The 144,179-nt window shown below is 44.6% G+C and overlaps 5 protein-coding genes across 10 annotated transcripts in view; 1 reads left to right on the plus strand and 4 right to left on the minus strand.

The window, feature by feature from the left end:
• The window catches only part of IL10RB (interleukin 10 receptor subunit beta), a 15,460-nt gene extending 9,436 nt beyond the window's left edge, over positions 1–6,024 (minus strand). Inside the window, exons 1-4 of one of the 2 annotated variants that reach the window (XM_069945855.1) lie at positions 5,859–6,014; positions 853–938; positions 485–608; positions 1–131 (exon numbers count right to left, since the gene is read on the minus strand). The exon at positions 1–131 is cut by the window's left edge and continues 33 nt beyond it. In XM_069945855.1, the coding sequence (XP_069801956.1) occupies positions 1–131; positions 485–573 (220 nt within the window). In that variant the 5' untranslated portion in view covers positions 574–608; positions 853–938; positions 5,859–6,014. Of the gene's footprint in view, positions 132–484; positions 609–852; positions 939–5,858 lie in introns of both variants that reach the window. The other variant, XM_069945854.1, reaches the window with a different exon arrangement.
• A 21,147-nt stretch (positions 6,025–27,171) lies between these two features.
• IFNAR2 (interferon alpha and beta receptor subunit 2) lies at positions 27,172–76,756 on the minus strand. 3 transcript variants are annotated; one of them, XM_069945851.1, is made up of 8 exons: positions 76,674–76,756; positions 60,631–60,732; positions 43,119–43,245; positions 35,991–36,160; positions 35,718–35,893; positions 33,462–33,630; positions 32,974–33,107; positions 27,172–28,555 (listed from the first exon to the last, which is right to left on the minus strand). In XM_069945851.1, the coding sequence occupies exons 2-8, from the start codon at positions 60,674–60,676 to the stop codon at positions 27,917–27,919; spliced, it is 1,461 nt and encodes a 486-aa protein (XP_069801952.1). In that variant the 5' UTR covers positions 60,677–60,732; positions 76,674–76,756; the 3' UTR covers positions 27,172–27,916. The 3 variants fall into 3 exon arrangements, with proteins under 3 accessions (XP_069801952.1, XP_069801953.1, XP_069801954.1); XM_069945852.1 differs by having other exon boundaries at positions 76,685–76,741; XM_069945853.1 differs by lacking the exon at positions 76,674–76,756 and adding an exon at positions 76,566–76,587.
• Positions 76,757–95,416: 18,660 nt separating this feature from the next.
• RWDD2B (RWD domain containing 2B) lies at positions 95,417–103,810 on the minus strand. The gene is made up of 5 exons (XM_069945856.1): positions 103,577–103,810; positions 102,669–102,881; positions 102,370–102,437; positions 99,787–100,146; positions 95,417–96,039 (listed from the first exon to the last, which is right to left on the minus strand). Exons 2-5 carry the CDS (start codon positions 102,876–102,878, stop codon positions 95,799–95,801), a joined length of 879 nt encoding a protein of 292 aa, XP_069801957.1. The 5' UTR covers positions 102,879–102,881; positions 103,577–103,810; the 3' UTR covers positions 95,417–95,798.
• A 327-nt stretch (positions 103,811–104,137) lies between these two features.
• Positions 104,138–122,958, plus strand: USP16 (ubiquitin specific peptidase 16). The gene is made up of 18 exons (XM_069945846.1): positions 104,138–104,440; positions 105,680–105,742; positions 108,586–108,758; positions 108,895–108,998; positions 109,196–109,305; positions 109,814–110,004; positions 111,847–111,939; positions 112,592–112,725; positions 113,508–113,595; positions 114,159–114,240; positions 114,862–114,953; positions 115,474–115,530; positions 115,843–116,016; positions 116,932–117,688; positions 118,435–118,529; positions 118,851–118,937; positions 122,217–122,373; positions 122,552–122,958. Exons 2-18 carry the CDS (start codon positions 105,691–105,693, stop codon positions 122,674–122,676), a joined length of 2,571 nt encoding a protein of 856 aa, XP_069801947.1. The 5' UTR covers positions 104,138–104,440; positions 105,680–105,690; the 3' UTR covers positions 122,677–122,958.
• Positions 122,959–126,319: 3,361 nt separating this feature from the next.
• CCT8 (chaperonin containing TCP1 subunit 8) lies at positions 126,320–137,550 on the minus strand. 3 transcript variants are annotated; one of them, XM_069945847.1, is made up of 16 exons: positions 137,377–137,550; positions 134,938–135,028; positions 134,769–134,848; positions 132,872–133,021; positions 132,032–132,212; positions 131,886–131,947; positions 131,634–131,771; positions 130,631–130,809; positions 130,452–130,518; positions 129,810–129,897; positions 129,581–129,696; positions 129,204–129,275; positions 128,959–129,123; positions 128,376–128,495; positions 127,712–127,814; positions 126,320–126,517 (listed from the first exon to the last, which is right to left on the minus strand). In XM_069945847.1, exons 1-15 carry the CDS (start codon positions 137,434–137,436, stop codon positions 127,719–127,721), a joined length of 1,665 nt encoding a protein of 554 aa, XP_069801948.1. In that variant the 5' UTR covers positions 137,437–137,550; the 3' UTR covers positions 126,320–126,517; positions 127,712–127,718. The 3 variants fall into 3 exon arrangements, with proteins under 3 accessions (XP_069801948.1, XP_069801951.1, XP_069801949.1); XM_069945848.1 differs by having other exon boundaries at positions 126,449–126,517; positions 127,701–127,814; XM_069945850.1 differs by lacking the exon at positions 127,712–127,814 and having other exon boundaries at positions 137,377–137,544.
• Positions 137,551–144,179: the final 6,629 nt, after the last annotated feature.

Below are 144,179 nucleotides of genomic sequence, written 5' to 3' on the forward strand. Positions count from 1 at the left end.
AGTCTGAGTCATTGGGGTATATCCGTGTCTTCACTCGCACATAAGACCGGTATGTAATGGAGGAAGAATCACAGTGCTGCTCATGTGTCACACATATAGTCTTATAATCATCTTTGTTAGCTGCAACATCCCTGAAAGAAATACATTAAGCTGGATATTAGCCCCAACCTTATATAACCATACTACTTCCACCTGGCCGCACCTGCTTGTACTGGGTGTGCCCTGGCTATGGACTTTCCACTCACATGTAGCAAAGCCAAATGTAAAAATAGCATACAAAAGATATAATAGTCACACACTCAATACAACAGGAGTTATATGACACAACAATCGCCACTACTGCTGTTTGTCGCTTTTCACATTGGTATAGAAATATGGTTGACAGGGGTACAACCTTCTTGCTTAGGACCCCATTTCCTCTATATCCTGTGTCTGGTATTTTTACATAAATAAAAGTAGAAGCATAAACGGCAGTGTCACTTACATTTTATACTGCACAATGTACATTACATCACCCCTCAGATCAGCTGGTTGTTTCCAATGTAAATGATTCACAAAGTTGACGGATATCATGGTAACGTTGATGGGAGCAGGGATCTTCCCGAACCCTGCGGGCCAAAAATAATTAAAGTTTCCTTTTCTTTTAATCAAAATTATGTTGGTAACATTCAGGTTCAGTTAATAAGAACTGCAAAAGAAGAAATTGCCTATAAGGCTCCACCCCCGAGGAGCCTCCATCTGCCAACCTCCATCTTCAAATATCTGACAGTGTAAGGATCTGTTCACATCTGTCAGAGCCCCAATCGCAGATTCTGTAGTGTTTTATGGGCATAATAATAAAAGGACACACACCTTAGCAGGATGTGACGGACCTTGATATAAGTCATTGTGGTCTGTAAGGTGTCAGTGGTGTCCGGCACAGCACTATAATTTCCATTCTAAATAGAAGCCACAATGTAGACGTGAACAGACACTTAAGGTGTTTATAATACAACAAAAAAATTCTGCCTTAACATAAACTTAGGTTCTGTGTACTTTTGTAGTGGATTTACATGTGAATTTTGTGGTGAAATTTAAAGCTACCATTTATTTCAATCATAAAAAGTCCACGTAGAAATGTACAGAATGTGACGTGTCAAAAAACGGGATATGAATTTTCATTTTTTGTGAAATTTTCCTTGTAGGTCAATTGGAGATTTGTTTTTTCAATGCAAAATCACACTGGTTTGGATGTGAGAACTGGCAGAGTTGGCAGCTGTGTGTACATGCCCTAAAGTAATGCCCTTTATATTTCCTACCAGGATGGTTGGTGCAGAATGTCTAGCAATCGTTCTCTGTCCTGTCTATGTGACCACCATCTTGCTTCCTATACAGACGTGAATGTTTCTTGTCTACAGGACAGTATAGTTCTAGACCAGGAATAGGGAAAGTTCCGACCTCCAGCTTTACAAAACTACAATCCCCATCATGCCTGCACAGCCTTGGCTTTAGCTGTCCACCCATGATGGAAATTGTATCAAAGATTCCTCATCTCTGTTCTATATAGACATGGAAAATAGGGATCTGCTTTATATTGTATTTCAGACTACTCTTGTAGATATGGGGTTCAGCAATATAAATATGTTCAGTTGATCAGGGTGGTGTGGTGCTCTCCCTATCATGGAGGCACCCCGTTGGCAACAGGCTAGAGATATCTGGCTATCCCGTGTTTTGAGACTCGTAACTGAGGCTCCACGGACTCTTGTTTTGCATATTTAAATTTTTGGGGGCATCAGTGGAGACTCTTGATTGAGTACTTCATTGGAATTTTTTTCGCTGTTCTCCTTGAGTTCAGTGATAACTGTGTTTTGTTGGTTGATTTTTCATTGCCCCAACTAGCCAGAATCCTACCCCACACTGACGAGGGGCAAAAACCCCGAAACGGCTGTCTGTGGGTGGAAGCCTGCCTTTGCAAGCCCTTGTCATGATCGCAATACTCGCACCTTGAGTTAGACATTGACAAAAGGGGCCACCCTGTTGTTTCCCTGTCTATGTTCCAATACTCGCAACCGAGTGCGACTTAAGGGGTTATTTATCAGGGTGGTGTGGTGCTCTCCCTATCATGGAGACACCCCGTTGGCAACAGGCTAGAGATATCTGGCTATCCCGTGTTTTGAGACTCGTAACTGAGGCTCCACAGACTCTTGTTTTGCATATTTAAATTTTTGGGGGCATCAGTGGAGACTCTTGATTGAGTACTTCATTGGAATTTTTTTTCCCTGTTCTCCTTGAGTTCAGTGATTACTGTGTTTTGTTGGTTGATTTTTCATTGCCCCAACTAGCCAGAATCCTACCCCACACTGACGAGGGGCAAAAACCCCAAAACGGCTGTCTGTGGGTGGAAGCCTGCCTTTGCAAGCCCTTGTCATGATCGCAATACTCGCACCTTGAGTTAGACATTGACAAAAGGGGCCACCCTGTTGTTTCCCTGTCTATGTTCCAATACTCGCAACCGAGTGGGACTTAAGGGGTTATTTATCAGGGTGGTGTGGTGCTCTCCCTATCATGGAGGCACCCCGTTGGCAACAGGCTACAGATATCTGGCTATCCCGTGTTTTAAGACTCGTAACTGAGGCTCCACGGACTCTTGTTTTGCATATTTAAATTTTTGGGGGCATCAGTGGAGACTCTTGATTGAGTACTTCATTGGAATTTTTTTCGCTGTTCTCCTTGAGTTCAGTGATTACTGTGTTTTGTCAGTTGATCTCTTGGAAAGTCAGGACTCAGCTTTATAAAGTTTTGGAAAGTTGTAGTTTCTAGTAGGATGATCTTATAGAATTCTGACGGCCAAAAAACCTGAAGAACAGAGGAGGACACTACCATCTCATCCAGCTAAGGAAATCCATCACAGGTCTAGACTAAGGTACATGGAGGCTCATCGGCAAATACTGTATATGGATGATGATCACAGCCACATATAGGAGAGGGGGTTCTCATCTGATCCTTCTCACTGTCATGAATGGGTAATGGAGATGGCCAAACATGTCTTCTCTTCTGGTTGGGGTTGCTAAACAATCATCAGGAGACACTCTTTTCCCAGAGGTTCCAGATAAAAGCAGTGTATGATCAATGACTACAAGAATTAGAAGAACCCGACCTTAGTAGAGAAGGCAGGTAAAGTAGATGGAGCCCAAGACACCAGAGATTCCAGTAAAGCCTGCCATTTATTAATATCACCATACAATTTATAGGCCTTACAGCCTCCCGGGACCTTTCGTAAGACAAACACAAGAACAACAAGTGTGTCTGCCAAGATACATAAATTAACACTTTATTTTACTGGATGCTCTGGTGCCACGGACTCTACATTGTCTCCAACCAGGCAGAAGACTAGAAGTGGTGCATGGAACGATTTTACATGAAGGGAGGGTAGACGCTGAGGGAAGCCCAAAAACTCTTGTGATATGTATCCTCCCTATTGATATTAGATGGGTGGGCATCTCAGGGGGAAATCATAGCGGCAATGGCGTAGAGAATACTGCAGCCTTATCTTATTCACGTGACCAAACAACCCCTATATCCACCATAGCAGCTCTTACATGCTATGGGATCAATGTCATTTGTCTGCACAAGGTGCGGGCTGTGACAGTGTATGATATGTAGGAATGTCTCTGAGATGACAATAACCATAAAACTTCATTTTTCACAGGGACAAAAGTTCAAAGGATGTTATGGTGCGGCCGGGAGACAGTTAATCAATAACTAAGATTGAACATTGAGATTCAGGACGGCTGATTTCCGATTTCTGGGTTCCATTTTCTATGTCATGATTTTTTTTGTTGCATGAAACCATGCATGAGGCTAATCCAAAGGCCCTCCCTGTCTCTCCATAAGTCGGGGGTCCCTGAGGTGAGACTATGATTAGACCTTCATGTCATATACCCCTCCACCCATCACTCACATGCATTCTTTTGTTTCTGGCACAATAAGAACGTCTCCCACCTCCGGCCCCCGATACACTTCCTGCTCGACACATCCTGCCTTGTGATCTGTCACTAACATTGTGCTAACTGTATGTAGACAACACAAAACTAAATTTAGGCACCATATATTATGTTATTAACTTGAAGGCCTATGATCTGTTCCCTGTATAGCGGTATTATATGACAATGTACAGTATTAGGCACTCCATGACCACTATTATTTCACTGTGTATAGTATTATCATTCAATCACTGTACGGCAATATGATTTGACAATATATAGGATTATTATTTTAACAAAGATAGTATTATTATTTAGGCACTCTATAGCACTACTGTAGTATTATTATTATTTGGTCATGGCACAATTGCTTGACACTCTATGGCACGATTATTTAAAGGAAACCTGTCAGCCAGGTCAGCCACCCCGGACCCACCCCAACCCTGGACAGGGCCTGGCATACATACCGGCTCCTGCGCTTCCCGATTTCGGTCTCAGTCCCACCGCTGAGATATGGCAGTCACCTCCTCTGCGCGCTCAATATGCACATGAGCTGAGATGAGTCCGATGGCCATAGGAAATAACTGGAGCATATTGAGTGCGCTGATGAGCCAACGCCATATCTCCGTGGTGGGACCAAGACCTCGAGCGGGAAGCGCAGGAGCCGGTATGTATTCTGGGCCCTGTCCAGGGGTGGGGTGGATTCAGGGGGGGGCTGACAGGTTCCGCTTAATATTGTATAATGTTATTCTTTTTATTATTATTATTTAGGCAGACTATTAGTAGATAATGTACAGTATTGTATTATTATTTCCGTACACTAGAGCACTATTGTTTAAAAATGTATAGTAATTTTATTGATGCAGTGTATGGCACTATTATTTAATAATGTATATTATTTTTTTTATTGTATACTTTAGGTACTTTACTGTACTAATAAATAATATATGGTATATTTATCAATGTAGTGTACAGCATTAATATTTTACTTATAACACTCAGAATTGAAGAATATGATGCACTGTATGACACTATAGATTGATGTCAGTGCTTTTTTTTTTTTTTTGCCTCCACCAATCTTAGTTTTGCACCCCATCCCCAAAAAGGTAAAGCTAACCCCCCCCCCCCCCCCTTTTCTGGATTTTACTTAAAAAAATTTGTGGAGGATCTGGCTGACCACCTGAGTACTTACGATATAATAATGCGCTCCAAAATTCTAGCAGAAAGCAGCCGTATTAGAGCCAGTCATTTCCATTAGGGGGTATTTTTTATGGGATAATTTGGGATGTATTTCAAGGGTTGCATTAACAATTCAGCGATCGTGGCTGTACAATCATTGAATCATTTAAAAAGCTCTTATACGCCGTGGGTCTGCCCGTCTTTAAGGACCCTAAAAGTGGAAATGTCCTTGTTCCAGTACACTGTGCACAATGTAGGCCATGTTATTGTCACCAAAGTCAACTTTTTTATTTTATTTTAATTATTATAAAACCCCTTTAAGAGCCCTCATACCTACTAATCAGTGATGATCATTTTTCTATTAAAGTTTCACAGTCAGAAACTGAGACAGGATAAAACTAGACCAGATAGGAAAAAATGACACAAAAGTGACCTATAGCTTACAGTAAATAAGTGAAATTTCACGTCTCTTAACCACGCCCCCTTTTAGATAAATGGAAAGTGTTTAAAACACATAATAAACTTGGCGGCAAGTAAGTAAATTTCTAAAAACAATTTTGGTACATTTTTCTTAATAAATCCCCCCTATATATGTATATAATGTAAAGTAACTGAGAACATAGTCTACAAGATACAATGTTCCCCTTGTAGCCACCGCATGAACCAACCAAAGTGGCTGTCCCCCCGTATGGAGGAATACAGAATAATATACCTTACCTGGGATCCAGCAGCAGACAAAGAGAAGTAGTCCATAGTAGTAGTCCATGATGGGAGTGCTGCGGGTGCTATCCTGTATACTGTCACATCATGTATGGACGCCGTATGTAAGGACACTCAGTGACTTCCTCATTTTTCAGCTCTGGGCAATTGACACACAGTTACAGGAAAACACTAGCAGCAAGTCACTAGAGGGAGGAGACTGCTGCCGGCTCACCACACTCTCCTATGTTATCAGCTCGCAGGTTGTGCACGTCAGTACGAGAGCACTGAGAAATTCCATCATGAGGAATAGAAAGTCTGGAACAAGTGGCGGTGGCGGACTGGACCCTTCCAGCTCTCGAGCTATCGGACTTTGTTTAGAAAATCTCTGCAAAACGCTAGCTAGACTTTCCTTCACCCAGGGCACAGGTTAAGTTTGCCATCCTAGATCAGAATTGCCCTGTGTAATAGCGGCTTTAAAGGGGTTATCCAGCGCTACAAATACATGGCTACAAGTCCAACCCATAACCTAATTGTGGTAATCTTGAAGAAGGAAAAGGTCCTCATGAGGTATATGCCAATTGGCCCATACCAGACAAAAAAAAAATCAGCATAAATCTCTGGATCAAAGTCCTATCATCCGAAATCCAGTAACCATAGCTTGTTATATCTTTCAAGGAAGGTATCCAGTAACCTCTTGAACACAGTTCTATCATCTCACTGCTTTTACAGTAAAGAATCTCTGTATGAGATGATGTGAAACCTTCTTTCATTTAGTCAAAAAGGATTTTCCCTTGTCATTGTTACAGGCCTGGCAGAAATTCACGTCAACCAGCAACTTCCTACTGGATCAATAATTTTTGTGTTTATGAAGAAAGTCCAGTTGTTTCAAAACCATTGGAGCTGGATCCTTTGGAATGAATAATTACCAGATCATTGTGTTAAAGGGCTAGTCTGGCAAAAATATTTTTCTTTCAAATCAACTGGTTTCAGAAAGTTATATAGATTTTTATTTATTTACTTCTATTTAAAAATCTCCAGTTTTTCCATACTTATCAGCTGCTATATGTCCTGCAGGAAGCGGTGTACTCTTTTTAGTTTGGCACAGTGCTCTCTGCTGCCACCTCTGTCCATGTCAGGAACTGTCCAGAGCAGGAGACATTTTCTATGGGGATTTGCTACAACTCTGGACAGTTTCTGTCACAGACAGAGGTGGCAGCAGGGAGCACTGTGTCAGACTGAAAAGCCTGCTTCCTGCAGGACAAACAGCAGCTGATAAGTACTGGATGACTTGTGACTTTTAAATAGAAGTAATTTACAAATCTATATATCTTTCTGAAACCAGTTGATTTGAAAGAAAAAGATTTTCACTGGAGTACCCCTTTAAAGAATTATTGGCTTGGACTTGACAAGATGGGTTTCTGCTTGTACAGAGTTAATAGAGGAATGGTTACATATTCTTTACTGCTGGGGGACTTTCCTCAAACAGGACTTATGAATGACATTCACCATTATGGGTAAATGAAAGGAAAGTCTATGTACTGTCCAAATTTTAGAGAAAATAATTGCAAGTTTTATTAAGGTCGTAGCTTATTTCTAAGAAGAAATATACAGAAAAAGACCTGGTGCGCTACCCAGGGGGTTTATAGGAAGAGTTGTCAAGGCAGCAGAAGGTAGTGGTCTCTTGGGGCAAAGTCTGTTAGGGATATCACAAGTGGATTTCTGGATGGCTGACTCTGCAGATCCTTCCTGTGGAAAAGGGGGGGGAGTGTGTGTGTGTGTTTGTGGGGGGGGGGGGGTCACTGTTTTATGATGTCTGGCGGTGTACCTGTAACAACTTACCTTCATAATAATGGGGGGGGGGGGGGGGGGGGTAGAAGATAAGAGCTACCTGTGTCCTTTTGCTTAACCCCTTATGTACTGCAGTGTGTAAGTGACCCAATGTTTACTTACACGCTGCAACTCAAAAAAGGGTTAACAGGCAGAAGACAAAAAAAAACTTTGCTTACCTGCACTGATAACCCCTGATCTCTGTTCTCACTGCCTGCTGTGCAGAGGTCAGGGGTAATCAGTGCACCAGCAGTAGAGCAAAGATTTCCTTGTCTTCTGAACATTGGGTCACTAACACAGTGGAGTACATAAGGGGTAAAGCAGAAGATAGTCTGCTCCTGAACCTACAGTGGGGAAAAAAGTATTTAGTCAGTCACCAATAGTGCAAGTTCCACCACTTAAAAAGATGAGAGAGGCCTGTAATTTACACCATATGTAGACCTCAACTATGGGAGACAAAATGAGAAAACAAATCCAGAAAATCACATTGTCTGATTTTGTAAGAAAAAGTATTTGGTCAGTAACAAAATTTCATCTCAATAGTTTGTTATATATCCTTTGTTGGCAGTGACAGAGGTCAAACGTTTTCTGTAAGTTTTCACATAGTTGGCACACACTGTTGTTGGTATGTTGGCCCATTCCTCCATGCAGATCTCCTCTAGAGCAGTGATGTTTTGGGGCTGTTGCTTGGCAACACGGACTTTCAACTCCCTCCAAAGGTTTTCTATAGGGTTGAGATCTGGAAACTGGCTAGGCCACTCCAGGACCTTGAAATGCTTCTTACGAAGCCACTCCTTCGTTGCCCTGGCGGTGTGCTTCGGATCATTGTCATGTTGAAAGACCCAGCCACGTTTCATCTTCAGTGACCTTGCTGATGGAAGGAGGTTTGCACTCAAAATCTCACGATACATGGCCCCATTCATTCTTTCATGTACCCGGATCAGTCGTCCTGGCCCCTTTGCAGAGAAACAGCCCCAAAGCATGATGTTTCCACCCCCATGCTTTATAGTAGGTATGGTGTTTGATGGATGCAACTCAGTATTCTTTTTCCTCCAAACACAACAAGTTGTGTTTCTACCAAACAGTTCTCCCTATACTCTTCTGGATCATCCAAACACTCTCTAGCAAACCTCAAACGGGCCCGGACATGTACTGGCTTAAGCAGTGGGACACGTCTGGCACTGCAGGATCTGAGTCCCTGGCGGCGTAGTGTGTTACTGATGGTAGGCTTTGTTACATTGGTCCCAGCTCTCTGCAGTTCATTCACTAGGTCCCCCCAGGTGGTTCTGGGATTTTTTCTCACCGTTCTTGTGATAATTTTGACCCCGCGGGGTGAGATTTTGCGTGGAGCCCCAGATCGAGGGAGATTATCAGTGGTCTTGTATGTCTTCCATTTTCTAATTATTGCTCCCACAGTTGATTTCTTCACTCCAAGCTGGTTGCCTATTGCAGATTCAGTCTTCTCAGCCTGGTACAGGGCTACAATTTTGTTTCTGGTGTCCTTTGACAGCTCTTTGGTCTTCACCATAGTGGAGTTTGGAGTCTGACTGTTTAAGGGTGTGCACAGGTTTAAACAGGTGCCATTACTACAGGTAATGAGTGGAGGAAAGAGGAGACTCTTAACCTCTTCCCCCAATATGACGTCCAGGGACGTCATGAAAAGCAGTGGCAGAATGCATCATGACGTCCCTGGACGTCATGCTTTCCCTGCCTCCCCCCTCTGTCCCCAGGTGAGATCGGGCAGCAGGAGGAGGCTGTGTCACACAGCCTCCTCCTGCTGCCACTGCCCGGAGGGGAGCCGCGCTCCCTCCGGGCAGTTAACCCCATAAACGCCGCGGTCAATGCGACCGCAGCGTCTATGGGGAGATTCAGTGTCCCCCGCCGATCGGGCGGCGGGGGGAGGCTGCAGAACGCTGCCTCCCCCCACCGCCACTCAATCTGTGTCCCCCGGCCCCCTCCCCTCGTCCTCCGATACCGGCGGATCGCCGCTACTACCGTTTTAGCGGCGATCCGCCGGTATCGGGCATTACCGGCACTGCCGATAGTTTTCATCTCCCCCCACCGTGAATCCACGGTGGGGGGAGATGAAAAATTTCCCCTCAGACCCCAGATCAGCCCCCCGATCACCCTACCCGGGCGGCCATCAGATCCAAGATGGCCGCCCCCATCCCTGCGAACAAACGATGTTTGTTCGCAGGGATGGAAATGAATTAGTGATCAAAGCCCCATGCTCTCCGCCACCGGAGGTAGCGGAGAGCATGGGGCAGTGATCGGGGACCCCCCCGTGTGGTCCTGGAGCAGGCGATCGGCGGTATATACTATATACCGCCGATCGCCTGTTCCCCGTGATCAGCACTTTTTATCCCCTGTCACCATAAATCATTGGTGACAGGGGATAAAAAGTGTCACCGTGCCCCCCCCCAAGTCGCCCCCCACCCCCCCAGTCACCCCCGTCCCCCAGTCACCCCCCCTTCCCCATATACTCACCGGATCCACGGAGCTCCGTCCTCCTTGACGTCCAGGCTGATTCTGAAGTGCGCATGCGCTCCAGAATCAGTTATCTCAGAAAATTTAAAGTGACAGAGACCAATTTGGTCTCTGTCACTGAACTATGATTACTGTGATAGAAAATATCACAGTAATCATAGTAATACAGTGATAATTATTGTATAAAGTACAAAAAGTGAAAAACATACAAAAAAATAAAACACACTTTTTATTATAGTAATAATTGCACTTTACTCCCAGATTACCCCTAGCCCCCCCAAAGTACCCGTAACCACCGCAGGTTGCCCATATCCGCCCCAGATTGCCCGTATCCGCCCCAGATTGCACATAATCACCGCACATTGCCCATAACCACCGCACATTGCCACTAACCACCACACGTTGCCCATAACCACCACACGCTGCCCATAACCACCGCACGTTGCCCATAACCACCGCACGTTGCCACTAACCACCGCACGTTGCCCATAACCACCGCACATTGCCCATAACCACCGCACGCTGCCCATAACCACCGCACGTTGCCCATAACCACCGCACGTTGCCCATAACCACCGCACGTTGCCCATAACCACCGCACGTTGCCTATAACCACCACACATTGCCCATAACCACCGCACGTTGCCCATAACCACCGCACGTTGCCTGTAACCACCCCAAATTGCCAGTGAGCCCCTCCAGATGGTCCGTAATCAGCCCCGATTGCCCGTAACCCCCCCATATTGCACGTAACCACTGCACGTTGCCTCTAACTCACACACGTTGCCAGTGACCCCCTCCAGATTGCCCGTAACCACACCAGATTGCCGTAACCACCCAAAATTACATGTACCCACCCCTGATTACCTATAAGCACTTCAGTTTATCCGTAACCACCCCAGATTGTCTGTAACCACCCCATGTTGCCCGTAACCATCGCAGATTGTCTGTAACCACCCCATGTTGCTCCTAATCACATGTAATTCCCCCCAGATTGCCTCTAACAACCGCACGTTGCCTCTGACCACCGCACGTTGCCCCCGACCACCGCACGTTGCCCCCGACCACCGCACGTTGCCCCCGACCACCGCACGTTGCCTCCAACCGCCGCACGTTGCCCCCGACCACCGCACGTTGCCCCCGACCACCGCACGTTGCCCCCGACCACCGCACGTTGCCTCCGACCACCGCACGTTGCCCCCGACCACCGCACGTTGCCCCCGACCACTGCACGTTGCCCTCGACCACTGCACGTTGCCTCCGACCACCGCACGTTGCCCCCGACCACCGCACGTTACAGGTTCCCATCCCAGATTACCTATAAGCACTTCAGTTTATCCGTAACCACCCCACGTTGCCCGTTACCACCCCACGTTGCCCGTAACCACCGCAGGTTGCCCGTAACCACCCCAGATTATCCGTAACCACCCCACATTACCTGTAATCTCATTTTTTTATTGTATTTTAGTAACTGCGCTATTCTAATAACCATTACTAGCTGCGGTTTTGCTCCAGCAAATTGGCGCTCCCTTCCTTCTGAGCCCTGCTGTGTGCCCATACAGTGGTTTATGCCCACATATGGGGTACCGTTGTACTCAGGAGAACCTGCGTTACAGATTTTGGGGTACATTTTTTCTCCCATTCCTTGTGAAATTGAGAAATTTTAAACTAAACGAACATATATTGGAGTTTTTCATTTTTACTGTCTTATTTTGAATACTTTCCTCTAATACCTGTGGGGTCAAACCGCTCACTGCACCCCAAGATGAATTCTTTGAGGGGTGTACTTTCCTAAATGGGGTGACTTTTGGGGGGGTTCTCTTCTGCTGACACTACAGGGGCACTGCAAATGCACCTGGCGCTCAGAAACTTCTTCGGAAAAATCTGCACTGAAAATGCTAATTGGCGCTCCTTCCCTTCTGAGCCCGGCTGTGTGCCCATACAGTGGTTTATGCCCACATATGGGGTACCGTTCTACTCAGGGGAACCTGCGTTACAGATTTTGGCATGCAGCTTCTCTCCTGTTCCTCGTGAAATTGAGAAATTTCAAACTAAACAAACATATTATTGGAAAAATTCAAGTTTTTCAATTTTACTGTCTTATGTTGAATACTTTCCTCTAATACCTGTGGGGTCAAAATGGTCACCACACCGCAAGATGAATTCTTTGAGGGGTGCACTTTCCAAAATGGGGTGACTTTTAGGGGGGTTCTCTTCTGCGGACACTACAGGGGCTCTGCAAACGCACCTGGCGCTCAGAAACTTCTTCGGAAAAATCTGAACTGAAAATGCTAATTGGCGCTCCCTTCCTTCTGAGCCCTCCTGTGTGCCCATACAGTGGTTTATGCCCCCATATGGGGTACCGTTGTACTCAGGAGAACCTGCGTTACAAATTTTGGGGTGCGGATTCTCTCATGTTCCTTGTAAAATTGAGAAATTTTAAACTAAACGAACATATTATTGGAAAAATTCGAGTTTTTCATTTTTACTGTCTAATTTTAAATACTTTGCTCTAATACTTGTGGGGTCAAAATGGTCACCACACCCCAAGATAAATTCTTTGAGGGGTGTACTTTCCAAAATGGGGTGACTTTTGGGGGGGTTCTTTTCTACGGACACTACAGGGGCGCTGCAAACGCACCTGGCGCTCAGAAACTTCTTCAGCAAAATCTGCACTGAAAATGCTAATTGGCACTCCTTCCCTTCTGAGCCCCGCTGTGTGCCCATACAGTGGTTTATGCCCACATATGGGGTACCGTTGTATTCAGGAGAACCTGCGTTACAATTTTTGGGGTACTTTTTTCTCTTTTTCCTTGTGAAATTGAGAAATTTCAAACTAAACGAACATATTATTGGAAAAATTCGTGTTTTTCATTTTTACTGTCTAATTTTGAATACTTTCCTCTAATGCATGTGGGGTCAAAATGCTCATCCTACCCCAAGATGAATTCTTTGAGGGGTGCACTTTCGAAAATGGAGTGACTTTTGGGGGGATTCTATTCTGCTGACACTACAGGGGCACTGCAAATGCACCTGGCGCTCAAACTTTTTAAAAAAGCTAATTGGCGCTCCTTCCCTTCTGAGCCCGGCTGTGTGCCCATACAGTGGTTTACGCCCACATATGGGGTACCGTTGTACTCAAGAGAACCTGCGTTACAAATTTTGGGGTGCAGATTCTCTCATGTTCCTTTTGGAAAGGAGAAACTTTAATCTAAACATATATATTATTGGAAAATTAAAATTTTCGATTTTTTTAAGGCCTAATTGTGAATACTTTCCTCCAGCCCCTGTAGGGTTAAAATGCTCATTATACCCCTAGATTAATTCTTTAAGGTGTCTAGTTTCCAAAATGGGGTCACTTATGGGGGTTTCTAGTATACAAGCCTCCTAAACCCACTTAAAAAAAGAACTGGTCCCTAAAAAAATCAGTTTTGGAAATTTTATGAAAATGTGATAATTTGCTAATAAATTTCTAAGCCCCATAACAGCCTAAAAAAGTAAAATATGTTTCCCAAATTATGCCAGAATAAAGAGGACATATTGGTAATGTGATTTAGTAACTAATTTATGTGCTATGACTTCCTTTTTTAGAAGCAGAGAATTTTATAAGTTCATAAAATGCAACATTTTCAAATTTTTCATGATATTTTGATGTTTTTCACAAAAAACACACAAAGTAATGACCAAATTTTGCCACTAATATAAAGTGCCATATGTGACGAAAAAACAATCTCAGAATCGCTAGCATACGTTAAAGCATCACTGAGCTATAAGAGCATAAAGTGAGACAGGTCAGATTTTGAAAAATTAGCCTGGTCATTAAGGCCAAAACAGGCTACGGAGGCAAGGGGTTAAAGAAGAAGTTACAGGTCTGTGAGAGCCAGAAATCTTGATTGTTTGTAGGTGACCAAATACTTATTTTCCACCATAATTTGCAAATAAATTCTTACAAAATTAGGCAATGTGATTTTCGGGATTTGTTTCCTCATTTTGTCTCTCATAGTTGAGGTCTACCTATGATGTAAATTACAGACGCCTCTCATCTTTTTAAGTGGGAGAACTTGCACTATGGTGACTGACTAAATACTTTTTTTCCCCACTGTATGTATTTATCCATAAGGGCTCCTAATGGACCCTTATAGTTAAATACAGTGGACTAACAGAGCAAGCAGCCATTGGCTCTCTGCTCTGCCTGTCAATTTAGTGGCTGCAGGCAGGATTCTGCCTCTGGCCCTAGGAGATTGTGTATATATATATATATATATATATATATATATATATATATATATGCAGTGCTTTGTGTTGTGCGTAGGGGAGGGGGGGGGGGCTTACAGTTTTTTGCTATGGGGCCTTGCTACGCCCCTGGTGTACGTCCCTGTGAACATAGCCTTAAAGGAGTTTTCACAAGTGTTTTAAATAAGGTAAAGGGTTGTCAGCTCACCCACGCAGCCTTGCTTCACCAAACATATGGATCTCCGTAATGTAGAAGCTCGCGGGTACTAACGTTGGGGACCGCAGCCCGAATCATCCGTGATAAGAAGAAATATGTTCATCCGCAGCTTCATAAAATTCAGTAGCTTTTATTGAACGTCACAAAACATAAAATAACAAGTGATTTAAAAGACACGCCGACGCGTTGCAGGGTGAGAACCCCTTAATCATGGCAATCATAATGAACTTACAACTGGTTTAAATGTAGATCGGATGTGACGTTAGACTAGAAAGGAACGCCCATCGGGGCAAAATGCACCTGTGCGTCCGTCTCAGGTAAGTCACATGACTGATTTACAACTCAAATAAAGAAAGAAATAAAACAGTGACACAAAAGAAATAACATAAGGGTGTACACAGACAAATAAATTCAGTAAATATAGTATAAATCGGTTCTATAATTTAACCCTTTCGGGAACCTAGTATTAAGGTTAAGGATCCACAGCGCCTCGCTTTTCCTAACCATACGTGTCCAATCACCCCCGCGTTTGGGTCTATTGACCCTTTCAATCGCGGCAACCTTTAGGCTACTCGTATCTCCTGCATGACACTCAACAAAGTGTCTAGCAAGACCGGAAAGTGAACGAGTATTGACGGATGAAATGGACATTTTGATATCAGTTAGGTGTTCTCCAATACGGGTTTTGAGTTTCCTGATACTTGACCCCACGTACTGCAAATCACACTGCGTGCAATGTGCAACATACACGATGTGAGATGAATTGCAGTTAGTGAAGGATCGGATCCTGAAATCGCGACCCGTACTGGACGACACCACTGACTGTTTTTTGGTAACATAGCGGCACATACCGCATCGCGGTACCGCACATGGAAAAAAGCCCGTAGTTTTAAGCCAATTTTGTGTATATGGCTGTGGACTATTTCCAATATCACTTGGGGACAGAAGATTGCCCAAAGTTTGACCTCTCCTTGCGACATATCTCACTTTATTGTTCAGGATCTGTTCACACTTGGGATCACAAAACAACAAAGGTAAATATTTTTTTATAATGTTACGTATATCATTATACTGTGGGCTGTAATTTGTGGAAAAGGTGATGTCACATTTGGACTTATCATTTTTAAAATTAACCGTCTCGCCCGTGTATGGATCAGCGCCTCTATCTTGTAAATGGTACTCCCTATTCCTCTGCTCTGCTATATGACGAGCCCTTTTTATGACATGATTATTATATCCTCTAGCCAAAAGTCTTAGTTCCAGATGTTGAGCACCCGTTAAATAAACCGCACGGTCTGAACATGTGCGGATAAGTCTGATAAATTCTCCAATAGGGAGATTCTTAGTTACATGAGGAGGGTGACTACTGCGGGCATGCAACAAACCATTGCCCGCAGTGGGCTTGCGGTACAAATCAGTGGCAAATCAGTGGCTACTGAATTTTATGAAGCTGCGGATGAACATATTTCGTTTTAAATAAGGAACTGAACACAAGAACAATGGGACACAATCTGAGATTTTTTTGGGGGAAAGATAAGAAGCAGCATGAGAAAATATTATTTTACAGAAAGAGTAGTGGATACTTGAAGGAAACTTTCATCAGATGTTGTTGGTAAATCTACAGTAAATGAATGTAAACCTGTCTGGTATAAACATGTACTGTAGCTATAATAATATAAGGGTGGACTTGATGGACCAGAGGGCTCCCATGAAACAGCAGTGCACATGCTTGACCACCGCTCCACTCACACTAGGGACACCAGACATCTGACCACACATTGGCCCTCAAATAACCAGACATTTACAACCTCTAATAACCTATTTTCTACATACAGTTCCAAAGCTCACACTATAAAGCTGCACCTGTTAGGGGGAAGACAACATATATGCAAATACCATGACTTCTGATGGAAGACACTCTTTGCATATCTATAAATTACTTTATTATGTACAGTATCATATTTGCACATGGAAATGGATCTAGTCATAGGCAATGCATTAGTTGTGACATGAACGTCCTGAGTCTGACTTCAAAAGACGTATCTCAGCTCTTCCACCTAACTGCTGAATCATAGTTACTAAGAATAGGAAAAAGAGAACCCTGCGCCAAAGTGTCCTTCTAAAACAAATGCTGGCCTGGCTTCAATCCCGCAAAATCACATAGAGAAATGGGTTTCTGTTCTCCTTTCTTCTTCACGTTCCAGCAAAAACTCATTTACTATTAGGCCTTATTCACACGTCCCGTGATCTATGGATCCGTATTTCCGTATTTGCATTAGTGCACATTGTTGTCTATTCACTATTCACACGATCAGTAGATTATAAGGACGCAATCCAATGCTGAAAAAAACCTAGTGCGGAGATTTTTTTATGGATCCTCTTATAGAAATCAATGGGATCTGCTATTTTGTACGGATTGTAACCTGTTTGGCATCCGTATCTGAATAAAAAAAATACAGATGAGTTATAACTGACATGTTCGAAAAAAAAAAAGGATTTACAGAAATACGGATGCACTAGGGCACTACATATGCCTAAATCGTAATTTTTAGCGGATTATACGCGTGGATAGCGGGAGGAATCTACGGACCTGAAAAAAATGCTGAACGTGTGCATAAGGCCTTACGGCCCTGAAAGGCCTACTAGACTTTCTCACAGCTCTCTGCAAATACCTACAACTTCCAGAAGGGTTCGGTTTACTGCAAGACCCCTAGGCGGTTGGCATGTTATCCCATCTAACTCGTGCTCCAGCTAGATGCACACAAGCCAGCCAGAGGCAGACTCCATATTCTCAGATACAGCAAAGACCATCCTGATCCATTGACCCAGAAGAGACGGAACAGTAATGTAGCATTGATAAGATGTTGTATTGTTATTCCTTTTCATCCTATACCTCTATCTCTATGACCACTCCATTTCTAATGGCGGTTAACCTCTGACCATAACATAAGGTGAATTGCTCTCTCCTTTGGGAACCTTTTTAGATCCTACCTGACCCTCCCTGCTTTCATTGTCTACCATGGGCCTCCAGTTCTACTCTCCCATATACTTTGACACTACCTTTTTCCTCGGTACACAATGTGACCTGTGCATGTTTTGGCCCTTGGTTTGGGGCCTTGGCTCTATCCTCCACCTCCTCAGCCCCCTCTTACTTGGCACTGGTCACAACGGCGGTCTTGGTGAACTACATCATCATATTAATCTGAATCCCTTCCTTCATACATCTCTCAATGGCTAAATGATCTGGAACGCACATTTTCAGCCTCTGATATAGCTAAATCTATGGTGTTATGCTACAAATTCTTAATATGGTGCAAAGCCCAGGAGACTAACGATAAGCTTCTAACAAGATCGTACAGGGTCTTTACACGATTGCACCGCATGTTCCCCTTGGTCTGGGATTAGGGATGGTCCGAACCTGCTTCGGTTCGGGTTCGTACGAACCCGAACTCTCAGAAATTATTCCCGCTGTCTGCCCTCTCCGTGGAGAGGGTGGATACAGCGGGAGGACCGCTTGGAAAACTGGGATACAGCCATAACCATAGGTCCCAGGCGGTCCTCCCGCTGTATCCACCCGCTGCACGGAGTGGGCAGACAGCGGGAATCTGATGCCGAGCGTTCGGGTTCATACGAACCCGAACCTCGGCAGTTTCGGACCATCCCTATCTGGGATGTATGTTGGCGTTGCAGGAGAGAACAAGAAATAATGTCTAATATTTGGCTTGCCCACTAATACAACCATTCAAGGACAAGGTGATCTCCACCATCTTAACCAGTGCTGGAGTCTCTCTCCCAAATAACCCAGGGGTTCTACTACTATCTATAATACCTGGCTCTCTAAAACAAAGAAAAACCCTTTCACAAGGCCTGATATGGTTCCTCCTAACAGCTTCCAGGACTGTGATACCCCACAAATGGAAAAATTCACAGCCACTAACAGAGGAGGTTCTCTTGACTCAATGACCTTACCGACATATCTTCCCACCTCTCTTCTCCTGAACCCCATTAGGGGGCTTCATCTAAGCCAATACCTTTCACACAAGAGCACTACTGTTCTGGTTTACCTCCTGTGTATCATGTATTACTAAGTTCTACCCCTTTTAACACAGCACTGCCCTTCCCATGCTCTCTATCAAATAATACTTTGAGAGATACCTCTTTCTCCGGATGTCCGACCAGATATCATATATGTACTGTACTATCTCTCTTTGCTTACAAAATACTAACCTGCTGCATCAGGAACGATGTTGTCTTGATACCTTAGGGTCCTTTTAGATGGGTCGATCTGGGGCCGTCTACGGAAGCAAACCAGGGTCGATCAGCGAGATCAATGTCCATTTGCAGTGCCTTTAAATGGCAAAACTAATCAAGCGCCCGGACGGCAAGAACAATCTCTGGATCATTCCTGTGGCCATATAAATGTATTGTTATCGTATATCCAGTGTTTACACAGAGAGATGGGTGATAAGCAATGATTTTCTGCTTAACCCCTTAATGACACGGTCTAAAATCGCCTTAAGCACCAGGCCAATTTTTAATTTAGCATTTTAGTTTTTAACCTTTTGTTTTCTAAAAGTTTTCTCCATTAACAAGGCCTGGTAAGGGCTTGTTTTTTTCATGAAGAAACACCCCAAATATTATTTATGGGGTGAAATTGGAAAAAAAGCAATTTCGCAAATTGTGGAGTGTTTCCATGTTCACGTAATGCACTTTATGGTAAAACTGACATGATATCTTTATTCTATAGGCCAGTCTGAGTACAGCAATATACATGTTGTTTATGTAGCTTTTCTAATGTTTTACTATTTTTTAACAGTAAAACTTTTTTTTTTTTTTTGCAAAAAGGTATTATTTAAATTGCCCTATTGTGACTCTTATAACTGTTTTCATCTAAGAGGCTGTGTAGATTATTTTTTTTTTGCGCCATGATCACTAGTTTTTACTAGTATCATATTTGTGTAGAGATGGGGCGCAGTGATCACATATATATAATGTAATATAAAGTAAGCAGTCCTGATGTTTTTTTTACCACTTTTTGTTTACGCCGTTCAACGTAAGGGAACAATCTTGTTTTATTTTAATAGATCTGAAATTGATGCGCGCTACAATATATATGTTTATTATTTTTACATGTTTTATTTATAAAATGGGAAAGACGGTTGATTTTAACTTTTATTGGCGTATTTTTAAAAACTTTTTTTTTTTTACATTTTTAAAGTCCCCCTGGGGGCTTTTATATGGAATCATTAGATTGCATATAGTGTTCAATGCTATGGTATAGCATAGCATTGATCAGTATTATCAGCAATCTTCATGTAGAGCCTGCCTGTGGCAGACTCTATTAGGAGAGCACCAATCAGACAATGTGGAGGTAAGCAGAATGATCGTGAGCCCCACAATCACACTACGGGGGTCCCAATTGTTAAGTGACAGGAGGTGCTACTTTCTCTTTGACACAGGGATTGTGGCATTTAAAGGGGTTATCCAGTGCTACAAAAACATGGCCACTTTCTTCCAGAAACAGCACCGCTCTTGTCTCCAGCTTGGGTGGGGTTTTGCTGCTCAGTTCCATTGAAGCGAGTGGAGCTTAATTGCAAACTGCACCTGACCTGGAGACAAGAGTCGTGTTGTCCCTGAAAGAAAGTGGCCATGTTTTTGTAGCACTGGAAAATCCCTTTAAGGGGGTAGTAGTGGCAGGCGGCTGCACGATTGTGGACGCCCATCATTGGTGGTGAGGACCCGACTGCTATCACTCGCTATGAAGAAAGCTCTGCTTCTGAGCTTGCTTCATAGTTCTGTACTGGGAACTGCAAGGGTGCTTAAAGGGGTTGGTCACTTTATAGTAAAGTTGTGCGGTGTACAGTATTAGTATTAGTGTACTCATTATACTGACAGCAGCTCCCTGTGTACCTCATAGAGCTAAAATCAGACTCCCCTCCTCCAGGCTGTGCTGCCCTGCTCTGTGGTGAGGCTGTCCAGAAGATGGCTGACATGGAGGAGCATGTGACCATGCCCCACCCCCCAGTATCCACCACTGAGCCCGTTTATGCCTATGGAGGACACTGGGGGCGGGGCATGGTCACATGCTTCTCCATGTCAGCCATCTTATGGACAGAAATATCACAGAGCAGGGCAGCACAGCCTGGAGGAGGGAAGTCTGATTTTGGCTCTATGAGGTAACAGGGACTTGCTGTCGGTATAGTCAGTACACTTACTAATACTGTGCACTGAAAAACTTTACTAAATGGCCAACCCTCTTTAAGCCTTGGTTCTGGTACAGTTACATATACTCAGTAGTAGTCTTGGGCACCAAGCATCCCAATTGCGTGGGGCCCCTGACATCCAGGGGGGGGGGGGGCCCCGCTCTGGTGCCCAAGATCGCTGCCCCGCTGCTGCAATCTTAACTGTAACTATGTGCGCTCATAACGAGGGCACATAAGTACAGGCAGCAGCGGCACTGACAGGGTGAGAGCCATTGGCTCCCTCCCTGTCAGTCACTCTTGTGGCCGTAGGAAGTGTTTTCCCTGTGGTCACAAGAGGCCGCTCTGTGTGCCTGGTGCCGGTGCCATGGCAAAGGGAGAGCGGCCTCTTGTGACCGCAGCGAAAACACTTCCTGCGGCCACAAGAGTGAAGACAAGAGGAGACGCCCGGACCCAGGTGAGTATAAGTGTTTTTTATTTTGTGGTTTATACTATATGGGAGGGGGAGCACATAGCGGGGGTCTATATAAACGGGGGGAGCACACGGGGGGCTATTTAAATGGAGGGGGGAGCGTACGTAGGGCTATATAAATGGGGGGAGCACACGAGGGCTATATAATGGGGGGAGCACACAGGGGGTCTATATAAATGGGGGGCACACAGGGGGGCTATATACAAGTGGGGGAGCACACAGGAGGCTATATACTAGTGGGGGAGCACACAGGGGGTATATACAGCTGGGGGGAGCACACAGGGGGTATATACAATTGGGGGCAGTGCACAGGGGGTATATACGACTGGGGGGAGCACACAGGGGGTCTATTTAGTATACTGGGGGAGCACACAGGGGGGCTATGTATAACTGGGGCAGCACACAGGGGGGTCTATATATAACTGGGGGAGCACACAGGGGTCTATATATAACTGGGGGAGCACACAGGGGGGGTCTATATACTTCTGGGGGCAGCACACAAGGGGTATATACTACTGGGGGCAGCACACAGGGGTCTATATATAACTGGGGGAGCACACAGGGGTCTACATACTACTGGGGGCAGCACACAAGGAGTACATAATACTGGGGACAGCACACAAGCGGTATATACTACTGGCGGCAGCGCACAAGGGGTATATACTACTGAGGGCAGCACACAGCAGTCTATATTACATTGGGACTGCACAGAGGTGACTATATACCTTACTACTAGACTGGGGCACAGAGCATACCTAATTATTAAGTGGGGGCACAGGGACACCTTAAATCTATGGGGGCGCAGAGGGGTGTAACTACTATAGAAGGGTACAGGGGACCTAACTACTCTGTGTGTTGGAGCCTAAAATGTTTCTCTGACAGATTCTGGAGAAAAGATTCACAGCCGGGAGGACTTAAAGGTGGCCCAGGCTGGATGGAGAGAGAAAAAAATAAGTAAAAGAAGCTGATCAGAGAAGACGCCCCCTATGAGTCACTGGATGTATCTGCACCCTGTTATGGGCTTGTAGGGGTCATGGTGTGGCAGTATTATGTAATGGCATCATTGGTGATATCTTTCTGTTTTGTTCAGAGCAGTTTTGAGGCAATATGTAATCTCAGAATGGTGGTAGGAGGGTTATATTAGAACTACAAGTGACAAAGACAGCTTCCCCAAGTGTAATGTCTATTCTAATACTAACATGTATTATATAGACATCAGGGGAGGCTGCCACACTATTGACACAGACAGCTTCCCCAAGTGTCAGTAGCGGATTATAACAGGTCAGTTTTGGGTGGTAGCCCGGGGCCCTGAGCTCCTGGGGGGCCCATGGCCACCCAAAAAGACAAACTTTAGTGGTGCCTTGTCTACTGACTACAGTTCTGCCATGATTTGCTAAAAAATAATTGCTGCTTTTTTACTGCATTTTGCACACATCATGGCATCGTGACATTATCTATTCTGTACTATTAACACCACACTAGTGCTGCCATAGTTACAGTAGGATGGGAGGGCCCAGGCTTGGTGAAAAGCCCGGGACGTATGGTGAAGTTAATCTGCCCCTGCCAAGTGTAATGTGTATTGTAATGCTAACATGCATTAAATAGACATCAGGTGAAACTGCAACACTAGTGACACAGACAGCTTCCCCAAGTGTAAAGTCTATTTTAGTGCTAACATGTATCATATAAACTTTAGGGGAGACTCAGTATCTGCATGCAAAAGTGCTAGTGACATGCAACCCTGCAGTTCCTGAAACAGCCATTAGTGGCAGCAGAAGGATCATGCTGCTCCTTACTGCTGCTACTCAATGTTCTTTTGACAATTATATTACAAAGTTCTATAACTTCATTAAAGAAATGTAAAAAAAAGAAAGAAAAAAAAGTCATTCTTTTACCCAGGAATACCCCTTTACCCCTTTAACTACTAATGAATTATGGTTAATTTAACCTAAGGAAAAGTCATGTCGGCCTGACCCGAGGCACGTCCCCAAGAAAGAGGAAGGAGTGATCCCACCGCAGAACATTACTCATAGAAGGCACAGTAATAAGCCTAATATCATAAGAGAACATTACAAGGAATAGAGAAGTTCCCATATGACTTCACTGTATGACTTCAAACTATGACATCAAATATATATATTTTTTTTATCTTTCCATTATAACGGCCATATAAGGGATTTAATACAGGGGAAGTTGAAGTTCTCACTGGTAAATGTATCATCTGCGGTTTGCAGAACTATTTGTACGACTTTCTCCCAGTTACATGGTTGAGGATTTTCTAGAGAGTATGATTGACCTGATTAGCTGACTATCAGCTTTGGCTCCATTCCGCAGGGTGATGTCGGCCTGTGCGCCCAGCAATAGCCTCATGTAATAGGGCTCTAGGTGGGGAAAATCTGCAACATTTCAGTCATATGTGAATATCCCCTTATACAATGTATGATTGCATGGTTGTATGGTCACATAAAACATAAAAAAAGCTGTAAACTGCTGTATATGTAAGAACCCAAACTATAAAATTAATGAATGTTCTTTAAAAACGTCCCAAATATAGCTAACAGAAAATGATCAAAAAGTCATATGTACCCCAAAAGGGCACCGGAAAAACTAACGTCCCACAAAACACAATGGCTACGTATCAGCTGGGGGTCTCAAGCTATTGGGAGGGGGGGGGGGGGGGGTGTTACAAAAACAAATTATATTGTTTGGAATACTACTGAAATACCTTGAGGCTATGTTCACACACTGTAAAATAAAATTACAGGCGTAACTTTGAGGTCAATATTACAGCTGTATTTTTCCTCGACCCTGTTCCCCCCCCCCCCCCCATAAAAAAAATGTTTTCCAATATATGCAACAAAATAATTCTTTTAAAAAAATACAAAAAAAAACAAACAAAAAACAGGCCACCATGAGGCTTAATCAAACAAAGCATTAAGAGTTATCAATCACTAGAAAAACATAGCAACTTCCTTTCAGAAACATCGCCACTCTTGTTATCAGGTTGTGTGTGGTATTGCAGCTTAGTTAAAAATGAAGTCAATAGAGCTTAGCTGCAATAACACACACAGCCTGAGGACTGGTGTGGCACTGTTTTTGGAGGAATAAAGCTATGCTTTACTAAATTCTGGATAACCACTTTAAAAAGTTATGAAATGAGGAAAAACTAAAATACAAACAAAAACCTAAATAGCCTTTGTCTTTAGTTAAAATAGCAGCAAGTTTTGGTTTTCATTATAGATCTGCCATGTATAAATATACAGTAGAATCCATATACATTATAAATACACCCGTATATATAATAAGATGGGGTGTGAGGAGAGGAGTGTGTCTTGGAGGGGTTTTCCCATCTTAGGCATTGTGACCACATCTTAGCCTGGATGGTGTGTAGTGGGAAACCCCCCATCATCCCTGTCACCTCCCTCCTGAATTCTGAATGCAGAGCGGTAGTCAGGCTTTCCTTCATCCAGGACAAAGATGTACTGTGCTGACATAGTGGCTTGTTGGTGGCCCCCAGCAGTCGGCATTGGGGCCCATAGTGAGCGTTTTACTACCGAAGTCAATATACAACAAGAACCAGGGAACAACTTTTCACTTTCCTTTTACAAGATTACATAGAGAAAGTAACGAGAACAAATAAAAGAAGGGAGCGCCCTCTAGAGGAATTTTGTCAGACTACAAGAACAAACAGGCATCACACTATACTGTAGGCGGCTGCTGCCCCACTATTTTTGTTAGTGCCTCTGGTGGGAGAAGGGAGGCCTTACGGGCCACATTCTATATAGTGGAGGGAAGTTTTTCCTAACCTCTGGCACTTCAGCTGTTGCTAAACTACATCTCCCATCATGGCCTGAAAGCCTTCAGCAGAGCAGAGATTCATTGGTCCTCTAACCTGTCACTTAATCTTGTAAGCCAAAACTGATAGAAGTTCTACAAGAGGTCAGAAACTGATGATGTCTTTTAGATATGAGCGAGTTTACAGTAGTTTCCCAGGACTGGATCCATCTTTTCCCAGCAGCCGGGGAGGAGCGGCAGGGAGAGGAGCAGACTTCAATGCCCGCAGTCTGATGGGCAGAATGCACATAGGAACAAAGCGCTTCGTTCCTTCTGTAAATTTGTTCATCTCTAATGTCATTGTCCCTGATAATGTTACTGCATTATGCTGCCTGCTTCGGGCTGTGTACAACAAAAGGGAGCCAGCTACTTGGCATGGGAACAGGGAGAGGTGAGGATTTTTCTTTCCTGTTTATCTACATTGGACCAGATTGGACATTAGTAAATGTGGGATCTAACAACTGTGTGGGTTAAAAAAACGGGAAAAAAAAGTCGTTATGTACACTGTGGGCACACAAGCGAAGGTCTCCTAGCTCTACTTTTTAAGGCTGCTTATGTAAGCTGTATGTTAAGCTCCAGGGATGGGATAACAAATGGCTTCATTAGTCATGGATTACTGGCGTTCCTCAGGGCCTATAGGCTTGGAAGCTTACCTGCGGACTGTGGCCTATACACGGGATGCTGGAAAGCCCTGGACGGCTGCCATGTCTAGGTGTTAGGATATGACCAGACTTGCTGGCTTCTCAAATTTTACATAGCTCCAATCACACACACTGTTTTCTTTTTAGGGTAGCTTCACAAACATAGTAATCTGTGAGCGTGGAATCTGTGGGATTTCCCTAAGTCCCATAAGAGGGGACCAAAGTTCCTTTTCTCTTGTACAGTGGTGCTCCGGCTCCCTGCAACTCCACGGATTTGATTTTCATGGAGCAATACTGTAATTTCCTGCATAGCCGCTGTCCAGGAGCATCACTTTTCATGGAAATGTATTGATGCAATCTATAGTGATAATGTCCCCTAGTGATAGCTGTATAGTTTCTCCTGTATATACTCTGTATAAATTTCCCATGGTTTTTAAGATCTCTTGTCAATGAACAGAAACCTTCAAGAGGATAAGGGCCCATTCCCTCATGTTCATGTTCATTCTTTGAGCGGACAGCAGAGGAGCATGAGAAATCCCATTGAAGAAATAGGACAGGCAGAATTTCGAGCAGACTCCACTCAAATCCAGCCTCTCTTACTCATGGAATGGACACACAGGTTCGGGGCTCTGTACAGTTATCAGAGGAGTTATAAGGTCAGGATGGAGTGGACAATGATGATATCTATTGAGTGACATGAAGCAGAGATCTTCAAAATATTAGTACATAAAAGTATAAAATGTTTCATTATGCAAAGGATAATTTTAATTTGCTAAATTCCCCTTAAGGGTGCCTTCACACGTACCGTATTGCTGCGTTTTTAGTGCAACTTTTACATGCGAGTTTTGATTTTCACATGATTTTCATGTGAAAATCAAAACTCGCATGTAAAAATCGCATCAAACACGCAGCGATAAAAACGCAGCAGCGTTAAATACGCAGCGACACGGTACGTGTGACATCCAAGCAATTTACAGGAACCTTTTTTTTTCATGTTTTTCCCTTCTTACCAATACCAGCCACCTATGGTATGCTTCTCCTTTTGTACATCTTTCAGTGACTCCAGAAACCTTTCTTCATGTTATCATCCCTTATAACCATCACATGGTATTACAGTATTCCCTACTTCCGTACAGTATACAGTGACTCCGGGAACCTTGACATTACTATATTCCCTGCTTCTGTACAGTATACAGTGTTATCACCCCTTTTACTAGTCACGCCTTATTTCTGTCATCTCTCCCGCCTATGCCTCCTGGGGTTATTGGGGAAGAAAGCTCTATCTTCAGATAACAGCACATCCCACAGATGCGTGTATACAGTGGTGTCTGGTCAGAAGGACAAGTCCCAGTAAAAATAAAAGCTTTGCAGACACTACATGTACATAGCCTACTGTCTTACAGACATGTTAAGGAGATTTTTTTATAGTCGAAAAACCTTTTTAATGCAAAGTTCAGTATCGGGTTTATACAAAATAATACAAGAAAATACAAGATACAAGATCGCTTGAGTGTTTTAAACCTCAAGTTTTTGTGGTTACTTGTAATGATGCATGATCTAGGTTCATAGGTAAAACATACAGTATATTACAAACATAATCTAAAACCTCAGTTATTGTTATAAAAAATTTTTTTTTTGTTGTGTATGTGTGTAAACAATCAGCCATAACATTAAAACCACTGACAAGTAGAGTGATTAACACTGATTATCAGGTGACTATGGCTCCTGTCAATAAGTGATGTATTAGGCAGCAAGTGAATAGTCAGCTCTGGTTGGAATCAGAAACAAATGGGCGGTAAGGATCTGAGCATCATATTGTGATGGGTATAAGACTTGGTCAGTGCATCTCCAGAATAGCTGGTCCCGTAGGGTGTTCCTGGTATATAGTGGTTAGTACCTACCAAGAAATGCTCCAAGACATCACAACTTATGGCATACCTAACGTCTTACTGCCAGATACTACAGGACACCTTCAGAGGTCTTGTGGAGTCCAGGTCTCCATGGGTAAAGCCTGTTTTGGTAACAATAATATTAGATACATGCTTTTAATGTTATGGCAAATTGGTGTATATAGCATTATATGTGTAGAATACTCCTGTATTACAGTACTAGAAAGTTCTTTTGTAAGAACAATTAATAAGTGCAGCATAGTCTAAAATCCATCATCGTTTCATGTAGCCAGATATCAGATGGCTATCAGAGTCAGTATTCTCAGAACTGTCCTCCTCCTCCTCCTCCTCGTAGTCACTATAGTACTCTTCTGTCAGGTCCTCAACCTCTATGCAGACGTTACTGTGTTGACCTAGGGCTTCTTGTGACTCCATTGAGTCTTTTGCCTCCTCCTGGTGAACCTCTGCCTGTCTAAAATCTGTCCAGACATCAGCACGGTCTGCTATGGAAACTGTATTCAGTTTTATGTTGAAGACACCACCAGCATCAAATGGAAGGTTTGTAGAATCTTCTGTGGCACTGACTGACACAGGGGTTATGGATACACCAGAGGGATCCCTATTTCCTAGCCGCCCCGCAGAGATGTCTTCCTCAGCAGAGACGGTAGTCTGTCCGCTTGACCCTACAGAGGACGACACAGCTGAAGGAAGTTCTCCACTTGTTGCGGAGCCACTCGTGTCACTGTCCACGAGTCTTTTCCTGTTTGCGTAGCCTCCTTCACAGTTTATAACCTCACTTTCTGGCTTTGGTTGCAACTCAAATTTTTTACTTATTATCCCAGGAATAGAAAAAGTTGGAGGGTTAAATTCACTTCCATCAATGTAGATGCTCTCGGAAGTTGGCATGGATTTCTGAAAGAGAAAGCCAACTCTATTACACAGAGACACTTTTTTATTTCACAGATTAAAAAAAAATTCAAGGTGGAGAAAATACAAAAACAAACAATCAAAAAACCCTGCTGCCACTGTTCTAGTCGTGTTGGCCCCCCACTGAAGAGCGCTTCCTATTTTTTGTCCCGTCACACAGGAAGTGCCCATTCAGCCAATCACTGATTTCAGAGCTAACCAGCTAACACTGATTGGTTAAGCAGATACATCTTATGTGTCAGGAAAGAAAACTTTGGGGACCAAAACCATTAGTGTGGCAACAGGTGAGAAGATTTTTTTAATGTTTTTACCACACTTTGAACACCATTACATATTGAAAAAAAAATTACCAGGACAACCTAGGCCACTCGAAAGATCACTGTATCGTTCATGCAGCCATTTAAATGCACTGCTATCGGCCACGCATCCTGCTTACATAGGAAGTAGTGAGGTCGATTACAATAAATGCTAAAGCCCACACAAAATATGCGATCCACTGGGGTTTGTGTTTTCCCTGATCACGGTCAATTAAAAAACAAAAACAAAAAAAAAAACATATACATTCTGGCTGGCAGGGCCGGCCTTTTGGTTAATGTTGCCCTGTGCGAAACCTTTTCTTGGCGGCCCCCCCCCCCCCTTTAATGAACATAGAGCTCCTTCAACCTCCCACCCCTTCAGACGACATCCAACAGCCATCACCTGACCCCCCCGCCATACACACAACCACCACCTCAGCCATTTACATAACTACTACTCCCCACCCCCAGACATACACACAACTACCCTCTCAGCAATACATGCAATTACCCCCCCAGAAATTAAAGCAACTACCCCCCTGCCTTACACACAACTACCCTTTAGCCTTTCAGACAACTACCACCCCCATCCATACAAACAACTACCCCCCAACCCAACTACACCCCCCCCACACACACAAACTATAGCCCCCCCTCACACAACTACAGCCCCCCCCCCCCAGCTGGCCGGGAGTGAGGCGCCCTGTGCATAGGTCACACACCCCAAAGCCCGTTCCTGCTGGAATGCAGAAGGTCAAGACAATATTTACTATGCTTGTGAGCTGAATAAAGATTTGAAGATTTCCACGGACGCTGTTGGATCCATCTTACTTCTAGCTATTCACCCACTTATTTGGATAGTGGGCTCCAGTGTGCATCCTCATATGTGCCTTTACTAGGCACTGTCTTGTGCTGTTGGACTCTTCCGTATACTGAGTATTTACTATGTCCAACATTCCTTTATGTGAACCAGGTGCAGCGAATCATTTTACAAACCCACGATTTTCATTTCTATTTAAAGGAGAAGTCCGGCAGATTATAAAACCTGGCAGCTGCCAAGGGGGAAATCTATTACATGTACTAACTTACCTCTCCCCGTGCCCACAGTGAGCAGCAGGACCGGCCACAAGACCCCCACCAGAAGGCATTTTTCCCCCAAGTTAGGATGACATCACAACTTGGGGGGAAAAGGCCTATCCCGGCCTATTGACTGGCCCCTCAGCCACCCAGTGACTGGAGTGGCGTCCCACCTTAGTCACAGACTGGGTGAGCGGCCAGTCCATCAGTTGGGTCATGTCAGCTCCAGAGATCCCGGTGGGGGTCCAGCCGCTCAACATAGACACAGGGAGAGGTAAGTTAGTAAGGCAGAAATGCCTCCATTGGTGAACGCTTTAAAAATTTAGTTGGTAATCTTGGGGTATCTATCCATGGACCCCAAGTGGATTCATGTTTTTTCATCACTTTCCATTTCATGTATACCCCTTCTTTAAACCTAATTACTGCATTTAATCTATTTATCAATTCTGTCACTATTGGAGTTCAACTTGTATCCAATTTTTTGCAGTCAGTTTGTGGGCCTGGTACAGTACTCTGCATAGTGCAAGTTACACACCAGTTGGTTCAGGCGAGCTAACAACTAACCCCAGAACACACGTCAGCAGATCAGGATTTATAGTTATCCCAAAAAAATCTTCTAATTAGGGCAAACACCTCCATCCAACAACTTTCAAAAGCCGTGCAACCCTACATGAGATGAATAAAATGTGCATCCTCCATGTTACAGCGAGAACACTTAGAATCCGGGTGTAAACCGGTTTGATTCAAAAAAGTAGGTGTGCAATATACCCTATAAAGAAGTTCTGTGCGTTTCAGATATCACCAAGTTTGGTGTCAGGGCTAATATATCTGTCCACTGGTCTTTAGTGATAGGCCCCACATCTTCCTCCCACTGTTCTTTTACCGTAAGAGGTCTACTATCATGAATTGCAGAAAGTAACTGCCTGTAAATAACTGAAATCAACCCTTCAGAGTCTGCAGATATTAGTACTGAGTTCAATAGGGCACTAGTTGTTATAGTAGGCCGTGACCTAAACAGTTTTTCTGCCGCATGTTTTAGTTGTAAATATCTGTAGAACATAGAATTCGGCAGTTCAGATTCCTCTTGCAACATAGAAAAGGATTTAAGCGCTCCATCTCTGTACAGTTGTGACAGCCTATGTACTTCCCTTACCTTCCTATTCACTCCTCCCTTCTAGAATCTCAAAATGATCAGAATTGCGCCATAGCGGTGTAAAGTCACTATATTGATCACATTTCAAGAAGACCTTTGTGGTGTCCCACAGTTAAGGGCTTTAGGCACCGGCCAGAAAGTGATCCCTTCAGTGATAATGAAGGTGCATTCTCTAGTTTTACCACAAGGTGCCAGTATTGCTTTTATGCATTGTTTTATGTTGCACAGCTGTAGTCATTCAAGGGTTACCGTTTTGTAACACGTGGTCTGTACCAACCTATGAGAGATGCTGTTCTTTCTCTACTTATCCCTGTTCTCCACACACACACACGACAGACACGTATGGAAAACACAGACTCTTTCTTAAAACAACCCTTAAACTCACAATGCAGTGTTAAACACTAAAAGGAAGACACCCCAACCCACGCTGTGAACATCTCTAAAAGTGCACGACTTGTGTCATCCTTGTAAGACGGGTAACTCGACACTAAGGTGGTTTATAGCGACAAAGGTCGAAACACAGGCACAAGTATTCTTTTGCTCTCAAGTATTCACTTCTCAAGTATTCTTCTTCTACTAAAGTTCTGGCAGAGCACAGTACTACATTGGGTTGGGACTCTCTCAACAATCTCCTCTCCACTCCTCTGAACGCTCTACTCTTCTCAGCACATAACCAAGTCAGCACTGCTATCTTACGCTCTACCTCAGAACAGATCCAGTGAAAGCAAGTCTGTATCAGTTACGTATTATTCACCTGTATTACCAGAGACTTGCCAGTAAAGAAAAGTTTTATTTATTCTACTGGGATTCTGTGATCATTGCACCAGCACCTACATACCAGCTACACTGTCCTTGGGTCATTTCCCCTTTCTGTGGGTGGTACCGACAGTCTGGGTCGGTCATCTCTCCGCTCTGGACAACTGTGATAAGCACCCAAGGGACCCATCACAGCCTGGCAGGTCACAGACCATTGGGAAGCAATATAGTCCGCCACACACTAAAAGGAGGTATACCATCACACCTGTGGGCTGAGTTAGCACTGGTGTCACAACAACCTTCTAACTGGCTGAGCTATATTCCACCGACCATCCACCATAGAAGTGGTGCCCGCAGCCCCTTTAACCCCCCGGCCACCCGCAGCCCCAAGCATACATTACCTGCTCGGCGCTGCGGCTGTGTGCGACGCTCCCAGCTCCCCTCGCTCCTAAATCACTGATTGGCTGCGGCGCAGAGCAGGTAACATATGCTCGGGGCCGGGGTTGCGGGCGGGCGGCCGGGGGGGTTAAAGGGGCCGGAGCTGCGGGCGGCGGGGAGGTTAAAGGGGCCGGGTCCCATACACGCAGCAGATCCGCTGCGTGTATGGGACCAATTCAGCTTCACAGTACAGGATCCACAGCGGGTTTCGCTGCGAATTCCCAGCAAGAAATCCGCTGCGGATCCGGTACGTGTGAACCTCCCCTTAAAGTATATTCTTGGTATCCACACTGGTGCATATGGAGTATATATGAAAACTGAGGCATGAGAATCCGTGATCACTGTAACTTCTACATGGGCCGATTATCGGCTGAAGCAGTGTTTCTAGCAACGCTCCTTGACAATAATCGGCCTGTGTAAAAGGGCCCTAAGGGGCGATCTGATCACGACGTACAGTTATATGACTGGACAGTACAGAGATCTTTCTAGTGATTGTTTTTTACACTTAGGCCTATAACCATGATAAGGGGACATTCTCTAAGTCTAGAGGAAAGAAGGCTTCATCATCATCATAGACCTGGATTTTCTACTGTACAGCGAGGTTTATGGGTATCTGTAAAAGCAAATCAATTCAGTGTTGAATTGAAAAAAGAAAAAACATGAATACAAAACACCACACGTACCAAAACTTCTGGGATTAAGACCTTTGCCCTGCAGATATATCCTGAGAAGTCCAGCCCTATTAAGGCAAGGACTAAACCGATCAAGAGTAGAACTCCACAGACCACCGACACAGTGATATAGATCGTAGTGCTCTCTAAAATAAAAATAAAAACTTTATTACACACACACTGCAAATCATCATCTCCATTATCAGATAGAGCCTTTATGATTACAGCCCTGAGGAGCTTGGCTGGGTCCTCAGCTGCCAAAGTAATCGAAGACCCCAGGCAAATAGGTGGATGTAGCGGAGAAGCTGCAGCTAGCTGGATGCTTAGTATTACATGATGGCCAATAAATGGCTGGCCTTGTAATACATCCGTCCACTGTAAGCATCTATCTGCTTTAGGTCATAGAGGGGAGACCCAAGTGGGGCCCTTATATTACTTATGTGATGTTTGTAGTGACTCCCATCACATGATACTACATGTACTCTTTGATGTCTGCTTACCGTTCTTATGATTCTCAGTGAGGACACATTTTACTTCAGAGGCTCTTGTCTTCCCGAGTGTAAATGGAATCTTTATGATGTCCACAGACACGCAGTAGTTGGTGTTTGGTAGTAGGTTGGGGATAAGTGTAGAATTCTCTTCACTGATATCTATTTCTTTATTTACAACCTGTCAATGGTAAATTAATATCAGTTATCAGAAAATATATTATAAAATATTGCAATGGCAATACACAAGGTGGTGGACTCAAAAGTCCCAGTCTGATTGTAAGTCTGATGAATTTATTTTGCCTTTACTACATTCACAATGCACTTAAAGCAACTGCACCATCAGATACATTGCTTTAAGATTTCTACATCAATAGTGTGGCGCTGGCGTGGGATGTGGCCCAGTTCCCATGCATGACGCTGGTCTATTCCCGGGCACTGGGCCGTCCTGATGCAAGGGGGCGGGCCTGTAAGGAAAATTCTGTTACCAATCAGGACCAAACACACCGGAGCCAAAATTTGTTTTACTTCCCGGCAAGGAGACGACACCCACAGAGGGTCTAAGGGGCATCTGAGGAAGATACATTGTACTTAGCTTAGAGTTAGGGCCCTATTCCACCGGACGATTATGGTTCAGATTATCGTTAAATTGTTAGAATCTAAACGATAATCGTTCGTTTGAATAGCAGTTAACGATTAACGACCAAACAAGAAATCGTTGATCGCTTTATAAGACCTGGACCTATTTTTATCGTTGCTCGTTCGCAAATCGTTCAAATTGAATAAGACGTTGTTCGGTCGTTCGCAGTAGATACGAAAGCAATAGCTAAAAAATAGCGAAGAAAAAACGATCGCAAAAACAATCATAAGTAACGATTATCGTTCCATGGAAATGAGTGAACGTTTTCAGGTATTTCGCAATAGCGGTCATTTGAGATTGTTAAATCGTTAACGATTATGCAAACGATAATCGTCCGGTGGAATAGGGCGCTTAGCTTAGAGTTAAGAGAATAAAGAGCTATTTTTACAATATCTGGTAAATACTGATAGGAAATCTGTTTGTCTAGGTGTCAAATGAGCAGGCTCCCAAATCTTACTCAGGATCCCTTCCCTGACACATTCTGAACTCATGACATCCTTCCTCACACATTCCTTAACTGACTTCCTCCTGGCATATTTACCTATTTTAAGAAGTACATATCAATGAGTATATTAATAATCCATATCATAAGAAATCAATTTAACCCTTTAAGATATATTTTAAAGCATTTTTCTAACAGGGCCTTCCCTCCCCCAGTCTGACCAAGCCCCAATCCCTCTTGGACGCAACTTTAATGGCTGTAATTAAGCCGCATCACAGAGGGGAGGGTAGAACCTCACACCGGGGGTGGGCCCATCTCCAGCATTCCCGCAACGGCACCAGTCTATTGATGAAAAAATCTTAACGCCATGTACCTAATATATTCCAACTATTATTTCAACAATATTCCAACTTAAAAGGGAATGAGTCACCCCTGACTGCCTAGTCCGCTGGCAGCACCACTGGATAGATATCAATAAAACCATTCATAACATTCTATTATAGCCTGTCTCTGTATTTTTATTTTCATGAAATAATACCCTTATACGGGTCATGAACCGTGTCAAGTGTCAGTGTCATTCCCAGAACCCAACCACCACTACACCTCACTGTGCTGCATACCTGCCACTTGCATATTCAGTGACAGGCACTGTGCACACAGCATAGTGAAAGGAAGTAGTGCTAGGGGCCATGGAATGATAGGCCCCACCTTCTTGACACTAATCATGGCCTGAATAAAGGCATTACAATAAAAATTTAAACACAGACACAGGAAATAAAGGTATGTTCAAAATGTTTTTATTGATATCTATCCAGTGATGCCCCCAGTTTTATGGCCGCTAAGGGGCTTAGGCTGCCATCCATGCCAGGATCAAGGGAGCTCAGCTGGCACTAGGCAGTTTAAACCATTACATGCCATGGTCAAATTATGAGAACTGCATGTAATAGATCTGTAGGGCTCTTTTAACTCATAGGTGACCTAACAACATGATCTTCAGGTAAGGTACTACCTCAGGAACCAAGATAACATATCAGTTTTAACGCAGGTTGACTGGTGCATAACTAGACCCCGTCCCAAAATGTAATAAATTTAAAGAGGTGTTAATATCAGATCCCACTGATTGAGGGTCTCTTCTATAGACAGGACATACATAAATGACTAGTGTACTATTATTAGGTCTACATACCGGGTCCATGTGAGTCACCTTAATGCTGTAATACATATAGGAAAAGCGTCCATAACTGATCATGCTCACATACTGCTGCTCGTCTTCACTCCATAAATAGGAGACCGGGGGTTGGACAGACACTCTGATACAGCGATCACATGCAACAATCTCTACTACAGGTGGACCCAGTAGGGCTGCAATTTAAATACAACATATATATGGTTTATCAAAGGGAATTATTATTGTAGGTTAATGAATACAATAGTACCATAGTCTCCTGCAGGTACTTACTTAGCTCAACTGGAGTGAAGCCCTTAGTGGCCCTAGAAACGGAGGAGTTATGTCCTGCGACACTTCTAACCCTTACTCTGTAGGAGCTATCAAGATCGGTTAAGTCCTTGGTCAGATCACAGTGCCGGGTGGTAACATTGGAACAAGTTTTTACAGTCTTATATCGCGTGCTAAAGGGGTAAAAAAAAAAGAGGTAAATTACTTATTTATTTTTTCGTATCAAGAGCCATAACTATAATTTTTCTGTCAATGGAGAAGTATGATGTGGGAATGGAAAATAAGAGCAATACAGGATCCTGTGGCCCTAACATATTTATCTAATATTTTTTAAGTTTCATTTGTGAAATTAAAGACAACTTTTTTATCCATTTGTTTTTGTGTTTCCTATTTTTTTCCACTTTGGGGAATTTATTAAAATCACTTTTTAATTTTTCCTTTTTTTTTTTTTTTTTTTTTTTTTAGATGTGACTAAAAAAAACTGCAATTCTTCTATTCTACTGGATTTAGCATCCTTTATTGTTTTAATAATATGTTTAGGGTAGCTCCACACGTACCGGATCCGCAGCGGATTACACGCTGTGAGTTTGCAGCGAAATCTGCTGTGGAACCTGGTAGTGTGAAGTGAATGCCCCTTTTAACCTACCACATCCCGCCGCCTGCAGCCCCCAGTCCGGAGCATATATTACCTGCTCAGCACCGTGGCTGTGCGTGAGGCTCCCGGCTCCCCTCGCTCCTCAATAGATCAGATTCTGCACGGTATGATACAAGTTTTTTTTTTTTTTTTTTAAATAAATATTTTTATTTGTAAGATGGGAAACTAATCAGGACACCCACATTCATGTCAAACACGGGGATCACTATAGATAGTGGCATTTAAAGGGTTAATAGTAGACAGCAGCGTGATCGCTGCTGCCTGTCATTATGGCTGGCTCTGCTTAGGCTGGGTTCACACTACGTTTTTGCTATCTTTTTTTTTCCAAAAAACGAATTGGAAAACGGATGGAAAAATGGATGCATTTGTGCGCATCCATTTTGATCAGCGAAAGATTGTGTACACCTAGTAATTTACTGATGTAAATCTCAATTCATTTTATTCTTAGGAGGCCAGTGGAAAGTCCAAGTCAGAAACTGACAGCCTAAGGTTACTATTACACGGAACGATAATCGGCCGAATCGCCCCTATCCGGTTGATTATCGTTCCAAGTAATAAACACAATGATCAGCCGATGATCGTTGTCATCGGCTGATCGTTGATATAGGTTCAGACCTATAATTGTCGGCCACCGACCACGCACCGCTATGTGTAATAGCAATGCGCGGCCGGCGGCTAACGATTTGCAAAAGAATACATTACCTATCCATGGTCTAGCCGATCGGCGCTCATTTACATTTATTATTGGGCCCCTATCGGCCCGTCTAATAGTACCCTTAGGGTGGGTTCACACTACGGAATCCGAGTTGATAAGTTCCAGCGGATTCCGTTGCCTGTACCTGCTCAGAGGCGCAATGCCGTGAGCAGGTACAAGCAACGGAACTTATCCGCGCGAATTCCGTAGTGTGAATCCTATCTTTCACTAAGTACAACCACTCACTGGACTCAGCATAAAATGAGCAGAGATGGATATTATAATAGGTATATTTTTTCACTATATAAGTATATCAATCTGCTCAGTTTTTCCTGCTCTATAATAAACTGCCTGCAGATTGAAGGTCGTCATTGTCCAATTTCTGTATTGATTCCTTGCAGATTTCAGGATCTCTGCTTACTGTCATGTAGTAAGATTAGAGGTAATAAATACTGTTTTTATTACCTTCATTATGGCTGTAATTTCATAAGGTGCTAAAAGGAAGAGTCTGATTCAACACAGACCGGTGTTAGATTACATTACATTTAGCTGAGAAGGGTTGTGCATGGTTGGGCTGGTATGTTTTTCTTCTATTCTAATTCTATTATCTGTCGACAAGATTAAATAATGTTCAAAAAGTCAAGGATCTGAGAATGACATCTAAAGACATGGAATGAGCTAACCACAGCACAGGAGAGGGAGGGATGGTCCTCTGGCACCCTGCAGGGAACGGCACCCGTAAATTATTGTTGTAGGAGTCGATGTGCTGTTATATACTGGCGCCAGGCTCGTTTTTTCAAGGTGAATAGTGAAACAAATTGTTAAATCACTTGAAGGGCAAAACTGAAACAGAAAAAAAAACTACTCCCCATAATAGCGCAATTCTGAGGGGTGATTTCCCCATACAGTAAAGATGACGTGTTAGCTTTATTCTCAGTACAATTACAATGGTATAAAATATGTGTAGTGTTTGTTTTGTTTTACTACTTTTACTAAATGGCAGGCTGCAGTAGTGGATCTAACAAGGCAGCCATGGAGGCCTTCAGAAGGCCCTTAGCTGGCATGCAAAGTCATTGGTACCATGCGACTACGTGGAGGGTTTGCCTATCAGAGCCCTGACCGTACCAGCACCCCCCTAGATGCCATAGTTACTAAGGACTATAACAACCAGCGAGTTTAACAACTGGCATCATATTTATCTCCAATGCTGGTCAGTGAGCCAATAGCTTGCACCTGCTGGATATGAAGCGGGCTCAGCCCCAGCGCCTGCTCAGTACATTCCAAAAACACATAGGGGGAGATTTATCAAAGATGGTGTAAAGTGTAACTGGCTCAGTTGCCCCTAGCAACCAATCAGATTCCACCTTTCATTTTCCAAAGAGTCTGTGAGGGATGAAAAGTGGAATCTGATTGGTTGCTAGGGGCAACTGAGCCAGTTTCACTTTACAACATGTTTGATAAATCTCCCCCATTGGGCCAAAAGCCCAAAGGGCCTCCTCTTTTTAAAGACCCCTCACTTAAAAAATTGTATTTACAATAAATCTTCACTTTTATTGAATAAACTAAAAATGTAGTATGTGAAGATTCTTAAAAGATTCTTTTCGACAGCACTCAGCTTATCTCAGTGAGTGTCCATCGCTTATGTGATTTACCACTACTGAGAATCACTAACTATGCGGCCGGTTCTTCACCTCGGCACATAGTTTAGTTAATTTAATATATTAGAGCTATTTGTGAGGCACAGACTGATTCCAGCTGGGACAGCGCTGTTGTCTGCTGCTGAATGTGTGAATACATAATAATAGCACATAGCACAGCTATTTACCTGCTCAATAGGAATACTGACACAATGATTGCGATACAAGACTGATCCCGGCTTGGACTGTCTATTTTTTGTCTATGTCTATTTCAGCTGTGTTAATTCATATTGCTGACATGACCAACTATTTAACATTATATTTAATGTGTGAATACATGATTTGTACAAGTTAAACTACATAATAGAGAGTCAGCATTAATTCAGTACTTATAGTGTCACTGTCTAAGAACAGGATTTCTGCCATACTGACATTATATAAAGTGAGTCCAAGAAGTATTTGATCCCTTGCTGATTTTCTTTGTTTGCCCACTAATAAAGACATGATCATTCTATACTTTTAATGGTAGATGTATTCTTACATGGAGAGACAGAATATTAAAAAGAAAATCCAGAAAATAAATCTAAGGAATATATATTAATTGATTTGTATTTCATGGAGTGAAATAAGTATTTGATCCCTTAGTATTCATTAGCAGTTCTAGCTTTTACAGACCAGTTAGACACTCCCAATAAACTTGTTACCTGACCTGAAGCCACCTGTTCTCACTAATCACTTGTGTGAAAAACAACTGTCCACAGAATCAGACAGATCACACAGATTTCAAGTCTCCAACATGGGTAAAACCAAAGAGCTGTCACAGGACCTCAGAGTCAGAATTGTTGACCTTCACAAAGCTGGAATGGGCTACAAAAAGATTAGTAAGGTGTTGGATGTGAAAGTAACAACTATTGGTGCAATTATCAGAAAGTTTAAAGAGTATAACATGACAATCAACAGACCTCGGCCCGGTGCTCCAAAGAAGAAGATTTCGCCTCGTGGGGTGGCAATGATGAGAACAGTCAGAAATCGTCCTGCAACCACTCGGCAGGAGTTAGCAAATGACCTGAAGGCAGCTGGGACCACAGTTTGCAAGGAAACAATTGGCAACACTTTGCGCAACAATGGTTTCACATCCTGCAGTGCCCGAAAGGTACCCCTGCTGAAGAGAGCACATGTGGAGGCGCGCCTCAAGTATGCCAATGATCATTTGAAAGATGAACCAAGTTATTGGGAGAAGATTTTGTGGTCAGATGAGACCAAAATTGAACTTTTTGGCCTCAACTCCACCCGCCATGTATGGAGGAAGAAAAATGCTGCCTATGACCCCAAGAACACTGTGCCCACCGTCAAGCATGGAGGTGGAAGCATAATGTTTTGGGGGTGTTTCTCTGCCAAGGGTACAGGGCTACTTCACCGCATCACTGGGAAGATGGATGGAGCCATATACCGCACAATCCAGAGGGACAACCTCCTCCCCTCTGCCAGGGTTCTGAAAATGGGCCGTGGTTGGGTCTTCCAACATGATAACGACCCTAAACATACAGCAAAGGCAACAAAGGATTGGCTCAAGAAAAATCACATTAAAGGTCATGGAGTGGCCCAGCCAGTCGCCAGACCTCAATCCGATCGAAAATCTATGGAGGGAGCTGAAGGTCAGAGTTGCCAAGCGACAGCCCACCAACCTTCATGATTTAGAGAGAATCTGCAAAGAAGAGTGGGCCAAAATTCCCCCTGGTGTGTGTGCTAAACTTGTGGTTAACTACAACAAACGTCTCACCACTGTGCTTGCAAACAAAGGCTTTGCCACTAAGTATTGAGTGTGTTTGGCAAGAGGGATCAAATACTTATTTTCCTCATTGAAATACAAATTAATTAAAATATATTCTTTAAAATTATATTCTGGATTTTTTTCTTGATATTCTGTCTCTCCATGTTAGAATATATCTACCATTAAAAGTGCTGAAGGATAGTGTCTTTATTAGTGGGCAAACAAAGAAAATCAGCAAGGGATCAAATACTTCTTGGACTCACTGTACATATACCAGCATAGCTCAGCTTATCTAAGCAAGTGACTAAGGCCCCTAATACACGGGGCGATGAGAGGAAGCAAGCGCTTGCTCCTCGTTCCCCACTCGCTGCCATCGCTATTACACGTGTGGGCAGCGAGCAAGAGCTCTGGGGGGGGGGGGAGAAATTGGTGCAGGGAGTTGGATCGTCCGGGCAGCCCAGAGAAGATAACGGTGATCGGCTGCCGCTGCTCCTATTGCCCACAGCGACGTCAGCAAATTGTTGCTATATTGATTTTTCAATGTGTTGAAAAACAACGATCAGCCAACATCGTGCATGTCGGCTGATCAATGTCTTCTATTACACAAAGCGATTATAAGCCGTAACGGTTGGTATCGCTATGATGGTATGATAATCGCTTCGGGTAATAGGGCCTTAACACTGATGTGACCTACAACACTGAGAAGAACTATGTAGTTCAAAAGCTGCTGTGATAGCACATGGTCAGTTATTTACAGCTATTATGTACAGCTATTCGCCTATTTAATAAGAATATTGACAGTGACTTCTTGTACCCAGACTGATCCCGGCTGACACTGTCTATATATATCTATGTCCACTGTGTCAAAATTACAGTCTCACTGTCTTGGGACAGCTTTTCTGTCATACTGACATCATATACATTTTTTAGAGAAGTGGTTAGCAATCTATGTATATACTTTTTTGTCATCATTGACAATTTACAATAGATACACATTTGTGAGGTCATATTAATGACCATTGTACCTAGCGTTTCCCCATAGGGACAAGGTAGTATATAGAGTGTTGGACGGGTAGTCTGTGTTTTTAAGAATCCTGACATACTACATTTTCAGTTTATTCAATAATAGTGAAGTTTCATTGTAAATACATATTTTTCAGTTTTTTTTTTTTGTTTTTTTTTTTTAAAAGAGGAGGCCCTTTGGTTTGGTTTTTTGATGTTTCCATATCCTTTTTTCCCCCTATAAGTTTAGCACCTTTGTATTGCTTCATACATCCGCACATGTGTCAGGGAGGAGTTAGAACCATTTACACATAGGCTTTTTTTTTTTCTTAGTGGCCAGAAAAAAAACTGCAATATTTTAGGATGTTTTATTAACAGATGATCAATGTTAAGTGAGAAAAAGAGCAATATGAATGTCTAAAAAAAAATTCTCACATCAAGTGATTTGCCATTTTCAATGCCACTGCTATTAAAGGGGTTGTCCGGCGATAAAAAATTATTCACAGAATAACACACATTACAAAGTTATACAACTTTGTAATGTATGTTATGTCTGTGAATGGCCCCCTTCCCCGTGTTTCCCCCCACCCACGCTAGACCCGGAAGTGTGGTGCATTATACTCACCGCATCTCGTGTCGTCCAAGGTCTCCGATTCTCAGCAGTGACGTCTTCTTCGGGAGGCCGGCGGATCTTCCCGAGTGCCGGCCGCCCTCTGCAGCGTCATCCGAAGCTCAGCCGCGATTGGCTGAGCATAACTGTGCTCAGCCAATCGCGGCTGAGCAGCTGATGACGTTGCCGCGTCATCAGCCGCTCAGCCGCGATTGGCTGAGCACAGTTATGCTCAGCCAATCGCGGCTGAGCTTCGGATGACGCTGCAGAGGGCGGCCGGCACTCGGGAAGATCCGCCGGCCTCCCGAAGAAGACGTCACTGCTGAGGATCGGAGACCGTGGTCGGCACGTGACAGGTAATGTATAGCGCACCACACTTCCGGGTACACGGGTGGGGGTGGTGGGACACGGGGAAGGGGGCCATTCACAGACATAACATACATTACAAAGTTGTATAACTTTATAATGTGTGTTATTCTGTGAATAATTTTTTATCGCCGGACAACCCCTTTAAAGGAATTATTCAGGATAAGTAAAACAAGTCCACTTTCTTTCAGAAACTGCACCATTCTTACTCTCAGTTTGTCTGCCACTACAGCCCTGTTCCACAAAAGTTACAAACTGTAATACCACACCTGACCTGAGGACAACAGTAGTGCTGTTTTTGGAATCAAGTAGCTAATTTGGATAATGCCTTAAACCCAGGAAGATGAACATGGTGCATCCTAAGTATCTGAATTCAATAAACTTATTGCTACTTACTGTCGCTCTGAATACTCTACAAAGTAGTAGATAGGAGTCTCTCTGCTGGCATCTTCCCAGGTCAGGACATGCTTAAAATTTTCCGAGTTGAATGTAAGGTTTCCTGGTGGCAGCAGAGCATTGGAAACTGCAAGGAGAAACAAAAAATAAATGAATAAAAATAAATTAAAAAACAAACACATTTTTTACATTATAGCTTTCTCAAGGGGTGTTTCCTTGACATACTGCTTTTCCCTGAGCTACTGTATTAGATTTCCCTTTGTGTTATTTTTAATTCATCTAAAAATCTTATTTTAAGTACATTGTAGAACCATATGGTTTGATATCAGGGGAAAAATGGGCTGCATTTCTTTCATAAAACAAAATTATTGTTAATCAATAATTTGCAGCAATAACGCCCTCTGTATCCCCATACAGTAATAACGCCCTCTGTATCCCCATACAGTAATAACGCCCCATGTGCCCCATACAGTAATAACGCCCCATGTGCCCCATACAGTAATAACGCCCTCTGTATCCCATACAGTAATAACGCCCTCTGTATCCCATACAGTAATAACGCCCTCTGTATCCCATACAGTAATAACGCCCTCTGTATCCCATACAGTAATAACGCCCTCTGTATCCCATACAGTAATAACGCCCTCTGTATCCCATACAGTAATAATGCCCTCTGTATCCCACAGTAATAACGCCCTCTGTATCCCCATACAGTAATAACGCCCCATGTGCCCCATACAGTAATAACGCCCTCTGTGCCCCATACAGTAATAACGCCCTCTGTATCCCATACAGTAATAACGCCCTCTGTATCCCATACAGTAATAACGCCCTCTGTATCCCATACAGTAATAACGCCCTCTGTATCCCATACAGTAATAACGCCCCATGTGCCCCATTCCTGGTTTCTGCTCTGAACTGTGACCCTGCGGTTGCCATGCAACAGTGAACTTGGACGCCTGAGGGGCTGTTACCAAGGTCAACAGGTGATCAAACAAAGCAGCACATGGGGGTTAGCGAGTCTATACGTCTCAAATGATATACTTTAAGAAATGCTTGTAAATTTACTATATACCTAGCATCACTATAGACCTAGTTTTCTTTGTAACACCACCTCTTTAAGGGGTTAAAGTCCAAACAATGAAGCTGTATACAAACATGACCAGGACCTTATGAAAGAGAACACGACTGGGGTGTCCTTCCTGTCCCTTTTAACTCAAATGTCCTGAATACTCTTTAACCCTGGAGAGATATGGCGGTTCTATAATGTTCATCATTCTAGGCTGTGACATGTAATAAGTGCTTTGGGTTCACAGACATTTCTGACGAATATTTTAGGAAATAGCTACAATGGGATTTCCTTATGTATTGCTCTACTGGGCCCTGGAAATTATCCAATGATCCACTTGCTTCCCACTCACACCCAGATTATTCTGGATCAACAGCATATTCCCAACAGCATACAAGTCCAAGCTTAAAGGGATACTGTATCCACCAACAACCCCCCCCCCCCCCCCCCCCCCCCAAAGAAAAAAAAAAAAAATAAAAAAATGACGGTACTGGCTATTTCATGACAGTAAATCCTTTTAAAGAAGCATTTCACTTTTTTTCTTTTTTCTCCCCCCCCCCCCCCCCCCCCCCGGGTAGCCGCTGTCATGTATACTTACACAGAAGATTATCGGTGTCCCGTTCCCGTCCAGCGGTGCCGTTCAAATCAGGCGCGCGCACTTCCGCCGGCTGCTGCGAGTCCTCTTCTCTGACCAGTGATTATACGTCGGAAGTCACTCGCTTCCATGCATTCGCTATGGAAGCGCGTGACTTCTGGCGTTCAAATCACAAGGCCGAGAAGAGGAGTCACAGCGCCGGCGGAAGTGAGCGCACGCCCGATTTGAACGGCACCGCGGGACGGGACCGGAGCTACGCCGCGGGACACCGATTATCTTCTGTAAGTATACTTGACAGCGGCTACCCGGGGGGGGGGGGGGCGAAAAAAAAAAAAAAGTGAACTGCTTCTTTAAGTGCCTTTTAAAATGCGCCTGATGCCTTGGTTAGGGTAAAAAAAATATATCTTTTAATCTGCAGCAGATGAGTCAATGAGGTGTGGCCTAGGGCACAGAAGCTGCTCGCGTACACCAGACATATCCCCCGCTCGCCTTATGGGTGGGCAGGGGGAAGCACAGAAAGGCCGGGAGGGGGTGTGGCCTCCTCCCATGCCAGATTTATCATTTACACCCACTCGCAGGCGTAAATCATGATACAAATCTACACCTACTCCCAAGCAGGTGTAAACATTTTTTGCAATGCCTGCGCCAGGCACAGGGCTGGCTGACTTTACTAAGAGGTGTATGCCTCTTAGTAAATTCAGTCACGGAAAAGGGGCGGGGCCTTAATTAAGACTGGGGCACGTCAGTCTTGATAACTGTCTCCCAGAGAGTACAACATACTTTACATTTCCCAAATGATCCTGAGCATTCTTTCTAGTCATTTAAAATTCTGCATACCTTCTTCTTAGTTGGGTGATTATCAATGCTTTTGTTCCTCTAGATCAGGGATGGGAATGGGGCATGATGGGAATTGTAGTTTTGCAACAGCTGGAGAGTCAAAGGTTCCCAATCCCTGCTCTAGGTACACAGACATCCAGTTTTCTGTTTTGAATACACACCTTCAATGCAGGAATGTGTATCCATGGCAACAGACTACAAACACATTCTGTGTGTAGTCTGAACCTGCAAATTCCCTACCATCTATGTACGCTGGCTAACCTAAATACATCTAAAGACAGAATGGCCGTGATGCACCACAGTCTATACAGTTTACATAACTTCAGAGATGGCGCTATGCTGTTTTTGCAACTCTCATAAATGTCTGTGTGAGCAGTGTAAAATCTATCAATAACAAAATAACAAATTTTCACCTCTACAGTATTTACCAATCCAAAAAAAAGTATGGGGAACAGACAATGCTGTACAATTGTTTAACAGAGGATACACTGAGTTTTTTTGGAGGCTGAATAATATATTTGGCAATGATTGAAGGAAATGTTTTTGAGGATGTGGGTAAAGAGAAAATGTATGTCTTGTGTGGTAGGATAAAGTAGGGTTGTGAAATTTTTTGAAGCAAGTTTAAAAGATTCTCACAGACACCAAGGATTTTAGAAGCCATACTTGTGGATCAGCTGATCGCTGGAGGGGTTTTTGTAGATTTTTTTTTTTTTTTTAGTAGGCAAAGCTAATAGACATTTGGTCTACTAAACTCAATGCAACCACCGGTAGTACCCTACAACAAACTTTTTTTTTTTTTTTTTACAATATGCCAACCAACATGTACCCCAAATGTGTAAGCAAAACATCGAGTGAATAGGCCTTACTACTCATTTTGCACTTGTAGTATTAGTATATATTGAGATGTCTTCAAATAGAACCAGTCTGATCACAGCTCTGAAGAGGTTATCCAAGTCTTTTCACAGATGTAGTGAGATGTTGGGTATTACAGCTGCTCTCCACCTCCGGGACACACCTGATTGTTATGATAGAAATGTATGTCATATATGCGATCTGATAGCTGCCCACAGTATGCAGTCTCCGTACAGGACGGGAAGGGGTTACTATTAATATAGGATGCAACTACAAGATATGAAGCCCTCCTTGTTTATTTCCTTTGTGTAACGCCTACCTCTTCCTTTATAATGCAATTATACAAAAAAACAACGCCACTGTGTCGGCAGTCTGCGTACAGAAATATTGTGAATGAGTTGGCTTTCCTGGAACATGTACACTGTCTGCATCAGCAGATTGTTAGATTTTGCTGTGACTGCAGAATACACTACTGATGAGGTATATAACCGTTTTTACGATTAGCAATGGCAATGGGATTCTTCTATAAAATGAGGAGGGGGCACTACTTCTGTCTACACCTCCCTGCCTATCACAGTGAGCCGGATGACAGGCAGGAAGGTGCAGTGTGTGTGCGGTACAGCAGTCAGGAGCCCTATGCAGGAAGGCTGGGTCAGGTGGGCCCCCTCTAATCTAGTCTAGACCCGGGCCCCTGACAGCTGTATTGTTCTGATGGCGTCTCTGTAGGTGAATATCTGGGTTAGCATACAGTATATTCAACTCCAATCCTTTCTAGCCTCCATCTTGTAGGAGTCTACTAAAGTCACCCACTCGGTTCGAGACTTTTTTCTCCAGTCCTTTTTTTCCTGGACACCTTTTGTATTGTTAGCTAACTCTGGCAGACAACATGGACCCTCTGGGTTACCAGTTAGTCTGGGAGTTATGGGTCTCGATTACTCCCTAATTTAGGCTGGGTTCACACTATGTATATTTGAGGCTGTATGTTTGAGGCTGTATAGCAACCAAAACAAGGAGTGGATTGAAAACACAAAAAGGCTCTGTTCACATAATGTTGTAATTGAGTGGATGGCCGTCATTTAATGGCAAATATTTGCTGTTATTTTAAAACAACGGCTGTTATATTGAAATAATGGCAGTTATTTACTGTTATATGGCGGCCATCCACTCAATTTCAACATTGTGTGAACAGAGCCTTTTTGTGTTTTTAATCCACTCCTGGTTTTGGTTGCTATGAGGACCTGACATGAGGACCAAATACAGCCTCAAATATACATAGTGTGAACCCAGCCTAAAACTGCAACAAGGCACATAAAATATATACAGCATGTTCTTCCCAGGAGAAGGATTATAACATTGTTGGTGTTCCACCACTATCTACAAAACCTTCCTCAATGTCCCTGATCAGAGGCTTCATATATGGGTGGCGGGGGAGACAATGGGGGGACAATGTCTCCATGGATGAGTCTCTGGGAGTATCAGAATCCATCTTTACAAATGGGCCTTCTCTCCCTACACAGCTTTTTCCAGGATGATTGAAGTGGTCTGTTCTTCCCCCCCCCCCCCCCCCCCCCGTAGCGCTCCCTCCACCCTTATTATTTTTTTTATTATTATTATTATTATAATAGTTTGTTACATTTTGTCTTTTCTTTGTCATTTCTACTTTGTTTTTCTTTTTATTTGGTTGATTCCATGGGAGAAGTTATTTTGTTATTTTCCAGAACCTATCATTCAGTAAGAGTTGCATCTGTTATGTTCAAATCTAGATTTATTGATTTCTTCTTTTAACGCCGTTCAAAACTGTTTCCATTTGAATATGACATTGTTATTGGACAAGGTTACCTTGATTCTGCAATAAACACTAAATTAATGGGAAGAAAAAAGCCTTTGGATAAACCCTTTTTATTACAACCCCTGGCAAAAAGTATGGAATCACCAGTCTTGGATGAGCACTCATTCAGACATTTCATGCTGTAAAAACAAACTCAAAAACATGATACAATATTAAGGTCATTCCAAAGTGCAACTTGTTTCAGGAACACTCAAAGAAATGAAGAGAAAACATTGTGGAAGTTAGTGAATGACACTTTTATTGACCAAGCACAGGGAAATAAATATGGAATCACTCAATTCTGAGGAAAAAAGTGTGGAATCATGAAAAACACATAAACAAAAGACGATTCAAAATACATCACTAGTATTTAGTTGCACCACCTTTGGCTTTTATAACAGCTTTCAGTCTTTGAGGCATGGACTTGATGAGTGACAACAGTATTCTGCATCAATTTGGTGCCAACTCTCTTTGATAGCAGTTGCCAGATCAGCTTTGCAGGTTGGAGCCTTCTTGTGGACCATTTTTTTTTCAATCTCCACCACAGGTTTTCAATTGGGTTGAGATCTTGACTATTGGCAGGCCATGACATCGACTGAATTGGTCTTTCTTCAAGGAATGCCTTCACTGTTTTTGCCCTATGGCACGATGCATTGTCATCTTGGAAAATTATTTCATCATCTCCAAACATCTGTTCAATTGAAGGGATGAGAAAACTGTCCAAAATGTCAATGTAAACTTGTGCATTGATGGAAGAATGAACCACAGTCATCTCCCCAGTGCCTTTGCCTGACATGCAGCCCCATATCATCAAGGACTGTGGAAATTTGGTTGTTTTCTTCAGGCAGGCCTCTTCATAAATCTCACTGGAACGGCACCAAACAAAAGTTCCAGCATCATCACCTTGTCCAATGCAGATTCTTGACTCATCACTGAAGACATCTTTCATCCAGTCATCCACAGTCCATGATAGCCTCTCCTTAGCCCATTGGAGTCTTGTTTTTTTATGTTTAGGTGTCAATGCTGGTTTTCGTTTAGCTTTCCTGTATAGAAATCCCATCTCCTTTAGGCGATTTCTTACGGTTCGGTCACATACATTGACTCCAGCTTCCTCCCATTTGTGCTTCATCTGTTTAGTTGTACTTTTTCGGTTTTCAAGACAAATGGCAAGGGAAAGGAAATAGACTGGGTGTGTCCTTTTTTTCTACCTCCAATTTAAGTGATTCCACACTTTTTTCCTCAGAATTGAGTGATTCCATATTTATTTCCCTGTGCTTGGTCAATAAAAGTATCATTCACTAACTTCCACAATGTTTTCTCTTAATTTCTTTGAGTGTTCCTGAAAGCCAACAAGTTGCACTTTGGAATGACCTTAATATTGTATCATGTGTAAGGGGTGCAGGTGGATGGCGACAAACTCACTCTGACAGCTGAGTAATGTTGGGATAACTTTACTGTAGATAATTCAGCAGATACAACCAATTCTTTAACTTGTATAACAGGTAGATTCTTACTGAACAGGAACACTGTCTCTTTATGAAGCTAGGTAAGTAGCAGGGAGGATATCACTTCAGTCTATGTGGTGTAGCACAACTATATACAGTCTCTCAGGGGGCCCCACTTCCTGACTCTGCTGGTAACAATGGGCTCCCCTGCAGCACCAGCTCTGTCTCCCCTGAGCAGTACCTTTCTCCTTGCTGCAGTGATGAGGCTGGCTGGACACTCCTGTGTCAGTGTCTCTTTGTCCCAGGTGCTCTGCACTCCACTTGCTAGCACTGGGCTGTGTTGCTCTCTTCCCTCACTGCTGCACACTGCTCTGTCTGCTGTAGCTCTTATGGACCTGGCTGAGCTGTCCTGCTTTCTGTGGATCACCTTGTCACACCTCTCTTTAGCTCTGGCACAGGTCACTGCCCTTGACCTCCAGCACTGGAATCTTCTCTCTCTACAGGAACTGGGTGGGTCACACTTCCTGAGTCTCTGGCTTTTCCTTCCCCAGTTACCTCTGTTACTCCTAGCTGGGAACTGACTCCCTCTGCTGGACGGAGGTGATAACATCCAACCTCTATGCTCTAATACTGCAGCAGAACCTTCTGGCATTACACCTTCCCCCCCTCGTTTGAGGGTAGCCGTCCCGGCAACCTGCATACCCAAGACATAGTCCTCATAACGTGCAGGCATCCTTCCAAAGTTAGCACGTCCAGAATGTCTTAGCTCAACTGAAGGCTCCACAGAGGGAGCGTTGTTCTCCTCTTGCTGCATATCTTCCCTTCTTTCCAAGGGGGTTGGATCTGGTTGGGGTGGTACCCACCATTCCTCTTCCCCAGAGGGTACCGTGGGCATGTTGATACTCTCTGGCTGGGGTTCAGGAACTCTTCTCAGAAAAGTGCATGGTCTAAGCATATTTCGATGTACTATGCGCATCGGTCCAGTTGCACCCTCCGGTCTTACCTCATACACTGGTATGGTTGGGTTGGGTTGCCGGATCACCTCATATGGCGTGACTTCCCACCGCCACTGCAGCTTTCCAGCCCTTCTGGCTGTGCGATTGCGTACCATTACCCGATCTCCCACCTGTAACGGCAACTCCTTCAATTTCTTGTTTGCTGGTAATGTGCGGGGGCCAAGGCGCTGGGCGACCAGGTCGTACATTTCTTGTACCTTCTTCCGATGGTCTCCCATCCAAGTCTCAGGGGTCCACCCTTCACCTTCTCCACTGTCAGGCATCATCATGGTCAGAGGGCATCTCCCATTTCTCCCAAACATCAACAAGAAGGGTGAATAACCGGTGGCTGAGTGTAAAGTGTTGTTGTACACCCACACTAACTCTGCAATGTAGTCTGGCCATCTCTCCTTTTTCTGTTCCTCCAGTGTCCTCAAGAGCTGTAGAAGGGTTCTGTTCAGGCGCTCACATGCGCCATTTCCCTGTGGATGGTAAGGTGTTGTGCGTGTCTTCCGAATCTGGTACAACCGACAGAGCTCCTCTATCACTCTTCCTTCAAAGCAAGCCCCTTGGTCAGAGTGCAGTTGTGTAGGACAGCCATAAGGCAGAATGAAATTTTTCCACAGGCACTGTGCTGCTGATTCAGCAGTTTGGTCCCGGGTGGGGACCGCTACAGCAAACTTCGTAAAGTGGTCCACCATGACCAGCAAATACTTGTATCCTCTCGGGGACTCTCCTACTGTAAGATAGTCCATCATCACAAGTTGTAGTGGGTAGCTTGTCTGTATAACACCAATTGGGGCCTGCTGATCCCCAGCTCTTGCTAGGTTGCAGTTTCGGCAGCTTCTGCAAATGTCCTGGGCCACCTTTTGTGAGTTAGGATGATAGAAGAATCTCTGTAGCCATGCCCAAGTCTTGGCAGGTCCAAAATGCCCTTTCCTTTCATGCATCCACTCAGCTACGTTCCTTACCTCACTATCTGGTATTACTACTTGCCAGGTGGGACCAATCTCTGTGGGGAGTTGTACTCTTCTGCATAGGACTCCCTCGCGGAAGGTCAGACGGCCCCTCTGCAGCCACAACTTCTTTCCAAATGATGTCAAGGTCTCACACTCCCTGTACGCTGGCTGGTGATCAGTAAGGAGCCATTCTCTTACTCTGGCAATTTGTGGGTCTTGCTGTTGGCAGTCCTGCCACTCCTCCATGGACCTTCCCGCAGTGATCTCGACAGCCTGCTCCACCCCCTGAACAGGAGCACTCTTCAGTGGTTTAGGCACTTTCATGAAATTGGGGGTCTCGACCTCTTCCCGCTCTTCGTCTGTGGGGCCACTGGGATTCTCCAACGGGTTACGAGACAAGGCATCTGCATTAGCATTACTCCGCCCCGGCCTGTATTGTGTCTTGAAGTTAAATTTACTAAGTCGAGCTGCCCACCGCTGCTCCAAGGCACCCAGCTTGGCATTATTCAGGTGAACCAGTGGGTTATTGTCAGTCATCAACACAAACTCGACTCCTGTCAAGATGTCCGCAAACTTTTCTGTCACCGCCCACACCACTGCCAGGAGCTCAAGTTTGAAGGAGCTGTAGTTGTCGGGGTTCTTCTCACTCTCCCGCAGAGTTCTGCTGGCATATGCTATTACTCGTTCTTGACCATCTTGCTCTTGGGTCAGTACAGCTCCAAGTCCCCTCAGGCTTCCATCAGTTTGCAGCACAAATGGCTTTGTGAAATCAGCATAGGCCAGGATAGGGGCACTGGTCAACAATTTCTTCAGCTCCCTAAAGGCCAGTTCGGCCTCCTCAGCCCAGACGAATGGCTTTCCTTTTGTATCTCCAGGCAAGCACCCCTGGAGGAGCGCATACAGAGGCGCTGCTACCTGGGCAAACTCCTTGATGAATCGCCGGTAATATCCAACCAGCCCCAGGAAGGCCCGAAGCTCACTGCTGTTGCTGGGTGTGGGCCACTGTTTAACGGCCTGAATCTTTGAGTCTATGGGCTGGACTCCTTGCCTTGTTACCACATGACCTAGATACTCAATGCTCTTCTGGAACAAGTGGCACTTAGTGGGTTTTAACTTCAGCCCATGCTCCTCTAGGCGGCCGAGGACCACGTCTAACCGCTCCAAATGTTCCGCAAAACTTGATGAAAAGATGATTATGTCATCTAGGTAGATCAGCAGGCATTCAAAATTCAGATCACCCAAGCACAGTTCCATTAGCCTCTGGAATGTAGCTGGTGCATTGTTCAGTCCAAAAGGCATGCGGAGGAACTCATACAGTCCCATAGGTGTAACAAAGGCAGTCTTCTCTCTGTCTTTTTCTGCCATTGGCACTTGCCAGTACCCACTTGCCAGGTCAAGGGTAGAGAAGAATTTGGCACGGCCTAGCGCTGCCAAGGATTCCTCAATTCGAGGTAATGGGTAGGCATCCCGGACTGTACATGCATTGAGGCGCCTGTAGTCAACACAGAATCGCAGGGTCCCATCCTTTTTCTTTACCAGCACAATTGGTGAGGCCCAGGGGCTCCTACTAGGCTGAATGATGTGACTTTCCTGCATATGTTTCAGCAGGGCCTTGACCTCCTGATACAGTGCTGGGGGTATTTGTCGGTACCGTTCCCGTACTGGTCGAGCATCTCCAGTTGGAATTTCATGTTCAAGCGTCTGTGTCTTCCCAAAGTCTGCTTCGTGCCGGGAAAAAGCATTTGGGTGAGATCCCAGGACCCTGACTAACTGCTCCCTCTCCTCGGGAGTCATCTCTGCACCTTCCAAATGTACTTCGTTCAAGAGCTGCCCTCCTGTAGTCCTGACAGCTTCAGTTCTTACTTGGCACAATGTCAGGGTGGTGGTGGCCATATCAGTTGACTTGATGTGCCAGCTAGGCTCCTGTATGGCTTCAACCTCCTCAATAGGAAACACATCTGCCACCAGTTCTCTAGGTGCCAGTACCACACTGTGGCTGTTAATGTTCATTATTCTCATCAGGACTTGGCCACTCTGGACTGTGCACAAGGTTCGTCCCACTGCTACCCCTTCTTTCTGTAGCACAGGCTCTACCATCACTGTAGCTCCTAGCAATTGGTGGCTGGTGCCCACTGGTAGGGGTACTACTACTTCATGGCCTGCTGGCACTTCCAAAGAAGTTGAACAGGGTACTCTCACACATCCCACTTTTCCTACAAGGCAGGACAGGGTTGCCTGCATCCGGCACTGTTTCAGCGATCTCTGGAGGGCCACTTGTGGAGGTTTCAGGTTTGGGACATTCTTCCAATACTTGGGACCCAGCTCTTGAGCCATCAGACCATCTAATTCTTTTAACACATTCATTCCCAATATCACAGGGACTTCTGGGTCCATTGCACTCTGTACCACCACCACTCCTTTCTTCTTCATAAATCGGCCCCAAAGCTCAATGTCAACTTGCATGACTCCAACTATTGGAATAGGCAGACTATTGGCAGCTTTAAGATTTACCCATTCTGTACTTCCCTGGTGCAAGGAGGAGGGAAAGTAAGTCTCAAAGACTTTCCTGGCCATTGTCGTCACTTGTGACCCCGTGTCTAGTAGACAGGACAGTTCTATTCCATTAAACTTGGCTCTAACGACTGGACTTTCTCCTACTAAGTCCATAGCTTCCAGAAGGGGGCACAAATCTGTACTTCCTCCTGCGATACGCCCCTCAATCGCAGGTGGAACTAGTTTAAATCTCTCCTGTTGCTGACAAAGCCACGGTTGGGGCAGTTTCTGGCTAGGTGCCCCTCCTGATTACATGTCCAGCATCTTCTTGCAGGTTGAGCCTCTCTGTAGGACTGTCTGGATGCAGGACAGGACTCCCCTCGGTAATGAGTCTGAGGTGCAGCCCTCTCCACTGTTATAGTCAGTGCCTCCTTGAGTTCTCTAATCACTTCTTCCAATGATGAGACACGTGCCTCCATACTTTTCTCTTTGACTGGCAGCACCTCTGCTTGCTGGGCTATTGTGACAATAGTACCTTGTTCCTCCTTTTCCAGAGTAATAGCTTCCTTAAGCACCTCATGTAAGGTTGAGTGTGGCTCTAGCTTGAATCTCTCACGTAGGGTTCTCCTTAAAGGCTGGCTCCTCAGGCCGAGAAGAAACTGATCACGCAACACTACTTCCGCATTAGTAAAGGAGGTGGCTCCCCGTCCTTCTTTTCTTTGTAATGTAGCCATAAGCTCTTGCAAGCCATTTGCATACTGGGGCAATGACTCATCTTCCCCCTGATATCTGGTGAAGAATTTCTTCCTCAGCATAGCTTCAGATGTTGTATCCCCATACACATCTTCAAGGATGCTTGAGATCTGTTCAAACGTCTGTCTCAGCCTTGCTGGCTGTAGCAATACTGTTTTTCTGGCTTCCCCTTCTAATGTGTTCAAGGCTAGCTCTGCTCTCAGATGTGGGGCAATATTACACAGGCGTGCGGCTCCCTCCAGCCTCTCTCTCCAGTCCTCTAGTAACACACTGGATCCATTAAACTTAGGCAGATGACTCAGTAGCGCCCCCACTGGAATCATGGGCTGCATGCCGCTAACAGATGATGTTGCGCCTTCTGTCGCCATATCCATTTCCATCCTGCCGACTACGCCACGTGTAAGGGGTGCAGGTGGATGGCGACAAACTCACTCTGACAGCTGAGTAATGTTGGGATAACTTTACTGTAGATAATTCAGCAGATACAACCAATTCTTTAACTTGTATAACAGGTAGATTCTTACTGAACAGGAACACTGTCTCTTTATGAAGCTAGGTAAGTAGCAGGGAGGATATCACTTCAGTCTATGTGGTGTAGCACAACTATATACAGTCTCTCAGGGGGCCCCACTTCCTGACTCTGCTGGTAACAATGGGCTCCCCTGCAGCACCAGCTCTGTCTCCCCTGAGCAGTACCTTTCTCCTTGCTGCAGTGATGAGGCTGGCTGGACACTCCTGTGTCAGTGTCTCTTTGTCCCAGGTGCTCTGCACTCCACTTGCTAGCACTGGGCTGTGTTGCTCTCTTCCCTCACTGCTGCACACTGCTCTGTCTGCTGTAGCTCTTATGGACCTGGCTGAGCTGTCCTGCTTTCTGTGGATCACCTTGTCACACCTCTCTTTAGCTCTGGCACAGGTCACTGCCCTTGACCTCCAGCACTGGAATCTTCTCTCTCTACAGGAACTGGGTGGGTCACACTTCCTGAGTCTCTGGCTTTTCCTTCCCCAGTTACCTCTGTTACTCCTAGCTGGGAACTGACTCCCTCTGCTGGACGGAGGTGATAACATCCAACCTCTATGCTCTAATACTGCAGCAGAACCTTCTGGCATTACACATGTTTTTGATCTGAGTTTGTTTTACAGCATGAAATGTCTGAATGAGTGCTCATCCAAGACTGGTGATTCCATACTTTTTGCCAAGGGTTGTACAAGGATCTCCAACAATAAGCTGATCAAAGGCTATCCTGCTGCTTGAACACCCCTAGTCACCAGCTGGGCCTGCTGATTTTTGGGGAAGATGGACAAAGAAAATGCCAGAATTTTGGCACAAAAAGTAACTTCTGATTGTTTTGCAAAGTGACCAGAAAAAGTGCAGCTAAGAGTCGTAAAATACAACCAACATGCCCGATCAGCTCACTTCTTGGGACTTCCACAGACTACTCAACAATTGGGCACATGGACCATATATGTCACCAACTGTGGGGCTTATAATGTTAATAAAGACAATCATCAGCTGATGAAACAATCATCGGCTGATCGTTGTTGTTTATTTTAGCCTAAAAATCATTGGCCCCCGGGTTCGCATGACTACGTGTGACAGCAAGCAATGCTGATGGCTAATAACTGTTAAAAAAATAAACTTTACACATACCTCACTGTGTGTCCTTCTGCCTGCAGCCGCCGTTGGAGCTTCTGATCCAGTCTCTGAGCCAGTGACAGGACACTTATCACTTCAGAGGCTGGCTCAGACGTTCCAGCGCAGAGAGGTATGTAAAAGGTTTATTACACTAGGGCAGGGGCTGCACGGACATCACTAACTATATATACAGCCCTTGCCACATGATTATCAAGTTGTGTAATAGAATGCCTATCTAGCAGATCCGCGCTTGCTTACATTGGTGATCAGGCCATGTAATATGGCCTAAAGAAAAGAGGAAGTGTCAGTATCCATTTTTGAATTTAAAGGGGAATGGGAACGGGCTTGGCTACGCTTTGCTCTATAAAGGTCATCTTTTGCAGAAGTGGTTTTGTACACAGTATTAGTCATGTGTTGGTGATCATCACGTGCGTATTCAATGCCGAACCATCCCGAACCAATGTTCTCTAATACTGCATAACAATTTCTACAGTCTAAAATGTCTCTCCTGTGGAGACGAGTCATGGTCGGAGCCAGATGGAAACCAAAGGAAAATGAACAACCTTAAAGAGGTTGTCCAGTGAAAATTTTTTTTCTTTCAAATCAACTGGTTTCAGAAAGTTAAATAGATTTGTAATTTACTTCTATTTAAAAATCTCAAGTCTTCCCATACTTATAAGCTACTATATATCCTGCAGGAAGTGGTGTTTGTTTACATTCAGAAACAGTGCTCTCTACTGACATCTCTGGCGGAGTCAAGAACTGTCCAGAGCAGCAGCAAGTCCCCATAGAAAACCTCTCCTGCTCAGGACAGTTCCTGACTCCGCCAGAGATGTCAGTAGAAAGCACTGTTTCTGAATGTAAACAAACAACATTTACTGCAGGACATTCAACAGTGTATAAGTATGGGAAGACTTGAGATTTTTAAATAGAAGTAAATTACAAATCTATTTAACTTTCTGAAACCAGTTGATTTGAAAGAAAAATTTTTTTCACTGGACAACCCCTTTAAACATTAAAAACATCGGCTGCAAATCATGCAGAGAAGCCGCCTCCTGTGAGTCTCTGGATGAGGTTTTTGTATTTGGTAGAACATTATGTGATAGGGGCGCTGCACCGCTCTGTGTGGTAATACACACTGCTTCTTCCTAGTAACCCTAATCTTGATGGAAGACGCTCTTCCTTCCCCAGCGCTGAACTGAGTGCACCCTTCCTTCCCCAACGCTTTTATCAAGATTTGCCCTGTTGCCAAAATACCCTAGAAACTGCCCTGTCAAGCATATGTGCAGCCACACAGTCCATAGTCCTATGATGGAGAGAGACGAGTACAGTGCTCACCTATATCCATCAGTCTTTCAGAATGTTGCTTCACTAAAATGGGGGATTCTCATGTTCAGAGGGCCCCCCAGTGATCAGATATTTATCACCAGTTTTCAGATAAGCCCTTTACATGATAGAAGTTATGGACTTTCCATATCTGCTGTCATCAAGGTGCCTATAAGCGTGCTCCTATATTGTTCTTGCACAAGAGCCCTGCATTGTTGGTATCTGACCTTATCTCCTGACAAGTTTGCGTCTTGTTGCAGAACAATTTACAGAACAATAATGTTATCACCCCATCAATAGGTGGTTCCTCTGTTATTCCTCCTGGAAAAAAAAAAATAATGAAAGGGGTACTCTGGGCTAGGGGTATTTTTACTGTATGGCCGGGTAGGGGTTGGATATAGACGACACCGTCCACTTAGCTCCCTGGTTCCAGCGCCGGGTCCTAGATTGCGCCACCCCTTTCTCCTGTCCCACTGCCGCTTCCTGGTCTGAGCTGTGGCTTGAGACGTAACGTCTTAAGGCAGCTCAGCCATTCAGCAGCCAAGGCGGAATCCCGCTGCGACCGCTGAATGGCTGAGCTGCCTTGAGACGTCATGTCTCAATCCGCGTCTCAGACCAGAAAGTGGCAGCCAGACAGGAAAACATGGCAGCGCAATCCGGGACCCCGCGCTGGAACCAGGGAGGTAAGTGGATGGCGGCATCTATATCCAACCCCTCCTCGGCAATACAGTAAAAAAGCACCCCAGCCCGGAGTACCCCTTTAAAAAGGCTGGATTCACACTAGATTTTTCCATCAATTTTTTATTCCGCTGTTTGTGAGAACGGATGCATTTGTGTGCATTAGTTTTGATCTGCTTTTCCATTGACTTCCATTATAAAAAAAAATAACGGATCAAAACGCATCAGTTTTTTTAATGAACACAAAAAATGTGGTCAACCACATTTTTGTGTAGGTAAAAAAAAAATGGATGCGTTTTGATCCTTTGTTATAATGGAAGTCAATGGAAAAACGGATGCACACAAATGCATCTGTTTTTCCATCCGTTTCTTTTTTTTTTTTCCCCTCAGACATGTCAAACTGTGCAGGGACATGCCATACTGACAAGGGGTACAGTAGCCCCCTTTTCCTAGTTTATTTATACATTACCAGGAGGAGTAAACAGAGGAACAGTTTCAGAAAAACAAGTAAGTTGTGATTTAAGGTGATAAAACTAATGCAATCTTCCAGGGCTGTGGAGTCAGTAAGCCACAGCTCCGACTCCAACTTCGACTCCTGAATTTTATCAGGACAGACTCAGACTCCTGCTCCTTCATAAATGGCCGGTCAGATACCAGGGGGGTTATTTATCACACTGGCTCAGCAGCTTCTCCCTAATGTCCTACATGATCCTGGGGCGACTTCTGAGGGAATGAGGAAAGATATAAAGAAGATGCTCCTGTGTGTGTGCAGTCGATGCAGCCAGTCTCCAGCCTTCATGTCCTGAACTACTCACAACTAGACTAGATGGAGCAGGTGGTCTTTTCCTGCTGACAATTTTTCTATGTTTCTAACTAAATATTCACCATAGACACAGAAACACTGCTAACAATGCCAGATACCTGTAATATAGGATGTCAGCCATAGTGATATAGAGGGGTCACACAGTGATATAGAGAAGTCACTGTAGGTTTGGGGGCACACCATAGCACGCACACGCAGAGACAGACAGACACACACACACACACACACACACAGCTGCAGCCATAGCGCACACACACACACACAGCTGCAGCCATAGCGCACACACACACAGACACACACACAGCTGCAGCCATAGAACACCACATTGAGGACAGAGGTTACTGCTACACTACTTATGTCTTCATATTACACTGCTGCTCATATACAGTCATCCAGCATCCAGCAAGAGAACAGCACAGATCTCCCCACACAATGGACTCTTCCAACTCAGAAACAAACTGCCAAATAGTGACTGACAACTTTTTCTCGACCACCCTTACCTAATAGAGACAGTAATTCATATCAAAACTCAATTTTAAAGGGGTAGTGCGGCGGTAAACAATTATTCACAGAATAACACACATTACAAAGTTATACAACTTTGTAATGTATGTTATGTCTGTGAATGGCCCCCTTCCCCGTGTCCCCCCACCCGTGTACCCGGAAGTGTGGTGCGCTATACAAACCTGTCACGTGCCGACTCGTCTCCGATCTTCAGTCTGCAATGTTGTCTTCGGCCGAATCCCTCCGTCCGTCCTGAGTGCCGGCCGCCCTCTGCCGCGTCATCGGCTGCTCAGCCGCAATTGGCTGAGCCAAACTGTGCTCGGCCAATCGCGGCTGAGCATCTGATGACGCTGAAGAGGGCGGCCGGCACTCAGGACGGACGGAGGGATTCGGCCCGGTCGTCCGAAGACGACATCGCTGACTGAAGATCGGAGACGAGTCGGCACGTGACAGGTATGTATAGAGCACCACACTTCCGAGTACACAGGTGGGGGTGGTGGGACACGGGGAAGGGGGCCATTCACAGACATAACATACATTACAAAGTTGTATAACTTTGTAATGTGTGTTATTCTGTGAATAATTTTTTTTTTTTTTTTTTTTTTTAAAGCTGGAGTCGGAAGATTTTTTTCTGACTCCAGCCAAAACTAGTTCCGACTGACTCCACGACTCCGACTCCACAGCCCTGCAATCTTCTTAAATAAGTGGCATCAAACACTCACCTTTTAACACAAAATAGCAAGCTAGCAAACAAGCATTTAGCCCCATGGTTTTAGACGCACATCACACCGTGCCACATCCTTTTCCTGGCCATGTTCTGAAACCTGCAGAAAGGGAAATAAAAACACTATATGAAACAGATAACCTTATAATATCCTGAACACAACAAGAACTACACAGTAGTTAGGGTTTCATCTTACAGGACCATCTGCACTTTAACATTAAGATCCCCTTTAAGGATCTTGGTCTCACGCTGCGTAATTAACATAACACAGTTTCCACTGAAGTTATAGTTCTGATGTGTATAGTTCTGACATGCCAGGGCCTCCCCTCTCTTATGAGACGCCTATTAATCACATGTCCTCAAACTAAGGAAAGGAACTGTATAAGCATGCCGCTACTTTACTTCTAGAAATAAACCCAAAACAATAGGCCTTCAATTACTTTAAGAATTTAGGAACAAAGCTAAACTTGAAGTAAGAACTAAGTGTAACCATGAGTACAGTGATATAACCTGAGGGTTAAACAGTCACATACAGAACCTTGATGGCTCCCTCTGGGAACAAAAGTTGCTCTGCAGGATTTTTGTAGGTTCATGGTTGTAGTTCATAGAAATACAATGTTTTGTAGCGCCACCCTTTGGATTTAACTATTGAGCTCCAGCAGCAGTCCATAGGAATACACTGCAATGCATGAAGCCCTGTGGCCTGCAGCTGGAGCTCCATAGAGAAATAACAGTGCAAAAGGTCTGTGTGGCCCAAACCTTAAAAAGTGTATTGTTGTCACTTTACTACATTTTTGATGTTTTGAAAGTTTAAAGTTGAAGGCCGGGGTGTTTAGATCTCTTGTGATTATTAGAACAAGCTCAACTTCTGCTCTGTCCATCTATATGCTGAAGTTGGAATCTTCAGTAAATTTGGAGGCCTGTGTCCTGCAGCAAGATGGAGAAAGTAGTAAGCTGGCTCATTCTAGTGATCAGTGGCGGTCTAAACACCCCCAAATATATGTATTTTTTGACAGTGACACTGGCTCTGTGAGGTGCCGACAACTGACAGCTCTGTACACTGTACTAGAGCTTAGCTGAGCTGCAGTAACCCAGTACACACACTACACAATGTACGGCGCTGTTTCCTGTTCTGGCTCAGTTTGCTGTGTGTTGTGGGCACTGCGGCTCTGACAAACATAGAGATACATATGAGACAGTGACTTCCCGTCTCTGTAGACTCGGGGCAGCCAGAGGGGAAGTCATGTTTGCGTCAGTGAAACCTGAATGGTGTCTGATGAAATCAGGATTTATGGAGACCCTTGGACAAAATAACGTGTATGAGGGGCGGTTCTAAGAAGAAACACACTGCAGACAAAATATTAAAAAGAAATTATATATAAATGGGGAGATGTATAGCACTTACTGACCAATCACAGCTTTGATCTCTCACACTGCTCTGTCAAAATTAAAGCTGAGCTGTGATTGGTTGCTATGGGCTAAATCTCCCCCTATAGGCACCAATAGTGCTGTCACAGTAGCAGCACTGCACACACTGCCTAGATAGCAGCGCTAGTTATATTGTTTGTGCCTTTCATGTTAAATATATATGTGATTCATACCTCACTATTCTTCTCACTGGCAGATGGCGGAAGAGAATACATGGCATAAACCACAATGGAAATGTGACTCTCGTGCCTTCCCCTACATAAAATAACACCGTAATAATAAAAGGGCAGTGAAAGTGAAAAACTCTGCCCTTTTCGTACAGCCGCACCATTACAGCACCAGAAAATACATGGCCAAAACCACAAGCATTTGTGTTTTTAAAGGGGTTATCGAGTGTTATAAAAACATGGCTTCTTTATTCCAGAGACATCACCACTCTTGTCTCCAGTTTGCAATTAAAGGGAACGTGTCACCTAGATTTTCTTAAGTGTCATCTAGATGTTCTTATGCTGAGCTTAAGAGTCAGTAAATTGTACTATTATTCTAATCTGTTTCTATTATCTGTAATTTGTTTATTTACCCTTTTCTACATTGTTATGGGGGCTGCCATCTTGCCTGGGCTGTTTTTAACAGCATTTAGTGACATAATGGACATATGAAAAATCACAAGGTAGGAATGGCACATCAACCCAGCAAGGTGCGCGTAGATGCAAAGTCTATAGTATGTAGGAAGACTCGGCACTCGGAAGTTGCTCAATGCACAGGTTTATTCAGCGTACTTTATTACAGCTGCACGTATGATCATATATAAAGAGACAATAATGACTTGTAACATCAGTCATTAATTGCTAAATGCTGTGTGAGTAGAATACATGGGAATAGTATCCAAAACGTATCCATGTCAAAATGATCATCACCTTATGTAACTAAACATATGAAAATTATAAAGCCAAAAAAAAAAAAAAGTTATGAATTCAGTTTAACACTTCATCCTACGTCTATGTAAATCATTGTCATTGGGTCTGTGAAAGAAAGAGATGAAAATACTATGTATAATTAATTGGTAATAATCTCATATTCACGGTTCAGACCTCTAGGGGTTAACGTGTCTAGTGTGTGAATCCAAAAAGCTTCAGGATGGAAAAGAAGATTTTTAACGCTACCTCCTCTCCTAGGACGTTCTACTTGTTCAATGATTTGAAAACGCAACTGTGCTAGACTGTGTCCCCCTGTGTTAAAATGTGCCGCTAATGGTAACAATAAATTCTTACAACGAATTGTTGGTTTGTGCTTACTTAGTCTGTTGTGTCTCACCAATATACAGTCCACAAGGACACTTAATGGCATACATTACATTGGATGAATTGACCTTGATACAATTTCATGATGACTTAAATCAAGTATACACTGAGCTTAAATTTACCATGACGCATAGCTAGAAGACTGTTCATTTTTTGGATACAACTGTACACATAGATCAACAGGGACAACGGATTACTGATTTGTACAAAAAAATGTAGTTACGTAAGGTGATGATCATTTTGACAAGGATACATTTTGGATACTATTCCCATGTATTCTACTCACACAGCATTTTGCAATTAATGATTGATGTTACAAGTCATTATTGTCTCTATATATATGATCATGTCCATCATGTCAGTAGCTGTTGAGAAAGGCCAAGTGGGAGCCGCTACGCGTGCAGCTGTAATTAAGTACGCTGAATAAACCTGTGTGTTGAGCAACTTCCGAATGCCGAGTCTTCCTGCATACTATAGGCTCATGGACATAGACAACAAAAGACAGAATCTGTCCTCTGAGATTAATGTGAAACACTGCTGACTGTCCTCTGTGACCCTATAAAAGCAGGGAGCTGCTAATGTCTCCTCTATCTACTGGTGTCACATGTTGCTGCAGTGCTGTACAGATCACTTTACAGCAGCCTCCTCTTATCACAACAGAAACAACAGGAAGTCTTAGCTTAATTTTAGCTCCAGTGGTGAGAAAACTACAAGGTCTCAGGATTATTTTATAACATAGCTTGAACTTTAAAAAAAATGTCCACAGAAAATTCTTAAAAAAACATTACTTAAACAACAAGTAATTTTTTTTTCGAATACTAGATAAGCCCTTTAAGGCCGTTTTTAGTAGGTGGGCAAGTTAGGCAACAGAGATATATAGCTTGACTAAATGAGTGCAAAAGGAACATTAAATAGGTTTTCCAATTGAGGGGGTAGGGAAAAAAAAAATCATACTCACTTACTGTGCACGAGATGCTGCAGCTAACAATAAAGGGCAGATTTATCATCTACTTCCTTGGCAATCACACTGTGAAAACCAGGTGGTGCCTTTTCTATGGGCCTGATGGGCAGCCGTGGGGGGGCACTGCCGATCACCGCATCCACTAATTAGGACATTTAAATGCAGCTGTCAAACATGACAGCTGCATTTAAATGTCCTTTATAGCCCCCCATCCCTGGTGTCTAGTGGCTGGACATCCCCACAATGCCTTCGCGGAAGGGGGATCCGTTATACTGGGCGGACCGGGACTCATCGTGCAAATGGCGCTGAACCCGACTCGGCAATCTATGTATCTGGTGACTAGACACAGTCGAGGAGCCGCCCAGATGACTACCTGCCATGCGCTGGGGATTAAACTTCATTTTCTGGGGTATAAAGCTGCTGCTACAGACGAGGCCTGTACATGCCGCAAGCTGCACAGAAGCTTTATACAGTGCTGCAGGGAACCAAATCAGCCCAATTGGGCTAATTGGTTCCCTTTAAACTGCATATACACATACCTGCATACACATCTATATGCTTACACGAAGACACACACTACACACAGATATGCATATCCATATGCATACAGACACACACTGCACATACAAATACATACATATAAACAGTTATATGCACACACACACACTGCATATAGACAGACATCCATATACACACCAACATAGCCACACATTGCATATACAGACATACATACATTTAGCAACTTCCTTCCTTCTCCCGACCAGCCTGCAGGACAGTAAGAAGGAGGGCAGGCCATAATTACATTCACTGCAGGAGCTGATTGTGATAAACTGTGCAGGGTAGACACTACGGAGAGTGTAGTTTAGAGGCCCCAACAGAGGACCACTACCTGCATCTGTACTACACAGCCTTGTACAGAGAAAAGTGCAGGCAGGAAGCAGAGAAGATCGGCCCACGCAGGGAGCAGCCCCTCTGGCATTTGCCGGAAATGCCAGATGCCCAGTCCAGCCCTACTTCTAGGTAATCCAGAAAGGGAAAGAAAGCTTTACTCATACAATGGAATGTTAGTCACATTCATCTCAAGGAGACAGAATCTGTATATTGTCATCTATGTCCATGAGTCTTGTTATAATTAATTTAGTATGGTACTAAATGCTGTTTGAATTGGCTCAAGCAAGATGGATGCCCTCATAACAGTGTACAAAACATGAAATAAAAAAAATTACAATCAGAAAATAGAAACAGATTACAATAAAAGAACAGATTTTAGTATCTGACTCCAATCAGTAAAACTAAATCTAGGTGATACATGCCCTTTAATGGGTTAACAAAAATAGTTAAATGTGGTGAAGCCTAAACTACAGACAGATGAGGAAGTCTGCATGAGAAGACTCAGCTATGTGTTTTTGTTTTTTTCTTGGCAAGTATTCTGGAAAAATTTTTTGCAAATGTCGCAATACACTATAAAAATGTGTCAGCATTACTTTTCCCTGGAAGAGTCACGTAATAACTCATCTCCTAAACTCTGGTTGCATGGAGGCAGCTGGCAGATCTTACATTCTGAGGGAACCTGGATTACCAGTCATGGATCTGGTAGAGAAGACTGCGGCACAGTGCTGCACATAGTAAGGGTTTTAGCCAGTTGTCTGGCAGCAGCTTACTCCCCTCTCCTAGTTGGGAACTCACGCATGGTCATAAGTGTGCAAGTATATAATTGGAGGGTCATAAGGAATGGCTGTCAGATGAACAAGCTGTTTAATGTGTATGGCCGCCACTGGGAAAAAGCAGCAACGTAGGGATCCTTTAACACAGACAGATTATTCAACAGACTATTGAAGCCAAAGCCAGGAACAGACTATAAACAGAGTACAAGTCAGAGGAAAGACTGAGATTTCTCTTTTCAAACTGGTTCCTGGCTTTGGTGTCAATAAGCTGTCAGAAAAATCTGTGTAAAAGGACCCTAGCTCTCTTCCAGAAGGAAAGGAGTCGGTTCTTTGGTGCTATCTATTAGAGGTGACATGAGCACTGACTTGCATGGACGCTACCTCCGACAGGGGTCACTGGACAGCAAGCTCTGAGGATGGATACTGTGCGTATTTAAAAGAGGTGCATTGCCTATAAGACATTTTGTTTCTTAGTTATATTTTATCCAATTTTATACAATGTAAGCAGCTTCCCAGGGTGTTGTGCTGTTTGCTATATTTTTATATGATTTAAAACTTTGTTACAATGTTGTAAAAACAACAAAAAAAAATTAAAATTTTTTAAAATTAAATGCAAAAAATTATTATGCAAAAAAATAAGATAAAATAAAAAGCACACATAATTAATACTACCTCACCTGGAATGACAATAACTTAATTTGTATGCTTAACGCCATAAATCATAGGGGACCTGTCAGCATTAGAGAAGGGATGTAAATAATAGACACATGTGAAAATAAGGCTCAGGTACCGTGAGGGTGTTCCCTATTACAGCAGAAGCCCAGGGTTGACCGACTCATTTTGGGTCAGTGGTAGTTTTGTTCTTTTTTTTATACAGCATGCTGTAACTATTTAGGTTTTCTGTTGTTTTGTTTGCAGTGTTTGTGTCTATTTTTTTCTCCACTTTAATGCATTTCTCCCCGTTAATGCTTGTTATCCAAGGGGGACAGAACAGGAAACGTCAACAGCCTCATTCTAGATGCCTGCAGGAGATCTTCAGCAGAGTTGCTGTAAAGGGCCCTGTTAGTGGCTGGATGAGTTTTTGTGCAGTATGTTTGTTGTCGGTCTCCATTGTGGCGGCCATTGCTGTGACGGCACTGTGTCTACGGGTGGTGCAGCCCAGAGCCAGGGGGGCTATGTCTGGCAGCATTGGGGATGTTGGGCAACTAGGTTGCTCCCTCCAGTGGCGCAGTGGTTGTGGTCGCCACGTGGGGCTGTGCCATTTTTAAGTTAGGGACCCACATTTTATCAGGAACCTTGACGTGGTGCATGGGCTTAAAGAGGTAGTGCGGCGCTAAAAAATTATTCACAGAATAACACACATTACAAAGTTATACAACTTTGTAATGTATGTTATGTCTGTGAATAGCCCCCTTCCCCGTGTCCCACCCCCCCACCCGTGTACCCGGAAGTGTGGTGCATTATACATTACCTGATCCGTGTCAAGGGCCGTCCGCCATTTTGTGCCAAACGTCATCTTCGGACGGACGGCCGAGTTGCTGCCGCCCGTCCCCCCTCCGCAGTGTCACAACTGTGCTCAGCCACGATTGGCTGAGCACAGTTATGCTCAGCCAATCATGGCTGAGCGGCTGATGACGCGGGCGCGTCATCAGCTGCTCAGTCGCGATCGGCTGAGCACAGTTATGCTCAGCCAATCGCGGCTGAGCATGGGATGACGCTGCAGAGGGCGGCCGGCATTCGGAACAGACGGAGCTGTTCGCTGGCTGGCCGGCCGAAGAAGATGTCACTGAATGAAGATCGGAGACGGGTGTCGGCACGTGACAGGTGAGTATAGCGCACCACACTTCCAGGTACACGGGTGGGGGTGATGGGACACGGGGAAGGGGGCCATTCACAGACATAACATACATTACAAAGTTGTATAACTTTGTAATGTGTGTTATTCTGTGAATAATTATTTACCGCCGCACTACCCCTTTAAGCACTTTGATCATAATGTAACTAACTCCTGATTGATAGTAATAAATTGCGTATATTATGTTTATGCAATTGACTTCACACTAGTTCAATGCAAATAGTTATAAATGAGATGGCCAGACACATTTCAGGTGTATCTTCTCCCCTTCCTCAGAGACTCATATGTGTGAATGCAGAAATATGTGGACTGGATGACATACATGGGCCCTATTCCTGGGAGTTCTGGGCCTGGTTTTGTGAGACTGAGTATCAAAACTTTCCTTATTTTGTGTTATTTGAATAGTAACAGCCACAGATATAATCTATAATTATGGCATTGTATCAGAAATGATAAGCAAGTCAAGGATCAATACTCTCAATAGAGGATCATATTAACATAGAGAGATACATGGTTTGTCACAATACAGAGACATGTTAAAAACCAACTTGATCTAACAATGTGGTGGACGGCATCATATAGCCCCTCACAATTGCTAGATTATATTGTTTTATAAGAAAGGAAGGAAAGCATGTGGAAATAGGGGCTCCGGTAAGCCCCATAAAGGGGGGTGGGGGATGGGGGAGGTACTGTATACAAAAATAATGATCAAAAAGCAGGCATGGATGTGGTGCAATGTTTTGAACGCAGGGTTGGTTCTGGCGCTGATAAACAGCCCGGCACAGGACCGACCATGATCACATATTTATCTATAGGAAACCAAACAGCAATAGTTCAGCATTTAACCCATTTGGTTCAAGACTCCCAAACGCAACATTTTTCTGGGATTATTATAATTATTTTTTTTTTAGTCCTTGTTGTATACACTTCATGAGACTATGAATGGGCAAAACACCCCTGAAAGAAAAGGTGACTAAAAACGTGTACTAAAGCACATCAAATGCACTAGAGAATCACAACAAGAAAAACACATGAAAAATGTATGTGTGTGTGTGAAGAAGGAATGAAAAAGACAATTGCATCAAAAAAAACAAGCCCTTTTATATAGCAGGTATGATCACAAAGAGGCAAAAGAAATCCCCCCCCCCCCCCCCCCCCCCCAAAAAAAAAAAAAGCTCTGAGGAGACGTGGGTGAAAAACGGAAAAACAGAACAAAGAAATACACAGGGGAAGATTTGTCAAACTGGTGTAAAGTAGAATTGTTTTAGTTGGCCCTAGCAACCAATCAGATTCCACGTTTCATTTTTCAATGAATCTATGAGGAATCAAAGGTGGAATCTGATTGGTTGCTAGGGACAACTAAGACAATTCTACTTTTCACCAGTTAGATAAATCTTCCCCACTGTGTACTAACGGTCAACCTAGGCTGCATCCTTAACCCCTTCATGTCCCAGACCAAAATGGCCTAAATGACCAGGCGCCAATTTTCTTTTTCGCATTTTGTTTTTACTCCTCCCCTTCTAAGAGCTATAGTGCTTTTATTTCTCCATCCACAGGGCCATGTGAGGGCTTTTTTTTTTTTTTACAATGTAGTATGTACATGTAGTATGTATTGGCGCCTTTCAATCTAGTGTAAAATGTAGAAAGGAATGTAGTGTAAAATGTAGAAAGGAATAACTAAATATAAATTTATGGTGAAACTGGAAAATTTTCTAACTTTACGTGGCTTCTTATCTCTACATAATGCACTTTACCGTAAAACTGACATGTTATCTTTATCGTATATGTCAATCCGAACACAATAATATAAATTTTTTCATAGCTTTTCTCGTATATATATATATTTTTTAGGCTATGTTACCATACAGTATTTTTGCTTAGTATTTTGCAACCAAAACCGGGAGTGGATTGAAAACACAGAAAGGCTATGTTCACACACACACACACACTGGAAATTGAGTGGATGGCCGTCATTTAATGACAAATAATTGCCTTTATTTTAAAACGGCCGCTGTTTTGAAATAACGGACGTTATCTGCCATTAAAATGGGCTTATGGGTTTATTTTTGTTGCTACAACTTTTTCCTACAGTCCAGAGCCTGTGCAGAACTATCTCCCATCCCCAGTGCTGCACATCCTAATAGCACTGAGAGCTCTGACAAGACTGGGTGAACACTGGTTTTATCTGCTGCTGTATTCTCATTTAGACCTCTACATGGTATTTGTATTTTAGCTACTGATGATTGAATTACCTTTTCCACAAGGGCCCTGTGGATTTATTTTATTTTATTCTATTTTTTGATATTTTATTATGTGTGATTAAATTTTAGGAGCCTGTTCATGGTGTCTTGAGGGCTAGATTTTTCTGGTTATTAACATCTGCAAAGAGTTTGTATGTTCTCTCCGTGTTTGCGTGGGTTTCCTCCCACACCAAAAACATACAGATAGGTGAAGTGCTGCGGAATCTTTGTGCGCTATACAAATAAAATTATTATATATTATTATTATAATTAAATGGAGGCCATCCACTCAATTTCAACAGTGAGTGAACATTTTTTTTTTACATGTTTTATTTGTATAATGGGAAAAGGGGGTAATTGAAACTTTTATTGAGGGGGCTATATCATATTTATGGGTACTATTACATGCAATCATTGGATTGCATATACTGTTCATTGTTGCCATTGCATAGCATTGATCAGTGTTACTGGCAGACTCTTCTCTTTAAATTGTTTTTATTCAAGACTTCAGCATAATCAGAACTTACATGTAGTCAGGTGTTTAAGAAGCATAAGAAGGCATATAGGTGATACACGAACAGAATACTATGATTATGAACAATTGCATCAATTAAGTTCAACATGGAAAAGTCTTTTGCGGTTGCTGAAGCTTGTTAATACAATAACATTAAGGTATTAGGAAAGACAAGGGAAGAAGGGGAGGAGAGAAATAAGGGGGGGGGGGGAGAGGAGGGAAGGGGAATGCCCGTGGATCTCCGCATGCTCCTGAAGATGCCCTTGAAAAGTGGTTAGGTTTCCAGTGTGGTCCCACGAAATTGTATTAAATCGGCGGGTCGTCTGCTAGTTGTCTGGTAAGATACCACATTGTGTTTTGGAAGGTATGTCTAATTTTTTCCTGAATTCGGAGAGGCAAAGTAGGAATGAAAGTTTCCCAAACTTTAAAGAATTTTTCCACCCTACGTTCTTTGAGGATGGATGCCTCCATCCAATCCATTTTAAACAGAAATAGTAGTTTATCCAAGAATAATCTACGAGAGGGAGGGTGTGGGGACTTCCAAACTTGTAAGATGGCTTTGCGTGCCGCTGCAGCCAGGAGATGTAGGAGCTTACTCGCTCCCCAGTCACAGTTATATTTAACTGGATCTATCCAGCCAAAAATCCCCCACAGGGCTTCATAGGGTAAAAAAGATACGGCAGACTCTTCTAAAAGAGGACCAATCGGACCACACAGAGGTAATTATTCTTCCTCCGGTGGTAAGGCAGAACACACTGCAGGGGTCCTGATCGGTAACTTATAGCTCACTGGCCCTCACCAGTAATGACAGGCAGCAGCAATCGGGGCATTAAAAGGGGAACTATCAGCAGGTTAGACGAAATTTAACCAGCTGATAGCTCCCTATTGCGCACGGAGCACAGAGGAGGAAGGTATTTCTGTTACCTTCCTCCTCAGCCTTGTTCCCGTTCTCTTAGCAGTGTAATCCTCAGTGCGGAGCACCATTAGGAGCACTGCCCCACCCCATTGTACGAGCCGCCCCACCCTTCTCCATTGATTATCATTAGAAGGAGCGTCTCTGGGGGAGGGGCAGTGCTCTGGACCAAGGATTACACTGCTAAGAGCAGAAGAACGGCGCAGAGGAGGAAGCTAACAGAAATACTTTCCTCCTCTGCACCCCGTGTGCATTAGGGGGCTATGAGCAGGTTAGATTCACCTATCCTGTTTATAGTTCCCCTTTAAATGCTCCGATCGCTGCTGCCTGTAATTAACTCGTTAGAGCTAGTGAGCCCAGCGCCTAAGCTCACTTCATAGCACATAATGGCATACGGGTACTGCATGGGTCGTCTGGTTACAGGTGCCTATGCTGTACCTGTACAGCAATGGTTGTCTATGGGTTAAAGGGTTTACATTTTTAGTTTTTTTAAATCACTCTACAGGGTGACAGAAGGTTCTTGGTGTCTTTGTTGTATAGATGATAATGCTACGGCCTATCCCAATATGATGTAACATTACTAGGTGGAAAACAGCCCTGCAGCTCCAACTGTATCAGCACATTATAATAGCAGCATATGGCGGTACATTACATGAGCTATTTCCAGCAGCTCCTATATAAGGATCACTTTACTATGGACACGCCCAACAACATGGGCGATCACTGCGGGAGCTGTAATCCAGGTCCGCTGGCTGCACGCTGATCACATCCCAGAAGAATGCGAGTGATCTAAGATTTAACCCCCTCATGACCATCCACATATCCTCCTGTAATGAAAGTAATCCACTCTGAATGGAGCTAAACTAAAATACCACACACAACCTGAGGACAGGGGTGGCACTGTTTGCAAAAAAAAAAAAAAAAAAAGTAGCTGGGTGTTTTCTAATCCTGGATAATCCTTTAATGTTTTTGTTTTCTATAGTCAGATGCAGGCAACTTGCAATGACAGCAAAATAAAACTGTTAAGAGGAAGTTGTGGAAGAGATAGTGGAGCACGTGCTGCAGTCATACAGAGGTGTTACCGTAACCAAAAAACAACACTGTGGGAAATTAGTATTTTACACGCTTAGCTCTGCTTCATCTAGGGGGGGGGATTAGGGGTGGTACATCCAGCTCTGCTACATGGGGTGGGGGATTAGGGGTTACACATCAAGCTCTGCTACATCTGAGGATGCCTAAAGGTGGAAAAAACAAAACAGGGACATGGAAGTAAAAACAGACTAAAATCACGGTTCATAAAAATCACTAGACGTGTGAAAAGGCCTAATGGTGTGTTTACACAGAGAGATTTATCTGACAGATTTTTGAAGCCAAAGCCAGGAACAGACTATAAACAGGGTGCATGTCATAAAGGAAAGACTCTTCAGCGCATTGATTGGCTGAAGAGATGAGCCGGGAATTTCAAACGGCTCCTCTTCAGCCAATCAGTGCTCCTCTTCAGCACTGATTGGCTGAAGGGGAGCCGTTTAAAATTCCCGGCTCCCTTCTTCAGCCAATCAATGCACGGCAGCACTGATTGGCTGAAGAGGTGAGCCGGGAATTTCAAACGGCTCCTCTTCAGCCAATCAGTGCTCCTCTTCAGCACTGATTGGCTGAAGGGGAGCCGTTTGAAATTCCCGGCTCATCTCTTCAGCCAAACGGCTCCCCTTCAGCCAATCAGTGCTGAAGAGGAGCACTGATTGGCTGAAGAGGAGCCGTTTGAAATTCCCGGCTCACCTCTTCAGCCAATCAGTGCGCTGAAGAGGGGAACCGGGGATATCCGAAGACCTGCTGCGCGGAGCAGGTAACGTATGTTCTTGGCCGCGGCAGTGGGGGCGATCAGTGTGGCGGCGGGGGGGGGGGGGGGGGGTTTGGGGGGGGGCGATCGGACCGGGGGGCGGGATTGGAGTGGCGGCGGGGGTGGCGATCTGGGCGGCGGCGGTGTCGATCAGAGCGGCGGGGTGTCAATCGAGCCGGCGCAGGGGGCTGCGAGCGGGGCTGGGGGCGGCCGGACTATCGCGCGACGACTGTTTACACGGAACGATCAGCGAATTTTTTGCGATCGGCGAAGGACGATTTATGAACATGTTAAAAGATCAAAATGAACGATTTTTCGATCGTTCGCCGCGTTTACACGTACGATTATCGTTCGAATTAGATCGTTATCGCGAAAATTCGCCCGATAATCGCTCCGTGTAAACCCAGCATTAGTCTTCTCAGGTTGTGTGTGGTATTACAAGTCAGTGCTATTCCTCTGATTGTGGTAAGCTTCACATATGCCACAGCCCTTTCTCAGGCTTATCATTGGAGGTTATTCCCCCGTTGTATTGTGGTATGATCCGGAGATGTAAATGTATGTGTGTATATGAGACCATTCCACCTATGAGTGTGCCAAATTAATAAAAAATGGTGCACAGCACTTCATAAATTGGAGTCGACTGGGAAACTACTAAATGTTATGGTCCACTAAGCTACTACTTTTTTGTAGCCATTTAAAGTAGAAGTCTGGCGAATTACAAAATCCTGCAGCTGGCAGGGGCGGGGGCAATTGATAATAAGTACTAACTTATGCGGGGCGATAATACGCCCGATCGTATGATTAACGATTTTCTCAGTAACGATTTTTTTTTTTTAATAACTATCAGCATTTAGAAGGAATGATATATCGTACAGAAAAATCGTTTTGCAATCGCTTAAGCCTATCTCGGACATAGATTAAATCTGTGAACGACTCTTTACACGGAACAATCTGATTTAAGTAAATGTTGTAAGATCAAAATGAACGATTTCTCGCTCGTCATTTGATCGTTCGCTGCGTTTACACGTGCGATTATCGTTCGAATTCGATCATTATCGTGCAAATTCAAACGATAATCTTTCCGTGTAAACGCAGCATTACCTCTCAGCGGGACTGGCCAAGGTACCCGGCCAGGCTTTGGGATGTCTGTAGCTGACATCGTCACGTCCTGGCTGATGCACTGGCCGCTCAGCCAGTCAGTGATTGGGGTTGTACACCGCTCCAGTCACAGATTGGCTAAGCAGCCAGTGTATCAGCTATGACAGGCCTTTGCACCCCGAGCCATGACATCATTAGAATTTAGAACTATGGGGAAAATGCCTTCCGGCGGGGTTCCCGCGGCTGCTTTCGCCGCTCACCAAGGGCACGTAAAGAGGTAAGTAAATACTTGTAGTTAATTTCCCCCCTGCCAGCTACCAGATTTTATAAGTCCGCCGGGCTTCTCCTTTAAAGCCACTCTGTACCCACAATATGACACCCCCCCCCCCCCCAAACCACTTGTACCTTCGATAGCTGCTTTTAAATCGAAGATCTGTCCTGGGGTCCGTTCGGTAAGTGATGCAGTTATTGTCCTAAAAAACTACTTTTAAACTTGCAGGGGCCGGGGCTTAGATTGTGTATGCATTAGGCTGCCCCTCCTCCCCGCCCTCCTCATCATTAGGAATGCTCCAGGCAGATTGTCTCCTATTGATCAGCTGTGTGAATACTGAACATGGGCTGGATTGTTATTCAGACAGAAGAAAATGTTCCAGTGGCATTCATGATGATGAAGAGGGACGGAGGGGTGGTGCAAAGTTAGGGCACAGATACTCTAAGCCCGGCCGTTGGGTACAGGGCTGCAAGTTTAAAAGTTGTTTTTTAGGACAATAACAGCATCACCTGCCGAATGGACCCCAGGACAGATCTTGGATTAAAAGCAGCTATCCGAAGGTACAAGGGGTTTGGGGGGGGGGGGGGGGGTCAGATTGTGGGTAGAGTCGCTTTAAGCCACCGGCAATGAAATGCTGCATGCTTGGGCAGACCAGGACATGCTCAAGTTGTGCTCATCTCTACTGAACAGTGCCAAGATTATACCACAATACAGTAAGTGACTAACAGAGCCATCCTGTCTAACATCATACTTTAATACAATAGGAAAATTATGCAATATTGTCTCAATAGAATACCACTAAACAACGGGTAAATAACAGCGCCATACTGTACCTGGATAACACTATACAATGGACGAATAACAGTGCCAATATACCACTATACAATAGGAAAATAACAGAGCCATACTGTACCCTGATTATAACACTATACAATGGGTAAATAACAGTGCCATACTGTGCCAAGATATTATCACTGTACAATGGGTGAACACCACCAAACTGCACCCCTTTAACACTATACAATGGGCGAACAACATTGCCAATAAAATACAACTATACGATGGGTAAATAACAGTGCCAATATAATACCAGTATACAATGGGTGAATAACACCACCATACTGTACCCCGATAACAACACTACACAATGGGTGAATAACAATGTCATAAGGTGCCAAGATAACAACATTATATGACAAGGAAATACTAGTAACAAACTGCATCACTAGCCATAGGGGAAACAAAAGCGCCATAAAAATACCACTATACAATGGGAGAATAACAGTGCCAAGATACCACTATACAATGGGTGAATAACAGTGCCATACTGTACCCTGATTATAACACTATACAATGGGTAAATAACAGAGCCATACTGTACCCTGATTATAACACTATACAATGGGTAAATAACAGTGCCATACTGTGCCAAGATATTATCACTGTACAATGGGTGAACACCACCAAACTGCACCCCTTTAACACTATACAATGGGCGAACAACATTGCCAATAAAATACAACTATACGATGGGTAAATAACAGTGCCAATATAATACCAGTATACAATGGGAGAATAACAGCGCCATACTGTGCCATGATAATGCCACTGTACAATGTGCCAATTATGGCTCTCCAGCTATTGAGAACTACAACTGCCAGCATGCACACAGCAGGAGAGCCGCAGGCTGCAGACCATTGTATATTACACTGCCATAAAAACTGCTATGTAGGATTGGTGACATAATAGTGCCATAGCGTTACTATGTAACATACAGTGTATTACAGCGCTCTGCCTGCTGCACAGCATACACAATGTTACCATCCGGTGCACACAAACAAACCCACATACAGCTGTCCAGGTATGTGCTGCTACCGGAACTACAGGTCCCAGCATGCCCTGCCTTCCCTGTGACCGGCATACGGCGCAGTGTGTAGCAGAGCCGGGCACACAGCTCACCTCTTCCTCACCTGCTCCGGCTCCTTCGTCTGCTGAGAATAGCAGTGACTGCTCCCCCATCCCTCCCCTCGCCGACAAACGGCAGCCATAACAAGCACTCTGATTGGCTGCATATATGATTGACACCTCCTCCGACAAATCACAGGGGAGAAGCGGGGAAGTCACATGGCTCTTTGGTGAGGCTAGGGACGCTATGTCCTCTCTTGAGGTTTGTGCGGTTTTAGTTTCTTTCTCCAATTGCGTCATTTCTCCCACCATGCGCCAAGTTTATGTAATGTCTGTATGGGGGGTTTGTGCAGCATTTTATGTTTAATCATGTTAATTTGTTTTATAGCAAGAATAAAGAAGTGCACAATGTATAAGAGGAGACCTCATACCAGACCCCTGTATAATGGAGACCTCAGACCAGACCCCCCTATATAAAGGAGACCTCAGACCAGAGCCCTGTATAAAGGAGACCTCATACCAGACCCCTGTATAATGGAGACCTCAGACCAGACCCCTATATAAAGGAGACCTCAGACCAGACCCCTATATAAAGGAGACCTCAGACCAGACCCCTATATAAAGGAGACCTCAGACCAGACCCCTATATAAAGGAGACCTCAGACCAGACCCCCCTATATAAAGGAGACCTCAGACCAGACCCCTATATAAGAGGAGACCTCAGACCAGACCCCTATATAAAGGAGACCTCAGACCAGACCCCTATATAAAGGAGACCTCAGACCAGAGCCCTGTATAAAGGAGACCTCAGACCAGACCCCTATATAAAGGAGACCTCAGACCAGACCCCTATATAAAGGAGACCTCAGACCAGACCCCTATATAAGAGGAGACCTCAGACCAGACCCCTATATAATGGAGACCTCAGACCAGAGCCCTGTATAAAGGAGACCTCAGACCAGACCCCTATATAAGAGGAGACCTCAGACCAGACCCCTATATAAAGGAGACCTCAGACCAGACCCCTATATAATGGAGACCTCAGACCAGAGCCCTGTATAAAGGAGACCTCAGACCAGACCCCTATATAAAGGAGACCTCAGACCAGACCCCTATATAAGAGGAGACCTCAGACCAGACCCCTATATAAAGGAGACCTCAGACCAGACCCCTATATAATGGAGACCTCAGACCAGAGCCCTGTATAAAGGAGACCTCAGACCAGACCCCTATATAAAGGAGACCTCAGACCAGACCCCTGTATAAGAGGAGACCTCAGACCAGACCCCTATATAAGAGGAGACCTCAGTACAGACCCCTATATAAAGGAGACCTCAGACCAGACCTCTATATAAGAGAAGACCTCATACCAGACGCCTATATAAAGGAGACCTCAGACCAGACCCCTATATAAAGGAGACCTCAGACTAGACCCCTATAAAAGGAGACCTTACCTGACCCCTGTAAAGATGAAAAATCTGCATTTGAATTCACACTTTTAAATACACTGATTTTGTTTTCAGATTTTTTTTATTTTAATTTAAATCCACACATCCTCTCCTTTATCCACACATCCTCTCCTATATCCACACATCCTCTCCTATATCCACACATCCTCTCCTATATCCACACACCCTCTCCTATATCCACACACCCTCTCCTATATCCACACACCCTCTCCTATATCCACACACCCTCTCCTTTATCCACACACCCTCTCCTATATCCACACATCCTCTCCTTTATCCACACATCCTCTCCTATATCCACACACCCTCTCCTATATCCACACATCCTCTCCTTTATCCACACACCCTCTCCTATATCCACACATCCTCTCCTATATCCACACACCCTCTCCTATATCCACACACCCTCTCCTTTATCCACACACCCTCTCCTATATCCACACATCCTCTCCTTTATCCACACATCCTCTCCTATATCCACACACCCTCTCCTATATCCACACATCCTCTCCTTTATCCACACATCCTCTCCTATATCCACACATCCTCTCCTATATCCACACATCCTCTCCTATATCCACACACCCTCTCCTATATCCACACATCCTCTCCTATATCCACACATCATCTCCTATATCCACACACCCTCTCCTATATCCACACACCCTCTCCTATATCCACACATCCTCTCCTATATCCACACATCCTCTCCTATATCCACACATCATCTCCTATATCCACACACCCTCTCCTATATCCACACACCCTCTCCTATATCCACACACCCTCTCCTATATCCACACACCTTCTCCTATATCCACACACCCTCTCCTATATCCACACATCCTCTCCTATATCCACACATCCTCTCCTATATCCACACACCCTCTCCTATATCCACTGCAATAAATCTGCACAGTTTGGAAAATAAAACAAAAAGTCATTATTAGAGATGAGCGAACCGGGTTCGGGTTCGAGTCGATCCGAACCCGAACGTTCGGTATTTGATAAGCGGGGGCTGCTGAACTTGGATAAAGCTCTAAGGTTGTCTGGAAAACATGGATACAGCCAATGACTATATCCATGATTTCCACATAGCCTTAGGGCTTTATCCAACTTCAGCAGCCACCGCTAATCAAATGCCGAAAGTATGCTCGAGGTTCGCTCATCTCTAGTCATTATCACTGGTGAGGAGAGGTACGAGCACTGGGAAATTTTCACAATCTGCTGTGAAACACACAATTTTTGATGTGTGTTTTTTGGAAAACTTCTGCTGTCTGTGGGAAGAAATAATACCAGGGGGTGAATATGAAGAGGGAACTTGTGATTAGTTAGGGCCCTTTTACACAGAAAGATTATCTGACAGATTATCTGCCAAAGATTTGAAGCCAAAACCAGGAATGGATTTAAAAAGGAGAAATCTCATGGCCCTATTCCACGGAACGTTTGTCGTTCATAAATTCGCTAAAACGACCGCTCGTTAACGATAATCGTTCCGTGGAATAGATGTAAACGATCGAACGACTACAGCAAAATCGTCGTTCAGTCGTTATAAAATGTTTTTCAACATGTTGAAAAAAAATCGTCAGTCTTTCAACGATAATTTGCTAATCGTTTTGTTGAATTAGAAATCGTTAAATCGTTCACTTAATGTGTTGAAAAACTAGATGTGTTGTATTCAAATTATCAATTAGCTCAACAACTTTGATTCGTTCGTTTGTACTATTAAAGTAGCGCGTGCTCATACCACGTGGAGTAACGTTCGTATTGTCGAGGCGTGTTCTATTGATACGTCATAGGCTTGAAATGTTTTCTATTCGTACGTTAAAACAAGGACACGACCACTTTGCATTCCTTCGCATCCATTTCATTTCATTTCACCGTGCCTTCGCTCGCGTCGATTCGTTCGTAATTTTATCACCTTTTCTATAATCACTTCGATTTATCAATGGATAATTGTGCTACAAGGTATGTTAAATTTAACCATTTTCAATGAATGTATACGATGACAGTATTTTTTATTTTTTTTTAAAGAAGCATATTTCAAATTGTGATGAAAAATTGAATCACCTACAATCCCAATGTGGTTAGCTCTATGCAGCTCAAAAGACAATGATCAAAATGGAGACTACAAGCTGTACAGTAGGCTGGACAGTATCAAATTTCCTTTTTTTTCAAGGTTTTGACACACCTCTGTCACACCTCCAACTTGAATTCACCGCCTACATTATCACCCCGGCGAACGTTTTAAACGAGCATGTAACGACCGCAAAGTAATCGTTATCGTTCACGTGTTTTATGTTGTCGTTTGCAAAATATAGTCGTGCATTAATCGTCAACGAGCGGTCGTTTTAGCGAATTTAAGAACGACAAACGTTCCGTGGAATAGGGCCATTAGGCTTTCCTTTATTACCTGCTCTCTGTTTATAGTCCATTCCTGGCTTTGGCTTCAAATCTTTGGCAGATAATCTGTCAGATAATCTTTCCTTGTAAAAGGGCCTTTAGTTTTGCCCCCAGGCGCAGCAGCTGATGCTAATATGTGAGATGATTCATGCTGGAAGTATTGTCCTCAGGATCCCATCACTCCAGTACACATAACACAACGCTGGCAGCATAGTAGCTTGCCATATAATCCAGACACCGGCCCAGGTACAGCTCAAAAGTATGGATTAGTTGGGGCCTGGATGTTCAGAGCCCCTCAATCATTAGATCTGGGAGAAGTGCTCAGGTAAGGGCTTTATTTCCCTTCTAGCTCCATTTTAAGTCTTTGCAGCAAGCCAGGGTATAAAGCATTTAGCCCGGCACTTCTAGCGCTATCTAATGATCAGTCTAATGATCAATCTAGAATAAAGAGATTACATCTTGGTTGACACCATGTTTTTCTAAACTGGGACAACACCTTTATGGACCTGGCAATGAATTGTAGAGAGTGGAGCTTAAAGTGACTGTACCACCAGGCCCAGGCTGACGGACTGGAGGCGGGCCGACCCACCCTTAGTGGGAGGAAACCCTAGCCCCTCTATGATAGGGTTCCATTGATTATAATGGAGTCACGTCAAGGAGGGGCTGGGGTTTCTCCCCACTAAGGGTGGGTCGGCCCGCCTCCAGTGCTTCTGTCTGGGTCTGGTAGTACAGTCACTTTAAAGGAGAACTATCAGCAGGTTAGACAAATCTAACCTGCTTGTATGTCACTGATGTACAGGAGATGTTCCCATCCACTTAGTTGTTTAGTCCATGGTCCGGTAGGGCCATTAGGAGCACTGCCCGCTGCCCATAGCGTTGATCCAGCTCGCCCCTTCTAATGATAATCAATGAAGCGGGACAGATGGACGGACGGACAGGGGGGGGGCCCTATTGTCCGAAATAGCCCTGCAACCCCTGTGACATGGAGGTTGCAAGGCTATTCTGTGGCCCCCCCCTCCCCTGATGTCACTTGCTTTGCGGGGTTGGCGGTCGCTGACCGACACAGTGTTTAGTGTAGGGACCAGGGGACCTGCACGTGGTACATGCAGGGCCGGATTAAGGTTGGTGGAGGCCCTTGGCGACAATTTTGTTTGCCATACCCGCCACCCCCACCCCCACTTTCCTAAAAAATAAAGTATACAGCAATCTATACAAATGACTGCTTACTGTAGGGGACTTCGCACCTAGCCCTCCTCGCTCCTGGCTATATGGCTCAGCATCTTCCTCTGTTCTGCATGTGATGGTCACTAGAGGAAGATGCCAAGCTTAGAGACAGGAGCAGGAAGGCCTGAGTATAAGAGTGTGTTCTCACATTGTGTTTGTGTTAATAACTCTATGTGAGAACATAGCACTTTCTGTATGCTAATACCCACTGCATTAGGGCCATATTACACGGCCTGATATCCTGGGTAAGTGGCGTAGTTCTGCTAGATTGGCGCTCGCTTACAGAGCCTATTATAAGACTTGATTATCTTGCTGCACAGACATCAGCCAGCGGTCGCACATCACTATTACACGTAGAGATGCACGGCCGGTGGCCAATGAATTTTGAACACGTTTAACCCCTTGCCTCTAAAGCCTGTTTTGGCCTTAATGACCAGGCTAATTTTTTAAAATCTGACCTGTCTCACTTTATGCGCTTATAGCTCAGTGATGCTTTAACGTATGCTCGCGATTCTGAGATTGTTTTTTCATCACATATGGCACTTTATGTAAGTGGCAAAATTTGGTCACTACTTTGTTTTTTTTTGTGAAAAACATCAAAATATCAGGAAAATTTTGAAAAATTTGCATTTTATGAACTTTGAAATTCTCTGCTTCTTAAAAAAGGAAGTCATATCACATAAATTAGTTACTAAATCACATTATCAATATGTCTTCTTTATTCTGGCATAATTTGGTAAACATATTTTACTTTTTTAGGGTGTTACAGGGCTTAGAAATGTATCAGCAAATTATCAAATTTTCATGAAATTTCCAAAATGGATTTTTTTTAGGGACCAGTTCTTTTTTTAAATGGATTTAGGAGGCTTGTATACTGGAAACCCCCATAAGTGACCCCATTTTGGAAACTAGACACCTTAAAGAATTAATCTAGGGGTATAATGAGCATTTTAACCCTACAGGGGCTGGAGGAAAGTGTTCACCATTAGGCCGTAAAAAATGGAAAATTTAAATTTTCCAATAATATATACGTTTAGATTAAAGTTTCTCATTTTCAAAAGGAACATGAGAAAAAAAGCATGCCAAAATTTGTAACGCAGGTTCTCCTGAGTACAACAGTACCCCATATGTGGGGGTAAACTACTGTATGGGCACACAGCCGGGGTCAGAAGGAAGGGAGCGCCAATTAGCTTTTTTAATGCAGATTTTGCTGAAGAAGTTTCTGAGCGCCAGGTGCGTTTGCAGTGCCCCTGTAGTGCCAGCAGAGAGAAAAAACGCCATAAGTCACCCCATTTTGGAAAGTAAACCCCTCAAAGAATTCATTTTGTGGTGTGGTGAGCATTTTGACCCCACAGGTATTAGAGGAAAGTATTCAAAATTAGACAGTTAAAATGAAAAACCTGAATTTTTCCAATAATATGTTAGTTTAATTTAAAAATTTCTCAATTTCACGAGGAACAGTAGAAAAAAAGTACCCAAAAATCTGTAACGCAGGTTCTTCTGAATACAACGGTACCCCATATGTGGGCATAAACCTCTGTATGGGCACACAGCCGGGCTCAGAAGGGAAGGAGCGCCAATTAGCATTTTCAGTGCAGATTTTGCTGAAGAAGTTTCTGAGCGCCAGGTGCGTTTGCAGAGCCCCTGTAGTGTCCGTAGAAGAGAACCCCCCCCAAAAGTCACCCCATTTTGGAAAGTACACCCCTCAAAGAATTCATCTTGGGGTGTGGTGACCATTTTGACCCCACAGGTATTAGAGGAAAGTATTTAAAATTAGACAGTAAAAATGAAAAACTCTAATTTTTCCAATAATATGTTTGTTTAGTTAGAAATTTCTAATTTTCACGAGGAACAGGAGAGAAAATTCACCCCAAAATCTGTAACGCAGGGTCTCCTGAGTAGAACGGTACCCCATATATGGGCATAAACCACTGTATGGGCACACAGCGAGGCTCAGAAGGGAAGGAGCGCTATTAACATTTTCAGTGCAGATTTTGCTGAAGAAGTTTCTGAGCGCCAGGTGCGTTTGCAGTGCCCCTGTAGTGCCAGCAGAGTAAAATCTCGCTATAAGTCACCCCATTTTGGAAAGTGCACCCCTCAGAGAATTCATCTTGGGGTGTGGTGAGCATTTTGACCCCACAGGTATTGGAGGAAAGTATTCAAAAGTAGACAGTAAAAATGAAAAACTCGAATGTTTCCAATAATATGTTGGTTTAGTTTAAAATTTCTAAATTTCACGAGGAACAGGAGAAAAAATTCACCCCAAAATCTATAACGCAGGTTCTCCTGAGTAGAACGGTACCCCATATGTGGGCATAAACCACTGTATGGGCACACAGCCGGGCTCAGAAGGGAAGGAGCGCCAATTTGCTGGAGCAAAACCGCAACTAGTAATGGTTATTAGAATAGCGCAGTTACTAAAATACAATAAAAAAAAAATGAGATTACAGGTAATGCGGGGGGGGGGGGGGTTACGGACAGTCTGGGGTGGTTATGGGCAACCTGCTGTGGTTACGGGCAACCTGGGGTGGTTACGGGTAATCTGGAAGTGGTTACGGACAGTCTGGGGTGGTTATGGGCAACCTGCTGTGGTTACGGGCAACCTGGGGTGGTTATGGGCAACCTGCTGTGGTTACGGGCAACCTGCTGTGGTTACAGGCAACCTGCTGTGGTTACGGTCAACGTGAGGGGGTTACGGACAATCTGGGTTTGTTACGGATAAACTAAAGTGCTTTTATGTAATTTGGGTTGGTTACGGCAATCTGGCGTGGTTACGGGCAATCTGGAGGGGCTCATTGGCAATTTGGGTTGGTTAGAGGCAACGTGCGGTGGTTAGAGGCAGCGTGCGGTGGTTAGAGGCAGCGTGCGGTGGTTAGAGGCAGCGTGCGGTGGTTAGAGGCAGCGTGCGGTGGTTAGAGGCAGCGTGCGGTGGTTAGAGGCAGCGTGCGGTGGTTAGAGGCAGCGTGGGGTGGTTAGAGGCAGCGTGGGGTGGTTAGAGGCAGCGTGGGGTGGTTAGAGGCAGTGTGCGGTGGTTAGAGGCAGTGTGGGGTGGTTAGAGGCAGTGTGCGGTGGTTAGAGGCAGTGTGGGGTGGTTAGAGGCAGTGTGGGGTGGTTAGAGGCAGTGTGCGGTGGTTAGAGGCAGTGTGCGGTGGTTAGAGGCAGTGTGCGATGTCAGAGGTAACATGTGGTGGTCAGTGGCAACGTGCGATGGTCAGTGGCAGCGTGCGGTGGTTACGGGCAACGTGCGGTGGTTACGTGCAATCTGGCGTGATTACGGGAAACCGGGGGTGGTTACGGGCAACGTGCGGTGGTTACGGGCAACGTGCGGTGGTTATGGGCAATCTGGGGGGGTTAGGGGTAATCTGGGAGTAAACTGCAATTATTACTATAATAAAAAGTGTGTGTTTTATTTTTTTGTATGTTTGTCACTTTTTGTACTTTTACACATTCATTTTCACTGTATTACTATGATTACTGTGATATTTTCTATCACAGTAATCATAGTTCAGTGACAGAGACCAAATTGGTCTCTGTCACTTTAAATTTTCAGTTGGCTGGTTGTGGAGCGCATGCGCACTTCATAACCAGCCAGGACGTCGAGGAGGAAGGAGCTCCAGGATCAGGTGAGTATATGGGGAAGGGGGGGTGACTGGGGGACGGGGGTTACAGGGGGGGGTGGGGGGCGACTTGGGGGGGCGACTTACTGACACTTTTTATACCCTGTCACCAATGATTTATGGTGACAGGGGATAAAAAGTGCTTCTTTGCACTGGGAACAGGCGATCAGCGGTATATAGTATATACCGCCGATCGCCTGCTCCAGGACCAAACGGGGGGGTCGCCGATCACTGCCCCATGCTCTCCGCTACCTCCGGTGGCGGAGAACATGGGGCTTTGATCATTTATTCATTTCCATCCCTGCGAACAAACATCCCTCCCGGGGAGGGAGAGGGTTAGTTATCGCCCTACTAGGGGGGCTGATCTGGGGTCTGAGGGGACATTTTTCATCCACGGTGGGGGGAGATGAAAGCTATCGGCGGCGCCGGTAATTCCCGGTACCGGAGATCACCGCTATAACGGTAATAGCGGTGATCTCCAGTATCGGGGGACAAGGTGTGGGGGCCGAGGGACACACTTGTTGTGGCGGTGGGGGGAGGCATCGTACTGCAGCCTCCCCCTGCCACCCGATCGCCCGATCTCCCCATAGACGCTGCGGTCGCATTGACCGCAGCCTTTTTATGGGGTTAACTGCCCGGGGGGAGCGCGGCTCCCCTCCGGGCAGAGGCAGCAGGAGGATGCTGTGTGACATAGCATCCTCCTGCTGCCCGATCTTCTATAGGGACAGCGGGGGGAGGCAGGGAAGCCATGACGTTCCAGGAACGTCATTTTGCGGCAAGGGGTTAAAGACATCAGTTCCTTGGCTGATTGTTGTCTTTACTACACAGAGCGATATCTGCCAAAATCAGCAGATAATGGCTCCATATAAAAGGGCCCTTAGCCACTACAGCTAGCATATGCAGTTTTGAATCGCAGGCTGAACCTAGACTTGCTAGTCTAGGTCCCATCTGCAGTTACTAACCATATACACTAGCTGAAGCAGGAAAGAGCACCCACAGAGTACTTAAAGGCTGTGTAAAATCCAGCCCTTGCTAAACGATTATCAAGCTGTGTAAGGCTGCATTCCCACGTTCCGTGATCCGACGTGGAATGCATGTACCGGAGTCCCCCCGCGCCCGGACAGCATCTGTAATTAGATGCTGGGAGCCGGGGAGACTGTATTCATAAGCGTCGTGCTGTAATGAATCAGCCGCGCGGTGCTGTTACTACGCTTAGCGCTTAGGAATACAGTCTCCCCCGCTCCCAGCATCTAATTACAGATGCTTTCCGGGCGCGGAGGGGGCTCCAGTACATGCATTCCACGTCTGTGATCCGTCAGGATCACGGAACGTGGGAATGCAGCCTAAGGGTCCATTTACACAGAAAGATTATCTGACAGATTATCTACCAAAGATTTGAAGCCAAAGCTAGGAACAAACTATAAACAGAGATCAGGTACTAAAAGGGAAGCCTGAAATTTCTCCTCTTTTCAAATCCATTCCTGGCTTTGGCTTTAAATCTTTAGCAGATAATCTGTCAGATAATATTTCGGTGTAAATAGAACCTTATAAACTCAGTAAATCTAGCAGATTAGCACTCGTTTACATTATTGATCGGGCCATCATCGGCCCATGTAATAAGACCTTAAGGGTCCATTTACACATAAAGATTATCTGACAGATTATCTGCCAAAGATTTTAAGCCAAAGCCAGGAACAGACTATAAACAGAGATCAGGTCATAAAGGAAAGCCTGAGATTTCTCCTCTTTTCAAATCCATTCCTGACTTTGGCTTTAAATCTTTGGCAGATAATCTGTCAGATAATCTTTCTGTGTAAATGGACCCTTAGGGTGCGTTTACACAGAAAGATCTATCTGACAGATTTTGGAAGCCAAAACCAGGAACGGTTTTGAAAAGAGGAGAAATCCCAGTCTTTCCTTTATAACCTGATCGCTGTTTATAGTCTGTGCCTGGTTTTGGCTTCAAAGATCTGTCAGATAAATCTGTCAGTGTAAACGCACCATTACTCAGCCTGTGCATACACCCCTACTTACAAAATAAAAAAAAAACGTCATTCAGTGACTCACAGGGGACATCTTTTTTGGTCTGAAGCATCACTTTCCTTTTTATCTTCCTCGGGCCCAGACCACCATGATGATTTCTTGCAGCTCCAATTCATCTCTACGGAACCTGCCAGACAAACATTTTAGGCTCCACAAATTTTCAGCAACTTCCTTCCCTTTTTCCCACCCATAAGGTTCCAAACAGTAGTAATGTAACTTTTTGGTGTCATGTCTAGTAAAGTCAGTAAACACAATTTCAGATGGCACTCTGGATAACGAAATCCACTGTGACACTCTGCACTGTTATGGCCACTGCCTATTTAACTAGTTAGCTGCCGGGCATTGAATAGCTCATGCTTACCAGTCCGCACTCCTACCTGCTTCTCAGTCTCGCGGGTCATTGACAGCCTGCTCATCCAATCAATGGCTGGAGCAGGACAGTACACTGAGCAGGCCGTCAGAGAGCCCCCATATACCCCCATATATAGTAATACCCCCACTTTGCCTCCATATAGTAATAATGCCCCCTGCTATGCTGTCACCTGCTATGTCCCCATAGTAAATGTCCCCTGCCCTGCTGTGCCTCCACAATACTGCCCCCTATGCCCCATAGCAAAGCCCACCTTTTCACTCCCTCCACTCAAACACAAAAATACTCACCTAATCTGGGCATGGAGCGGGTCTTCCTATCTTCTCTAGCCTCTGAGCCACAGGAAAAATCACGTCCAAGCACGGCGCTGCAGATTGAGGTCAGAGGGGGACAGAGGAGGCAGAGAAGGAAAGAGGGGGGAAGAGGAAGTGAAGGGGGAAAGGAAGAGAGAGGAGGTAAAAAGGGGGGTAGGAAAGAGAAGGTAATAGGGGAAAGGAGGAGAGAGGGGGTAAGGGGGAGAGGAAGAGAGAGGAGGTAAAGGGGGTGAGGGGGAGAGAGGATGTAAAGGGGAAATGAAGAGAAAAGAGGTTTAGGGGTTGAGGGGGGAGAGGAGGGAAAGAGGAGGTGATAGGGAGAGGACAAGAGAGAGGGTGGAGGGGCAGAAAGGAGGTGGAGGGGCAGAGAGGAGGTGATGGCAGAGAGGAGGTGATGGCAGAGAGGAGGTGATGGCAGAGAGGAGGTGATGGCAGAGAGGAGGTGGAGAGGGCAGAGAGCAGGTGGAGAGGGCAGAGAGGAGGTGGAGAGGGCAGAGAGGAGGTGGAGGTGGTAGAGCGGAGGTGATGGCAGAGAGCAGGTGATGGCAGAGAGGAGGTGGAGGGGCAGAGCGGAGGTGATGGCAGAGTGGAGGTGGAGGGGGTAGAGCGGAGGTGATGGCAGAGCGGAGGTGATGGCGGCAGAGAGGAGGTGGAGGGGGCAGAGAGGAGGTGATGGCAGAGAGGAGGTGGAGAGGGCAGAGAGGAGGTGGAGAGGGCAGAGAGGAGGTGGAGAGGGCAGAGAGGAGGTGGAGGTGGTAGAGCGGAGGTGATGGCAGAGAGCAGGTGATGGCAGAGAGGAGGTGGAGAGGGCAGAGAGGAGGTGGAGGGGCAGAGCGGAGGTGATGGCAGAGTGGAGGTGGAGGGGGTAGAGCGGAGGTGATGGCAGAGCGGAGGTGATGGCGGCAGAGAGGAGGTGGAGGGGGCAGAAAGTAGGTGGAGGGGCAGAGAGGAGGTGATGGCAGAGAGGAGGTAATGGCAGAGAGGAGGTGGGAGAGAGCAGGCTATTGGGGGGGGGGGGGGGGGTCTGTCCAGCTCCCGGATAGGGAACTACATCAGCGAGGGGGTTGTGGTGCCCTGCAGCAGAGTATTGTGGACCGGGAGATGGGGCCCCCACGCCCACCGGCTGCCGCCGCCTCTTCTTTGGGATGCTGTGAGGCGTGACACAAAGACGCAGCATCCTCCGGTGCATGCTCTTCCCCAGCGTGACCCGCGCAGGCAGAGAGTAGAAGCGGCGACGGCAGCTGGTGAACACGAGGGGAACATCTCCCGGTCCACAATCCAATGCTTCAGGAGCCCAGCACACCGCGACCCCCTCGCCGCCGCCACCTGCGCGAACATCAGCCTGCCGCCGCATCCCTTCTCTGTCTAACCACGCGGGGGAAGAGCGTGCACGGGAAGCTGCAGCTGTTGTCAGTGTCCTGTGACTCCATCCTTCCCCCAGCAGCCTCACCAAGTCCGGTCCCCCACTGTTGAGCAGCTGCTGTGGGAAGGAAGGAGAGGACTGCCGCGGTGATTGATCCCGGCACGGCGGCACCCAAGGAAAAAGTTTATTCCCGCCCCCACCTCCCTGCGTACCCACTCAACCTGCGGCGTGTACCCCCGGGGGTACGCGTTCCGCAGGTTGAGAAATCCTGCTATAGATAAACCAGTCTGAACCCGGAAACCTGCTTCCGGGTTCGGGCTGGTGGAGGCCCCCCTGTGATGGGGGCCCCGGAGCACGTGCCCCTGGTGCCCTCCTTAATCCGGCCCTGGGTACATGGGGCAATATGGTTTGATCAAATTATACACCAACATCCTGGCGTTGGTTTTTAAATGCATCCGAGAGGCATTAGTGTCAGCCATAGGTGTGAGTTGCAGCGCTCCTTTCTCTCCATGTTCGTATAAAACACTGTGGTGGTCTGTGTCAATGCTAAGCATGTGGAAGTGGTCTAGAGATCTCGAGTAAGCAAAACCACAATGCAGAAGCTGCTGTGCTATGGAGGTGAGTCTGGGATGTTGTGATGTGCACCTTCAAAAATAACCTTAAAACCCATCTCTTTACACTTGGCTACAACCTATAATAATTCACACTTACCTTCCCTTACACCTCACCCTCCCTTACCTTGTAGATTGTAAGGGCCCTATTACACGGAGCGATAATCGCCTGATGGCCTGATTCGGCTGATTATCGTTCCATGTAATGCTGCGTTTACACGAAACGATAATTGGCCCGATCGTACGATTAACGTTGTCGGAGTAACGATTTTTTTTTCATAACGGTCAGCGTTTAGACGGTACTATATATCGTACGGAAATTCGTTCTGCAATCGTTTTGCGATCGCTTAAGCCTATCTCACACATTGGTTAAATTGGCGAAAGACTGTTTACACGGAACGATCTGCAAATTTTTTGCGAACGACGATTTTATAACATGTAAGATCAAAATTAACGATTTCGCATTCGTCGTTTGATCGTTCGCAGCGTTTACATGTACGATTATCGTTCGAATTCGAACGTTATTGTGCGAATTTGCACGATAATCGTTTCGTGTAAACGCAGCATTAGGGTATGTTCACGCGGAGTAAATTAGAGCACTTTCCACTGTGGAATCCCGCCTGTCTCAGTGTGTCATAAATTCCACCTAATTTACTCAGTGTGAACATCCCCTCTGAGACAGGGATCAGCCGATGAAACGATCATTGGCCGATCGTTTCTTTAGGTCCAGACCTAAAATTATCGGCTGCTGATCGTGCTTTGCTACGTGTAATAGCGATGCGTGGCCAATGGCTGACGATTGAACAAACAGTTAATACATTACCTCTCCACCCTCCTGGTCTTCTCCTGCGCCCTGCATGTGTCCCGCCACTGCGCTGCAGCGTCAGAGCGGCCTGGCTGAGCTGACAGGCCACTCAGTCAGTCACTGGCCAGGACTGCTACGGCCAGTGATTGGCTCTGTGGCCTTTCAGCTCAGCCAGGCCGCTCTGACGCTGCAGCGCAGTGGCGGGACACATGCAGAGCGCAGGAGAAGACCAGGAGGGTGGAGAGGTAATGTATTAACTGTTTGGGCAAGGGCTGCACGGACATAGCTCACAATGTCCGTGCAGCCCTTGCTAAACAATTATAGGGCCATGTAATAGGCCTTCATCATGTAATAGGACCCTAACGGTGCGTTTACACAGGCAGATTTATCTGACAGATTTTTGAAGCCAAAGCCAGGAACAGACCATAAACAGGGAACTGGTCATAAAGGAAGGACTGAGATTTCTTCTTTTTTCAAATCCATTCCTGATTTTGGCTTCCAAAATCTGTCAGATAAATCTGCCTGTGTAAATGCACCATTAGGGTCCATTTACACAGAAAGATTATCTGACAGATTATCTGCCAAAGATTTGAAGCCAAAGCCAGGAATGGATTTGAAAAAAAGTAAAAATCTCAGGCTTTCCTTGATCTCTGTTTATAGTCTGTTCCTGGCTTTGGCTTTAAATCTTCGGCAGATAATCTGTCAGATAATCTTTCTGTGTAAATGCACCCTAAGCCCCCCCCCGTGGACAGGGTCCTCAATTCACATGTACCAGTCACCCCCTATAATGTGCACAGATCTGGCCCTGGCACCTGCACTGTCCCCTATCTTTGTATGCATTAGCATAGGAATTTATTATTTTACTTATGTAAAAAAATTACACAATTTCTTAAAGGGGAACTCCGGGTAAGAAAAACTTGTTTTCTATTAAAAGTACATTAAAAGTTATATAGATGTGTGTCTATATAATGTAGTGTATATAGTGTATGTAGTGTATATAATGTATAAAGTACTGAAGCTGTGCGGTTATGCCACACCGGTAGCTGATAGAAATCCAGGAAGTGAAAAAAAAATGGCCCCTGTGCCAATTCACATTGTCTCCTGCTCCCTCTGCCCCCCCCCCCCCCCCCCAGTAGTCAAATATTCCATGCCTCTGTCTCACATTGTGTGTGTTTGCTAGATACAGGCTGATGATGCATACAGGGGGCAGGGCGTGATGTCACAGGAGGCTTGGTTGGATAACCCAATCCCCTGACTGATTTACCATCTCTGACCGAACAGAAGGAGGTGCACCACTAATTTTACTGGAAAATGCCAAACCAGGAAGAACAGAAACACAAAACAGAGCAAACCCCCCAAACAAATGGATTTTTGGTAGTTTAAAAACTGGGGTAGACAGATAAGTAATGCGTCATGCTTCTGCAGAAGTTTAATTTTTTTTAACCTCTACCTGGAGTTCCCCTTTAAAAAAGTTTAAAAAAATCATATAATTAGCAGCCATTTTTTCTAATCCTGGATAACCCCTTTAAATGATATGCTCAAAGAATCACATGACTTGTATTATGAGAAAAAATGCAGGTGAAAAAACACCAAAAAAACCCAATGCCCCCCTCATGTACTAATACTATTATTTAGGGGGAAAGGTACAAACAATGGCACAAAAAAACTGCCAATGGTTTTTACTGCTTTTTGGCAGTTTTCAGGTGTTTCCTCATTTTACTGGACACTTAATATTATTTCGGAAGTCACTTTCTCTATGCCCAACTATGAGAGTCACATTGTGCGAGGGAATGTATGAAGTGCAGGGGTGAATCACAGTCTCCATACATGGGGAAAATGGTGACCTTTCTAACACAACGTGCCGTTATTCACCAGCTGTGCTATACAAGCTTCCCATTGCTTTGAAGTTGCACACATATGAACGTCTCCCACTCTCGATGAACGCATATACAGCGGTGCATGTTTCCTTCATTGGTACATCATGGGCCATTGAGCACCAGCGCAAGTAAGTGGGCGGACATCTGGGTACCTCAGAGACCACTCCTCTAGACCGAATCAACCGATACAGAACCCGGAAAACATCTGATGAGACCATTGGTGCATGAAGATGCTGCAGTGGGGGTGGGGGCCGCCCCTTGTTGTTGAAGATATACTAGCTTTTCTCCATTAGAAGCCATGAGCACTTCAGCATTCACAATGTTTCCATAGGGTACAAACCCACACACCGTATACGCAGCAAATACGCAACAAATACGCAACAAATACGCAGCAAATACGCAGCAGTTTGATGGTGAAGATTTAATGCTGAGTTCAGTTATTTAGATCTAATCTGCTGCGTTTTTGTTGCGTATTTGTTGCGTTTTTGCTGCGTATTCGCTGCGTATCGCAGCAGTAAATACGCTGTGTATACGGTGTGTGGGTTTATACCCTTATACCCCGACCAGGTTGGTATAACATTAGTAACCTGTGCCTGGTAATAAATTTAAAGGGATCCCATAATAGAAAATACAGTCTAGTCTGCAGCCAGCATATTATAGAGCAGGAGGAGCTGAGCAGATCAATATATAGTTGTGCAGGAAAAGACTGAGTAGAACTAGTAACTTATTCATGCTTATTCTGAGTTTAGTAGTCAAGTAGGCAGGCTTAGTCAGACATTGACTGTTATTTCTGTATTTAAACTGATGATTAGGACCACCCACTGAACTACTAAACCAGGGGTAGGGAACCTTGTCTCTCCAGCTGTTTCAAAACTATAACTCCCATCATGTCTGGACATCCAAAGCTTTAGCTTTGGCTGTCCAGGCATGATGGGAGTTGTGGTTTTGCAACAGCTGAAGAGACAAGGTTCCCTACCTTTGTACTAGACTATGAATAAATTATTAGTTCTACTGATTCTTTTCCAGCAAATATATACAGTATTAATGTACTCAGCTCCTTCTTCTCAATAACATGGTGTCCACAGATTGGACTGCATTTTTAAAGTGACAGGTTCCCTTTAAGAAATGGGTCACATGACCCAGTATAATCAATAAGCTGTAACTATTATTTATGGGGTTTATAAACTATATGTAGGCCTGAAGGGGCCCAGACAGAGTGAAAGGCTCCACCAAGGCTGGTTCTTACATTCTTATGTCTACTTCAGTAACTGTCATAGTTATAATAAATCATAAGACCTCTGCATAGAAAATGATAGAACATAATGCGGACAGTGTCCTGTGATAAAGAAGGATACTGTAATGTATCAGCAAAAAAAAAAAACACCACACCTACTTATCAAACGTCTTTTTTCCCTTGTAACATGTATGGTGTCTTCCTGAGAAGCCAATGCCAGCAGCTCATTTCTCTTCCTCCATTGAGATCACCTACACATTCGGCCAAGCTATGGGGTCAAACAAGAATGGCTTAGGTTAATAAGGTATAATAAAGACCTCTTACGACCGCTTGCCTTGCGGGGTTGGCGGTCGCTGACTGACACAGTGTTGATTTAGTGTAGGGACTCATGTGAACCAGGGGACCTGCATGTGGTACATGGGGCAATACGGTTTGATCAAATTATATACCAACATAACTGGCAACATTACCAACATATTATATACCAACATTAACTGGCAATGTGATGTTAATGGAGGAGCGATCAGGCCTGATGATAGGGCTCCTGTATACTAACACATGTACTGGGGTCTCTGCCATCAAGCAGGATACTTGCACTAGGTATCCCAGACACAATTATGATGACTCCAGATCCAGTCCTCGGGCCCCAATCATCTTAACCCAGGAGGTGGTGATAACTGACCCTCTAACAGTCCTACACAACCCATTTACGCTTTTGGGAGGTATGGAGTATGATTGTATTACACACCTATTAGAATCACTATTAGGCTATGTTCACACAGAGTATTGTTGGTCAGTATTTTACAACTAAAACCAGGAGTGGATTGAAAACACAGAAAGGCTCTGTTCACACACTGTTGAAACTGAGTGGATGGCCGTCATTTAATGGCAAATAACAGCCATTGTTTTAAAATAACGGCAATTATTTGCCATTTAATGGCGGCCATTCACTCAATTTCAACATTGTGTGAAAAGAGCCTTTCTGTGTTTTCAATCCACTCCTGGTTTTGGTTGCCAAATACTGACCAAAATACTGAGCAAAAATACTGTGTGGGGACATAGCCTTAGCGGAAATTAATCATTTGTGCCTTTTTCACCCCACTTCACTAGTTTTCTCTTTTTTCCCTTATGTCGATATTAAATGCGCCCAATTTACCATGTTGTTGTGCCAAATACTATGAATTTGGTACATTAGTCAATGTACTCTTACGCTTTGTGGATTACGGCGGCACCTACTGGCTAAAGTGAGATTCTGTAAGAGTCTCAAATACGAAGATCTACATCTAAAAAAACGACAATAAAACTGTGCCCCCGTACACATAAACCACACCCTTAAACCAAAGCCACGCCCCTTTGTTGGACAAGGCGCAAAAGTGTCTAAAAACACATAACAAATGTGGTTGTAGTCACGTAAGCCAGTTTTTTTTAAAGTGACAGGGACATTACCAGAGACCAAAGTTCAAGTAATTGAAAAATTTTATGTATATTAGAAAATCACGGAAATTAAAAATAAAACATAAATGACGTCAATCGAGACCTTGAAAAGATATTTCGCTTTAAGGGTACAAACCCACACAGCGTATACACAGCAGATACGCAACAAATACGTAGCAAATACGCAGCAGATTTGTTGGTACAGATTTGATGCTGTGTTCAGTTATTTAGATATAATCTGCTGCGTTTTTGCTGCGTATCGCAGCAGTAAATACGCTGCTTATACGGTGTGTGGGTTTATACCCTAAACAAGACATATAAAAAGTGTAAAACTATTTATTTCTGGCAGAAATGTTTTATGAGCTGGATGCAGAACAGTTCCCACATCCTGAGAACTTCCTACGATCCATCTCTTCTATCGTCCCTCAATCCCAAAGTACATAGGGAAGACCTCGGCGCTTCCTCTCTCCTGGAGGTACTGGTAGAGCTGTCCGAGGTCCATGTGGTTTCCTCGGGAACCGTGGACATCAAACGCTTTTTCTTCTAGAGCCGGAAACTTTCTCAGTATTTGGATTTGTGTCTCTGAGGCCGAGGAGGATAACTGGACGTCTTCCCGATGTCTGATTAAGATGCGTTTCCAAGTCAGTTTTCTTATTCTGCAAATAAAAGTGATTAATCACAGTTTAGTTGACCATACACAGTCTGAGAGAATATGCCTTGGTTGCCATATTGTTTAAAAAGGCCTTGCATCCTGCTCTTAATGCACTGATGCTTCCAACTCCAGGCCACATGCATGGAGCTAGACTGTAACCTAACAGCATCCAGCACCATCTCTTTTGGCAGAAGGGGTCTAAGACCCCACCTGTAGTGCCCAAGCTATAACGTGTGATGTGTGCCTCTCCTGCATCATTCTCTGTTAGAAGACACTGATGCAGATGGTAAACCTTGAAGCCCAATACCCAGTGCAAAGGAAGTTCAGCAGTTTTTTCGTTATTCAAATCAACTGGTGCCATGTCAGAGATTTGTAATTTACCTCTATGAAAAAAAACCCTCAAATCTTCCAGTACTTATCAGCTGCTACAGGAAGTGGTGTATTCTTTGCAGTCTGGAGAGCAGGAGAGGTTTTCTATGTGTTGCTGTTCTGGACAGTTCCTGTCAAAGACAGAGGTGGCAGCAGAGAGCACTGTGTCGGAATGGAAAGGGGGTTCCATTCTGGCAACAGTTGATTTGAAAGAAAAAAAATGGTGAACTTCTAACAAATAATAAGGGGTGAGTGTATGAGGTTTGGAATACTGGAACCCCCATGATCTTGGGTTTCATAATCTGTCATCAGAATGAAGTGGCAATCAAAGGTTCCTATGGGATTGCCAGAGATAGAAGACATTCTGACATTAGAAGATTGTGGTGAGTCAGAAAACTCAATCTCTAGACCCTAAGTCTCTTAATGGAATGGAAAAGTAGTCACAAGTGCCTATGGGACAGCTGGGTGCTGAACTTTACACTTGAGACTACCGCTCTATTCTGATGAGAGAATGGGGGGTTCCAGTATTCTGCTCCCCCACAATATTAAGTTTCTCATTGAAATGAAGCAGTGGTCACAAAAGCACACAACCACAGATGTGAGCGTACGACACTCAGCTATCCCTGGCACTCCCATAGGCACTTGGGTGTGCCAATCCAATGAGAAACCTGGGGTCTAGAAATTGAGGGGTTTAAATATTCTGTGATCCCCCACGATCTTGAGATCCCAGATTTGGAATGTTGTAGGGCTCCGCTATGTCTGTCAGTATCATAAACAACAGAATAGCTTAAAAATTACTCTCTTGCCCATCACTGACATGATGTCTGAGGTACCTAGGGTGCCACCATACCAGATACCTAACCCAAATGTTAACCCACAAAGAGACAAAGAGCTAGACAAATATTAAGTGCACTCCACCATATAATAAGTACATAAAGATATATGTCCAGAAAAATATATATGTAATTTTTATTAGTTGAAAGTACTCATATAAAACACTCACAAAAAACACCACTACACAATACACTTAAAAACATTTAAAAATTCCAATAAGGAACATGCAAGTCTACGGTCTACCCACACAATCAATAAAGGGTATCAGACCTACGGGGGGTAGCAAACAAATAATATTGTCAACATGACCCAAAAATAAATCAAAGATATCGGCAAAGCAACAAACCAAAATGCCAAACCATAAAAGATATATAGATGTATGGGGCTAAGAAATTTTGTAAAATATATGTCACCCAGCGCTACACAGGCAGAAAATGTATATATTTCGGTGCCTGGATGGATACAGGGTCATGGAGCTGCTACCCCCTGGCAAAGAACCCCACGCGTATCGTCACCCTCCGGTGACTTCGTCAGGAGTAAATACTGTGTGTCACAGTGTCCTTAAATACTTTAGTAAAGCTGAGTGTATATGCAATACAGCTGCTAAATTAAATAATCACGGCTACCTGGTGGTGTTGTGCTGTGTCGATGACCCGTCAGGCATGGCCGCTCTTGGCGTCCTCAGGCGGCTAATGCGCATGTCCATGCGCTCAATGTCATGTGTTCATGACGTCACCCGAGTCCGTCATGTGTTCATGACAAGACCCGAGTCTGTAGGATCAGGGCATCACGTGACCTCCCATGTGACAAGTCACGTGTCTCCCATGTGATACAATGTTTACGGAAATACAATGAATTAACTATCGTCATGCTATGACGTGACTCAAAACATCAAATGACCCCCATAATAGAGACAATACGGCCAATATGTAACGTAGAGTTCACGCTTACAAAAAGACTTTATGCCAGAAAGAAATAATAAAATAAAATAAAAGAAACAGCTAACTTATTTAAAATCACCAATATTAGCACCTTGGTGACCAGGTTCAAAACACGGGTAAACATAAAAAATATAAATGAATATATAAATCACCCAATGTGAAGTGCTATTACATGACCTAACTAGTTATTAGTATTATAGAATGTGAACACCCAACCTACCCATAATTGTACTTGCATTGATATTGTTTACAATAATCTGTTATTATTTTATTCTATTTTGTATTTATTGTTATTTAATTATTTATTTTATTTTTTATTTTTAGTATATTTTTTGTATATATTTTATATTATTTTTTAATTTTTATTCTTAATTTTTTATTTTATATTTTTATATATATTTTTTTATTTATATCAAATATTGTTTATTCATTTATTTTTTATTTTTTATTTTTTATTATTATTTTATGTTATTTATTATTTATCATTTATTCCCTTATTATTGATTAGTTTAGTGATTTATACCTATTTGCTATCCCCATATAGTTTATTTATGATAGCAAGTAGTATCCTGTATATGAAATGTAGTAAATTATTGATTATTACTTATTTATTTATATCACTATTCACAGACATTGATTTATTATTTAGCATTTATTTATATAAATATAAAAGTGTAAACATAATTAAATAAACACATAAAGACACAGTAGGATGAAATAACACAACACATATATAAATAACCCACCAAATTAAAAGTTCACCCCTTTAGTTGGAACCTGGCCACCGGTGAAAACAAAAGTGATTAACTAAACCAGAATGGGTAGAGCATAACCAACCACAGAGAAAGAGGAAGGAAATACACATAGAGCCAAACTGGCCACAATATGTCTAGGTTACGGAAACATCAGATGGAGGATCATGCCAAAATACACATCATACGGCCAACAAAGGACCATACGGTCCTACAGAGTTGGAAGTCCCATTATCTTAGACATCAAAAAGGTCCATGTCTGCATGATCAGGTAGATAAATCCAGTTCAATTGACTCAGTCCCTTCAAGAACCATTAAGAAGAAATCACAACTCAATAGGTAAGTAATTTCCTTAATTTTCGGGAATAGCGGAACAGACGATCTTGACGGGCCAGCGATGATTGGTGGATCCACGGGCAATCATTGTACAAGAATCAGGCATCCAAAGTTAGAATTCACAAGCACCTCCAAGTATCCCGGAACAATCCCCACACTAGATATAAAACAAAAGGTAAGTGCCATTTATAAAAGGCAAGAACGAGTTTCACACCGGTGGGGGAAGGGAAAAAGAGAAGGGAGGGGAAAAAAAAAAAAAAAAAAAAAAAAAAAAAAAAGGAAAAAGGGGGAGGGGGGAAAAAACCGTGTAATACACTCCCACACAATACCTAACCCAGGTTGCTCCTGAGCATGACAGTATCGTAAACTGCATAATAAAGAACAAAACAGGGTGGCAGTATGATAGAGATACATATGATATATTATACTGTATAATATAAGTGCTGGTTTACGATAATGTAGTCATGGAGCAGCGGCACCACCAAAAGGAAATTAATGTTCCACCTAGTATACATGTACCTGGACCAGAACTCTTCACACGGCTCCTGTGCTCCTTCCACACACACAATACCAGGTTTCCCAGGCATGCTAAAGCCCGTCAGTCCCAGCTCCTTTGACCATTCTAATATATTTTTCCTTTTCTGCTTATTGTATATATGGTGACTGTAAATCCACAATCTGGTAAAGATGGCGTCTTCTGATGTGGCTACTCCCTGCTGGTTATCTGTAGGAGACCCTGTGCTCAGGTAGGTCTCAGCATTGTCTTGCACCCACTCTGTGGCACTTAGGATGCAGACGTCTCCACTGCAGTTACTTCTCAGGTGATCACTGAGGTCTGAATTCAGCTGTGCCTGCTGTGACCGCACCAGGGATGGCGACCTATGTAAGAGAAAGGGACTGGTTAGACTGGTCACTGAAGCTCCAAATCCATATAGAAAACCAAGTGTGAACCTCTCATGTATGCAATGCAAAAGACCGGGACTGCATCACTGTGCACTAGGGCGTGAGGCTGTTACGGTAGTGAGGCAAGGACATTCCAGCACTAAGACTGTCACTACTGCCACCACAGATACATTTCATTACATTATGGCTGACATGGTCGCTGTATCCAGACAGACTCCGACATCCGCCCATAGAACATCCCGTGTTCTGTCCATTAAACACGGACGACATGGACTTTAAATGTACACCCTGGTCTCTTTCCCCAGACGACACTATGTATCAACATCATGCTGGCAGCTGGGAAACTCTTTGAATGGCTGCGGGTCTGTCATTACAGTGACGTGGTGATTCAAAGTTTCCCCGCTGCCGGCATGATGTTAAAGGGAACCTGTCACCCCCCGTGCCGGGGTCACAGGCTCCCGACCCCCCGCTACAGCCCCCTATACTCACCTGATCCCGCCGGGTCCCGCTTCTGGATCCGGTCGGCTCACAGAGATCTCAGCCACTGCAGCCCGGCGCGCACGCTGAGAGATGAGTCCAACGCTCATAGAGAATGACGGCGAGTCCAGCGAGTGACAGGTTCCCTTTAATAATCATGTCGTTCGGGGAAAGAGACCAGGGTTTGCATTCAACGTCCGTGTTGTCTGTGTTTTACAGACAGAACATGGGTGAATGAAGCCTAAGTCTCCATAAGGCCCCATTCACACGTCCGTTTTTACTGTCAGGAAATCCTGATCAGAAGGCCTCAAATGGCATCAGGAAAGTATAAGGATTTCCTGACAGTAATCCGTTTTTACCTTCAGGAAAAGCCTTCAGGATTTCCTGATGGGAGAAAAAAAAAAAAGCATTCTCAATATGGTCTAGTATGCCAACATACATCACAAGTACCCACATTGCCCCTCATGTACCATGCCATCGTTTCCCCCTTGTGTACTGCGCCACCTTCTCCCCCTTGTGTACCCTGCCACTGTCACCTCTCGTGTACCCTATCACCATCTCCCCCTTGTGTACCGTGCCCCTTCCCCCCTCATGTACTGTTTCACTGTTTGCCCTCTTGCCATGTGTCATCCTCTAATCTGTTGCAGAACTACAACTCCCATTATTACTTGCCAATAGGGGCAAACAAAGGGGCCACCTTGTTGTTTCTCTATTTATGTTCCAATACTCGCAACCGAGTGGGACTTAAGGGGCTACCTATCAGGGTGGTGTGGTGCTCTCTCCATCATGGAGGCATCATGTGGCAACACGCTAGATACATCTGGCTATCCTGTGTTTTGACACTTGCAACCGAGGCTCCACGGACTCTTGTTTTGCATATTTAAATTTTTGGGGGCATCAGTACTCTTGATTGAGTACTTTATTGGAATTTTTTCACTGATCTCCTTGAGTTACTGTGTTTTGTTGGTTTACTTGCCAATAGGGCATGATGGGGGTTGTAGTTCTGCAACAGGTTGCAAAACTACAGCTCCTATGATAAACAATGTCAGAACATGATGGGAGTAGTAGTTCTGCAACCTGAATGGCCACATGTTGCTAAACTACAACTCCCATCATGGACTGTCAGCAGGACATGAATGGGAGTAGTAGTTTTAGGGGATAATCTCACTTGTCCTGGATCCTCTTCTCCATTCTTCCTTCTTGACGTCTGCCATGGTCACCAAGGTGAGGAGGGAAGGGGGGCGATTCTGGCAGGGGATTGGGGGAGGACCGGGGGTAATGGGGTGTCAGGTGCTGAGGTGGTGGCGATCGCTGAAGGCTGGGGGTGCCATGGGCAGCGCAGCAGGAGGCTGAGGGGGTGCCGTCTGGTGAGAGGGGTACGTTTGGTGGTGGTGGGGAGCCCATGCAATCCGGAACTCCGGACGCTTTCCTGAGGGGTTCCGGCGCTCCCTCAGACTTCTATGGAGGCATCCGGGCCGGAATTCCAGACAAAAAATAGGACCGGTTCTAAGAATTCTGGTTCTATTTTCCGGAACGGACACCCTATGGGTCCAGAAATCTGTCTGGATTTCCTGATAGGAAATCCCGGTGGTTTTTCCGGACGTGTGAAGGAGGCCTAAGTCTTTATGACCCTCTCTTTAAAAAGAATTAGCATCCCTTTGGTCCCTGTCTACTACACAAGGATAGGAAAACAAAAAGGAAATATCAAGGCATAAACTTTACCTGACAACTATTTCTGGCGGTACATTTGGGTAGTGTGGAGGGTACGAACAATGTAATGATAGCAGGTGCTGCGGGACAGAGAAGAGCAGTGTTAATCAGGAACACCTCAGCAATTACATTACTAGCAGGTTGTTAGACTACTCAGGGTCCATTCACACATACAGGATCTGCAGCAGATTTGATGTTGCAGCTTTGGCTGTCCAGGCATAATGAGAATTGTAGTTTTGCATCAGCTGGAGGGACGGAAGTTTGACACCTGTGTCCTTCAGTGATATGAAGTCAGGTGGAGTTGATCCTACCTGGGAATGGTCAGCTTGGCCCAGCTTCATGGTCAGAGTGAACTGAATCTGGAACGTTGGTGGAACGGCAGCATCACGCTTCTCTACATACTCTCTCAGCTCGGCCAGCGCTAGCTGATCAGTGATGCTGAACTCTTCTTCATCAGGGAACATACTGGATAAAAGGTCCAGCTCGGAGATCTGTGCCTCGGCCTCTTCATAGGTTGTCATAGTCTGGAGATGGAAGAGAACCATGCAAAATAATAATAATCACACATAAGGTGCCGGCCATAAGGGTGCGTTCACACTACAGAACCCACGGCGGATTCCGTCGTTCGTACCCGCACGCGGTGCGCATCTCTGCCCGTGCTATAGACACTATTTTATGCACAGACGGATTCTGCATTCCGCCAAAACAATTGACATGTCAGTTCTTTCTGCGGAATCCGACCGTACATAGAATAGTGTCTATGGTACGGGCAGAGATGCCGGCTGCCGTGTATGTGGAGCTTAAAGGGGTTCTCCGGGATAAGAAAAAACATAGGTAATTTATGTACCCCCAGAATTGTGAAGTGCTGCAGAATCTGTTGGCGCTATATAAATAAAAACTATTATTATTATTTCTTTCAGAAACAGCACCAACCCCGTCCTCGGGTTGTGTGTGGTATTACAATTCAGCTTCATGCACTTCAATAGAAGTAATGGTGAAAACCCCACACCCAACCTGAAGACAGGAGTGGAGCTGTTTCTGGCAGAAAGTGGCCATGTTTTTCCAAGCCTGGACAACCCCTTTAACAAGAAATAAATGGCATTGGCTACCACACACATAAAGCATCACTAATCATGCAATGATAACTTGAGGTGTATTTATAGTAATAGTACTACAAGTTCCAGCTGACACATATCATAGGTGGAGCCAGGTAACTCACCAAATCAGTAATACTTGTAGAGTCCAGAGAGCCATAGGTCTGCGAGTGCTACAATCCTATTGGACCAAAAGGGTCAGATGACGTAATAAACGCGTGATGAGGCATTGCAGTTTCGTTTAGCGTACACGGAACTAATAAAGTTATTTAGGTGCAATTGGCTGCTGAAAATGCGCGGCGGCCATTTTAGCTATGGGCAAGCCACCCATTTATTGAAAACTCGAGAAAAATTGACCTAATCCAAAATGGCGTTCTCGTTACGTGTCAGCTACATGTCCGCAGTGTGCGGCGTTTGCCTCGAGATTAGTGTGGGTCTCGCTGTCGCTGACAACAACGCGTACTTTGACACCTACGATTAATAGGAGGAGCTTAGGAATTCTTTAATTCAATAGGTAGTCAAAATTGGCTGTCAAAGTTTTAACCAATGAGTAAGCAGTTCCTGCATATTACGTCATTTAACGCATCTGGATATTTGACCCCTAAGAGGATGAACTGTTATCTGTAAATGTCGCCATATTTGTGTAGATCATTTCCCTACATGTTCAATTGGTTGTAAGTCTTCGAGTTAATGGCCGACCCACTGATTTTTCACCCTCATAGTGGAGACATTATTTGCATATCATACTATAAGAATTTTCTCTGTATTCCACGCTGTACTGCTAAACCTGACTGAGAGTGAAAGCCGGTAACGTGTAGAAGGGGCGACGGGGGATTAAAGCGCAACGGCACGTGAGGAGGGCTGACAGGGCGCATGACACTGCGCATGCCCGAGTTATAATACTCCTGTAGTTTATACCAGCGGTGCCAGATGTTGTGTTTGTAAGCTGTGGCCCTAGGACTGCCATATGTTCGGACATAACTGCTGAGGTAGGTGGCCCTAGTGCTCTCAATTGTCATCCTTCAAACTGTGTAAAACTACAACTCCCAGCATGCCCTGACATATGAACAACCAATTAATTTAGTACTGTGTACATGATGTAGTTGGGATTTATAGGTAATCAATATTGATCTTGAGTTCCAGCCTGTAACCAGTGTTAACCATTCTGCAAGCTTCAGAGCAGCAATCTCTCAGTATATGCTGCAGGCTTACTGACTATACACACTATGAATGGCATAGGAGCCCATTATACTGGCCAAAGATGGAGGTCTGGCCTCCAGGGCCCCTGCCAGTGAGCACAGTGAAGCGTCAGGACAGTGCCCCCTTCACTGTGTACCCAGAGCTCCTCCATATGAGTGGCCACAGCTGGTATTGCACATATATGTCTATATACTAGAGAGAGAGAACCTGCAGCCCTCCAGCTGTTGCAAACCTACAATTCCCATCATACCTGGACAGCTTTGGCTCTCCAGGCATGATGGGAACTGTATTTTTTACTACATCTGGAGGGCCGAGGTTCCCTTTTCCTGGTATTTGCAGTGAAGGGACCTCCACTGGTCCATATCCTTAAAGTGACTGTACCACCGGTCCCAGACAGAAGCACTGGAGGCGGGCCGACCCACCCTTAGTGGGAAGAAACCCTAGCCCCTCTATGATGTGACTCCATTAGAATCAATGGAACCCTATTATAGAGATGCTGGGGTTTCCTCCCACTAAGGGTGGGTCAGCCCTCCTCCAGTGCTTCAGCCTGGGACCGGTGGTACAGTCACTTTAAAGTGTACCTGTTGTTATAACTTTCAAAATCTAAATCAATAGTAGATGTGATATAAAGCACGTTTGCAATATACATCCATCCATTTTTTGTTATCCTGCTGTAAAACAAAGCTGAACTTACCAGAAATCCAGGTCCAGGCTCCTGAAGGCAGATTTTCTGACTTGTGCTGGTTGAAAAAAGGTGTCCATCAATCACGACTGCCTTCTCTATGTGAGCGCTCAGATGGTCTGGGATACACAGCACTTCCTGTTTTCCGACTCATGGAGAAAACAGGAAGTGCCTTGTTCTCCATAACTAAAAAATAAATAAATAAATAAATTGCAAACTTGCTTTATATCACATCTACTGTTGATTTTGAAAGTTATAAAGACAGGTACACTTTAAGACCTGCGAACACTTTTAATGTAAGATTGGCTGCTGTTAATAATACTTTCTTTTAACTGTTCTTTTCTAGGAAGCAGGAAAATGGCGAAGAAGAGAGGGAAGAACCTGCCGGTCCAGGAGTCGTCGGAGACAGGTGAGTGAAGCTGATTGCAGGGGTGTGTGTGTGTGTGTGTATATATATATATATATATATATATATATATATATACATATATATACATATATCTATATCCATGTCTAATTACAGGGTCCTGGCATGTATCCAGCAATATATCAATTATCTGCGTTTTTTGTGAGATACAAAATCCACTACATGGAGAGCTTTTTATTAGTGGTGTTTTGGGATTAGAGACCTATTACGTGATCTAGTTAGGATTTTTTTCTAATGTTTTTCCTATAGGCTTCTATGTAGTACTTGGAAAAACACATGAGACGCGTATTACCATTGATTTAAAAAAACACAAAACTTAAAATAAGCAGGCAGTATAAAAGAGGTTTTCAGAGTAATAATATACCATCCTCAGGATATGGGTAAGTGTCCAGTCGTTACAGGAGAATAGGGGGTTAAACCACTAAGGACACCCCCCCCCCCCCCCAACATGATGTCAAGATCAGGACCTTAAGTTGTGCATTTGCCTCGCTGCTCCATTTATTGGAACTGCTGAATATAGCCAAGTACAGCTATAAATAAATAATAATAATATAGCGCTCTGCTCTCTGTGCAGTTTCCAAAATAAGGGAATGGACGCGCCATTCATAACAAAGACTCCCAGCCCCATTATTCTGGAGATTGCAGGGGGTCCTAGTGGTTGGACTTCCCTTCACTTTGACACATACTGTATTTCCTATCTTGTGGATAGGAGATTGGACTTTGATGTTCATTTGTGACAATGTTGTGAGTTGAGTATAGAATGGGCCCCATACACACGTGGCAGCTGAAGCCCATTGTTAGTGGCTGAGATCAGAGATAATTACATAGTTACATAGTTAATACGGTTGAAAAAAGACATATGTCCATCAAGTTTAACGAAGGAGGGGATGGATACAGGGAAGGGAGGTATACAAGAAGGGGATGGATACAGGGAAGGGGGATATACATGGAGGGGATGGATACAGGGAAGGGGGGTATACATGGAGGGGATGGATGCAGGGAAGGGGCATATACAAGGAGGGCATGGATGCAGGGAAGGGGATATACAAGGAGGGGATGGATACAGGGAAGGGAGGTATACAAGGAGGGGATGGATACAGGGAAGGGGGATATACATGGAGGGGATGGATACAGGGAAGGGGGGTATACATGGAGGGGATGGATGCAGGGAAGGGGGATATACAAGGAGGGGATGGATGCAGGGAAGGGAGGTATACAAGGAGGGGATGGATACAGGGTAGGGGGATATACAAGGAGGGGATGGATATAGGGAAGGGGGGTAGACATGGAGGGGATGGATACAGGGAAGGGGGGTATACAAGGAGGGGATGGATACAGGGAAGGGGGATATACATGGAGGGGATGGATGCAGGGAAGGGGAGTATAAAAAGAGGGGAAGGATACAGGGAAGGGGGATATACATGGAGGGGATGGATACAGGGAAGGGGGATATACAAGGAGGGGATGGATGCAAGGAAGGGGGGTATACAAGGAGGGGATGGATGCAGGGAAGGGGGATATACATGGAGGGGATGGATGCAGGGAAGGAGGATATACAAGGAGGGGATGGATGCAAGGAATGGGGATATACAAGGAGGGGATGGATGCAAGGAAGGGGGGTATACAAGGAGGGGATGGATGCAGGGAAGGGGGATATACATGGAGGGGATGGATGCAGGGAAGGGGGATATACATGGAGTGGATGGATGCAAGGAAGGGGGATATATAAGGAGGGGATGGATGCAGGGAAGGGGGGTATAAGGAGGGGATGGATGCAGGGAAGGAGGATATACAAGGAGGGGATGGATGCAGGGAAGGAGGATATACATGGAGGGGATGGATGCAGGGAAGGAGGATATACATGGAGGGGATGGATGCAGGGAAGGGGGATATACAAGGAGGGGATGGATGCAAGGAAGGGGGGTATACAAGGAGGGGATGGATGCAGGGAAGGGGGATATACATGGAGGGGATGGATACAGGGAAGGGGGGTATAAGGAGGGGATGGATGCAGGGAAGGAGGATATACATGTAGGGGATGGATGCAGGGAAGGGGGATATACAAGGAGGGGATGGATGCAGGGAAGGGAGGTATACAAGAAGGGGATGGATACAGGGAAGGGGGATATACATGTAGGGGATGGATGCAGGGAAGGGGATATACATGGAGGGGATGGATGCAGGGAAGGAGGATATACATGGAGTGGATGGATGCAGGGAAGGGGGATATACATGTAGGGTATGGATGCAGGGAAGGGGATATACATGGAGGGGATGGATGCAGGGAAGGAGGATATACATGGAGGGGATGGATGCAGGGAAGGAGGATATACATGGAGGGGATGGATGCAGGGAAGGGGGATATACAAGGATGGGATAGATGGATGCAAGGAAGGGGGGTATACAAGGAGGGGATGGATGCAGGGAAGGGGGATATACAAGGAGGGGATGGATGCAGGGAAGGGGGATATACAAGGAGGGGATGGATGCAGGGAAGGGGGATATACATGGAGTGGATGGATGCAGGAAAGGGGGATGGATGCAAGGAAGGGGGATATATAAGGAGGGGATGGATGCAAGGAAGGGGGATATACAAGGGGGGGATGGATGCAGGGAAGGGGGGTATAAGGAGGGGATGGATGCAGGGAAGGAGGATATGCTTTGACCTCTGGTTACTGATGTGGAATCAGTGGCCTTTGACCTTTCTTTATACTTTTTAGTGACCTGTTGTCTTTTATATTTTAGAATTTCTTAGGTTGTCCGCTACATTGGAGAAATAAAATTATGTTCTCAAGAAGTGTCTTTCTGTCTGTTGTTACTTTCAGAGTCAACATGCAAACACATCCAGAAGGGGGTGAAGGAAGGAGCCGTGAAGAAGGCCCTGGTGAACGTGGAGTGGAATGTCTGCCAGGACTGCCATACTGAGGGAAGAGAGAAGGCCAGCTCTGAGGATGAGGAAGGAGACATGGTCTGGATCTGTCTGAAGTGTGGTCACCGGGTAAGTTATAGGGGTCCTGATAAGAGGCCAGAACAGGCATGAAATGCATTGCCACACACAAACTTAATGGGGTAATTACACAAATCCTCACTATCCAGTGACCATGTCTGTCCATTATTCTGTTTATTCCTCGCAGGGTTGCGGCCGATACTCGGAGCAGCAGCATGCACTGAACCATTATAACACCCCGAGATCAGAGCCGCACTGCCTGGTGCTCAGTGTCGGAGACTGGAATGTATGGTAAGAGACCTGATCCCCACTAAAAAGCAACATAAATCATAGTGAATAACATGTAAATGCAGTCCAATAGCTATAATCCAGAATAGAAATGGTCTGTATTTTTATAGGTTTATATCTGTAGCCATTACTGTTAGATTGATTCATGTATCGGCATATTTCTATATATATATATTTTTTTTTGCTTTCTTTGCTGGAAGGTGCTACCTGTGCGACAACCAAGTTGACTACAACAGCTCAGGGCCGCTCCGGCAGCTGGTGGAATTCATCCAGAGGAAGGCCAAGGCTCGTAGCAAGACCAGTGATAAAGGTTTGTGGATCCCTTAGGATGTCATCTGTGAAGACTTCGGCTGTCCAGGCATGATGGGAATTGTGGTTTTGCAACAGCTGGAGGGCCGAAGGTCCCCATCACTGCATTAGATTCAGTGTGATGAGCATCTCCTGCTTTTAATGTTGGCAGCTCAGGAAGGAGTCATGTGTGGTGATCTGCTCAGTGGTATATAGGAGGTGCGATAGTCTGCACACAGTCATCCCTCATTAATGGTATGGGTAAAGGGGCGATATATCAGAGATGGACAGAGGCATGGTTATTGGCTTTCGGGCCTCCAGCAGCTGCGGGATGCAGTCAGCATGGCTCCAGATACCTGTGACACCTACCAGGACCTTACTGAGTCACTGCTGCCCCTCTGTATTTTTTCCATGCTGGATTGTCATAGTTGTGCTCAGTTCACATCATGTTAAACGTCTAACTACTGTCTGTTAGGCAAGAGGTGTAAAAAAAAAAAAAAAAATCCTTATACTTTTTATTTTTTTTATAGGTCAAGCAGACGAAGTTCTATGCAATAATGGGATCCCCCAAGAGAACGAAACACCTAACACTAGTGAAGACCCCACAAAATCAATTACTAAAGTGGACAAAACAGCCAGCACACCCAATGATGGCAAGGAGATGACAGTAAAAGGGCTCAGTAACTTGGGAAACACCTGCTTCTTCAATGCTGTCATGCAGGTAGGAGTCCTTTATTGTTAAAGGAGTTATCCGAGCTTACTTGGCCACTTTCTTCTAGAAACAGCTCCTCTCTTGTCCTCTCTTGTTTTGTTTGGGTGTGGATTTTGCAGCTCTGTTTCATTGGAGTTAAATGGTAAGACCACACACAACCTGAGGCCAGGGGTGTCGCTGTTCTTGCAAGAAAGTGCTTTTTCTAATCCTTGATAACAACCTTTATGTCCATGATGCACTTGTGCACATGTTGTTTTTACATCAGTTAATCTGTCATATGGTCGACCCATACTCAGGTCAGGCTATCAATATCAGATCAGTGGGGGTCCCTAGTCTTCCACCCTCATTGATCAGCTGTTTGCAGAAGCTGCGACTCTCTTGGCTTTTTCATCACCAGACACAGCTCTGTAAGTTTTGTAATAAATTTGCTTAAAGGAGTACTCCGGAGAGAAAAAAATGTTTTCAGATCAGCTGGTTTCAGAAAGTTATACAGATCTGTAAATTACTTCTATTAAAAATCTCCAGTCTTCCAGTACTTTTCAGCTGCTGTATGTCCTGCAGGAAGTGGTGTATTCTTTCCAGTCTGACACAGTGCTCTCTGCTGCCACCTCTGTTCATGTCAGGAACTGTCCAGACCAGACTTGCTACTACTCTGAGCACTGTGTCAGACTGGAAAGAATACCACTTACAGCAGGACATAAAGCAGCTGATAAGTACTGGAAAAGGACGCTGGTTGACCTCAGGGAGATCAACCAAAACACCATCACGTGTCTCAACGTCAGTGTATTCTAGAACATTGCCCCCTGGGAAATCAAATATGCAAAAGAACACTGCAGAGACACCATCACATGTCTCGACATCAGTGAACTAGCCAGACCTTCCCTCCGGGAAGGAACAACCAAGCCAAAGGCGTTCTCCAGTCAAGGAAACCACCTCAGCAAGGTATCCATCCACAGACAGCTGTTTCAGGGTTTTTGCCCCTCATCAGTGTGGAGTAGGTTTCTGGCTAGTGGGAGCAATGACTAGTAAGTGCATGCAAAAGGACGCTGGTTGACCTCAGGGAGATCAACCAAAGCACCGCAGAGACACCATCACGTGTCTCAACGTTGATTTCCCAGGGGGCAATGTTCTAGAATACACTGACGTTGAGACACGTGATGGTGTCTCTGCGGTGTTTTGGTTGATCTCCCTGAGGTATACCAGCGTCCTTTTGCATGCACTTACTAGTCATTGCTCCCACTAGCCAGAAACCTACTCCACACTGATGAGGGGCAAAAACCCCGAAACAGCTGTCTGTGGATGGATACCTTGCTGAAGTAGTTTCCTTGACTGCAGAACGCCTTTGGCTTGGTTGTTCCTTCCCGGAGGGAAGGTCTGGCTAGTTCACTGATGTCGAGACATGTGATGGTGTCTCTGCAGTGTTCTTTTGCAGATAAGTACCGGAAGACTTGAGATTTTTAAAGTGTAACTATCATCTTTCACTGGTGGCAGGACAAAATCGTCAAAATCCTGCCGCCATGCCCTCTGCAGGTGCACTCTTTGGAGACAGGATTCCTTCAGCAGCGCCGTTGTGTACAATACAATCAACGATACTGTTGGAAGAACTCCGTCTCCAGAGTGTGCCTGCACAGGGCGTGTGGCAGCAGGTTTTTATAAGTGTGTGTCCTGCCACCAGCGAAAGGTGATAGTTACACTTTAAATAGAAGCAATTTACAAATCTGTATAACTTTTCTGACACCAGTTGAGTTGAGTTGGACCCCCCCCCACCGCTCTGTTGTAGAATCTTTAACCCATTAATGTTTCCTTTATTATGAGAAGGACTCATGTCGTCTTTTATTCATATTGTTTAAGAACTTGTCCCAGACCCCTGCATTACGGGAGCTTCTAAATGAAGTGAAACATCCAGGAAGAACTGTACAAGTACAAGTGCCTGATACCCAGCCGGTAGGTGTATCTGCATCTCTTCCTGTCATATGCTGTCACGGCATGGTGGGATTTGTAGTTTTGCTACAGGTATGGGAATGCTACATTAAGATCTTTCCTCAGTATATCAAATAGAGGGCCATAATGTGGTATTAACACAACCTTAGTAGGGTGCAGGGGTCATAGTGTATGGACGGCTGCAGTGCATCCCATTTTATAGTCATACAGTGGGATATGGCAGGGATGGGGAACCTTCAGCACTCTAGTGGTTGCAAAACTACAATTCCTATCATGCCTGGACAGCCAAAGCTAAAGTTATGGCTGTCTAGGCATAATGGGTATTATATTTTTGCAAGGTTGCCCATTCCTACAGTATAGCATACAGCACTAATGTTATGTGAACAGGACCTAACCATTGGAGAGTCCATCGTATCTGCAATTAGCTCATCATACAGTGCTCATTCACATGTAGGGAGACCTTGTACGACCCATTGGACTGCTACAGTGCCTGCCTGACTATAACACCTCTTATTCCCTATTACTATCGCTATCCCTATTATACAAAGTATAAGGAGTAATCATGAACTAGTTCCCCTCATAGACATTTATAGGACACAGACGTGTATTTGAAGTTTTTTGCATTGCATCTGATGTATAGATCTTGTGTTTTCAGTCGTACCGAGAAGTAAAGCTGGAGCAGCAGCCGGGACCTCTGACTTCGGCCATGTTGCAGTTCTTGACTGAGATGCAGGAGACTAAAAAAGGGGTTGTGACTCCTAAAGAGCTCTTCTCTCAGGTCTGTAAAAAGTGAGTATGTACCAGGAATGCATTCACAGAGCATGCCCACTAACCTCAGAAATCAAGACACCGATATCTGATTAGTCACTGAGAGTTGTCGTCAATTCAGCTGCATAGGAATCATTTAGGATGAAAAGTTCCTATTATTGTAACAAGATCCTGACTAGTATAAAAATCTGCATTAGGCCCAGACATGCAAGACATAACCAGTGGAGTGTGTTTGGAAGAAAGTAGCCATGTTTTCTTAAATCATGGTCAACCGCTTAAACAGAGATCCCTGTTCAGGTCCCCTCCATACAGGGGAAGTGCATTGAATTGTGTGAGGAAGCAGAAAGAATAGCAAGGTAATATATGAGTCTATGGAATCTAAGGCATTGATCTGGAGAGAGAAGCGCTCAGCTGTGCTCTTCTAGTGATCGGTGAGGGGCTGAACACCCAGACCCCAACCAATCAGTTTTTTACATGACTGAATCACATGTTTTTTTGTTTTTTTTAAGTCAATTGAGTTTTTTAACAGTATTATTACTATTATTATTATAATATATAATTATAAAACGCATTACAACAACGTAGAAACAGGTGAGAAAGACAGGCCCTCGAACCTTATACATACAGCTGCTTCAATCTACAAGTAACACATCTCATACGCTATGTCAAAAGTTATTTTTAATGATCGGTACTCTTTTTAAGAATGAATAAGTTTAACTTGAAGCTGGACTGGAATGTTCTTGCACCTTTGCACTGTATATTCCCTGTATGACTGGTGGTCTGTGCATTCTGTTCACTTATAGGGCGGTGCGGTTCAGAGGCTACCAGCAGCAGGACAGCCAGGAGCTGCTCCGTTACCTCCTTGATGGGATGAGAGGAGAAGAGATCCAGGTATTTAGCAGGCGCCTTCCATTGGTTATATCTCAGTTATAGTGCTGCGTAATCCTGGTCTTATTATGCTTCTCACATCTGAGAACAAGATGTTTCCTATGCAATACACTGCCTCTCCACAGTTATGTTTTAGGACATCACTATTTGGGTAGCATAAAGCATTAGAAGACTGTACAAGAATATATTAAATATATAATATTATATATGCACATTCAGTTATGAAGGATGACGTGTGTGTAATGACTACCGTTGCAGTAGTCTATGGTGTATGGGGACTTGCTTGCAGGCATGGCCTCATGGGGGGAAAAAGTCTGCAAAATCTTTCTGCTGCAGGAAAAAGAAAACCTGTGCCAACCAGGGAAGAGTCGCCCATCTCTAGACAGTAGTTTCAGGGTTCACACGGACCAGGGCCTATATGCAGCCGTCCGTACCACTGATGACAACCAGTACCCCCAAGCTGTGTCTGAGGCAAAGTGAGGAGCATAGGGTTCACATATAGGAAAGTTTGTAAATGATAGACTATGTGAGTATTCTTATGTATCTGGCTTCCTTTGTATTTACAGAGAGTTTCTTTGGCACTTTCCAAGACGCTACAAGACACTTCAGCTAAGATGGATGAGGAAGAAGTTAAAAAAGTTGTAAAAGGTATTTCCAGCTGTTGTAAAACTACAACCCCCAGCATGCACCGAGAGCCATTGGACACTATGGCTAGACTAATAGTATATAGAGGAACAGATAGCTGATACAATGCTGCGAGAGGATGATTATGCATCCATTTCTGTAGTAATTGCAGATATTTCAGATGTTAGGATATGTTCACACACAGGACGATGCACGGCCTCCATATTAGACACACTGTGGCAGCTATCTGATCTGATCTGTGAAGCCAGAGGCTCCTCCTTCTGCTAAAAATACAGGGGCCCCATGTTGGTTGCTTCCATTAAGAGTCCTGTATAGCCATTAGACTCTGTCCCCGAGCTCCCGATCAGCCAAGGAGCTCACACCACTGCGGTTCTCTTATGTCATATAAAATCTTATGAGTAAGTGGTGATGGATGATTACTCTATTTGTCTATAACAACCAATCAGAGCTCTGCTTTCCTATTACTAGAATAATCTGAGCTATAGCCATATCACTGCAGCTTTTATATCAGACTGCACTGTTCAGTTAAAGGGATTGTGCCACCTTTGACACCTCTCTGTCCTGTGTTCTGCGATGTAGCTGTACTTATACTGATGTGAATGTTCCTCTTACTTTTCAATTTAGAATGTGAAAAAAAGAGAGTTATCCCCAACTTTGTGGATCGCTTATTTGGAGGCGAGCTGACCAGTACGATAATGTGTGAGACGTGTTGCACGGTAGGTTCATGATTTGTTAAATTGTCCCTATATATAAAAACTTTTCACATGCCGCAGAGACGCGTCAAGCTTTGATTCATCATGGTCTGAGTGTTCAGAACCCCAGTGATCTTCCAAGTGGTTGGAAGTGGTTTCTCCCTGCTCCAAAATCCTTGATAGATATCTTCCTATACACAAATGGGGAACAGATTTATCTATCAGTCAAGGCTGGTGGGGTGGGAAGAGGCCATCGGGGACCACCCTGACGACTCATGGCTCAGGCAGCATGAAATTGACAAGTTCTTTAACAATGAAGCACAGAGATGCTTGGTTTGCAGCTACTAATACACAGTATACAATACCATAGGAAATGTTGGGAATCTGAAGGCGGAAATGATTTCAAAGCTCAGTTTTGCACCCAGCGTGAAGCCATTTTTTAAATTAAAATGGCTATTATAAGAGTATACAGTTGTAGCTTGACAAGTAGGGATCCTGTAGCAATATGTTGTAATAAAGTTTTTGTTTTTTTTCCACTTTCAAGGTTTCTCTGGTCCACGAGCCATTCCTTGACCTCTCTCTTCCAGTCCTGGATGATACGGTGAGAAAAGTATTTATTTTGCAGTGGAAAACTTGACAGGTACCTAGCAGATCCTGTTGAGGGCGCTGTGTTATGATTGGCTGATCCCACGTGAGCGATAAGGGAGGGGGGGGTTTATGACCAGTGTATAGGAGCTATGGGAATAATCTAGAGCAGTGTTCCCCATCCTGCGGCCCTCCAGCTGCTGCAAAACTACAATTCCCATCATGCCTGGACAGCCGTAGTTTTGCAGCCGCTAGTGAGTTGTAGGTGGAAGAACGCTGCTTTAGGGCTTGGAAGATGCCTTTTTATTATTTTCAATATGTATTTCAGCCCCCAAAGAAGAATAACCCCAAATCATTCAAGAATATCAGCAAACAGAAGAATGAGGAGGAAGATGACGATGGGGGCGATGGTGGTTATGTAAAAGAAAGGAACGACTCGACTTCTGGAACAAGCAAACACCTCCAAAAGAAAGCAAAGAAGCAAGCAAAAAAGCAAGCAAAGGTGAGTGCCCAGAGTGGTCCCAAACTTTTCTCTTACCTGGAATAGTGTCAGGAATGTTCCTAAAGGGGTTATCTGTCCTGTATAAAATTGATGGCCTATCCTCATTATAGACCATCAATACTAGATAAGCTGGGGTCTGACTCGCTGTACCCTGCAGATTTGTTTATAAGAGGGGCAGCTACACTCATGCAAGGACTGCATCAATGTTCTTGTAGTGGGCGTAGTAATAGTAGAACAGTGCACTCTTCTGAAGTGCTGCAGTGTTCACTTGAATGGGAAAACGCTGCAGTACCTTGCACTGCCACTACCAATAATGTGGCGATGTAGGTGCTTGCGGCACCTAAAACTAGCTGATCAGAGGTGCCGAGAGTCTGAGCTCCACCGATCTAATGCTGAAAAGCGGATGGGCCGTCAATTCTATAAGGCTGGGTGATTCCTTAAAATTTTTATGTGTATATCCTTGACTGTCCCCATTTAAATATGTTAAAGTAGAGCAACATAAACTAGAGATGGTGAAATCCAACACCCTGTTCAGCAGCTGGTTGATAGGGCTGCAGCACTGTTCCACAGATCCAAACATTTTTTAGTGGTCATGTCTGGTATTGCAGCACAGTTCCATTTTCTAAATGGTACTGAGCTGCTTTTAGCTGCAATACCAGGTGCAGCCACTACAAAAGATGGAGCTGTAGAATAGAGATCATCAGCTGATCAGTAAGGCCGACATGACTGGCACCTTCACAGGATTGATAAGGATAGGCCATCAGTCCCCTTTGTCTGTTGTCTGTACTGCTTTTTAAAACCATACACGATATGCAGGGTTCTATTAGAGAATGACACCTGCCAGTATAAAAGAATCTAAGCCTTGCACCTCTTTTAAGCCACGGTTGACCATTGACTTGTATTATGATCTTGCAGAACCAACGCCAACAACAGAAACTGCAAGGAAAGACAGTGCAGTTCAGTGACCTCAACGCCAACCAGCCCGAGGAAGAGGAGGATGCCATCTCTGACAATAACAACACGTTGGATAACAATGGCAAACCAGCTGATGTCTCCTCAACTGAGAAGGATGAAACTGTTGCGGAGAAGGCCGAGGACCCATCAGAACCGGATGGTGAAGCCTGTAGAAATAATGTGGATGGGGCTGAGAACCTGAGTGAAGGTGTGGAGGATCAGAAGGACGATCATGAGCAGAGGTCAGGAAGCCCAGATGACCCCTGCTCCAGTTCTAGAAATCCAGAAGAGAATTGTGAATTGAGCACTGAAACCCCAGAGATCAAGGAAAATGGAGTCCTTGGTGAAGAGACTGTGGAGAACAATGAGGACCAGTGTGAGAATCTGGACATGACCCAGAGCCCTCGAGCTGAAGAAGACACCGATCATCTCACAGAGAGCATCAACCGGCTAAACCTGAGCTCCGGCCTGGAACCCAGTGACATAGAGATAGAAATTATAGGTAATGCTCCGAGCCCACAAGTCTATGAAGTGGTGAATGAGGACCCCAAAACAGCGTTCTGCACCCTCTCAGATAGAAAGGATCTGCAGGTGGACGAGTGGTCTGTGCTCGGGTGCCTCAGTCAGTTCACCCGCAAGGAGAGCCTGGTGGGCAATAACCAGCTGCTGTGTAATACCTGTACTCAGAGACAGGCCAAGGCTGGGAAGAATACTAAAGGTAAGAAACTGAGCATGGCTTACTCCATATTCTAAGACACAGCTGCTTCTTCTGTAGTGATCCCTACAGCACAGGAAGTGACAGAAGAGATCCCTACAGCACAGGAAGTGACAGAAGTAATCTTTTCTTACACTTCCTGTTCTGTAGAGGTCTCTTCTGTCACTTCCTGTCCTGTATGGATATCTTCCGTCACTTCTGTGAGAAATCATGACTGTGACTGTCCTGAGGAGATCACTTCTCATCAGTCATATTATTATTTCACTTAAAAGTATAATAAAATGTCGCATCTCAGTTATAAGTCACACAGCCCACAATCCAGCTCAGCTCCTCCGTATCACTGCCCGGTCATCTCTGCACAGGTCACAGGTCATGCCCATAACACTACCATTGAGTTTTATGAGTGGTCTTCAGACTGCACGTTTCCTTAGTCCATGTAACTGCTGTAAAGCAAAGCTCTGACCTTCAGTATACAGAGAATCTCAGGCAGGATCTCCCCCCCCCCCCATGTACAGAATTAAAAAAAATCTTCAATCAAAAATAGGTGGGAAAAATGTATCCTTATCTGTTTTTATAAACGCTTTGCTTCACTGATCTCATCTCCGTGTCGAGTTACTATCTTAGTCCTATCATGGCTCATTGTTTGCGCTGCCCTGGCATTTGTCTGTACAGAATATTGTTGTTCTGCATTGTTGGGGATGTAGTGAGTGCCAGATTTTTTACAAGAGTTTATTAAACTTTATTTTCAGGTGATAAAAAGTTTGTATACAGCAATGCCAAGAAGCAGATGTTGGTGTCTCTTCCTCCTCCTATCCTGACTCTACACCTGAAGAGGTTTCAGCAGGTTTGTGTAGCTTGGGTTTTATAGTAGGGATGGGTTACTCCTATAGCCACCTTACAGCAACCTCATGATCGACTAGCTATCCCCTACCCTGTGGTTAGGTGACAGCTTTTAACATTAGGAAAACTCCTTGAATGCCTGAACATTTCCAGGTACATGCTATAGCCCTTCCCCAATTTCAGGATCTCTGCTTGCTGTCAGTGAATTGAAATAATATTTCAACTTGTCTCCTTAATGTCTCTTGTCTCTTTCAATGTGATTTGAGCTGGAACTATTGTTGGTTAGATGAGAATAATGTGCATGTCATGTGTTTTCTTTTCCTAGAACGGTCTTAGTCTCCATAAGCTGAATAAACATATCAAGTTCCCAGAGGTTATCGATCTGGCGCCATTCTGTACCAACAAGTGTAAGGTAAGGGATGTTGGTCATTCAGGCTGCAGTTTGCCAATACTGTACACTACTATATGTGAAAACCATACCTTGTGTATACCTTGTGTATACCTTGTGTATACCTTGTGTATACCATACCTTTTCCTCCTTGTGTATATAAGGCCATAGCAGTTGCATTTTTACACCTACGGACCCACATGAGCCCTTATTTTTTGCATTACTAATTGTACTTTGCAATGACAGGCTGAATTTTTGCATAAAATATGCTGCGAAACCAGAAAAAAATTATATGCACAGTGAAATTGAAAAAAAAAAAACACAATTCTTTTTCGTTGGGGGGGGGGGGGGGGCTTCGTTTTTACGCTGTGTTCCCTATGGAAAAACTGACAAAGCTGTTATATATGTTCCTCAAGTCGGTACGATTAAAACGATATGTAACTTGCATATCTTTTATATTAATTGATGTCTCGTAAAAAAATAAAACCTTTTGCAGAAAATAAACGTTCCTTAAAATCGCTCCATTCCCAGGCTTATAGCGCTTTTATCCTTTGGTCTATGGGGCTTTGTGAGGTGTCATTTTTTGCGCCATGATGTGTTCTTTCTATCGGTACCTTAAGTGCGCATATGTGACTTTGTGATCCCTTAATATTACAATTTTTCTGGATTTGATGCGACCAAAATTGCGCAATTTTGCACTTTGGAATTTTTTTGCACTAACGCCGTTTACCGTGAGGGATCATGAATTAAACAAATTAATATTTCGGGCACTTACGCACGCAGTGATACCAAACATGTTTGTTTGTTTATTTATTTATTTTTATTTATAAAATGGGAAAAGGGGGGTGATTTGGACTTTTATTAGGGGAGGGGGTTATTTATTAATAAAAACACTTTATTTTGTTTTCACATACAGTAATTAGAAGCCCCCTGGGGGACTTCTATATAAACAGCACTGATCCCCCTGGGGGACTTCTATATACACAGCATTGATCCCCCTGGGGGACTTCTATATACACAGCACTGATTTCCTATTGAGATTAATGGTGTGTATTTAACAGAGCACCGATCCATCAAATCGGTGCTCTATTATAATGGTCTGCTGCAGACCATCTGAATGGATTGCCGAGCCGGGATCAGCGTCATTCCATCATTAGAACGGATCTCCCCTCCGCGATCGACACCAGGGACAGGGGCACAGTCACTATTCAAATGCAGCTGTCAGCTTTGACAGCTGCATTTGAATAGTTAATTAGCCGGCCGCGGTGGCTAAGACCTGAGGTCCCTGGCTGCACATAGCAACCGGGGGCCGCGGGCTGCAGAGAGGGCTCACAACGGGAGCCCTCTCTGATCCCCCTTAACGGCCGCATGACTGGTATACCAGTCATGTGTCGTTAAGGGGTTAAGATTGAGGTTAAATAAGCGCTCCAGCAATATTCCTGCAGTACAATTTCTTTCCTTCCAGCTCAGTTAAACTTATATAATTTAAAGTGACACTATCGCCCTCTTTTTGCATTATGACTTCTCTACACAGGGGTAAATGAAGCAGTTTTCATGCCTTATTTTAGATCATATGTCATGGTGCTTGTTCCAGTAAAAATCTGCAGATTGTGCTATCTAGGCAGGGCTTCATGACAACAGCGCCACTTAGCCCCACCCACATTGCATCTGTATGTCCCGCCCCCTCTGTGACATCATCAACGCATAGTCCCCTCCCCCTCAGCGGCCGTTGGTGTGGGCTGACCTAGAGGAGGTGGGGCCTAGACCTTTAGGCTGGTCTGTTCCAATGGCTGTCGAGGGGCGGTGCCTATGGCAGCTATGTGGGTGGGTCTAAGTGTTGCTGCTGCCGTAAAGCCTCGCCCACGTGCCACAATCCATAGCTGATAAAAGATCACTTTTTACTGGAACAAGCACCATGACGTATGATATAAAATAAGGTATGAAAACTGCTAAATATACCCTTTACACCTGTGTAGAGAAGTCATAATGCAGAAAGGAAAGGGTGTGACAGTGTCACTTTAAGCCCTTTTATTGTGGCAGCTGGGTCACATGATCAATCTTACCACGTGGCTTGTGTGTGCTCACCTGTGTATGTAGTGTCCCCTGACTTCTTGCAAACTTCAAGCGCCACTATCAGAAGGTTCTTTCCAGAGAACCTGCTGATATGCTGCAGTAGCTGTGTACCACAGTAGTACATAGCCACTACTTTAACCGCTGTACGCCCCCGCATTGTTTGTTAAATCGCTAAATGCACTTAAGCAAATTACTAGCACAAGAGCATTTAGGGCGTTGCTCATAGCCGCCCAGCCGGCTGCGCAGGGAAGCAGTCCCGCCGGAGACAGGCTGCTTCCCACGTATGCGCGAACCCCCTGGCTGCCGCCGATCCTCCCAGAGGTCCATCAAGACGTAAGTATAAAGTTTCTTATACTTACGTCCAGAGGGACCTCTGGGAGGATCGTCGGCGGCCTGGGGGATTCGCGCATGCGTGGGAAGCAGCCTGTCTCCGGCGGGACTGCTTCCCTGCGCAGCCGTCCTGTACACGGCCCTACTATGCAGTTATGAATATGCATAGAGGGCGGGCGGCAGTGATGCCCTCTGGCCCAGAGCAACACCCTAAATGCTCTTATGCTAGTAATTTGCATAACAGCATTTAGCGATTTAACAAACAATGCGGGGGCGTATAGCGTTTAAAGTAGTGGCTATGTACTACTGAGGTACACAGCTACTGCGGCATATCAGCAGGTTCTCTAGGAAGAACCTGCTGATAGTGCCGCTTTAAGGATGCTGCTGAAGATACTATTTTTACCTTATGTATAGGAATCAAAAGTGCAGTGATACAGTAGCTGATCTGTTAGTGTGTGGGTTATAAAACAGCTGTGGAGTATACTATTGTTTGCTGAGAATCCAGTGTATTCCTATGAGATGCAGCTGCACACTATTCTCCCCAGCCACCTGCTTGTGATGGGTTTCTCTCTTTCTGTCAGTCTTGACAGGAGACAATATTGTGAAGCTGCATCTTATAGCAATACACTACCCTATTTCTTTGTATGCTGAGAATCCAGTGTATTCCTATATGATGCAGCTTCACACCTCTCTTCCCTGCTTCCTGTTTTTGATGGGTTTCTTTCTCCCTGTCTTGCAAGCTGCAAATAGAGCAGCTGCATTTCAGGAAAACACTGCCTGTCTTCTGTTAGTGCTGTGTTGAGAATCCAGACTATTCCTATGAGATGTAGCTGCACACTAATTTCCCCTGACTCCTACTTGTCCAGGGGGTGCTAATTCAGTTCAATTTTTTCCTTCTAGAATATTCGTGATGGTGAGTGTCGATTACTGTACGCTCTGTATGGGGTGATCGAGCACAGCGGCACCATGCGTTCCGGACACTACACTGCTTATGTGAAATCTCGGACCCCAAATCTAAACCTGTCTGAGCTGGTACTTCAGGGAGTTCTGCCTGAAGGTAAGAGATTGACATTGTTTCTTTGCATTCCTATTGTTATGGGGGAAGAGGGACTTAAAGGGGTTGTCCAGGTTTAGATAAACATGGCTATTTCCCCCCCTAATCCTGGTTAATATATCAGCATAGGGATGTCAATTAAAGTCTACAAGAAAAATTACATGGCTGTCATCTTTTACAGCATTGAACACAGAACCTGCCAGAGGCCATTGGTACCACATAAGCGACAGTCATGTGCAAGCTGTGCCACTAAGCAAAGTGCTGAACTCCCAGGCCTACCTCCTGTTCTACGAGAGGATGCTGTGACCCTGCCATACATACATCTCATAAACTCAGTTGCCAAGGAATATTTATTTTAATTGAACTCTTAAAGGAGCAACCGTCGGCTTGTCACAAGGTTGGCAGCCATGCACAGCTCCAGAAATAAGCAGCAGAGCTCTGTGTGTAGGCAAGAGTTTTTCCATAAAGTGTTAAATATGTATATAAGAGCACAACCATAGCAGTTTTATTTTGACACAGGGGCAGGATGGGCGTCAGTACTTATGCAATAAATGATATACGGTTAATACTATAAAGCATTTTTTTTATGTAAGAAATATTATGGTACTTACTCTGCCTTCTTATAACTGGGAGAAAAAAAAAAAAGTGAAAAATGTGTGTGTGCTGGCCAGATGTCGGGAGCCACAGAACATGCCAGAGTGTGGACTAGTAATGTATGCACTAGGCCGTGGGGGGGTAAGGAGGCTGTCGCTTACATACTCGTAGGATGTCATCCTATTGAAAGTGACAGGAAGGGAATTGGAGTGGATTTTGCTGCGGATTAACAGTGTGTAATCCGCTGCAATTCTGTTATGTGAAGACACCCTTAAAGGGAAACTATCCCCAGGTTAGACGAATTCCTTTTTGCATAAAGGGGGCTGAGGGTGAAGGTAAGTTTTTCTACCTTCATCTTCAGTGCCATTTCAGTGTACATAAGAGTCTAATCTATATGCTAATCTGGTATTTTTGCCCCTTCTAATGAATATCAGCAGAGTGGGCCGACCAGTGGAATTGGTGCACATGGGAGGGTGGTGGTCCTGTCCCTAGTGCACCAAAACACCTCAATAATATAGAGAACCTAGCCACAACAACACAGAGGATGGAGTGACCCAGTTGCCTAGCAACCACAATCCTGCCCAAGCCCCTGCGGGCTCTGCACCACGCAAAGAAGTTGATTGAAAAAGCTTAGGGTCCAGTTACACAGAAAGATTATCTGCCAAAGATTTGAAGCCAAAGCCAGGAATGGATTTGAAAAGGAGAGAAATCTCAGGATTTCCTTTATTGACCTGATCTCTGTTTATAGTCTGTTTCTGGCTTTGGCTTCAAATCTTTGGCAGATAATCTTTCTGTGTAAATGGACTCTTAACCTGTTCTTTCAGCCAAAAGGAAGCTAGGGAAATTGTTGCAGGGAAATGATGAAATCAGGGATGTGATAAAATGACCACGCTATTGGCTCATTTCCCTGAAGAAAGTCGGAGATTTGATCAAATAGCTGAACCTTTTCAGGGAAATTATCAAATGAACAAGTCAGGTGTCACCCAGCTGTTTTTTTTTTTTTTGGTCATACCAACGAAACTAACAAAAGAATAAGGTAAACTGATGGCAGGGACACCGGAGAGCAGTGGTTAGGTAATATGAGGGAGGACGGAGCCGTGACCTGTGCCAGCCACAGCTTCCAGTTGCTACCACAGGCTTTGTGTATAATGTCTACCAGGAGAAAACACACAAACAAGCAGGGGAACCTCATCTAATTATGATTTACCCAGAGGACAGACCGCTGATCCAAAAGATGGCGCTGGTGCGACGTGAGCTTTCATTCCAATCCTCACAGCCAGTACGAGGGTCCTCTTCTCCACAGCATCGGCCCCTGTCAGATCCGAAGAGGCATGAGAGGGTAAACAATGCTCTGGAAACCCCATTAGAAGAGCCTCTCAGCCTCCATGACTGATGAGAATGAAGCGCAACCTGGCCAGAGAGTTCACATAATGCAGAGGGCACAACATGGCGGCTGTTCCCTCCCCCTCGGCTAGCCCACAGAAATGTAGGCAGAAGCTCGAGGAGGAGAATCTAGTGAAGAGGGTGAGTAATTGAAGAAGCCTGGTGCCGGCTGTGTGACTCCTGACTTGATCATTTCCCTGAAATGGTTCAGGGATCTGATCAAATGTGACTTTCTTCAGGGAAATGATCCAATAGAGAGAGGTCATTTTATCATTTCCCAGGATTTGATCAAATTCCTAATTTCATCATTTCCCTGCAACATACACACTTGATAAAGCCATTTTTGCAGCAGGGCAGTGTCTGTGGGGCCCAGAGGAGCTAGGTCTTGCTGCAACCAAGTCACTCCCTGAACCAGTTTTTGGTTAGGGACCCACATGAATCATGTTTACCTCTCATTCCTTATTCGCAATGGTGTCCTGCAATGTCCCAGTCAAGTGAACAGCTTCTTGCACCACTAATAATTTATTCCATATCAATGTACATAGCTTGTTCAAAACGGTCCCTGTCCCCATTGGGGCTCAGTCTAAATTCATCTATCTGTATGCTTTGAAGTGTGAAAGTGCTTGTGCTATAAGACTGTAATTTAATACATAACTGGGAGCTGGTCCATAGTGTAAATGTTGTTACACCATTCTACTCCTACTACATACAGTATATCTGGGATCCCTATAACCACAAGTCAAAGTCCCAGTCTAGTCCATGTGGGCACCAATAGTTCTATTACATTTACCTATACTCCATCTAAAAGCCACAGAGGTAAATCATGGAAAAATATTGGGTTGAAATGAATGCCAGACATCTTAAAAGCCACAAGGAATAAAGGACAAAAAATAACATGGGTGTTTGTTGGTCACAGCTTCACCACACCCTGGAGGTGCACGGATATTACAGGTAACATTGCTGCACCAATGATTAAAGGGGTTATCCAGTGCTACAAAAACATGGCCACTTTCCCCCTACTGTTGTCTCCAGTTTGGTTGGGGTTTTGAAACTCAGTTCCATTGAAGTAAATGGAGCTTAACTGAAAACCGCACCTGAACTGGAGACAACAGCAGGGGGAAAAGTGGCCATGTTTTTGTAGCACTCGATTACCCCTCTAAAAGGTTATTTTTGAAACATAGAAGATTGTCGGCAGAAAAAGACCTCTGGGTCCATCTAGTCTGCCCTATTAATATTTCCCTTCTTATCTTAGGATAGATATAGTTTATACAAAAAGGTGGAGAGTCTCCATTTATACAGAAGTGGTGCTGGAAGATTCTATCACACAAAAAAAGTGTGGCCAATTTACTGGTTATACGTGCTATACGATATTACCTTTATCCTGTAGCAATTTCTTATTGATGACGTGCTGCTCGATTGAGAGAAGGACACATACTCACAGAACTTCAAACTTGTTCCCATTTATTTCTAGGTATATCGCAGCATTGTGCTGACCTACGACATATGTAAGCCTGTGAGCACAATGCTACGATATACCTAGAAATAAATGGCAAGTTTGAAGTTCTGTGAGTATGTGTCCTTCTCTCAATAGAACAGCACGTCATCAATGAGGAAATTGCTACAGGATAAAGTTAATATTGTATAACCTGTAAATTGGCCACACTTTGTGTGATAGACTGTTGCAAGTACGGATCCGTGGAGTCGGGATAGTATGGAACTGGAGTTCCTTTACTAAGTGTGGTGTTGGTTGTTTTTTTGAACAGTGGTGCTGGAAGATGCTAGAATATGTTCTTGAGCTTGCAGAAGGAATGCAAATAAGAAATACAAGGCTGAGAAAAGCAAGAATAGGTTAGACATAAGGAGGAAAAAAGAACACACATAGGTACAGTAAGAATTCATGAACCTGCAAGCATAAAATGTACAGATGTAATACAGTTGTGGGAATTTTTAAAAAAATACATGACTAAACGTCTATTACGAACTTGGGATTTTATTGTACAGTATTTTTAATTTAAGTGAACATCTCAAGGGGCATCTGACGCTGTATAGATAGGACAGTCCATAGTGGAAAAGTACAGATAAATAACACACGTGTTCAGTCTTGGTCTTCATCCCAGTCCTTCTTCCCTGTTGGCGCTTTGGGGCCACCCGCTGGTTTTGCCATAATGATCTGATGAGATAATAAAATTTAAGTTAAAACCTAAATATTTTCTATTTTCCTGCATGCAACACTCGGCATCTGGGCTGAACTGGATGTGACAGAATAAAACCTTAAGACTTCTTTAAGGGGTATTTCCATGTCAGACATTGATGGCATATACATCTGATTACATGTGGGTCCAACCTCTGAGATCTGCACCCATCTCTAAAACAAAGGCCCCCTGACCATGTCCAGAATTCTGCAAATAGCTGAGCGGGTTGTTTTATATAGTTTATATAACTTGCATTGATGTTACTAGCTGTGTAAACTACACAGCATCATGAGCTACACTACTCTATGTATCCGGGGGACTTTGACACCTGTGGCTGGTTGACAGTATATGCGAGTCTCCACCAACAGATGCTGAATGTTCATGTGTATGGGGATGACAGGAGAGAGAACTGGTGGCCAAGACTTATTGAAGGTCTTATGTCCCAGCAGCACCAAGTGCTAGACTCCTTTAGCCATAATCAGAAGCCACATGGTCCCATAAGGGAGGTCTGCCTCACCAATCAACATCAATGTACTGTAATACATCAATGAAAAAGAAAGTTTACTGCCCAGGTATAACAGCAGCTATAGAGGGTGAAAAGGAGAAGCTGAATCTTTCATGCAGTGTACAAGGTGCAAATGTCCAGCTGTAGTTGCACTACAACTCCCAGCAAATCCATTTCTTGTGGAAAGACAGAATATGAATGTAAAAGGGTTATACACTACTAGAACATAGCTGCATTTTTTCAGAAACAGTACCACCCTTGTCCTTAGTTTATGTGTGGTATTGAAGCTCAATTGCATTAAAAGTGAATGGACCCAAGTTTTAATACCACACAGTAGTAAGGGGGGGGGGGGGGGCGACATGGTTTGTGGAAGAATGCAGCTTTGTTGTTCTAAACCTGGATAACACCTTTAAATGAGTTTCAGTGACACTCCTGATCAGAGGCCTTTGTTTGGTATTGCTGCATTACCAGATACATCCTCTGGACAAGAGTGGCACTGTGCCTGGAAGTGGCTTTTTTATACATACCTCTAACACCAAGTTCTTAATACATTGGTTATTTCACATAAATATACATTAAGATAACACACCAAGCTGTTAGTAAGTGTAAGTGCGGTCATGCAGCGTGGAGTCCGTGCATTGCACACAGTAAGGCACCTGCTCCTTACAAGAGACCTATAATGTGTCCGGCTCATCCTGCCAGTCATCCTTATCCCAGTGTCCTTGCTGTTTTGGGGCTCTCGGTCCACCAGCTGCTTTGGCCATAATAATCTATAAAGGTTTTATACACAGTTCAGTGTGAAAAACATGAGAACCACACTACTCTTCGGTGCAATCAGCCTTTTATGAAGCAAGAGTCATGTCATGAGAAGTTTCAGTGTCTCAGAACAAGTATGCGATACAGATTAATAAGTTTATGGGGAAAAAAAAACATACTGAAACTAAAAAAAATCTACTCGAGAAACAGCACCACTCTTGTGCATAGGCAGTGCCTGGTACTACAGCCAGACCCATACAGTTAAATGGAAAATAGCTGCAACACCAGACACAACCTATGGGCAAGTGTATTGCAGTTTCTGAAAGAAAAATGCCCATATTTTTTTCCCAATACAACAATTTAAAATGAGGGTCTGTGTGGTTCGTCCCATCACGAGAGCCAAATGTAGATCGTACTCTACATAGTTCAAAATCCTTCCTGGACAGACTTTTTCCAGCATTGCAGTAAACAATCCTTCATGGCTGCCAGTGCTCATCCACAGCTCAAGTGCCAGCACAATATGGAGCCATGTTTCCTTTACCATTTACTGCACTGTATATCCTGCCACCACTTACCTGATCTACTCGCAAAACGGTGACTGCAGCATTGGTGGCCAGCTTGATACCCCAGTGTTTTACAAGGTATGGATCCATGACACTGCTCTCCAGCATATCTTTCACCGCAGCACTCTCAGCCTGGAGGGGATTGGGAAAAGGTGATCAGTAAATGCATATAAATTAGAGGAATAATAGCATGACCAATACTGGATGATATGCAAAAAACACTGCAGAGACACAATCATGTGTCTCGACATCAGTGAGCTAGCCAGACCTTCCTCCAGGAAGGAACAACCAAGCCAAGGAATGTCTCTAATTAAGGAAACCACCCAAGAAAGCCATCAATCCACAGACAACTGTTTCGGGGTATTTGCCCCTCATCGGTGTGGAGTAGGTTTCTGGCTAGTGGGAGCAATGCCTAGTAAGTGCATGCATGCAAAAGGACACTGGTTGACCCGGAGGTCAACCAACGTCCTTTTGCAATACTGGATGTCAGCGAAACTAACATTTGGCTGATTCTAATTCTTCCCAATGCTCCCATACACACAGAACATGCATGTGTTCTGAAGGGAGCTGGGTATCCTGTAATGTCCACACTTACCTCTATGTCAAAGCCCACGTTCTTGTTCCCCTCTTGATGCATGGCATATAACTTAGAGATCACTTCATTTGCTTTCACTCCAGAGTTTTCTGCGAGAGCTCTGGGAATAGACTCAAATGCTTCTGCAAACTTCTTGATGGCGTACTGGTCAAGTCCTGGGCACGTCTAAAACAAACGTACAAATCGAGTCAATACGTGCTGTATGTAGACGCAATGATCACCAGCCATATGTGAGAGAAGCTCACCTCTCCATAGGAAGTGATGTGCTTTGCCAATTCTATTTCTGTGGCTCCACCGCCTGGGACAAGACGCTTATCCTTTAATAGGAAAGAAGAAAATACTTGTTAATAATGTCAGCGTAACCCTTGGAGTAACAGGTAGTTCCACCCAGGATAAACCTATACAAAGCATCAGAGAATTGCATACGCAACTATAACGTAGCATTATGTGCACCCCCCCCCCAGTATAGTAGAGACTTGTATGACACCCTCACTATAGACTATGGACTCACTAAGGCATTGATGGTGAACACTGACAGCCAAGCTTCTTTACCCTCACATACAATATGCTATTTATGTGCAGTTTTACCTTTCTTAGTAAATTAGATTTTGCTTCTACTCACCCTTGTGAGAACTTTGAAGGTGTTGACAGCATCATCCACTGCGCGCTCCACGTCGTCCATCAGGTTGTCTGTAGACCCTCGAATGACTATGGTTGCAATGGCTCCATCTTCTTTTTCTATGAAAAACAGAATAATCCAATTACTACATAGTCTCAAAAGCTACAAATAGTGATTAGAGGTCAGTTAGGTTGGCTAATGTATCCCAGAACAGCCTGCATGTAATACTCACCATGCTTAAATACGACGACTTGTGTGTCCCCAACTTCAGACAGGTATACGCTGTCACAGTGTCCCATCTCCTCTGGTGTGGGTGGAGTCTATAGGAGGGATAAGACATGTGTAAACAGCTAACTGCCTGCTCTCCACTATACAACAGGCATATTCCCACAATACTAGAATAGTGATTAAGCTGATGTCACCAATGCCAGTGTAAAAAGTGATGACACTGCACATAATCTACACTCTGTACAAATACAGATTGGCCATGAAGAAAGGGCAGGGCCTAGAACTATATCCCCCTTGCTAGTGTATAACCCCCTCTAAATGGACAGTACTTTCTTATAAGGACAATACACAGGCAGGACTGCATTGTACACATTGAAGATACAAACTCTTTAACAGCCTGAATAGCATTCAATGGAAACTGGTATTACTGTAATATTTCTGCAGTTTAAGGGGTATTTCAATTTGATAAGGTGATGGCATACTGCTAGTGTATGTGGTGGGGTCCAGTTATCTGATGCCCACCAGTTCGGAGAGGGGGCCACAGCACTGGTGAAACTCTCTATCCCCTTGAAATTATGCTATCAGTGTATAAGCCTTTACCAGGAGAGATCCTCCAATTCCCAATACAGTAAAGGGAATCACTTACCAGCCTGGGCAGAGCTGTAGAACACACAGTTTTGCACAGTCTCCTCAGATCCCATTTAGAATTTAACCTATAAAATGTATCAGAAAACAAAAAACATTAAAGTATATGCACCCCACATGAAGGCATACACCCCCCCCCCCCGTATCTATATTCAAACACACACAGGAGTCAGGCCTCACCTGACCACCATAAGGTTGTATTTGTTGGCATAATGCAAAGCCATGTCTGCAACTTTGCCACCAGTGACTATGATGTTGGCTCCGGCATCGGCGATCGCCTTCACTTGTTCTTCCATGAGGTTCTCTTCCCCTTTGCTGAAGTTCATCAGCTCCTGTGCGTTGTTTATGAGCACTGTGCCCTGTAATGGAACCAATGTTACATTACTATTTGTTGTAACATCCCTTAAAAGGGGTTTCCTAGAAAATCTTTAAAGGAAACTAAGGTAAACATGGGAAGAATATACAAACTACATGCAGATATTGGCTAGAGTCACATCCAAGCTGCACCTAAGTCATGTAACATGCTATGCAGATAGCGTAACCAGCAGATTACAGGACCAGAGCAGGAACCCCATGCAACTTGGATCAGCGCAGAAGTACTGTATGTACACAGCGGTGCAAACCAAAATCGTCAACTCACGAAAGGTCTATTCCAACCACGGAGGATATAGAAAAACATATACTTTTATTGCAATGCATTTCAGCCTTAACATATATAATAAAGGCCTTTCTCAAGCAACAGAGAGAAAGGCCTTTGTTATACAAGTTAAGGCCGAAACGCGTTGCAATAAAAGTATATGTTTTACTATATCCTCTGTGGTTGGAATAGACCTTTCGTGAGTTGACAATTTTGGTTTGTACCGCTGTGTACATACAGTACTTCTGCACTGATCCAAGTTGCATGGGGTTCTTGCTCTGGTCCTGTAATCAGCTGGCTACGGTATCTGCATATTTCTCTCCCTCCTCTGGTGGTGATGCCTAGGAATAGCTGCGGAGTACGATCATATAGGTCTTCAATAGAGTTGTGCCTAACTTTGCACAACTCCTCCAGGTGAGTGGGTTCCTGTAGTAAGCCACTACCACAATCCTGGCTCTCTCATACTGCACAAGGAAGCACCCCTCCTTTCTCTTTCTATATGTAATATGCTAGAAGCAGACTTGATCTTTTACAAGTCCCACATACCTTGGTTTCTGTGACCATGCCATCGAAAGGACAGGAATATACTGCAATCTTAGCATCTTTCACCGATGTGACGTCCCCCTCAGTTTCCTTCTTGAACACCATACCATGCAGGACTGAGGAGGCACAGACACCAGATCCCTATGGAGGAAGTTACCAGCTTAGTGCACACAGTATATAGAACAGCCCTCTGCAGTACTATGTATATAATATAGACAATACTGTATGGTAGGGGTTAATACAGAGATGACTCACCAGGATCTTGCAGACTCTGATGTTATCAACATTAAAATTTCCAGATTCAGGGAGGATGGAGACTACATAATAAAACAAGAAATAAAGTTATGAGCCGGTTTTACAGTGAACTGTAGCTCAGGACGTCGATGTGTTCTAGGTCTTACCGCAGGCCTGAGCGATGAGTTTGGAGAGGAAGTCCTCATTGCCGTATTGTTTGCTCATAATGGAGGTTCGCAGGAGGGCAGCAGCTTCGTCGAGATCACGGAGATTCTTGGCAGAGCTGCACACCAGGTCAGGGAGGATCTCCAGGGCTTTCTTACAGGCCTTCTCATAGCCTTCAATAACCTAGGCATACACAAGAGGACCAAAATAACACCACATCTGGATATATGTAGACTACATGTCCAAGCATAACAGACTACCTTAAAAGGATTAACCAGCGCTACAAAAACATGGCCACTTTTGCCCCACTCTTGTCTCCAGGTCAGGTGCGATTTAAGCTTCCTTTACTTCAATGGAACAGAGTTTCAAACCCCACCCAATCTGGAGACAAGAGCAGGGGGAAAGTGGCCATGTTTTTGTAGTGCTGGATAACCCCTTTAACATGAGCAGGTTACATGCTGCACAACCCTTAACTTTGCTCTGTGACTCTTCAAACAGCTATGGAACTACAACCCCCAGCAAGTCCACACAGTCTATGTAGCAGTAGAGGGACATGGATGGTGGGAGTTGTGGCTCTTGCAAAACCAAAAATCTTATTACTAGAAAGAGCATCACCCTTGTTCACGACCCAAGTCTGGTATAAAGCTGAGCCTTATTCAGGTGGACAAAGGTACACCGCATTACCAAACACAGCGCAAGGCCAGGAGTGGCGCCATTTCTTGTTATAAACATCACGTTATAAATATCCTTCCTCAGAATTCACTTGTACTATTATAAGACATGAAAAATAATGTATGTGAAAGGATGTGAAAGCAGAAGACTATAATAAAAGTAAGCCGAACCTCAGACACAGAGAGCCCCATCCTCAGCAGCTCCTCCGCCTGTTCCAGGAGGGCTCCGGCAAACACCAGCACAAAGTTAGTGCCGTCCCCGACTTCCTGCTCTTGCATGTGTGACGCCATTACAATCATCTTGGCAGCTGGGTGCTGGACCTGAGATATAAAAAAAGAAAAAAAAAAAAATGACTGGCTACATCTATGTGTGGCAAGCTGAAAGATAAGGGAGGCCTATCCCATCCTGCCTTGCACATCTAAGCAAGACCAGGCATCACACACAATATACAGATGTATAGCCCCAAGTTTAAGAAATTTTATAGCAAGGGTATACAGTATAATATGGTTGTATTCATTAAAGGAGAAGTCCGGCCAAAATTAATTTTTGATATGTTGTTACTTATGAAAAGTTATACAAATTTCTAATGTACATTAATTATGGGAAATGCACATATAGAGCTATTTCCCTTAATTTAGTAGATCAGGAAGTGTTAGAAATATCTCTGAAGTGTCGTCACGACCCAGGGTGTAATTCCTATGGAGTGTCCAGCAGGGGGCGCTCTCTATATAGAAGTCTATGGGACTTTATTGTTTCTATGGGTTTCTATGTAATGTAATGTAATGTAGTGTACAGTGCTTTATTGAATGAATACATCTATGGAATACTTTGGGGAGCAAGTGTCCTTGCTCCCCAAAGTATTGCATAAATGTATTCATTCAATACACAGTAAGCCCGCCGATCCGCCGCATTTCCGCCGCATTCCCGCCGATCCGCCACACGCTGATCCGCCGCATTCCCGCCGATCCGGACCATATACATTGAACTACAGCTCCCATCATCTGCTTCTAGTATGAACAGGTGATGGGAGCTGTAGTTGGGTAAGGGATATGACATGCCGCCGGGCGCAGGGGGGAGCCGCTCAGTACACAGGAGCGCTCCCCCCTCCTCCTCCTCCTTCCGTGATAACTTCCGCCTATACCAATGCTGACTCCCTGCCTGGCCGCCGCTCTCCGCTCTCCCCCCATACATACCGGCTCCCGATGCATCCTGGTGTCCGCGCTGATGCCGGGAGCCGGTATATGAGAGCGGAGAGCGGCGGCCAGGCGGGGAGTCAGCATTGCTATAGGCGGAAGTTATCACGGAAGGAGGAGGAGGAGGGGGGAGCGCTCCTGTGTACTGAGCGGCTCCCCCCTGCGCCCGGCGGCATGTCATATCCCTTACCCAACTACAGCTCCCATCACCTGTTCATACTAGAAGCAGATGATGGGAGCTGTAGTTCAATGTATATGGTCCGGATCGGCGGGAATGCGGCGGATCAGCGTGTGGCGGATCGGCGGGAATGCGGCGGATCGGCGGGCTTACTGTGTATTGAATGAATACATTTATGCAATACTTTGGGGAGCAAGGACACTTGCTCCCCAAAGTATTCCATAGATGTATTCATTCAATAAAGCACTGTACACTACATTACATTACATTACATAGAAACCCATAGAAACAATAAAGTCCCATAGACTTCTATATAGAGAGCGCCCCCTGCTGGACACTCCATAGGAATTACACCCTGGGTCGTGACGTCACTTCTTCAGAGATATTTCTAACACTTCCTGATCTACTAAATTAAGGGAAATAGCCCTATATGTGCATTTCCCATAATTAATGTACATTAGAAATTTGTATAACTTTTCATAAGTAACAACATATCAAAAATTAATTTTGGCCGGACTTCTCCTTTAAACTGGAAACACTTCTTTTAGCCCTTGTTCGCTTGCAGGTATCCTTGTGGTTGCCTGAATAGGAGGCCACCTCCATGATGCCCCTCAGCGCTAAGAGGGTTTGAGTGTATCCTGTCCAGGCTACCCCTCTATAGAGATGAGCCAGAGCCAAGTATACACCATTACCCACCTCCAGCTCTCGGATGATGGTGGCCGCGTCATTGGTAACAAACAATTTCTCCAAGTGATTTATAACCATTTTGTTCATCCCTGCGGCATAGAACAAAACAACAAGAAAGTGATTAATCGTCAGATACAGGATAACAGTATGGAGGAAGACGGGAGGATGGATCAGGTACCGTTTGGTCCATAGGCAGTGCGGGTCGTCTGGGCGAGTTCTTTACAGGCCTGGATGTTCCTAAAGACGGCTTCTTCTAACCCAGAATAATGCTGCAAATAATACATAATGGTAAGACACCAGGGTATTCATAGAGAGGACTGACCCCCAATACAGGCAGGGAATATGTGCGGTGTCCATGGAGATCTGTGTGTGCACGCATGGGCAGTCACTATATACAAACAAGAGTGTATACTACAATGGATGTAACCTCACCCTGGATGTGGCTGCTTCACTCAGTAACATGGAGGAATGGGGGCAGTCACGGGTGGGACCCACTGACATCACACAAGTCCTTAGTGGACACAACTGCATCACAGGATTTCCCGGTGTAGACCACTGTGGGCATATAGTGGCTCCATTGTCATGGCCCCCATAGGGTACCTAATTTACTGGATGCTTCTGTATATAACAGCACAGACATGGCGATATATACTGAGAAAAGATTCCAGGACGCCCTTGTGGCCCCTGTAGGGTGAATGGGGGCTTATGGTTACAATTTACACATATGGCAAACATGCAGTGTGAATGCAGCCCGATAGACAACAGGGACACTGACACACTGGTGTCAATGGAGGAATTGATGGTGTTTGAGGTGATAAAGATAGAGGTGATATAAGCGGCAACCCCATCATGGGGAGAACAAAACAAGGCAGAGCTCCCCAATGTATAGGAGTGGGGGGGTCACAGTTTTCTATGTCCATAAGAATCCTATGTGGCTCATACACAGGTTCTCTAAACCAGACCGTCATGTAGAAAGACACAGAACCAAAAGAGGAAATATAGAGGGAAGGAGGAGGCGGCGTCACAACTACTGGAAATACTATATACAGTATATACACACACCCATACATAGCTATGCTATATTAATGTTATAGAGTAGTGATCAGGGTAATAATAAATCCTGATACTGGGCGGCTGCATTACCACTCTGTGATGTTACATGGTAATATTAATGGCTCTCCAGTATATCGAGCCCATTACTGGCACACTATAAGAGAATGGCATTGTGTAATACTTCATGTCACCTGTGGTGGCGCTGCACAGAACGTGAACACTTACCACAGATCACAGCAGACCACTGGGGCAATGGAGCAACCAATCACAGCCCAGCTTTCATCTCTCACATGGCTCTAGTGAAATGAAAGCTGAGCTGTGATTGGTTGTTAGGGGCTCTTGGTGATAACTCTATGGTGATTCCAGAGGTTGTGACTATAATACAAACCCAGCCATGACAACCAGGTGACACCTCAGGATATAATAGAAGAGAACCTGAAGAGTCTATGGAACAGGAGTCACACCTGAAGCCTCCAGCTGTTAAGGTATTAAAGGGGTTGTCCAGCAAAAACACTTTTCTTTCAAATCAACTGGTGCTAGAAAGTTATATAGATTTGTAATTTACTTCTATTAAAAAAATCTCAAGTCTTCCCATACTTATCAGCTGCTGTATGTCCTGCAGGAAATGTTTTATTTTCAGTCTGACACAGTGTTCTCGGCTGCCACCTCTGTCTAGAGCAGGAGAGGTTTTCTACGGGGATTCATATAAAACCGAGACAAAGTTCCCGTCTCGGCCAGAGATGTCAGAAGAGCAGTGTCAGACTGAAAATAAAACAACATTTCCTGCAAGACATACAGCAGCTGATAAGTATGGGAAGACTTGAGATTTTTTTTTTTTATAGAAGTAAATTACAAATCTATATAACTTTCTGATATCAGTTGCTCTGAAAGAAAAAGATTTACGCTAGACAGCCCCTTTAAGCCCACATACATATCAGACAGCTGTATACATCTTTCCCAATCCCTCCGCACCCCTGCACGCTCAGCTTGGCTGAGGTATCATGCGCTTTTAATAGAGAAAGGGGAATAAGACACCTTTGGCAGCGGCTTCTCTCTCCTGGGAACAAAGGGGTTGGTCAGATGAAGGTGTATTATATGGGAGATCCCAGCAACATGTTCAATTTTATTTCAGCGCCCCCACAGGTGAGTCTAAGCATTAGTTGTAATTGTAATCAATGGAAAATAAATGAAATGTAATTGGGGCCACAATATCAATCTATTTATCCCACAAAGGATATTGAGCGTTTTTTCCCCTTTTACCATCATCAGCTATCGATTAGTCATGTCTGTTCTCAGCACGGAGCGCCCAACGATCAGACGTGACTAATCAATAAGCCATCAGAGCTCATATTAGTGACAATATAGTTACCGTAATACCCATATATGTGCGTATGTATAGTGCGTGACGTCATGTATTATTACGCAGTGCCGGGTGTGTGACGTCATACGTGAGCTGCCCCTCTGATGTGCCTGTCACCCCCCGGCCTGTTCTGGAAGTTTCCATGTGCCGCACATGTCGCCGCTCCCTCCGTCCTTCCTCATCCTCCCTCGGGCCTCTCCTCACCTTGGCTCCTTCCTTCAGCATCTGGGCGAAGCCCGGGGCCTTGGGGACGTGCAGCGCCATGTGTGCGGCTCCGGTGTGCGGGGAGACAGAGACGAGAGACGCTCACACAACCGGCGAGAAGACAGGAGGAGGAGTGGGAGGGGCTACCCACAAGGCACTGCGCGCCCAGACCTGAGCAGCCGCGGGGCCGAGCGATAGATGAGGCCTGACAGCGGGAGCTGTGGAGGGAAGAGCGGAGCGGGGCGCGCTGATCGATGTGATCGGGGAGCCACTGCGCGGCCTGGTAACTGTACAGCCTGACCGGCAGCGTGCTCAGGGCGTGAGCGCCGCACAAAGACCGGGGCTGAACACTGCGACATTTATTATACCGCACCAGGGCGTATCACTGCGCTATCACTGCGGCACATGTAATAAAGTGTATAGGCAAATGTGTTCTGAAAATACTGCGCTATATATGGAAGGCTCGAGCAGTGATCGACAAGCGCTTACAGAACTACAACTCCCATCATGCCCTGGGCCGCAATTACGGGCTAATATAGGGCCCATTCATTATAATTGGGCTGTTCACACTGTAGTCCTGGATCCGTTATCTGCAAAAATTAGTGACAATCCCTATAAGCCTTCATTCACACAGAGCATAGGAGGTAGGCTATGCAATGGCCCCATTCACATGTCTGTACGCTTATCGAGGCGGCGATCCACGAAAGATAACGACATGTAATGCGGAGCGCACGGGTGTGTGAATATAGCCTAAGGAGCGTTACAGATGCACAATCATAGTGCTGGTCCGTGGGCTGCACTACGGGTGTGTGAATATAGCCTAAGGAGCGTTACAGATGCACAATCATAGTGCTGCTCCATGGGCTGCACTACGGGTGTGTGAATATAGCCTAAGGAGCGTTACAGATGCACAATCATAGTGCTGGTCCGTGGGCTGCACTACGGGTGTGTGAATATAGCCTAAGGAGCGTTACAGATGCACAATCATAGTACGGGTCCATGGGCTGCACTACGGGTGTGTGAATATAGCCTAAGGAGCGTTACAGATGCACAATCATAGTGCGGGTCCGTGGGCTGCACTACGGGTGTGTGAATATAGCCTAAGGAGCGTTACAGATGCACATTCATAGTGCTGGTCCGTGGGCTGCACTACGGGTGTGTGAATATAGCCTAAGGAGCGTTACAGATGCACAATCATAGTGCGGGTCCGTGGGCTGCACTACGGGTGTGTGAATATAGCCTAAGGAGCGTTACAGATGCACAATCATAGTGCTGGTCCGTGGGCTGCACTACGGGTGTGTGAATATAGCCTAAGGAGCGTTACAGATGCACAATCATAGTGCTGCTCCATGGGCTGCACTACGGGTGTGTGAATATAGCCTAAGGAGCGTTACAGATGCACAATCATAGTGCTGGTCCGTGGGCTGCACTACGGGTGTGTGAATATAGCCTAAGGAGCGTTACAGATGCACAATCATAGTACGGGTCCATGGGCTGCACTACGGGTGTGTGAATATAGCCTAAGGAGCGTTACAGATGCACAATCATAGTGCGGGTCCGTGGGCTGCACTACGGGTGTGTGAATATAGCCTAAGGAGCGTTACAGATGCACATTCATAGTGCTGGTCCGTGGGCTGCACTACGGGTGTGTGAATATAGCCTAAGGAGCGTTACAGATGCACAATCATAGTGCGGGTCCGTGGGCTGCACTACGGGTGTGTGAATATAGCCTAAGGAGCGTTACAGATGCACAATCATAGTGCTGGTCCGTGGGCTGCACTACGGGTGTGTGAATATAGCCTAAGGAGCGTTACAGATGCACATTTATAGTGCTGGTCCATGGGCTGCACTACGGGTGTGTGAATATAGCCTAAGGAGCGTTACAGATGCACAATCATAGTGCTGGTCCATGGGCTGCACTACGGGTGTGTGAATATAGCCTAAGGGCCCTATTCCACAGTAACGATAATCGGCTGGATTGGCCCTATTTGGCCCGATTCGTCCGATTATCGTTCGGTGAAATAGAGAGAACGATCAGCCGATGATCGTGTTATCGGCTGATCGTTCATTTAGGGCCAGACCTAAAATCATTGTTCCCCCACCACGCATCGCTACGGTTGAATAGCGGTGCACGGCGGGCGACCGACGATTTGAGAAGAAGCAGCAGCATCATACATTACCTGTCCAGGCTTCTTCACGCTGTCTTCATCCCCGGGTCCCGCACGCTCTATCTTCAGAATGGCCGGTCAGCTGACGGAGCGCTCAGCCAATCACAAAGTACGGTTATTGCCGATTGCAACAACGGCTGTACGTTTACAAAAAGATAAGCTGTGGGAACATAGCCTAAGGCTGCACTCACACGTTCTGTAAAATTTTAGGAACCAATAAAGTGAATGCAGCCATTCACACGATCCCCACCATGATTCCCACTGCGCGGATCTGCAGCACAGATCAGTCCCCCCCGGCAGCAGAGATGACAGGAGCACATAATGTGCCCTCCTGTCATCACATCTGACTACTCGCCTACTCCCCCATGCCGGCCGGCTTACATATTCACCAGAAGTGGCCTGGGCTACGCTGCCTTCTTCTCCCGGCCACCTCTGGTGAGCGTGTGTAAGCCGGCCGGCATGGGGGAGTAGGCGAGTAGTCAGATGTGATGACAGCAGCACACATTATGCTTTCCTGTCGTCTCTGCTGCCGGGCGGCGGGTGGCTGCACTGCTAGGGGATCCTCTGGATTGTGACAAGGATGGTGTAAATGAGGCCTAAGAATCGTAATCGTGCTACAGATTCTCTAGTAGAAGTCAGTGGGAGCGTCCATAATTTTTACGGAGGTATCATCCACAAATCCATGAAAAATATGGATGAGTAATCATGTTAAACCATTTCCATTTATTCAACTATCACCTTCCCTTTCCATGCTGATCTGCAAAAAATACAGATTACAGATGCACTACAGATATTATATCGGATTATGGATGATTGTAGACAGCGCTGAATAACTACTGAACGTGTGACTGGAGCCTTAGTTGTTGCATCTAAGCCTGGTATCTTAGTATAATATGATATGATTTGCTGAGGCTCTTGTTAACCATTGTGTATATAATGCACAGCAACCAATCTGTCAAGGGTTAAGTAATATGATGAGCTGTGCCATATGTATCCCCAATGTTGATAGCTGGCTGCCATTGTGCCCCCTGTGGAGTGCAGAGGAGTATGGCATATATTATCATTGTTAGTATGACTGGCAGGAGTGACCGCTAACTGCTGACCACCTGGATGCAGCAAACGATAATGACCACAGTATTTGGAGGGTTACATGGCCGGGATCAGTGTCATCTCCAATCGCAGCCACAGTCAGTACCCAGTAACCTGCTGATAGGCTCTTAAAGGGACATTATGGAGAGGCACATAGGGGGACATGTATGAAAAGGAGTAAATGCCTTTTTTAGGCACAGATGGGGCAAATCGACGTAAAAATATTCGCAAACGGTATTTTTACCAATATTTTTTACACATCTGCGCCACCTTCGCCAGTGGGGCGGAGAGGGGGCTGCACGCAGAGGGGGCGCGGCCTCAATTTTCCGTGAACAAATGATACTGAAACCTACGCCACTACATACTGAATAATACTGAAATGCGCATCTACATAAATCCCCGGAGCTGCGGAGACATTTGTAAGCCCGGCGTAAAAAAAGCCGGACTTTATAAATGTCCCCCATAGTGTCTTTAATATGGCAGTCTGTTTCCCGAAATGCATTAAAAAGGGAAGTCCAACTTTTTTTTTTAATTCTTCAGTGGCAGGAATGTGATCAGGAGTAGGAACTTACCTCTTCCCATGCCCACAGTGAGTGCCGGGACCAGCCTCAGGACCCCCGCTGGAAGGCATTTTCCTCCAAGTTGGGATGACATCACATCTGGGGGGGGGGAGGCCTGTCCTGGCGGATGGACTGGCCGCTCAGTCAATCAGTGGCTGGAGTGGCGTCCTATAGTAAACGTAGGAGACAGCACTTCTTGTGAAAAAAACGTGATTTTTTATTCACATCAGACGCGGCTTTTCGGCGTTTCTCAAGCCGAAACGTCGCGTCTGATGTGAATAAAAAAATCACGTTTTTTTCACAAGAAGTGCTGTCTCCTACGTTTACTATTGGATTGAAGCCGAACGGAAGGGTCCTATGCGGTGAGACGTGCACTCCATCTAAATATTCTTATTTTTTTCCACTTTTTCCAGTGCTGTCCAAGTTTGATTTTTTATATGGAGTGGCGTCCTGTCTCAGTCACTGACTGGCTGAGCAGCCAGTCCATCAGCCAGGACATGATGTGTCAGCGCTGGGGGTCCCGAGGGCCATCCTGCTGCTTACCGCGGGGATTGGGGAGGGGTAAGTCCCTACTTGTAATCAAATTACCCCCTTCCGGCTGTCAAATTTTCAGACTTCCCCCGCAGACTTCTTCTTAAGATGAATATGACATTTTGGTGCACCATGGGCAGTACTTTACACCCTGGTGTATCCATACACAATACCGCCTGCTGCCCCCAACTGCACCTTTTCCCATGTCCCTATTGAATACTGAGGCCGTCCATCTGCAGCGACTGACACTGGTTATGGCTGTCTCATGGACTGGCACAGTGATGAGATGGTTGCAGTGTAGACGGCGATGATGATGTTTCCCCTCAGGAGCACACAGCCTGGTGGTGCTTTGGAGTTGCCCATGGTGGTGAAGTGCAGAACAGAAAGACAAACTAAATAATTCATAGTCTTTACTGAATAATTCATTGTCTCCCACAATAGGAGCTACAGTCCTTAGTTTAAACAGTCCAAACATATAGTAATGGCTGAAGCAGGGGGAGTTCACTGACATGGGGTATATGCTGCGGCTTGTGTGGTGTCATTGGACACCATTCTCATTCTCTCAGAAATAGTGAAATCCTAGAAGAACTCAGCACTGGGATAAGACGTCCATCGGCCTCTCTGACTATATGACCTGCCTACTTGTGTGCTTCATACTGAAGATGATGAACAGAACATGGAACCCAAAGCTGGCTTAGAAGGAATAGTGTAATCCCAGTTTATCTCTATCCTGAGTGAGGGAAACACTTTCTGCCTTTTGGAAAGGCTAACTTTGGCCCTATCACCTCCTCTCACTAGAGAGGCTACTTTACAACTCCTCCCAGTAGAGGGACAGACCCATAGCAAGCCCTGCCTCTTCTCTAGAAGGTTCTCCATGTGGAAATGCATGTATTACTCCCATTGTGCTCACAGCCTCGCCTGGAATCACAGGCACAAAACAGAAGAATACACCATAAAACAACACAAAAGTATAAAACAATTGGATGACACCCAACCATAAGCCCCTCAGAGTGGGACGCTGCGATCCAATTCTCCGATGTTGGATTCTGTCTTATCTATGGGCGAGCATTCAGCTTATAATCGGCAGGAATTAGATAGTGTTGGGATAAATTCTCATCTGAGCCAGATCACCCTAAAAGCTGATATCACCTCTTAATATAATCAGATGGGAACAGTTCATCCCCATCCACTTCACATGGCGGATCCACGTCCTCATTCATATTCTCCAGACTTGACATTTGCTGTTCATCCAGAATCAGTATATCAGTGAAAAGTGTAAATTGCAGGGTGTCTAGGGGGTCTTCACATGAGCGCACTAGTTCTGGCTCCAGTCTGGGAAATTCTTCTGTTCTTGTCCAGAGGTCTCCAGGATCCGCTACTGATAGAGTATTGATATCGACCACCATTTTTTTATTTCCAGTGAACAGATCTATAGTCTCTTTCCTGTTATGGCATACTCCCATAGGTACACTGGACATAGCGCTGACTACTGGATGTCCCCCAGTAACATTTACTATAGATAAGGCGACCCCTGCCTGATCAGTTTCTTCCTCAGTAATACTGACTCCTCGCAAAAATGAATTCTCCATGGAAAACTCCTCACCGGTGGGCGAGTCTTCATTCCTCATGTGTTGCCCCGTAATTCTGAATGCTGGAGTATTGGCGATATACAAAGCGTTTTCCTGGCCTCCTGCCCTAAATATGTCACCACCTTCAACTTCAATGTCCATCGCTGTATCCAAAAAGATCAGAGCCTCAAGGGGAATGGATTCCTTATTTCCACTTAGTAAATAATTTGCATTTGGAATGGATTTCTAAGAGAAGAAAGAACATGTATAGTTAGAATAATACTGCTACATGGGCACAAAACAAGTCACAAATTTTATATAAATTTTTTATAAAATTTCTATAAGGTTTTTTAAAATCAATTCTCTTTAAAATACTCCAGTCTTCTGTCCTGCAGGAAGGGGTGTATTTTTTCCAATCTGATGGAGTGCTCTCTGCTGCCACCTCTGTCCATGTCAGGAACTGTCCAGAGCCATAGCAAATCCCCATAGAAAACCTCTCCTGCTCTGGATGGCAGAGAGCACTGTGTCAGACTGAGAAGAATACACCATTTCCTGCAGGACATACAGCAGCTGGAAGACTTGAGATTTTTAAATTTATAATTTTTCCTCTGGAGTACCCCTTTAACCTCTTAAGGACCCTTGACGTACCGGTACGTCATGGATCACTGTCACTTAAGGACCCATGATGTACCGGTACGCGGGTCCTTTAAGAGGGCGCCGCGGCTGGGCGGTACGCAATAGCGAGAGATGGCCTGCTGAAATACACTGTAGGCCATCTCTCCCTGTCGGCATGGGGGGTTGTTAACCCCCCCCCATGCCGACGATCGCTGCTATTGGCTATCAGTTCAGATCAGCCAATAGCAGCGATCTGAACCTTTCCGGGCCAT

The sequence above is a fragment of the Dendropsophus ebraccatus genome, chromosome 11 (assembly GCF_027789765.1).
Source record: "Dendropsophus ebraccatus isolate aDenEbr1 chromosome 11, aDenEbr1.pat, whole genome shotgun sequence".
Lineage (NCBI taxonomy): Eukaryota > Metazoa > Chordata > Amphibia > Anura > Hylidae > Dendropsophus > Dendropsophus ebraccatus.

Excerpts from the sequence above, each read along its gene's own strand:
- IFNAR2 (XM_069945851.1), bottom strand. The coding sequence starts at position 60,676 with ATGGGGCTAAATGCTTGTTTGCTAGCTTGCTATTTTGTGTTAAAAG. Across the intron at positions 43,246-60,630 it reads TTGCTATTTTGTGTTAAAAG|TTTCCAATGCTCTGCTGCCA; the intron begins GTGAGTGTTTGA and ends TTCTCCTTGCAG. Across the intron at positions 28,556-32,973 it reads TCTTAATCCCAGAAGTTTTG|AAATCCATGCCAACTTCCGA; the intron begins GTACGTGTGGTG and ends TTTCTCTTTCAG.
- RWDD2B (XM_069945856.1), bottom strand. The coding sequence starts at position 102,878 with ATGACAACCTATGAAGAGGCCGAGGCACAGATCTCCGAGCTGGACCTT. Across the intron at positions 102,438-102,668 it reads GCCAAGCTGACCATTCCCAG|CACCTGCTATCATTACATTG; the intron begins GTAGGATCAACT and ends TCTGTCCCGCAG. Across the intron at positions 96,040-99,786 it reads TGTGAAGAGTTCTGGTCCAG|AATAAGAAAACTGACTTGGA; the intron begins GTACATGTATAC and ends TTTTATTTGCAG.
- USP16 (XM_069945846.1), top strand. The coding sequence starts at position 105,691 with ATGGCGAAGAAGAGAGGGAAGAACCTGCCGGTCCAGGAGTCGTCGGAG. Across the intron at positions 113,596-114,158 it reads TGAGAGGAGAAGAGATCCAG|AGAGTTTCTTTGGCACTTTC; the intron begins GTATTTAGCAGG and ends TTGTATTTACAG. Across the intron at positions 117,689-118,434 it reads GGCTGGGAAGAATACTAAAG|GTGATAAAAAGTTTGTATAC; the intron begins GTAAGAAACTGA and ends CTTTATTTTCAG.
- CCT8 (XM_069945847.1), bottom strand. The coding sequence starts at position 137,436 with ATGGCGCTGCACGTCCCCAAGGCCCCGGGCTTCGCCCAGATGCTGAAG. Across the intron at positions 131,948-132,031 it reads ACTCATCGCTCAGGCCTGCG|TCTCCATCCTCCCTGAATCT; the intron begins GTAAGACCTAGA and ends TTTATTATGTAG. Across the intron at positions 130,810-131,633 it reads GCATGGTCACAGAAACCAAG|GGCACAGTGCTCATAAACAA; the intron begins GTATGTGGGACT and ends GTTCCATTACAG.